The sequence below is a fragment of the Hoplias malabaricus genome, chromosome 15 (assembly GCF_029633855.1).
Source record: "Hoplias malabaricus isolate fHopMal1 chromosome 15, fHopMal1.hap1, whole genome shotgun sequence".
NCBI lineage: Eukaryota > Metazoa > Chordata > Actinopteri > Characiformes > Erythrinidae > Hoplias > Hoplias malabaricus.
Window position 1 is genome coordinate 4783553 of NC_089814.1, and position 144179 is coordinate 4927731.

At 40.0% G+C, this 144179-nt stretch overlaps 7 protein-coding genes across 32 annotated transcripts in view; 3 read left to right on the forward strand and 4 right to left on the reverse strand.

Moving 5' to 3' along the window:
- The window catches only part of pcsk1 (proprotein convertase subtilisin/kexin type 1), a 23288-nt gene extending 18417 nt beyond the window's left edge, over positions 1 to 4871 (reverse strand). Inside the window, exons 1-3 of the mRNA XM_066645624.1 lie at positions 4516 to 4871; positions 663 to 767; positions 228 to 353 (exon numbers count right to left, since the gene is read on the reverse strand). Coding sequence (XP_066501721.1) covers positions 228 to 353; positions 663 to 767; positions 4516 to 4704 — 420 coding nt within the window. The 5' untranslated portion in view covers positions 4705 to 4871. The remainder of the gene's footprint in view (positions 1 to 227; positions 354 to 662; positions 768 to 4515) is intronic.
- Positions 4872 to 23609: 18738 nt separating this feature from the next.
- LOC136668699 (uncharacterized) lies at positions 23610 to 24596 on the forward strand. The gene has a single exon (XM_066646373.1). It carries the CDS (start codon positions 23610 to 23612, stop codon positions 24594 to 24596), a length of 987 nt encoding a protein of 328 aa, XP_066502470.1.
- A 3378-nt stretch (positions 24597 to 27974) lies between these two features.
- Positions 27975 to 77479, forward strand: cast (calpastatin). 21 transcript variants are annotated; one of them, XM_066645233.1, is made up of 35 exons: positions 31754 to 31903; positions 32611 to 32679; positions 55787 to 55855; positions 58346 to 58570; positions 59147 to 59293; positions 59748 to 59849; positions 60155 to 60193; positions 60301 to 60402; positions 60517 to 60597; positions 60792 to 60842; positions 63512 to 63595; positions 64931 to 64966; positions 65069 to 65164; positions 65255 to 65335; positions 65530 to 65580; positions 66665 to 66724; positions 67022 to 67093; positions 67226 to 67291; positions 67801 to 67905; positions 68012 to 68128; positions 68508 to 68618; positions 68752 to 68826; positions 68958 to 69014; positions 69141 to 69242; positions 69348 to 69467; positions 69698 to 69808; positions 70947 to 71054; positions 71141 to 71245; positions 71470 to 71562; positions 71666 to 71713; positions 71873 to 72013; positions 72100 to 72186; positions 72487 to 72519; positions 73653 to 73761; positions 75269 to 77479. In XM_066645233.1, exons 1-34 carry the CDS (start codon positions 31874 to 31876, stop codon positions 73752 to 73754), a joined length of 2976 nt encoding a protein of 991 aa, XP_066501330.1. In that variant the 5' UTR covers positions 31754 to 31873; the 3' UTR covers positions 73755 to 73761; positions 75269 to 77479. The 21 variants fall into 21 exon arrangements, with proteins under 21 accessions (XP_066501334.1, XP_066501347.1, XP_066501330.1 ...); XM_066645237.1 differs by lacking the exons at positions 31754 to 31903; positions 32611 to 32679 and adding an exon at positions 27975 to 28053 and having other exon boundaries at positions 75269 to 77478; XM_066645238.1 differs by lacking the exon at positions 32611 to 32679 and having other exon boundaries at positions 31859 to 31903; positions 75269 to 77477.
- A 734-nt stretch (positions 77480 to 78213) lies between these two features.
- On the reverse strand, positions 78214 to 83246 carry cd8a (CD8a molecule). Its single transcript, XM_066646541.1, has 6 exons — positions 83155 to 83246; positions 81433 to 81738; positions 80953 to 81054; positions 80655 to 80780; positions 79237 to 79276; positions 78214 to 79131 (listed from the first exon to the last, which is right to left on the reverse strand). The coding sequence occupies exons 1-6, from the start codon at positions 83213 to 83215 to the stop codon at positions 79077 to 79079; spliced, it is 690 nt and encodes a 229-aa protein (XP_066502638.1). The 5' UTR covers positions 83216 to 83246; the 3' UTR covers positions 78214 to 79076.
- Positions 83247 to 97689: 14443 nt separating this feature from the next.
- On the reverse strand, positions 97690 to 104783 carry cd8b (cd8 beta). Its single transcript, XM_066646624.1, has 6 exons — positions 104686 to 104783; positions 102631 to 102975; positions 100436 to 100525; positions 99487 to 99573; positions 98287 to 98320; positions 97690 to 98079 (listed from the first exon to the last, which is right to left on the reverse strand). Exons 1-6 carry the CDS (start codon positions 104729 to 104731, stop codon positions 98064 to 98066), a joined length of 618 nt encoding a protein of 205 aa, XP_066502721.1. The 5' UTR covers positions 104732 to 104783; the 3' UTR covers positions 97690 to 98063.
- A 1443-nt stretch (positions 104784 to 106226) lies between these two features.
- zmat1 (zinc finger matrin-type 1) lies at positions 106227 to 117208 on the reverse strand. Of its 3 annotated transcripts, none has more exons than XM_066646540.1 (7): positions 116988 to 117208; positions 114263 to 114318; positions 113900 to 113989; positions 113679 to 113814; positions 113077 to 113352; positions 111186 to 111276; positions 106227 to 111063 (listed from the first exon to the last, which is right to left on the reverse strand). In XM_066646540.1, exons 1-7 carry the CDS (start codon positions 117136 to 117138, stop codon positions 109983 to 109985), a joined length of 1881 nt encoding a protein of 626 aa, XP_066502637.1. In that variant the 5' UTR covers positions 117139 to 117208; the 3' UTR covers positions 106227 to 109982. The 3 variants fall into 3 exon arrangements, with proteins under 3 accessions (XP_066502637.1, XP_066502636.1, XP_066502635.1); XM_066646539.1 differs by having other exon boundaries at positions 113077 to 113349; positions 114212 to 114318; XM_066646538.1 differs by having other exon boundaries at positions 114212 to 114318.
- Positions 117209 to 117745: 537 nt separating this feature from the next.
- dnai1.2 (dynein, axonemal, intermediate chain 1, paralog 2) overlaps positions 117746 to 144179 on the forward strand; it is a 35630-nt gene continuing 9196 nt past the window's right edge. For 3 of the 4 annotated variants that reach the window (XM_066645072.1, XM_066645070.1, XM_066645071.1), the window contains exons 1-19: positions 118631 to 118868; positions 119783 to 119851; positions 121260 to 121358; positions 123399 to 123479; positions 123578 to 123704; positions 123962 to 124011; positions 124473 to 124628; positions 125059 to 125118; positions 125722 to 125850; positions 126239 to 126323; positions 126498 to 126615; positions 126948 to 126991; positions 127086 to 127333; positions 128663 to 128752; positions 128861 to 128948; positions 129318 to 129397; positions 132693 to 132841; positions 134846 to 134945; positions 138995 to 139180. In XM_066645072.1, coding sequence (XP_066501169.1) covers positions 118827 to 118868; positions 119783 to 119851; positions 121260 to 121358; positions 123399 to 123479; positions 123578 to 123704; positions 123962 to 124011; positions 124473 to 124628; positions 125059 to 125118; positions 125722 to 125850; positions 126239 to 126323; positions 126498 to 126615; positions 126948 to 126991; positions 127086 to 127333; positions 128663 to 128752; positions 128861 to 128948; positions 129318 to 129397; positions 132693 to 132841; positions 134846 to 134945; positions 138995 to 139180 — 2001 coding nt within the window. In that variant the 5' untranslated portion in view covers positions 118631 to 118826. Of the gene's footprint in view, positions 117860 to 118630; positions 118869 to 119782; positions 119852 to 121259; positions 121359 to 123398; positions 123480 to 123577; positions 123705 to 123961; positions 124012 to 124472; positions 124629 to 125058; positions 125119 to 125721; positions 125851 to 126238; positions 126324 to 126497; positions 126616 to 126947; positions 126992 to 127085; positions 127334 to 128662; positions 128753 to 128860; positions 128949 to 129317; positions 129398 to 132692; positions 132842 to 134845; positions 134946 to 138994; positions 139181 to 144179 lie in introns of those variants that run through there. The other variant, XM_066645073.1, reaches the window with a different exon arrangement.

The window sequence follows — 144179 nt, forward strand, 5'->3', positions numbered from 1 at the left end:
TTCTTGCCTTTGCTTTGTAAAGCTCGTAAACGCTGGAGACGTTGTTACGGAGGAACACATTTATGTGTGGATCATTGTTTGGTCAATTTATTTAGACAGAGCAGAACGAGCAGAAAGAAGGATGCTGGGTGCTTCCATTGCCACAAACATTCCATCTGCCAGATAAGCGGCATATGGCTTACTTAGGTCAATAGAGTAAATGCTGTATTTATATACACTAAACTTACCAAGTACCACTGCTGGTTCCACATGGGGTCATCAAAGAGTTTGTCCACTGAACAATCTTTACATTCGCTGCCTAGTGGAGCACGTTTACTCCTCTGCTTTACATACTGCTGCTCCGCCCAGGACACCTTTAGAGAGACAATGAAATAAAATCCCTCACTCAAACACAAATTACTTTAATAAAGAATAACTAAGCTTTATTCAATTACATGTTTATTTATAGCATTCAGCAATCAGTTCTGGGAGCTAAACAGTAGTAAAATTACAGTAAAAATGAGGTACATATCATTATACAGTAATTTATGCTCACGGTACATTAATTTTTTAGGGTTGATGTATACAAGAAGTAATAAAATTTCAGAAACAGCAAACTGGACATTTTAAAATACAATTCCCTACAGTGATAGATACAGCTGTAAAAAGCTGAAAGCTCTTACCCTGTCATCTTCTGACAGTCGTTTGGTGAAGTGATCTGCACTCCTTTTGGTCCTGCTAGGATGACTCGGGTGTCTGAATAAATAATGGTTTTCTAGTGCCCCAATCTGTGAAAGGAAGACAGAAAGATTCAGAGAGAGAGAGAGAGAGAGAGAGAGAGAGAGAGAGAGAGAGAGAATCTGTTAAAGGAGGCTATTAATCTTTTGAAACAAGATTAAGTTTTATATTAATGATGTAATTCCATCTGTCTGGTCTTGTCTGACGTTTCTCATCCAAATCCACAACAGGAAGCCGAGTAGTGTTTTCTTATCTGTGATAAGTTTGTTTTTTATTCTAGGTTGTAGATGTTGTTTTGAGTGAATAGCTATGGCTTACTAATTCATTAATTCATTCATGGTCTGTAGACACTTTTCCAATTCAGGGTCCGGAGCCTACCCAGAATCACTGGATGCAAGACAGGACACACCCTGGACAGGTCGCCAGTCCTTCACAGGGCGACACACACTCACACCTATGGACACTTTTGAGTCCACCTACCAATGTAGGCATCCGGAGGAAACCCACGCAGACACAGGGAGAGCACATCAAACTCCTCACTGACAGTCATCCGGAGCGGGACTCAAACCCACAACCTCAAGGCCCCTGGAGCTGTGTGACTGCAACACTACCTGCTGCACCACCGAGCCACAGTGTTTTCCACATTTGAGCCACTCAAGCTAGTGAACACACACTCCTCACACACACTATTGCTCTAGAGGCAGCGAGACAGCTCTGTTCCTTCACTCACCTCACCCTCCGTAACTTTCTTGCCAGTCGTGTGGTGACCGAACCAGACACTATCCAATCCCAAGCCCTCTTCTCTAACAATTACACTACTGCTGTGACTAGACTATATCTGTTTCCCAGTTTTAGTTCATTTAGAGTACTATGCAAAAGTCAGAGACCACACTCCTTTTATTTGGTTCACAATCAAAATGGCCATTATGTACATGTTACACATTTTCTGAGGGGACATAACCCTTACTAATGTATAGGAAAAGAAAGTCAAAAAACATATAGGCTCTTCCAAACCTGGTGTTTAAAATGATACAGAGAAAATGCGCCTCCCAGCAACCACACAAGACCTGCTAGACCACCAAACCTGTCCCCATAAGATAAGACAGTGGTAAAAATTATTTATCTTTAAGAGACAGGAGAGAACATTTGCTCAACAAAAGAAAGTGCCTGTGTTCTCAGAACAATGAACTGACTGCCTCTGAGCCCAGGCTTCAAAGACCTTTGATTTGCCAGGAGGATGAGAGAGCACAATGTTTGAATTTGAAAGATCTTAAAAGTAACAACCGAGTCTGCACAGAGGACTAATACTGTACCTATTATATATGGCTGGGCAGTTATAATCTGTTGTTGTGGTCAGAAAAAAATACTTTCCAGGAGAAGTAAATGTAAAGTCATAATAACATTATCCTCAATCTAAACATTCATTCATTCATTGTCTGTAACCACTTATCCAGTTCAGGGTTGCGGTGGGTCCAGAGCCTAACCGGAATAACTGGGCGCAGGGTGGGAATGCATCCTGGGAGGGGCGCCAGTCCTTCGCAGGACAACCAACACTCACACATTCACTCACACTGACACTTTTGAGTCGCCAATCCACATGCCAATGTGTGTTTTTGGACCGTGGGAACACACCACACTCCTCACAGACAGTCACCCGGAGGAAACCCACGCAGACACTGGGAGAACACACCAAATTCCTCACAGACAGTCACCCGGAGGAAACCCACGCAGACACAGGGAGAACACACCACACTCCTCACAGACAGTCACCCGAAGCGGGAATTGAACCCACAACCTCCAGGTCCCTGGAGCTGTGTGACTGTGACACTCCCTGCTGCACCACCGTGCCGCCTCTCAATGTAAACATTTAAAATGAAAATAAATGGATTAATCTGATTTCACATCGACCTATTTTTGAAATTTCCTCACAATAGCCTCAGAATATGTCGACAAGTGTATAACAGGAAATGCAGATATATGTTGTCCCAATATGCAAATGCCACATAATACAAAGAAATCTCAGCAGTATGGTAATGAAGATATATTTGTTTTCGCTCTTTCATGTTTTTAACAATAATTCACCAACACCTGTCTGTGCTGACGTATGTATCTCACACGTCAGCAGCTGTGCCTCCTCTCGCCTTGGCTGAAATGAAAGCACATTGTAGAATCTCTGAGACAAGACTCATTCAGTCCATTTCAAATTCACTGTGATGTTACAAGGGTTGTGCTATAAAAACTCCAGTCTGTGGACTCTATTCTGGACTCGCTGATACTGCTTTTAATGGTTTCATCCTTTTAAGTAAGCCTTAAGACATGAAGACAGCAGATCAGATTTCAGTGAAGCAATCCAACTGAAAGTCAGTGCGTACACAGGTCAAATTCATCCGAGCTTCAGGTTTTAATCCTGCTGCATCATTTCAACCCCATAGGAAACAAAAATTCCCATCAGCCCAGCTCAACTGGCAAAGCACAGCGACAGATTGAGCTCCTCAGTCACAAAGCTGTGCGTTATACAATCCCATGCATATGCAACAGAGTTGCGTTCCAGCAGATTTTAGGATCCAGCTGTAGCTTTCCAGTTCAGTTTGGATAGCTCTTTTTACAGCAGCCATTGTCTCAGAACAGATTTATATTTATCCAGAAACAGACCATCATCAAGATATATGTGGAATAATCACTGAGGTAAGCAATTTAAAAGAAATCCATTATTATGATACAAGTTGGGCAGGTTTTCAGGGAAGATTAAACCGACATATCCTGTTGGATCACCCAGAAGAAAGAGATCAGAGTGATAAGGCACTGACAAATGACTGATGTCTATCAGGAAACTGCCAGAAAGCAAACAGAGCAGCTGAAGACATCAGGACAGCACAGAACAGCTTCCCTAGGGGCTTTAACACAACCTGTTCAACTTTCTACAGAGATAAGGCTCAATCAGAATCCCAAGCATTACACCATGCATACGCAACAGCATGGGCTCCAACAGACGTCAGAGTCTAGCTGTAGTCTTCAGCACTGGACAGAGCTCCATTTCCCAAAGGCTTTAAAGGGGGTTTATTATTAAAAAAATAATGTCTTCATTGTATATGCGTGTTCTGATGTTGTGCTGCTTCTTTGGTTAAAGGCAAACAAAGTAGAACGGTCCTGCCTCCTCATCTAAGTCTCTCCAAACACAGATTTGGACTTGCAATTATGGAAAAAGGTTAGAATATGTTCCTATTAACTTTACTCAATTCCAGAGCTTTAATTGAACCTTAGAGCTCCATTTGAACTAAAAAATAATTTAACTGTAGAATAATGTAAGAAAGTAAGATAATATAAGGATACTGTAAACTAGGCTTTAAATAAATGTTGAGGGTTACATTTACTACGAATGGTTTAACTCAACACTAAAGCTTCAACACAACCCAAAGAGGCTTCGAGTGAAGCTAGAGATCTAACTCAACCCCAAGGCTTCAGGGTTTTAACTTAACCCAAGAGCTCCAGTTCTACGCTCTCAGAAAAACAGTCACTGTACCTTTAATTAGGGAACATAATTGTACCATATATAACAGTATGTGTGTAATGTACCTTGGAAACCCAGATATACTTTAAAACCGCTGTTGTACCTTTAAAGATGCATTTACTGTTCATATCTTTAGTGACAATAGCGTACCCCTTCCGTACATTTTTTTTTCTGAGAGTGTACCCCAAACCCCAAAGCCCTAAAGCGAAGCTCTACCAGAGTCAACCCAGAAAGCTTCAGCTCAACACACAGGGCTCGGACAATTCCCCGAGATCACTGATGTCTCCTACCTGTCTTACGAGTTCGTATCCGAGCTCGCTGGCGAGCGCGCGCGCAGCGTCGACTCCTCCGGGGGTCTCCACGGCCCACTCGTTCAGATACTGCCGCTCGAGGGCGCGCGCTCCGCTGCACGGCAGCGCGAGGAAAGCCGCCAGAGCACCGACGATCACCGCAGCAGCAGCAGCACATCGCACTGCCATCTCACAACGCAGGGCACGGACCGGGGGCGCGTACACGGCACGCGAGGCACAACAGCGGCTCGAGACACAAACAAATAAATAAATATATAAAAAATAGAACTATATAAATAAAAAAAAAACAAATAAATAGGAAAGACCAGGACACGGAGATCTCCTTCCTTCAGTGCTCCGTTAGTCTCGATCAAGAAGCCTCGTAGCTTCGCGCGGAAATCTACCAGAGAGAGAGAGCAGAGAGAGAGAGAGAGAGAGAGAGAGAGAGAGAGAGAGAGTCGTGAAAGAGGAGGGAGTGATGTTTACACGTCAAACTACGGAGAGCTCTGACGTCAATTAGTACCTGGGGTAGGATGCTCTGGTCCCCGGAGGATGGAGGGATAAAGGAGGAGGGGGTGGTGGGTGATCTATAAATATCCAGAGCGCTGTGGAGAGGTGAAGACGGACACTGGACTTTTGGGTTGTATGATATGAATATATGAATATGATTATTATTTTTTAATGAATTGTATCCACCTCGTTCATTGCTCAGAAAATATCACGTGAGGGAAAATAACAAGCCGTTCCTTTAACTATTCATTCATTCATTCAACCATTTATTGATTGATCGATTGATTTACATGCCGTGACGAAAAATCGAACGTCAGCAAGTCGTTCGTTTCAGTACCACACCACACCGGATAGCTCCAGGCAAACACTGGACCTTATAGATGACCACTATTCACTTTATACACACGGTGTGCACATGGCCTACGTACAAACCGATCAACCATAACATTATGACCACCTCCTTCTGCATTCACTCACTCCATGGACCATACAAGAGCACTATGTAATTTAACAGTTACAGACTGCGGTCCATCTGTTGCTCACACACACACATACACCCCCCCCCCCCCTCACCCTATTCTTCAATGGACAGGACCCCCAAAGGACCACCTCAGTGCTGGTATTATTTGATCATTCATCATCATTCAGTGCTGACAGGTTTTGCACAGTGATTTTTACCTGTTCCCAAATCTGAAGAAAAATCTTTGTGGGGAGCAATTTACTGACAATAGCAATGTGGACCATGTGTGTATTTTCAGGGAACTGGAATACTAATTGCTAGATCCTAAGCAGAATATTTTCATTAGCACAGTCATCATTGAAGTGTAAAGTGCAACTAAAATTTCATAATAATGTTAAAATAATAATAATAAAAATAATAGTAATAATAATTAAAGGCCGGCACGGTGGAGCAGCAGGTAGTGTCGCAGTCACACAGCTCCGGGGACCTGGAGGTTGTGGGTTCGATTCCCGCTCCGGGTGACTGTCTGTGAGGAGTTTGGTGTGTTCTCCCTGTGTCTGTGTGGGTTTCCTCCGGGTGACTGTCTGTGAGGAGTGTGGTGTGTTCTCTCTGTGTCTGTGTGGGTTTCCTCCGGGTGACTGTCTGTGAGGAGTGTGGTGTGTTCTCCCTGTGTCTGCGTGGGTTTCCTCCGGGTGACTGTCTGTGAGGAGTGTGGTGTGTTCTCCTTGTGTCTGCATGGGTTTCCTTCGGGTGCTCCGATTTCCTCCCACAGTCCAAAAACACACGTTGGTAGGTGGATTGGCGACTCAAAAGTGTCCGTAGGTGTGAGTGAATGTGTGTGTGTCTGTGTTGCCCTGTGAAGGACTGGCGCCCCCTCCAGGGTGTATTCCCGCCTTGCGCCCAATGATTCCAGGTAGGCTCTGGACCCACCGCGACCCTGAACTGGATAAGGGTTACAGATAATGAATGAATGAATGAGTAATAATCAATAAATAAATGTCAAAATAAGCAAGCATTTACATGGATCACAATTTTGGGACAAAACAGCATTTTTACACAGTGTCAGGACAAGAGCTGATACAAATGCCCTGCTGCTATTAAGAATCACTGCTGTCAGAATAATAACTTTTTGCGTAACCTGAAAAGGCCAGTTCACTTTGTGTACAGAACAATTTAATGAAGAGAAATGTTCCAAGGCGGCTGAGAAAATAGAACACAGATGTCATTGATAATGAAAATACCTTGATGACTGGACCACTGACCACTGAACAATGCTTCAGTCTGACCACCGGCATCCACTTCAACCAAAATGTTGAGTTGAAGTTCCTGTCCTTCTCTCTAAAGTTATCATTTTGTCTAACAATATTATGTTCAATCAGCAGTTATATAACAACAGATTATCAAATGAGGCTTCATTGATATTTTAACCAGTTTACGGTCATCAAAGGTACAAGGAAGGACTGAGAGAGAGAGAGAGAGAGAGAGAGAGAGAGAGAGAGAGAGAGAGAGATCACAGACTCTAATAAATAAAGATGTGATGTAGGTTCTCACTGCTGCAAAGATGTGGGTGGAATGAGCAGAATCATTTTAAAACAACATTTAATCAGTCTTTTCCTTTCAGAAATGCCCTCATATTATGAGATGTTTTGTATGTTACAGAAATGTACAGCAAGGATTTTATTAGAGCTCAGTAACATTTATTGACATGTTTAAGCAAAATAGCCACAAAGGAAAATAAATAATGTTACATTTTATTCAAACCGAGAACCAGAGGAACCTTTGTTTTTTACATGTAGAATATCTACATGTGGCTACTATGATATCCGTGGTCGTAGCCAGTGTGTTGCTAAGGATGTTGCTAGGCTGTAAATATGGTATCCCAGGAGGATGCTATGGTGTTGTTTGTTTTTTTGGGTGATTTCATAATGCTATTGATTTTATTTGTATACTGACAGAAAACAATGCCTTTTTTAATGTGAAAATTAACATGATGGAAATTTTTTATTATTTTGTTTTAAGTTGTAGGTGAACTATCACACTTCAGTTGAGCCAAGGTGGCACATTGCTGGTTTAAAAGTATGAGACAGGTTCCTAAACAAACAGTACAGAAGCCCATTCATCAGCTGCTCTCTGCTTCTACCTGGCAACCTGTGTTTGCGTTAGAGTGGCTGGCAACCCTTCCCAGAATGCTGTAGACTTTACCCTGACGTGACTAAGAACAGACCTTCTTGCAGTGGGCAGTGGACAGAAAACAGAGTCATTAGTTCTAACATAAGCGCTATAGATGCTTTCTTAAAAACTGTGCCCCCTCACACAGTCTGTTGTTTTCATTGTTTTCTCCAGCAGGGCGAATCACTGGACACTGGCGATGGAGCAAATCAAGGGCCTGGCCCTGAGCACAGGCTGAAAAACTGGTGCTCCTCAGACAGCTCAGAACTCAATTACACAGTAAAACAGGCTCGCAGCTTCTGTGGTTAGTGTGGAGGGATGAGAGTGGGGAGTGGGTTGAGTATTTTGCTGCAAATAGAAGGGTGTTTTCCAGAAAATTATGATTATTTCATTGACGTGGTGTAGGCCCTGGAATGGTCAGTTTTTTAAGCTGGGGAAAGTATCAGTAGCTTTTTGATTGGATTAAAATGTTTCCCTTCTTTTTTGTTTGTTTACTTTTCCGATGTGAAGACACTCACTAACTCATATAATCATTCACTCACTCAAACACACACATTGATGTATATACTGTATATACACACTCACTCACTCTCATACTCACTCATATTTGACTCTGACACAAGAGGGTGTTATTGTGTTTTGCAACAATAGCTTTGTGATAGCTCCACCTGATCCATGTGTCACACACCACACACACACACCACCAGCCAAACTGACACACAGTCGTAAAGGAAATAGGACATCTTTAAAAGCTGGAAAATCCTGATGAGCTTGATGAGCTGAGCTGTTTTTTCCACTGCTCTGTGGCTTTCAGGAATTACTTTACACAACACTTCCTAATGTGAAACGGTGTGTAAAATAAGGTCTGCAGCATATGAACCTAGACGTTAATGACAGCTTAGAGTCATAGCAGCAGGAGGGTGCAGTGAAAGGGTCAGAGCTCGTCTGAGTCACAGTGGACGTCATCAGCAGCGGTCAGTCCTCTGTGTGTACACTGTGTGTACATTACCCTGCAGTGACTGAGTGCTGTGGGAAATTAGGAAACCACTTCACCCAGCACCTAGTGGAGGATAGGGACAGATTTACACAAGCTTTCATCACCTACCGGTAATCATTCATCCTGTAAAAGACAGACTTACATTAAAACACTGACATTAATTTAAAGTCAGAATGGGAAAGGAGGCACTGCCCTGGGGTTCCAAACTGCTCTTGACCTTTCACCTCATTCAGTCAGCCATTGTGGGGTTTGTCTGGTGTATTAGGGCTTTATACATTAGGATTTTACATTTCATATTTCAAAATAATATCCTATTGCAATGTGACACAACTGTGTAGCTGTCTGTCTATCTGCTTATGTATTAGACATTGAAGACATTAGTTTCTTTTTCTGTGTGAAAATGTCATGAAGAATGGCCTACAGAAATTGCCAAAGCTTTCTTGGAGTTTGGTGTGTTCTCCCTGTGTCGAAGAGGGTTTCCTCCAAAAACACATGTTGGTAGGTAGATTGGTGAATCAAAAATATCCATAGGTGTGAATGTGTGTGTGTGTGTGTTGCCCTGTGAAGGACTGGCGCCCTCTCCAGGGTGTATTTCCACCTTGGGCCCAATGATTCTGTGTCAGCTCCGGACCCACCGCGACCCGGAACTGGATAAGGGTTACAGACAATGAATGAATGAATGAATGTTTCTTTTTCTGCGTGTGAAAATTTCATGAAGAATTGCCGAATTCCTTGGAGTTTGGTGTGTTCTCCCTGTGTCTGCATGGGTTTACTCCGGGTGCTCTGGTTTCCTCCCACAGTCCAAAAACACACATTGGTAGGTGGATTGGTGACTCAAAAGTGTCCGTAGGTGTGAGTGTGTGAATGTGTGTGTCACCCAGTGAAGGACTGGGGTGTGTTGCATCCCTGCACTCAGTGATTCTGTGTGGGTATTGTGGAGCCACCACAACCCTGAATTGAATAAGTGGTTACATACAATGAACGAATGAATGAATGAATGTAAATATGTCATTTTTTGACATATGAGGGTTATGATCAACAGCAATGACATTTAGCAGGAAACTAAATAACAACTCACCTGATGTTTCATTCATTCATTCATTATCTGTAACCCTTATCCAGTTCAGGGTCGCGGTGGGTCCAGAGCCTACCTGGAATCATTGGGCGCAAGGCGGGAATACACCCTGGAGGGGGCACATTGATGTTTCATGCATGAGTAAATATAAAATAAGGTAAAATAATTATTATAATTTTATGCATACCCATGTCTCTATATTGTAACTATATTTAATTTTATTAAAAATATCTTCTTGTTTAACTAAAACGCTATTATTTATCATTTTGACCAGAGGGGGATGAGTCTTGGTTGCTTCCTTGATTCCTTCCCCCTGAGTCTTGGTTCCTTCAGAGGTTGCTTCAACAAACATCGACTAGGTTCTTGCCGCGGTCGCTTTCAGTTTCCTCACCTGGGGTTATTAATTAAAATGTTGATTTAATGTTCAGTTTCTGTAAAGCTGCTGTGCGACACCATCAGGTTGTAAAAAGCGCTATATAAATAAATATGGCTTGACTATGTACACTGTGAGAACAGAGTTAATTGGAACAAAAGCCTTCCTGTTTGTTTCTACTTAATAAAGCACCTAAAACTACCCGCTTAATATTGTGCAGTTGCCCCTTGTGCCACACAAACAACTTTGAACTTTGACCCTTCAAGGCCTGGATTCCACAGTCCCTCCTGTCTGTCTCGGCACCAGTATATTACTTTACAAACGCAGTGCTTTCAGTTCCTGCTCATGTCCCTTTTCCCCTTCTTTTTTTCTTGCTCCCTCGTCCTTCCTCTCACACATACGCAAAATCTTTTCTTGTAGTCTCTGGTGTCATTTGTCAAGGATGTGTGGTTGTCATGGAAACCTCCCTTTTCCTCTCTTGCTCTCTCTCTCTCTCTCTCTCTCTCTCTCTCTTACACACACACACACACACACACACACACACACACTGACTCATGTCTCCTCACTCTTTCTCCTTCTCCCTAACTTATCTGTCTCTCTATGTCTGTCTGTCTGTCTGTCTCTCTCTCTCTCTCTCTCTCTCACACACTCTCTCTTTCTCACTCTCACTCTCACTCTCTATCTCTCTGTGGAATGTGTAATTAGAGCAGGTTTTAAAGGTTTTATTACAGTTATTGGTTATTTATTGGTTAAGTAATTGCAATTTATGAGAAATGTAGTCTTGATTTAACATTCATTCATTATTTGTTAGTAACTGCTTATCCAGTTGAATGACAATGTGAAATGAAATCAATTTCTTACTTATCTTGCTTTATTCAAAGTAAAATTATTATTAAAGTATGAATTAATGTAATATATATTCATTCATTCATTCATTCATTATCCGTAACCGCTTATCCAATGCAGGGTCACGGTGGGTCCAGAGCCTACCTGGAATCATTGGGCGCAAGGCGGGAATCCACCCTGGAGGGGGCGATACACACACACACGTTCACTCACACACTCACATCTACGGACACTCTTGAGCCGTCAATCCACCTACCAACGTGTGTCACCCAGAGGAACCCCACACAGAAATGGAGAGAACACACTCAAACCCACAACCTCCAGGTCCCTGGAGCTGTGTGACTGTGACACTACCTGCTGCACCACCGAGCCTCCCCCCATGCATAATCTCACGACCCAAACCCCAACTCACCATTTCTGCTGGTGATGCTGTTTCCACATACCTTTTCAGAGACTGTGAGAAGCAATGTTTAAAACAGCTGATAACACATTTGAAAACTTATAATACTGTTTTAAAATATACATATATATATATATATATATATATATATATATATATATATATATATATATATATATATATATATATATATATATATATATATATATGCATATATTCATGTTACAGGATATAGCTGAACGTAGACTTGCATGAAGACTCTTCATGGTATCCATGAATTGGGAATCTAACTGAACAGTGCAATCTTTCCCATAGTACAATGATAGTATAATGATACTGATATCAATCTACGGTGCATTAATGCTTCTGTTACAATGTCCCCTCCCCATTAAACACATTAAACCCATTTCCACAAACTGCAGCAGCAGCAGGGCTCTGTAATCAGGTTTAACTGAGAGTGGAGGAGAAGATGCTACAGACTGAAAGAGTAATAAACACATCTCTAAGGTCCAGTGCTCTCTGAGACACTAATGGTGAGTGGCGTTTCTATAGCAAATAATGACTGAGGACAGCAATTAAAAAACCAGGCAAACAGTGCAGCGAATAGAAGACAGAGTGTGGGGGAGGGGGGGTGGTTATGAGAAAGAGAGAGAGAGAGAGAGAGAGAGAGAGAGAGAGAGAGAGAGAGAGAGAGTGCGGGGGGTTGCAAAAAGCTGTCTGTTTCTTACTCTCAATCAATAGTGTGTAGCCTATTGTATAGTTTATTTGTAGAGAGGGGACATGAGAAAATTCAGATTAACTAAAATCTCAGTCAATGTCATTTATAGCAGTATCAATATTGATAATGTAATTGCTAATTATTATCAGCATTGGAAAATCAAAAAGGAGTTCCAAAACGGAATTTCTATAATATAATATTTCTTTCTAATATATGATTTAATTGATATACATTATTCTATCATAATGTACTGACAGAAAGGTAAAATCATTCATTTACTAATTTTCTGTAACTTCAGCTTCATCCTGACCACTTTGTTTTTCTTTAACCTCATCAGGGTCATGGTGGGTCCACAGCCAATCACAAATGCAAAACAGGAACACCCAGTGGACAGGGTGCCAGTCCATCACAAGACATTATTGCTATTGGTTAGTATTATGTCACACAGCCAAATAAACAGCTAAAGCCCAATGTGTCAAAAGAGAAGCAGAATTTAAAATTTAAAGCAAAAAACTATGATCTTAAATAAAGAAAACACCTAACAGTTGCCTCCACAGCAGTCAGGTGTGGCCTAAATTTGAAGAAAAATGTGCTTGGGACCGAAAAGACGCTCGTTATTCTCTTGGACAGGCAGGACAAATGCAGTTTGGGAGTGAATGAACAATGCTGTCTCCTCCTAGGGGCGGAGCATGTAGTGTTGCAGTCACACAGCTCCAGGGACCTGGAGGCTGTGGGTTCGAGTCCCGCTCCGGGTGACTATCTGTGAGGAGTTTGAGTGTGTTCTCCGCGTGTCCACGTGGGTTCTTCTGGGTCTTCAGGCTTCCTCCCACAGTCCAAAAACACATGTTGGTAGGTGGATTGGTGATTTTAAAAAGTGTCCATAGGTGTGAGTGAATGTGTGAGTGTGTGTCACCCTGTGAGGGACTGGCACCCTTGGCCTTGTGCCCAGTAATACCGGCTAGGCTTCGGACCCACCACATCCCTGAACTGGATAAGGGTTACAGATAATGAATAAATGAATGAATGAATGAATGAATGAATGTCTTCTCCTACAACATTCACAGATGACGTGAACTTGATCAAGGCACCTAGTCCCAACTGTTTCCCAGGCACTGGGATGGCTGCCTGCTGTTCAGGTTGTGTCCTAGTCATTAATGTATGATCACAGCCAAAGATGGGTTAAATATAGAGAGTTTATGTGCGTATGCAATGACAATAAAAGCACACTTTGGGTTAACTACTACACTACACTACAGATGTACTGTACTTTCAAACCAAACTAAACACTGAAACCATTAGAAACATGACAGGCATTGTAGTACCAACAACTGGCACCAGTGTCAGCGATGTGTATAACTTTGTATACTTTTGTGTAATTGTGGTTGTAAATAGTTTGTGTAGATGTAGACCCTCTGAAACAATGCTGAAAGCATCCCTGAGCTGATAGACTGTAATGTGCTGACAGAAGGTCACCCATATCTGTGCTAGCCATCAGTGGTACTGCAAGCATCACACAGAGCTGCTATCAGCTGCTAATTACTTCAACAGCTCAGATCACTCTCACCTCTGATCTCCTCACACCTTTCAGCATCATTCATGACCTTTCAGACAATAAAAGGGATTGGGATGAAGGGAATAGACACCTTTCAGGTGAATAAATGAAGAGGGGAAAGAGAAAAGTCAGAGTGAGTGAGTTGTTTTGCCAGACTTCTGTGACTGAATATGTGAAATGAAATCAATTTCTTACTTATTTTGCTTTATTCATAGTAAAATGATCATTAAAGTATGAATTAATGTAATATTCATTCATTCATTGTCTGTAAGCGCTTATCCAGTTCAGGGTCGAGGTGAGTCCGGAGCCTACCCGGAATCACTAGGCGCAAGGTGGGAACACACACTGGACGGGGCGCCAGTGCTTCACAGGGCGACACACACACACACACACACACACACACACACACACACACACACACACACACACACACTCACACACACACACATTAACTCACACACTGTGATATATATTATATAGAATAATATGAATTATGAATATTAAACCGTCTATGGTGCATTATATGGCAAATAATGCACTACTGTAATATTAATAATAACAAAATGTAATTACAGTAGTCAGTATAACAAGGGAGGGCAGCACGGTGGTGCAGCAGGTAGTGTCGCAGTCACACAGCTCCAGGGACCTGGAGTCTGTGAGGAGTGTGGTGTGTTCTCCCTGTGTCCGCGTGGGTTTCCTCCGGGTGACTGTCTGTGAGGAGTGTGGTGTGTTCTCTCTCTGTCTGTGTGGGTTTCCTCCGGGCGACTGTCTGTAAGGAGTGTGGTGTGTTCTCCCTGTGCCTCCGTGGGTTTCCTCTGGGTGACTGTCTGTGAGGAGTGTGGTGTGTTCTCCCTGTGCCTGCGTGGGTTTCCTCTGGGTGACTGTCTGTGAGGAGTGTGGTGTGTTCTCCCTGTGTCTGCGTGGGTTTCCTCTGGGTGACTGTCTGTGAGGAGTGTGGTGTGTTCTCTCTGTGTCTGCGTGGGTTTCCTCTGGGTGACTGTCTGTGAGGAGTGTGGTGTGTTCTCCCTGTGCCTGCGTGGGTTTCCTCTGGGTGACTGTCTGTGAGGAGTGTGGTGTGTTCTCCCTGTGTCCGCGTGGGTTTCCTCCGGGCGACTGTCTGTAAGGAGTGTGGTGTGTTCTCCCTGTGCCTGCGTGGGTTTCCTCTGGGTGACTGTCTGTGAGGAGTGTGGTGTGTTCTCCCTGTGTCTGCGTGGGTTTCCTCTGGGTGACTGTCTGTGAGGAGTGTGGTGTGTTCTCCCTGTGTCCGTGTGGGTTTTTCTCCGGGTGACTGTCTGTGAGGAGTGTGGTATGTTCTCCCTGTGTCCACGTGGGTTTCCTCCGGGTGACTGTCTGTGAGAAGTGTGGTGTGTTCTCCCTGTGTCCGCGTGGGTTTCCTCCGGGTGACTGTCTGTGAGAAGTGTGGTGTGTTCTCCCTGTGTCCGCGTGGGTTTCCTCCGGGTGACTGTCTGTGAGGAGTGTGGTGTGTTCTCCCTGTGCCTGCGTGGGTTTCCTCTGGGTGACTGTCTGTGAGGAGTGTGGTGTGTTCTCCCTGTGTCTGCGTGGGTTTCCTCTGGGTGACTGTCTGTGAGGAGTGTGGTGTGTTCTCCCTGTGTCCGTGTGGGTTTTTCTCCGGGTGACTGTCTGTGAGGAGTGTGGTATGTTCTCCCTGTGTCCACGTGGGTTTCCTCCGGGTGACTGTCTGTGAGAAGTGTGGTGTGTTCTCCCTGTGTCCGCGTGGGTTTCCTCCGGGTGACTGTCTGTGAGGAGTGTGGTGTGTTCTCCCTGTGTCTGTGTGGGTTTCCTCCGGGTGACTGTCTGTTAGGAGTGTGGTGTGTTCTCCCTGTGTCCGCGTGGGTTTCCTCCGGGTGACTGTCTGTGAGGAGTGTGGTGTGTTCTCTCTCTGTCTGTGTGGGTTTCCTCCGGGTGACTGTCTGTGAGGAGTGTGGTGTGTTCTCTCTCTGTCTGTGTGGGTTTCCTCCGGGTGACTGTCTGTGAGGAGTGTGGTGTGTTCTCCCTGTGTCCGTGTGGGTTTCCTCCGGGTGACTGTCTGTGAGGAGTGTGGTGTGTTCTCCCTGTGTCCGCGTGGGTTTCCTCCGGGTGACTGTCTGTGAGAAGTGTGGTGTGTTCTCCCTGTGTCTGTGTGGGTTTCCTCCGGGTGACTGTCTGTGAGGAGTGTGGTGTGTTCTCCCTGTGTCTGTGTGGGTTTCCTCCGGGTGACTGTCTGTGAGGAGTGTGGTGTGTTCTCCCTGTGCCTGCGTGGGTTTCCTCTGGATGACTGTCTGTGAGGAGTGTGGTGTGTTCTCCCTGTGTCTGCGTGGGTTTCCTCTGGATGACTGTCTGTGAGGAGTGTGGTGTGTTCTCCCTGTGTCTGCGTGGGTTTCCTCTGGGTGACTGTCTGTGAGGAGTGTGGTGTGTTCTCCCTGTGTCTGTGTGGGTTTCCTCCGGGTGACTGTCTGTGAGGAGTGTGGTGTGTTCTCCCTGTGTCTGTGTGGGTTTCCTCCGGGTGACTGTCTGTGAGGAGTGTGGTGTGTTCTCCCTGTGCCTGCGTGGGTTTCCTCTGGATGACTGTCTGTGAGGAGTGTGGTGTGTTCTCCCTGTGTCTGCGTGGGTTTCCTCTGGGTGACTGTCTGTGAGGAGTGTGGTATGTTCTCCCTGTGTCCACGTGGGTTTCCTCCGGGTGACTGTCTGTGAGAAGTGTGGTGTGTTCTCCCTGTGTCCGCGTGGGTTTCCTCCGGGTGACTATCTGTGAGGAGTGTGGTGTGTTCTCCCTATGTCTGTGTGGGTTTCCTCCGGGTGACTGTCTGTGAGGAGTGTGGTGTGTTCTCCCTGTGTCCGCGTGGGTTTCCTCCGGGTGACTGTCTGTGAGGAGTGTAGTGTGCTCTCTCTCTGTCTGTGTGGGTTTCCTCCGGGTGACTGTCTGTGAGGAGTGTGGTGTGTTCTCTCTCTGTCTGTGTGGGTTTCCTCCGGGTGACTGTCTGTGAGGAGTGTGGTGTGTTCTCCCTGTGTCCGTGTGGGTTTCCTCCGGGTGACTGTCTGTGAGGAGTGTGGTGTGTTCTCCCTGTGTCTGTGTGGGTTTCCTCCGGGTGACTGTCTGTGAGGAGTGTGGTGTGTTCTCCCTGTGTCTGTGTGGGTTTCCTCCGGGTGACTGTCTGTGAGGAGTGTGGTGTGTTCTCTCTGTGTCCGCGTGGGTTTCCTCCGGGTGACTGTCTGTGAGGAGTGTGGTGTGTTCTCCCTGTGTCTGTGTGGGTTTCCTCCGGGTGACTGTCTCTGAGGAGTGTGGTGTGTTCTCCCTGTGTCTGCGTGGGTTTCCTCCGGGTGCTCCAGTTTCCTCCCACAGTCCAAAGTCTAGGTGGATTGGTGACTCAAAAGTGTCCGTAGGTGTGACTGTGTGAGTGTGTGTGTGTTGCCCTGTGAAGGACTGGTGCCCCCTCCAGGGTGTATTCCTGCCTTGTGCCCAATGATTCCAGATAGGCTCTGGACCCACCGCGACCCTGAACTGGATAAGCGCTTACAGATAATGGATATATATATATATATATATATATATATGGGTGGAGTATAACAAGGGATGAAAATGGATGGTTACATTGAGTTTCCATTATATCACTCCATTTCCATGTATGGATGATTACATCAGAATATTGGGTGCTAATGGCACACTCTAAACTCATAAATTCTAAAAAAGTCAAAAGTAATAGCTGCGCCCCCTGACTCCACGACTGAGTTTATCTCAACATTAAAGGAATCCCTTAGGAAAAATGATATGAGTCCTCAAGGCCAGATGGCTTGTTATGTGACTCTGTTCTGTTGTGCGTGTAGGGAGGACGATCCTGTCCCTTGGATTGTTCAGATGTCAGTGAAATAATGGTAATAGCTCTTAGCTTTAATCCTACCAGAATCAGCAGAACCGAAGCCTTACTAAATCTTACTGAGAGAGAACTGCCAAGGCAAATTATCATGGAAAAGATGGCAAGCGGTAAGGTCCTATCAAATATCCTACAGCCTCTGTTGCACATATAAATGATCATTATCATCATATAAAACTAGGTTTTTAAATCTGGTAGAGCATCCAGGCAGATTTATGCTACTTTTACAGACACAGAGCAGTAAATAAACAAACAAACCCAGAGCTGAATAAAGAGAGCTTATCATACACTGTCAGAAATATTCACCATATTCATTTTAAAGTTGTGTTGATTTCATACGCCCCATTTGATCTCCAGGATTTATCTTACGTTCATTTATTTTACACCGATATATAATGAATTCTTACAAATATACACCTCTCCTTCTGGAGAAGGATGTGTAATGTACCATTAGGGAACACAACAGGACTTTACAACCACTGTTGTACCTTTAAAAAGTACAGTCACACAGTTTGTACCTTTAGTGAACAGGAGACCTGTACTGTACCTTTTCTTTCATGAGAGTCTACAATAACAGAGGATTAATGTAAGCCGAACATAGCCTTGCATTCAAAATAGCTTGGCATTCTCCCTGTTAGTTAAATTAGGGATATGGGCTATTTCTGTGTGTGTTTTAGCCTGTTTGTCCTCTTCTACTAAAAGATAATCATGCACAAAATTGAAGTTGATTGAATTTCCGACTGGAGAGAAGACAGAGCCAGAGATACCCTCCTCAGTAACCAAGAGACTATTACAGGATTCCACTATCAACAACCTTGTCTTCATTAATTTATGTCCTTCCTTTATTTAATGTAAATATTGACTCATGTTACATGTCCAGTTGCAATTTGGCCCATCCACACTGTGATAATTGCAATGGAAAACAAATCAATCAATCAATAGGTCAATCAATCATGACACTGCAAAATCAGTTGAATGAAACAAACATGTTCAGCTGATTTCAACAAATGAGTAAGCGTATTTAACGTTATCATTGTACTCTTCCACCACTGAGATTGGTGAGACTCAGAGGAGAACTGGGGACAATTCTGAAGTGCCTGCTATTTATGTACCATACGGCACAAAATCAGATTTTATTCATTCATTCATTGTCTGTAACCATTTATCCAGTTCAGGTTTGCGGTGGGTTTGCCCAGAATCATTGGGCACAAAGCAGGAACACAGGCTGGAGGAGGCGTCAGTCCTTCACAGGGCAACACACACTCACACACCTATGGACACTTGTGAGTTGCCAATCCACCTACCAGTGTGTGTTTTTGGACTGTGGGAGGAAACTGGAGCACCCGGAGGAAACCCACACAGACACAGGGAGAACACACCAAACTCCTCACAGACAGTCACCCGGAGCGGGACTCAAACCCACACAGACACGGGGAGAACACACCAAATCCCTCACAGACAGTCACTCGGAGGAAACCCACACAGACACAGGGAGAACACACCACACTCCTCACAGACAGTCACCCGGAGGAAACCCACGCAGACACAGGGAGAACACACCACACTCCTCACAGACAGTCACCTGGAGGAAACCCACACAGACACAGGGAGAACACACCACACTCCTCACAGACAGTCACCTGGAGGAAACCCACACAGACACGGGGAGAACACACCAAACTCCTCACAGACAGTCACCTGGAGGAAACCCACACAGACACGGGGAGAACACACCAAACTCCTCACAGACAGTCACCCGGAAGAAACCCACACAGACACAGGGAGAACACACCACACTCTTCACAGACAGTCACCCAGAGTAAACCCACGCAGACACAGAGAGAACACACCACACTCCTCACAGACAGTCACCTGGAGGAAACCCACACAGACACAGGGAAAACACACCAAAATCTTCACAGACAGTCACCCGGAGGAAACCCACACAGACACAGGGAGAACACACCACACTCCTCACAGACAATCACCCGGAGGAAACCCACACAGACACAGGGAGAACACACCACACTCCTCACAGACAGTCACCCAGAGCGGGATTTGAACCCACAACCTTCAGGTCCCTGGAGCTGTGTGACTGTAACACTACCTGCTGCACCACCGTGCCACCCAATTTTATCTCTACCATCCCTAAAACAAACGTATTACAATGCATGCCCCCATGCTCCATACACTTTTTCCAATGAGTGCGAATGATTTTCTGATTGCATCCGATGAATCAGTACCCAAAGCTGGTGACATGACAAGCAACAAACGAGCCGACATCTGAATAACAGGATAACACAGCAATGCCTTGGAAAGAGTGAATGAAACTAAATGAACTGGACCCTTTGGCCTCTTATCTGGGATGAGGAGGACCATTCCACAAAAGAGACCCCCCCACACAACACACACACACACACACACCAATAAACACACTGTCAGCACACACTAGCCTGGCCTCTAGTGCCTTTGTGAAGCTAAATGTTATCTGACTCACAGTCTGTGATGCACTGTGCCTTGCACTTAATCAAAGCATCTGCAATTATACAGGAACACAAGGTCTCCACACAAGCCAGGAGAGCACTCTGGACTGTCAGACATTGCCCATTTTCCTCAGCTCTGCCTGGAATTCATCTCAGCTCTTCAAGCAGCCGAGAGAAGGGTGAGTCATGAGGCTCTCCTAGCTTTCACCATTGTTGCCTGATTACAGGAAAATTAATATAGTCAAGGCCAGATTCAAATAACGCTGTTTACTTGATGGAGTAGGTGGACAGATGTGACAATTGGCAGTGTATATGATATCAGGCCATTTACGTGTTCAAAACTTAATTAAGGCTTTGAAAATCATCATTACACAAGCCTTTTATTGCCATTTACTCAGATATCAGGTGTGTCACAGTGGCATTAACACAGTTTGGAGGATATTGTGAAATAGGTTTAGCAGGAATTCAATTTGTATTTTTATAAATAAAATCCCCTGTTCCAAACCATTATTATCAGTTCAAGTGATAATAATGTTACACAGTAAGAGCTAAACTAAAACACAGGATGGAGAATGACCTCGTCTATTCATTGCCTTTGGGCGTTGTTTGATTGTTTCTTTGAATGTTTTCTTTACATTTCAAACTCTGGCACATTTTGTTCCCAGAAATATAACATAATACCATTAAATGTTGTTATGTTTCATATCTCCTGACCGCCAGGGCGGTGCCAAAAGTGGATGTATCCCTGCCGTGCCACGGCCAACCGAGAGCGTATGCCAACGAAGTCACTCACGTGACACAGTGTGAGAATCCCACGCAGTATATAACTGCTCAGATCACGCTGTACTGCCTCCTTCTCTTCTCGCCTTGGAAGCCGATTGAGCGCAGCTCGCCTTGAGCTTCGGAATTTTTCCCGACCTCTAGAGCTGTTTATTTTTTCTTCTCTTCACGTCTCTTCGAGGGATACGTCAGCCGACCGCCGTACATAGCCTGGTACACCAGTGCTTAGGTACGAGCCTATACGCAGTACGAATCACCGCGAACCTAACGGGTGAGTACTTTTCTCCAGCCTTTAGACGCACAAGCCGCGGTACACCGAGGGCTACAGCGCTAGGCATCGACGCGTTTTTCCTTTCTGCTCCTCAGTGTTCGGTACACCGAATCCACTGAGGCCACACAGTATACGCCGGTAAGGAACGGCTTTTGTGACGCAGAGGTTTTTTTTCCTTGGCAATGCTATCTCAGATTAGCTGTATTCACTGCCCCTCCATTTTGGAGCCCAACGATGGACACCGACTGTGCCCGTCGTGTCTGGGCCTGGACCACCTGCGCGAGGCACTTACGGACCCGTGCATTGATTGCGCGGTGATGCCCTTGGCCATTCGCCAGGAACGCCTGGATGGCCTTGAGGCACGGAACACGGCCGCTCTACCTGCGGCTGCACCTAAAACACGAGCCAAAAGAAGCGACCCGCGCCTCGCGGAAGAGCCGCGTCGGAAAAAGTCTTATGGGGCTCTATCTGACAGGATGGACACTGTTTTTTCCGAGCTGAACCAGCTGAAGAGCTTGGTTTTAGCTATGGGCAGCCAGAATCAGAGGCAGTCGGAAGAAGCCTCTGTGGATTCTCAGGACTCTGGGTTGCTGCCTCCGGAGCCGGACTTAGATATTCTTTCCACGGTTGCATCGGACATGGGGTTCCCGACCATGCCACCTAGTGGTCGTGAGACTGAGGCCCTTACTCTAAACCCGAGCTCCCCACTGCCGCCTCGCTCTTTCTCTTCGAGTGGAGCTAGAGAGGATGGAGAAAACCCCGCGGCGTCTTCACGCAGGTCTTCGGTGGAAAAGACATTGAAACTAGCCCTGGCCAGGCTGGGCCTAGATACCCCAGCGGCAGAATGCTTGCGCTCTAACGCTCTGTTTAAGCGCTTGGAGGCAGACGGACTTGCAGTACCCCCATGTCAGGATTTTGGGGCGGAATTCTCTGCCGCCTTTCGTAGTGAGAGAGCATGTCGTCCGACAGATACGGCTCGCATGCTATCTTCCATGTCTGGAGCGGCTGAATACGGTTTAGCGAACATGTCCATGTCCATGACGCTCTTCGTCAGGAGCCCCGCTGCCCCAGTGTGGAATGCAGACGCACGGACGAAATGGTTGTTAAACTGCATAATTCAGCGACACGGCTGGGTAGGCTGCTCAACACGCTATGCATCCTGCTCATAGCCCTTCAGAACCCTCCTGCTACCGCAGAGGACCCCACCGCTCCAGAAGAATTGCTGAATCTGGCTCTTTTAACAGCTGGCTATATGACCCATGATACTGGACGGCTTGTGGCCACTAGTCTACATGCTCGTCGTCAAGTGTGGCTGGCCCAGTCCTCGCTGCCCGAGCCGTGCCGTGCCACACTACGATCAGTACCCCTGGCTCCTGGTTATCTCTTTGGCCCTGCAGCCAAGGAAGCCCTGGAGCGCCGCTCCTCCCTCACAGAAGCACGGAAACTTCATGGCGTGGGACAATCACAGAGCTTTCGTCGCCCACCGCACAGAGTGCGGAGTCATGACCGAGGACGGCGGATTAGCACTCCAGCTCCCCAGGTCCGCCCAGGCGATTCCACGGTTCCTGTGCTGGCCCCTAGGCGGCATGCACGGCCCCCTAGACGGCATGTACCCCACGGTACTACAGCAGATCGTCGCTGACACATCCCGGCCGGTGACTGGACCCCTCCCTGCTTTCCATCAAGCTTATTGGGACAGGACGGTCTCAGATCCATGGGTCCTCAGGACCATGTCGAAGGGTTACAGGCTGCAGTTTCGCCGCCGGCCACCCCTAAGTTCTCGCCCACTGTTTACCAGAGTTCAAGACCCACACCGGGCAGCAAGGCTCTCCCAGGAAGTTCGAGTTCTCCTGGACAAGGGAGCCATAGAGTTAGTGGCCCCTCATGTTCAGACAGAGGGTTTTTACTCTGTTTACTTTGTAGTTCCCAAAAAGGATGGTGGGCTCAGACCCATTTTAGACCTCCGGCGGCTAAATGCCTATTTAAAGGTTCTACCGTTCCGGATGTTGCACACAGCGGTCACCCTTCGTATGATCGACAAGGCAGAATGGTTCACACTTGTCGACCTTGCAGACGCCTACTTTCATGTTCCCATTGCTCCGGAGCACAGGTGCTTCCTCCGGTTTGCCTTCAATCAGAAGGTGTACCAATTTCGTGTCTTACCATTCGGCCTCTCCCTGGCTCCCAGGGTTTTCACAAGGTGCATACGTGCCGCACTGTCCCCACTTATGGCAGAGGGACTGAAAATTCTGCCTTACCTCGACGATTGGCTCGTGTGTGCCCCGACAGAACAGCGTGCGCACAAGGACACACTCCAGTTGCTGCAGCACATACAGGCACTGGGGTTCACTGTAAATTGGGGCAAGTGCGTGCTCACTCCGACCCAAACCATCACCTTTCTGGGAATGGTGCTGGACTCACACCTTATGAGAGCGTCCCTCCCTTGGGCTCGTGCTCGAGCCATACTCTGCGCCATCCGCCGCTTGAAACTAGGACGCAAGGTCCGGTTTTTGGATCTCTTGCGGCTACAGGGACTGCTTACCGCAGCCTCACAGGTGGTGGCACTGGGGAGGCTCCACATCTGACCCTTCCAGATGTGGGTCACCAGCTTAAGGCTGGACGCAGTGCGTCACAGGCATTTTCTTGTCCACATTTCAGGAGAATGTGTTTCTGCCCTGAACATATGGACCTCGGTCACCTTCCTCCAGTCAGGTGTCAGGCTGGGGTGCATCCCCTCCCGCAGGGAAGTGATTACCACAGACGCGTCCCCCACTGGCTGGGGGGCAGTATGTCATCACAGGGCAGTTCAGGGACTCTGGTCCGACCGGCAGGCCCAGAGCCACATCAACACGCTGGAACTGCGGGCAATATGGCTTGCTCTGAGACATTTTCTTCCCATTCTCCAGGGGAGGCATGTCTTGGTACGCTCAGACAACATGTCAGCGGTGTATTATGTGAATCACTTTGGCGGAACGAGATCCCGCGAGCTCCTGAGCATTGCCCAGGGTCTGTGGACATGGGCTTACCCAAGATTCCTGTCTCTCAGAGCAGCACATGTGGCTGGCTCCTCCAACAACGTAGCGGACACCCTCTCCCGCCACACCATACACTCAGGACGGTGGAGACTGCATCCCGAGGTGATTCAGTCAGTGTGGAAGTTGTTTGGGAAAGCTCAGGTGGATCTCTTCGCCTCACGGGACACCACACATTGCCCCCTGTGGTTTTCGGAAGAGCCGCAAGACAGCCCACTGGGCGAGGATGCCCTAGCCCACGACTGGCCGAGGGCACTACTCTATGCCTTTCCTCCCTTTCCACTACTTCCAGCTCTCTTGGACAGAGTACGCTGGGAAAACCATCGGGTTCTCTTGGTGGCACCTCAATGGCCATACCAGCCATGGTTTCCTCTTCTGCTTTCCCTGGTTCAAGGTACACCATGGGAGCTACCGAGTCGTACAGATCTGCTCTCACAACTGAGAGGACAGGTGTGGCACCCCCAGCCAGAACGGCTTCGACTGTGGCTGTGGCCCTTAGGCCCCCACTGGGCTAGAGTTGTGTTTTCCCCAGGTGCAACACACTATTGATAATTCTAGGGCCCCCTCTACTCGTGCCCTTTACAAGGGCAGATGGAAGTTTTTTGAGGTCTGGTGTGCTGGCCAAGGTTTGGACCCACATTCATGCATGCTACAGACAGTTCTGTCCTTCTTGCAGTCACAACTGAATGAATGGAAGTCTCCCTCTACACTTAAGGTGTACGTGGCCGCCCTGTCGCACCACTTGGTGCTGTCTGATGGTGTTTCATTGGGTTCTCAGGAGTTGATTACGTCCTTCTTGAAGGGGGCGAGACGACTGGTCCCGCCTCGTACACTTCGGTCTCCACCTTGGGACCTTTCACTGGTGCTAGACAGCCTTTGTCAGGCACCTTTTGAGCCATTGGAACAGGCGAGCCTCAAGTGGATATCCCTGAAGACCACTTTTTTACTAGCCGTTTGCACAGTTAAGCGGAGGTGTGAGCTCCATGCTATGTCCATCAGCCCCTTATGCCTGCAGTGGGGCATAAATGATTCTAGCGTCAGGTTGAGGCTGAACACTGCCTTCCTGCCTAAGATTTTGGAACCTGCCTTTGTGAATCAGGCCATCGACCTTCCCGCCTACACAGACCATTCTGATGCAAGGCGGTCCTTACTTTGCCCTGTGCGTGCCCTTAGGGCCTATGTAACCGCTACGGCTAATGTAAGGAAGACCGATCAGCTGTTTGTTTGCTTCTCTGCCGCCAAGCTGGGGATGGCACTGTCTAAACAACGACTGTCCCATTGGCTTGTGGACGTTATTCGAGGGGCTTATGAGGCTGCAAGCCTCCAGATGCCTTACCATATCACGGGCCATTCTGTCCAGGGTGTTGCAACTTCCTGGGCTGCACTCCGAGGTGTTTCCTTGCAGGAGATATGCACGGCGGCTACGTGGTCCACACCGTGCACCTTCTCCCGATTTTATAGTGTGAACATCGCAGCTGCGGAGGGGCTGTCTACAGCAGTTCTATCCCGGGCCGCAGACTGTCAATAATCCTCCTCGTGACATCGTTGATACACGTCATCCACTTTTGGCACTGCCCTGGCGGTCAGGAGATATGAAACATAACGCTGGTTACATATGTAACCGTGGTTATGTGAATAGTGGATGACCGCCAGGGTTCCTGGTCACTCGGAGAGGCGAGAAGATCCAGGTCCCTGAGGCAGTACAGCGTGATCCGAGCAGTTATATACTGCGTGGGATTCTCACGCTGTGTCACGTGAGTGACTTCGTTGGCATACGCTCTCGGTTGGCCGTGGCACGGCAGGGATACATCCACTTTTGGCACCGCCCTGGCGGTCATCCACTATTCACATAACCACGGTTACATACGTAACCAGCGTTATATGGTCACATGGGACTACCATTTGTTCAAAACCAACATGGAAAAATGCAATGCATGAAATTACAAAGCCCTCAATTCTTAATGTGTCATGGAAAAATAATCCCCACATGTCCTTTCTTTTCTTTCTTTTTTTTTATACATGTCCCTTCGTGGGCTCCGTATGAAATTGATGACATTTGAATGTTTTCTATTTTGTTCATTGTGAAGGGAGTTTTTTCTTAAAATAGAAAAAATAACTACTTTAGAACAAACAGTACAGGTTCTGTGGCTTTTTGTCCTCTTGCTACGCCGTACACGAACAGGTCAAAGGCAACAATGAACGGCATAAAGTCTGGGAGGAGTGAAAAAGTGAAACACTGCCACCTGCTGGCTAAAACCGATGTTTGTTTATACTTTTAAGTATTTATTCCAGGGAGAGTGTCTTAAGGAGGATCTAGGCAGGTGGCAACACCCAGAATATCCTGTTCTGGCTCCATAGAAAGATAAAGCAAGTGTGTATTGTAAAACTTGGGTAAGGATATCTGTGTAAAACACATATTGTTGATTACCGTGTAACTGTGACCTAATGCTCCAAATTACTTATACATGCAAATACACTAGGCCAATAAATCCTGTACCTGACTTTAATAATGTCAGAGCTACATAGTGTATTTATACGGTGTTCATGAGCAAATTGTCAGTGAATGTAGTGAATGTAGGTACAAAAATGGTGCACCAAAATGTCAGCTGTTTTATCTGTATCCATTTCTGATCATACAAATCTTACAAACCTTGGTTTGCCAAAACTGAGTTTGTAGAATGGATTTGGTGAGTATTATAAATATATGTAAACAACAAATTCATATAACTCAGCAGCTATCTATCTAAATTAGTATTATTGGTGTAATACTTTTTTTTTTTTTTTTTTTAACTCTATTAGTCCATTGCTGTTTAGTGATTCGTGTACGTGATGTCTAAGTCTGTAAGCTACTGAGACCTTTAATTTCCCCTGGGGATCAATAAAGTATCTATCTATCTATCTATCTATCTATCTACTGTGTAAAACTGAGCACCACCAGGGGGAGCCCTTGTATTTCACAAAGAACAGATTCAGGACAACGGTTGTAAACTTGAGTTTGTTCCGGTTTATTTTGTTTCTGATCCATATGTAAACAGGGTCAAGTGTAATGATTAATCACCTGAAGATATACTGGCTAAACACTGCACTGTTCATAACAACTGTTCTGAAATCGGTTTAGGTCACTTATAGGTCATCATGAATGTCGTTAGGTGAAAGATTTCTCATCCTCCCCCTTCACTGAGAAAGTGCAAAAGTGCAGAGTGAATCATTTCTTCCTCTCTCTCTCTCTCTCTTGTAAGATTAAAGGAGTGTGAGGTGGATTTGTAATGAATGGGTGAGGGAGAATAATAAGGTACAGCTAGTGAGTCACTCCCAGCTTTCCGCAAAGGTGGGAGTTAACAGTTAAGGAAATCCTATATGGTCTTTACTGGTTTTAATGGTATTTATAATTTAACAGTAGGTCTAAGTCTGTTGAAGGTGGTTGTGCATACACAGAAGAGTACATTGTTTTTTCCCCAGAAGGTTCAGGATTATTATTTGCCCTGCTATACAAATGTTGCATTTATGCTTGACTGTATATCTGTGACTAGGATTTACAGAAGTGTAATAGAACATTAAAAGTCTTAGACATCAAGGCCCTATAAAGTTAACTATTTATTGCCTAAATTCTGTGTTAATCTTATCTCTACCATCCCTAATACAAACTTATAACAATGCAACTGCTCCTTTCCACACTATGCACAATGATTCATGCTATTGACTTAAAAAACCACTAAGTATTCACTATTGTGTACAAGCCATTCACTGTGCAATTGCATAAATATGTGCAGAAACTTGCATCACATATAGAGTGAGCTGCTGCTTTGCACACTCACTTTTATCAGGATTGCTCATAGCCTCTGGGTCTGGCTTATTTCAATACCTCGAATGCTTTGAGCAGGAGGAGCAAGCTCACTGCCAGAGAACCCTTCAGAGTGTACAGGTTTGTGGGGAGATAGCCCTTTTGCAGATTACAGCAGATATGCCGAGTAAAAAGAGAAGCCACGGACGTCGAAAATCCAAACCAGTAGGTCACACACACACACACACACACACCTTCACAATCTTTGTATACTCACTCAGTATTTTCTTTAAACCATTACACTTCAGATTTTCAAATAAGCACAAACTACAACTAAAACACAGATTATAAGCAGCCTTCTGACATTCAGTGACATATACAACAGCCATAAAAGGTACAAGTTTTCATTTCTAATGTAGTCTGGTCTTTGCTGATTCGTTTAGACATGAGTCTGGTTTGCAGCGAGGTTTCGCTCTGCTGACCTGATTGTAAGTTATGAGAAACTCTAAATTTAGCTTTAGTAACATTCAGTAGGTACAGAATAATATGTTTACATTGTAGTCCCCACTGTTCCGACAAGTATCATGCAATAGTATGAATAAACAAGTATCACAAATACATTAAACAATATACTACAACAATTCGGCTCTATTAATACAATTACTGATTGGCAGATTTATTCTTAAACTACTTTGCTTAGCACAAGACCACTTTTTTCCAGTTTATAAATCCATATAAGAGGTCTAAACTTTGTTTTTGATCAATTGTAATGATTTATGAGCCAGTTTCTTTTTAAAGGTGCTTTTCATGCCAAGATCATGAAAGAAGTACTTGCTAAAAAGGGGGGAAAAAAGGAAAAACATCTTGTTTAGTAAATTTGCCAGGAGACTGCTGTTGTGTAACAGTCTGGGGCAGATCCAGCTGGGACTGAGACTGATCCAAATTAAGTGGCTAGGAAAAGAAGGTTATGTTAATGAACCCCCATTCTCATTGCATTTTAGTCCAAGACTAGGCTAAAACTGTTGGGATGTGGGGTATTCCACAAAACAGGATTCGTCCATTACTCAAGTAACTTGAAAATTCAAACTACACTATAGAAGGAGAGGAGCAGGACACTGCTAATGTGTGAGTCACATTTTGGGCTTTAGTTACCTGGCTAAATCATATACCCCTATGTAAGTAATCATACACCCCTCGTAGTTAGTATTCTGCACCTTGGACACAAATAAGACACAATAGAAGACCATGACCTGAATAAGAATGTCTTCATAGGAGTGTTTAGTTAAGATTTTCAAAGAATGGACTGTATCATTTGTACTCATTTACTCATTATGGATAGAGATGATGTGTAACACTTACTGAGGTTAAATAAAAACGTTCCCTAGGAAGAATATACTTAAATATAGAAGTTACAGCTTCAGCGCGCTGTGACATTTACACACCTGCCTAACTTTGATATATGTACAACCTAACTGAGGTCTTAATGATTACATATTTATATCTGCAATTGTCTCATAGTCATTTGACAGCACTTTTTGTCTACTAATGAACACTAGTACTGATATAACTTCTCATGCAGTTTGCATACTGGCAGTGATGTTTTGCTTATTATCAGGAAAAAAATATTTTCAGACACAGGTAACATTACATATTTTGCATTCTAAAAAAAAATAAAAGAACACTGAGTAGAATTGTTTGTTTATCTTTAGGTTTTGTATATCTGCTGTAAATAAACATGAATAAAACTGATCAATCAATTATATTCCCTACAACCACCACGGGGCAGCCATGACCTAAAGGTCAGAGAGTTGAGCTTGAGACTATAGGGTTGCCAGTTCCAACCCCAGGACCAGCAGGAAAAATGTTTCCACGGCTGAAGGAACCTAACCTCTGAAGTGTTCTTTGGGTGCTGTGGCTGGCAGCCTGCTGATTCAGTTGTGTGTGTGTGCATTTATGTGCTAACTGGTTTGTGTGTCTACAAAATTGCTCACTAGCATGTGTTTACTACCACAGATTGGTAGTACAAATAAAAAACGACTCATGTAACTTAGTGCACTACATGGGGAGTATGGAGGGATCGGGGATTTAACTTGGGTTGGTTTTATCGGAAAAACGAGTTTCCCAACAAGAGGCACCACGTGAACACCCTCTGAAGTCGGGAGGTGAAGTCGGGTACATCACAATTTTCAAAGCAGCATGAACTGGGTGAGTTGTGATGTAAACACTACTTGGCGGCAGTCCTCCAACAGTAAAATATCAAATAATGTACAATTTGTACTTAGAAGTAATGTCGTTTTTAAATATCTACAATGAATGTGTGTTGTTTTGCTATACTTATGTAAGAAAAAAACACTTGTAGAAAGGCTAAAGGCCCTGATTCAGACCAGAACAGATGAACTACAGGCTTACTTATGATCACTATTGTGACTGAAAATATAGTGTTCCGATGTCGTTGTTTTAGTACATTAAGCCACGTTTAGCTGTTTCCTTATAATGCATTTAAATGTTTTGCTTTCCGTTTAAGTTACAGATTCAACGGTTCAGCAGTAGAGAGCACTTATGTACTAATTGCGAAGAGTTTGGTGATCCTAAGCCGTTGTTTTAGTACAGATGGCCCTTTGCGTATAAGAATGCCCACCTGTTTTAGAACATTAAGTCACGTAAAGCTTTTTCACATTAAGCGTTTTAGAGTCTCCCCGTGAAAACCCATACGTATTCTGGCCCAAGTGACTTGCCATAGCACTTTTGTTCGCCCTGTGTCCGAAATTGGGCCCTATTCTCTATATACACTATTATGGTGTTCGGACATTTTCAGTGCACACAAACAATCCCACAATGCACCTGACAATTGCGGATAGAGAATACCCATAATGCACTGCTATGTTTGTAAAAAAAACTGCATCAGTTATTAGTGTCTGAAATCGTTCACTACCCTCCTGAATTCAGTTCCCTACAATAGTGCACTGTATAATGAGTAATGTGAAGAAAATCGTGAATAGGGAGTCATTTCGGACACAGCGTAGGTCTGACGAGCACTTAGGCTCGCTCGCTCTCGCGCGGATTCCACCCGTTCTCGCTCTCACTCTCACTCTCGTCTTTCATTCATTCACTCATTATCTGTAACCCTTATCCAGTTCAGGGTCGCGAGGGGTCCAGAGCCTACCTGGAATCACTGGGCGCAAGGCGGGAATTCGCACAGCTTTTGTCATAAATGGCTATGAACAGAATCTCTCAGCATGTTTTTTTTTTTGTCCAAAGCTATGCAACAATAGAAGCCCAGTAAACAAGCAACGTCCCTGGACGTTCAAAATAGGTCTGAAAGTAGTCTGGACATATTTTAAACGTCAATGGACGTCCAAAATCCATCTTAATAAGTTAGTCAAGTGGTGACCAATCGATAACGTCAGTGGACGTCCAAAACGCGTTTTATACAAGTAATTTATTTCGGAACCAATTAATAATGTCAATGGACGTCCAAAATACGTCTAATAGTCGTCTTTTCAATGTCTGTGTTTGGACGTCTTTTCAACTTTCATTTTCAACCTTAAGAGAACGTTGTTTAGACGGCAGTATTTACTTTGGCTTTAGAACTCTGCTCCATGAAGAGACTTTGATAACTGTTTATTTCCTTAACACTGCCATGCTGTTTGTGTATTTTCTTTGCGCAGATCAGTTCTTAAACAATTTAACATCGTAATATCACGCCATTCGTAAAGAACAAAATGCTATTACTCACTTCTGGAAATCATTATTCCAGCAGGAAGCAACAAATACATTTGCTTTTAGTCATTTTCTCAGCATTGTTGTTTATACATAAATGTCACTTCGCAGCACTGATTGCAATAGATGGGAGTTTTTTGAAGAAAAATGTGGAGCACTTTTTTTTTTTACAGTGTGTGAAGCAGAGTTGGCTCAGCCTGTCCACGCTGTCGGGAGTGGCGCTTAAGGAATGCGAGACAACCTGACGAGATGATCTCCGTTCTGGAGTTGTACTTTGTAGGCTTGTAGTTTTTGTGGAGAGTTTTACATCGCATCTGTTTGCCCCATGGCGTATGCAGAGTACTGGATGAGACTCGTAAGTAGAATACACTGGAGGCTGGAGGCTTTAAAAACATTCAGCTAAATCAAACAGTCGTCAGTCCTCTGGGTGTGTTTGTGCCATGTTTTTCCTTGTGGATTGAAACTAGCGGAGCTTAATGTAATCAAATGAATCTCGACTTGAATGACTTTGACAGATGCAAATCCGTCACCATAACCTGGGTCGATCTTCACATCTGACCGCCATAGTGAGGTAGTTTTAGTAGATGTGTATTAGTGGTAGAAGTTGTGAATGTGTATCTTGCTTTCTTCTTTTTTTAAACCTCTCAACACTCAGAATGTTAAAGTTGGTGAAGTTTGGTGGATATCTGAGCTGGGTTTGTGCTGGTGAAGTCATTCAGTTATTGCAGCTGAAAGCAATTAGAATGTGGATAAAAATCACACTGAGATCTTTTAAAACTTGAGTTGCAGAAAGTTTATTATGATATGTTTAAGAAACGGAGACGTGGGTGTGTAATATGTAGAATACACGTCATGAACAGAATCTAGGACCCAATATTAATTGTTAAAGGATCTTAATTGTTAAAGTTTATATTTTAAAGTGTATATAATGTTTTATTTAGACCATAATATCCTTTTTAAGTGGTTTCACTGTTGCATTTCTTGAAGCAATTATTATTTTATTATTATTATTATTATTGTTTTTGAAACTGCATAAATATAGTTTCCTTTGTCCTGGTTTAGAAAGCAGAAGAATTGGCTGCAAGAGGACAAAAAAATCCTGGCTGCTTCAGCTATGTATCAGGGTCTCAGGTAGGACATAATCAAAATGGTGGTCCAGGGTTCCACACTTTTTGTTAGCGTTCCTGATGGACTTCATTCACTGCAACAGCAGTTTTAGAGAAAAGAAAAGGTGCTAGTGTAAGGAGGCACCTGGCTCAGGATAAATATCCATTGATAAGTCAATAAGTTTAAACACATTTTCATGTAACACTTCTTAGAGCTTTGTCTCCACCTAGTGTACATTATTCATGTCTGTTAAAGTTCTTTGCAGAAATTTGTTATGAATTTTCTGATTTCCCATGTCTGTTCTTAATCTTAATTTAACCTAAAGGATCTGACACTGAACGGCTCAAGTTTGGTTTCTCACACAGGATCATTTATCCTTAGCTCAGTCCCCAGGATAATAAAAAAAAAAGTCTGTCTGATTGGTTGTGACAGGTTAATACTCCGAGGTAAATCATAGTGGATGTTCAGTCATGGACTCGAAGGCCCAGCCCTGAAAACTGGTCTCACGTAAAAGCCCTCAGAATGATCAATTGGTAAAATCAGTCTTGTAAAAACATGCGTCCTGACAAACCAAGAGTGGGAGTGTTTGAAAACTCCTCACACCTCAGAGCTTAGAAACAAGGAGGCTGCTTTAATGTTATGGCATGGTGGACTCACTAAAATATTTGCTCATTATCTTCCTTAGTATTTTAGTAGTTTAGAGTTTGTGTTTCTTCTCAAATGTACTACTTAATTAAGCAATTTATTCATAATTTATGTGTAAATTACATAATGTTTCAGTTTTTAGAATTATGCCCCAATAAAATGAATTTATGTTTTCAAAAAATACAACGTGCTAAGCATATACTGTAGTTGATAACGTCTGTAATGGAACGGCGGGTGGGGGGCAGTGTTCCTCCGCTTCTTTTCCAGGGAGGGAACGTGATCCCCCAGTTTTTTGAGAAATCCGTGTAAAGAAAGCCCAGTTTCAGTTGCTTACTGGATTTAATTGCTAAGTAAAAATGAGAAAAACAAGCCAAGACCAAGCCTGAGAAATTCTCCAGAGCACAGAAGGACAAAATTCAAAACTAAATGAGAATACTGTACACGTGAAGACAAAATGGAAGAAAAAATTTGGCTGAAGGAAAATGTGGCCTTTTTTTTGCACCATTACAGCACTACAACAATCACCTGCTACAAGCGCAGAGAGCCACTGCGACCTGCCCCAAGCCCCCGATGTGCTGTTTTCACCTGTAGTCTGTTAAAGCACATAACTGATTTAAAATTAACCTCTTCTCGTTTCTTTATTTCTTTAAAAACACTTATTGCCCATAAATTTTATATATTCTCATAAATGTATAATTGTGTTTAAAATGTTCAGTTTAGCCTAGTTATTTCTTTCTGTCATTTTTAGTAAGTATTTTAGATCATTTTGTGTAAAGAATGCAAATTTCAGGTATGCAAAAAGCAACAAATCCATGCAAAAATTCAAGCAAGATTTTGTCTTATGCCCTGGGAACAGAGGTAGAGCCAGGGGCGCACATGTTTCTGTGGTAAAAATCATAGATGGTACTGGGTCTAAAGTTTGAGAACCAATGCTCTAAGGCATTGGCTATAAGTCTGTAAGTACATGACCATGAAACGTGTTTGTGGTCAAAGTGGCTCTTAGAAAGGTGCAATGTTGTGCAATCTAAAACACAACCTCATTTCCCAAAAAGTTGGCACATTGTGCACAATGAAAATAATAATAAAATGCAATGATTTGCAAATAATTTAAACCACATATTTTACTTAAAATAGTACAAAAACATAATTTCATAATGTAAAGCATTAAAACTGAGAAAGTTTATTGTTTTCTGAAAACATTTTGAGTTTGATGCCAGCAATACATTCCAAAAAATTGAGACAGTGTCATGTTTATCACTGTTTTGCATTACTTTTGTTTAAACAACACTGTGTAAGTGTTTGGGAACTGAGGAGACAAATCGCTATAGTTTTGTTTGGCTTGTTATAGGATTCCACATGCTCAACAGCTTAGGACCTCTGTTATAATGTTGTTCATTTAATAATGCACCATTTGTTTTTAGTGGGTGGGCTGGACTAGTTTAGCTCCCAGAATCTTTTACTTAGGAGCCATGTTGTTGTAATTCATGTAGAATGTGAAATGGCCTTTTGCAACTGAAATAAACAAGGCGTTCCCTGAAAAGATGAGAAAGTCCCCCTTGCCACATGCAGCAAATGCCTCCTAATGCCATCACTGATGCTGGCTTTTGAACAGTGTAATTATAACAAACTGAATAGTACCTTTCCTCTTTAGACCGGACGATGCAGCATTAATTCATTCATTAATTGTCTGAAACTGCTTATCCAATTCAGGGTTGCGGTGGGTCCGGAGCCCACCCGGAACCACTGGGCGCAAGGCAGGAACACAGCCAGTCCTTCACAGGGTGACACTCACAGACAGTCACCCGGAGCGGGACTCGAACCCACAACCTCCAGGTCCCTGGAGCTGTGTGACTGCGACACTAACCTGCTGCACCACCGTGCCGCCCGTACAGCATTTATTATTTACAAAATGCATTTAAATTTTTTATTTGTCGGCTCACAGGACACTTTTTCCCTTTGCCTCAGTCCATCTTAAATGAGTTAGGGCCCAGAGAAGGTGGAGGCATTTCTGGATCCTGTCTATATATGGTCTTGTCTTTGCATTTGTAAGATTTAACTTGAGTTTTTGATGCAGTGGCTGGCTTTAAATTCAAAATGGGCAAATATTTTTCACACAACTCTACAATTTTGGAAACCTTTTGGAAACAGGGTTGTATTCAGAGTAATTTGTTTGCTTGTGACCACTTAGAAAGTAGCATTATTGCAGTGACCCGTGACTGAGCTGGGAGATGTGCTTATGAGCTGTGTGTGACCTAAATATACCCTCGACGTCCACCGCCCCAGTGGCTCCTGTTTCAAAGACACACACAGAGGGCACTGGACAGACCAAGGCCCACTTATTACACTCATTAAAACTAAAACTAAGGGTGAACTCAGGAGCACTTGTATATATACACCTATGTTGTTATTAAGGTGGTCAAACATTTTTGAAAGAAAACTACCAAAAAAATTCTAAAAAAAAAAAAAATTGGTGAAAAAGTGTAAAAAAAAAAAAAGTGAGACTTCCTTAAGATACAGTAGCTGGTTAAACAGGACGATTGAGTACTCAGCTGAAACCTAAGGTGTGGCTACAGGAATCCATCAATCACCTGCTCTTTATCAGATCTGTTCTCTAGGTTTGTGGGTGAGACTGTCTTTGCTTTATGCACTCTATGCATAGTTCTGTTTTTCAAGTCACGCTGAAAAATAATAGATGCTTTCTTACTCAAAGAAGCCTAATCATTCCTCCATATTTCACAGGATCAGAGGCCATCATTATTATGTTTAACATGTCATGTCTATTGTACTTAGTTCTTCTGTGGAAATATATTCCATGTTGTCTTTATTTAGTCGTGTGTGTAGGCTTGTTGTGATCCTACAGTTTTAACTGACAGTTTATTTTAAATGTCTTGTTTTGTTTATTGTATGCAGCTACAAACTGAATGTAGGTGAATTAGCTCCTTAACTGCCTTCAGTTCAAACTCACATAATGTCCTCAGTGCAACTGTGTTAAGAGGGCTTCTGTTGTTTCTATAAGCCTCAAGACACAAACAGGTCGATGCCTTGCACAGGTTGTAAAGGCATACATCTTGTTTGTTGCTTTTGAAACAAATGAGTGTAAAACTAACAAATAAATAATTTAATATAATACCGTTTATAGTGAAAAAGAAAATCTTAATTTCACAATGGATATTGCCAAATAATCCTCCTTAAAAGCTCCACATATTGCTGAATTTTATCTGTACAGTTCTGCCTTCAGATCAGGCTAGTAGGGCGTTACTCTGGTAGGTCTCAAGTATTAGCCAGAACTGGGGTGGACTCCCATTGCTAAACACTGTGCATTGTGCTCATATTATTCACTGCAAATGGCCTCATGTCGCTCCACCCTTATGATATCTATAGGGAGGCATTAGGTAATAGATCAGTCACTTTTCTCTCAGAAATCTGAACTTTGCTCCCACAAAATGGTCTGGTGTCAGCAGGAATTTATGGAAGTTTAAGAGTCCACACCTACAAATATTTATCTGTACAGGAATGCTTTGTTCCTGCTCTTTGACTCCTGTTGTGCTTTATATGAAGGAAATGAAAAGATTTTGAGAGACTCCAGCTTTAAACAGTTTATTATCTTGCTTCCATAAGCATGTGGTATATATTTATTTTATAGTGAGGACGTTCTCATTGTATTGTACTGCCGTTTGTGCTGTACCTGGAACTAATAACTCGGCCCCAAACTAACATTAAATGCCTTGGCTCAGAGTTGATCCCTTGATTAACAGGGTTATTGCTCAGTTTTAAATGTTTAAGACACTAAACCCACATTTCTTTATATTGGATTGTTTTCTCTGATAGATAGATCTTTATTGTCACATACAAAGTTATACAAGTACAACATTGCAGCGAAATTAGCTTCCGTGATGCCTGTTTATACAGTGTTTGTTGGTTTATGTAAATATCATAGTAAATGACTGCTTTGTTACTATGACTACATTCACTTTACCAGGCTTAATGTTTTTGCTTGAGTGACTATTTATTTTATGGATGTATGGACATTTCAAATTAGATTAGTCACACAGCTCCAGGGACCTGGGCGTTGTGTGTTCGATTCCCGCTCCGGGTGACTGTCTGTGAGGAGTGTGGTGTGTTCTCTCTGGGTCTGTGTGGGTTTCCTCCGGGTGACTGTCTGTGAGGAGTGTGGTGTGTTCTCTCTGTGTCGGTGTGGGTTTCCTCCGGGTGACTGTCTGTGAGGAGTGTGGTGTGTTCTCCCTGTGTTCGCGTGGGTTTCCTCCGGGTGACTGTCTGTGAGGAGTGTGGTGTGTTCTCTCTGTGTCTGCGTGGGTTTCCTCTGGGTGACTGTCTGTGAGGAATGTGGTGTGTTCTCCCTGTGTCCGCATGGGTTTCCTTCGGGTGACTGTCTGTGAGGAGTGTGGGTTTCCTTCGGGTGACTGTCTGTGAGGAGTGTGGTGTATTCTCCTTGTGTCCGGGTGGGTTTCCTCCGGGTGACTGTCTGTGAGGAGTGTGGTGTGTTCTCCCTGTGTTCGCGTGGGTTTCCTCCGGGTGACTGTCTGTGAGGAGTGTGGTGTGTTCTCTCTGTGTCTGCGTGGGTTTCCTCCGGGTGACTGTCTGTGAGGAGTGTGGTGTGTTCTCCCTCTGTCTGCGTGGGATTCCTCTGGGTGACTGTCTGTGAGGAGTGTGGTGTGTTCTCCCTGTGTCCGCGTGGGTTTCCTCCGGGTGACTGTCTGTGAGGAGTGTGGTGTGTTCTCCCTCTGTCTGCGTGGGATTCCTCCGGGTGACTGTCTGTGAGGAGTGTGGTGTGTTCTCTCTGTGTCTGCGTGGGTTTCCTCCGGGTGACTGTCTGTGAGGAGTGTGGTGTGTTCTCCCTCTGTCTGCTTGGGATTCCTCTGGTTGACTGTCTGTGAGGAGTGTGGTGTGTTCTCTCTGTGTCTGCGTGGGTTTCCTCCGGGTGACTGTCTGTGAGGAATGTGGTGTGTTCTCCCTGTGTTCGCGTGGGTTTCCTCTGGATGACTGTCTGTGAGGAGTGTGGTGTGTTCTCCCTGTGTCTGCGTGGGTTTCCTCCAGGTGACTGTCTGTGAGAAGTGTGGGTTTCCTTCGGGTGACTGTCTGTGAGGAGTGTGGTGTATTCTCCTTGTGTCCGGGTGGGTTTCCTCCGGGTGACTGTCTGTGAGGAGTGTGGTGTGTTCTCCCTGTGTTCGCGTGGGTTTCCTCTGGATGACTGTCTGTGAGGAGTGTGGTGTGTTCTCCCTGTGTCTGCGTGGGTTTCCTCCAGGTGACTGTCTGTGAGAAGTGTGGTGTGTTCTCCCTGTGTCTGCGTGGGTTTCCTCCAGGTGACTGTCTGTGAGAAGTGTGGTGTGTTCTCCCTGTGTCTGCGTGGGTTTCCTCCGGGTGACTGTCTGTGAGGAGTGTGGTGTGTTCTCTCTGTGTCTGCGTGGGTTTCCTCCGGGTGACTGTCTGTGAGGAGTGTGGTGTGTTCTCCCTCTGTCTGCGTGGGATTCCTCTGGGTGACTGTCTGTGAGGAGTGTGGTGTGTTCTCCCTGTGTCCGTGTGGGTTTCCTCCGGGTGACTGTCTGTGAGGAGTGTGGTGTGTTCTCCCTCTGTCTGCGTGGGATTCCTCCGGGTGACTGTCTGTGAGGAGTGTGGTGTGTTCTCCCTCTGTCTGCTTGGGATTCCTCTGGTTGACTGTCTGTGAGGAGTGTGGTGTGTTCTCTCTGTGTCTGCGTGGGTTTCCTCCGGGTGACTGTCTGTGAGGAATGTGGTGTGTTCTCCCTGTGTCCGCATGGGTTTCCTTCGGGTGACTGTCTGTGAGGAGTGTGGGTTTCCTTCGGGTGACTGTCTGTGAGGAGTGTGGTGTATTCTCCTTGTGTCCGGGTGGGTTTCCTCCGGGTGACTGTCTGTGAGGAGTGTGGTGTGTTCTCCCTGTGTTCGCGTGGGTTTCCTCTGGATGACTGTCTGTGAGGAGTGTGGTGTGTTCTCCCTGTGTCTGCGTGGGTTTCCTCCAGGTGACTGTCTGTGAGAAGTGTGGTGTGTTCTCCCTGTGTCTGCGTGGGTTTCCTCCGGGTGACTGTCTGTGAGGAGTGTGGTGTGTTCTCTCTGTGTCCGCGTGGGTTTCCTCCGGGTGACTGTCTGTGAGGAGTGTGGTGTGTTCTCTCTGTGTCTGCGTGGGTTTCCTCCAGGTGACTGTCTGTGAGGAGTGTGGTGTGTTCTCTCTGTGTCTGCGTGGGTTTCCTCTGGGTGACTGTCTGTGAGGAATGTGGTGTGTTCTCCCTGTGTCTGCGTGGGTTTCCTCCGCTTGCTCCGGTTTCCTCCCATGATCCAAAATCACACATTGGTAGGTGGATTGGTGACTCAAAAGTGTCCGTAGGTGTGAGTGTGTGAGTGAATGTGTGTGTGTGAGTGTGTTGCCCTGTGAAGGACTGGCGCCCCCTCCAGGGTGTATTCCCGCCTTGCGCCCAATGATTTCAGGTAGACTCTGGACCCACCGTGACCCTGAACTTGATATGCGCTTACAGATAATGAATGAATGAATGAATGTGGTTGCTGTCAAGAATAAATGTGCTACAGAGTGATACCTTTGTATACTTTTAAAATTTTCTTACTGATTGTGTAGCACTTTGGTCGACACCTGTGTCTTTTTAAGTATGTTATCTAAATAAAGCTGTCTTGTCTTTTTGTCTTTTTTCTGTCTTGTCAATTTAAAATTTCTTAGCAAAAATGGCTTAATGGAAACAAAAGTGATTCCTTTATGGCATTGTTTACAGAACATTTTTAGCTCTTTTAAGAGTGGGTACGTATCTGATTCATGGCTATGTGACATGAACAGCAGGTCAGATTTCATGCATCTTTTTCCCTGTACACATACGCTTAGTGCTGTTGTCATCAGTCATGAGACTGTGCCTCAAATGGCACTGTGCTTCCTTCATAGTGCACTGGACAGATGATGAAACTATGGCTTATGCACCAAAATAATGAAGAGAATGTTAGGAAAAAGAGCTGTTCAAGTGATTCCTAAATACACATGGATTTGTGTTAGACATACAAAAACTAACTGCATGAAAGTAAACACAGCAAACCAGAGAATAGTTTTCCCATAATTGTAAACATTCCCTTTAACCCTCAATATTGGTCCAAAAATGTCCAAACATTTCCCCAAATCAGTGATGTCCGTGAAATTATGTATGTAAATGTATGTAATGTAATATGTAAATTACGTACTTATGTGAGTGAGGATTTGAGTTTGGGTGACATTTTTATTTAAGGAGATGAGCAAAACTTTTACATTTGGTCTCAAGCAGCAAATGACAGATGTCTGGCCATGTCGACCTCACATTCTGCTAACTTTAAGCAGGTTTGCTCCATGTCCCCCTCAACCCCTGCCTCCCTTCTTCTCTCACTTTCTGTTCCTCTTGCTGGACAGTCCTAACTGATGGTAAAATCATGCTTTAAGAAAGACCTCCCAAATACCAGTGCATCAGCTCAATGATTCCCAAATTAGCCCCCTTCAGCCATTAACTTTCTCTAGTCCTATTCCTCCTCTATGTGCTATTTCTGAGACAAGGTCCGCCCTCGCTGCCCCAGCCCCTCCCCTTCAGTTTCCCCTCCTCCCTTTCTCTCTGTGTCTGGAGCATGCTGTAGCGGAGAGAGGAGGAACTGAGTGTGAGAGTGTGAGGGGAAAGTTACTGACACTCACTCTCATACACACTCGCACAGAGCAAGCCGGCAGCCAACATGGGCCAATTCTTCAGCTGGTTTCTGGGCCCACGGGACACTCCAGCCCTGCGGGACGTGACAGTGGAGCAACAGGTCACTCTTACTAGATATAAACACTGGCAGATTTCAGTAAGAGGCTCTTTGTGTGGGCATGAATATTTGTGTGTGTATACGAGAGTTTGTCTGGGTCAGTGGCAGTGTACGTGGTGTGTGTGTAAGGCTTGTGCTTGCCGTGTGGATACAGCTAAGGTGCCGTGTTTACAGACAATGTTTGGGTGCAGGTTTTGATTTGCTGAGCTTTTGCACAATCACAAAGAGGGCAGGGCAAAAGGCAGAGATGCTGGCTGTGGCCCAAGTCAGCCGGAGTTTTAGGAGGAGGGGTGAAGAATGGAATGTGAGGACACTGCTAGGAAAACAGTCCAGATCTGGACACAGAATTTGATTGCACTTCACAGAAGAGCAGTTTTAGCAAAGCTACTGGACCCCTGCATAAGCCGACAATATCAGAATTATATAAAGGTACAAGTGATCAGCACAAGACAGATGCTAAGAAAAGACCAGTGTTTTAATCCAGTACTTGATGAAGTAGTAGGTCTTGGAGATGCTAGACAACTTTTTTAAAATGAAGAAATAAATGACAAATGTCTATAATTTTAATATAGATGCATGCAGTCTCAGCTTTAGCTTTGTATAAAGGTTTTGTATCAGCATCAGCAGATCTGTGCACAAAAATGTTGCCTATCAACATCGTCCCATGAAGCTGATGCATCCCTGATCACTGACATAAGCCTACACTGGTATTTACTGAGGCTTACAAAAAGGGTTTTGTTGGTTTTATTCGCTTTGAAGCCATATAAAATCACACATTGTTATAACTTGCAGCTAAACCTTGTCAGAAAGCCTTTATACATATGTGTGTAGCTTCATGTCACTGGTCCTGAGAGGCTTGTGCAAGTGTTGTGTAGCCTTGTGAATGCCGACCTGCAAGCCAACACTGAGAAGCATTTTAATTGAAAAAAAGAGTCATCCTTAACAACAACTGGTCTTAAAAGTGTTAAAAGCCCATTCCCTTCTTGGGATTTTGCAACACATTTTTATCATGGACAGGCATGTTTAAAGTGGACTTAAAAATAGAATATGTCAGTGTCAGGGGGTGTGTTTGTCTAAGAAGTAATGGTGCTTAAAAGGAGATTTGTTTATTTGTGTTTGCTATGGAAGTAGATCTTTATCAGTGTAAAAGTCCATATAAGGTTCCAAGTTGCTCTGTAGTAGTTTATTTCACTGCCATCCTTAAGAGGGCTGTAACGTGTTTATGTGGGTGTAATTTCCCAAGCCCCTTATCACAGAGGTATTCCTGGACCTAGGGCTGCATTATGTGAGGGAGATATTTCTCATCAATATTGTGAAGGCATGTTAAATTCTGATTATTTTCTATAGTTGCAGATATCCAGGTTTTTATCCATGTTTTTTAACCACCACATCCACTTTTTTGACTGTGTCACGCCTCAGCGGCCACTAAGTTGTGGTTGTCTTGTCACAGCTTGTGGTTGGTTGCTTCAGACTCATCTACAGCCAGTTCACAAGTGCTGTGTTCCCCACTTAAAGCTTGTAAAATAAGAATCAAACCTGAGGCTTATATGATTTGAAAATTACTCATTTAATTTGCGATTTCAATATAAAATCAGTTCATACTCCTACCTTACTTGGAGATGTAATTAATTGCCATTTAAGCATCAAGCCTTTTGTTTGTTAGTCTCTGTTCAAGTTTAGCCCTGGTCTCTGTTCTGTTTTGGGCTGCTATCCGAGCGCCTCCTACTGCACATACCTAAAGTGCGCTGTGCCATCCCTGTTCAGCATCACACAGCGCTGACAACTTTCTCTACAGTGATTTCATGTGGAACCTCAGGCACCTGTGCTTTGCTGCTGCTCTGATTCTGTGGGTTCAGCAGACCATGAACACACAGGCACTGAAAGGAAAAAAACAGGTGCAGTGTTCATTTCTTGTTCTCGCCCATTTTTATAGATCTGAAAATACTGGGCTTGACAGAATCTGTGATTATGTGTGGCATTGTGCAGATGTCTGAGGCAGCCAAGAACACTTTTACAGCTGTTTATCTCAACAACTCCAGCAAAAATCTATGTAACATTGGAATAAATACAGATAAACAGGTTTTTTTCTCTCTTAAGCTCTTCTCAGTGCACTCCAGCCTTTGCATGGATTAGGTAAATTATACCAGGCATTAGATATCTGGTGCAGTTGAGGAAATTTGGGTAGGGAACAAGCTAAAACTCTCGTGCACACGAGATCATTTCGCAATGTTTATACAATGTTTATATGTTTTTCATCTTTATACTAATGTGACTGTTTTATGAGGAAAACAAACAGTTTATAAACAATTTTTACATATAAACTATAAGCTCATAAGCTTATATCATGTACACTGTGTGGCATGGCTAAAGACAGCTCATGCTGTCCCAGTAACACAATCAGTGATGTGATGACATTTACTTCACTCAATCAGGGGTTGTTACTGGTGGTGATGTGTCAGTGAGGTTTAGTAAATCAGCCCTTGTGATTGTGTGGTGGTGTTCACTGACAGCCAAGTAATGACCTGCTGACTTATCACCTGCTTATTTCTTATAGCTAAGCACAGATATTAACAATAATAACATAATAAAATAGCGTGTTATTATTATTATTATTTAACAAATTTGTAATTTTTGTGTCAGTACAAAAACAAACATTTGGTACCTTATTGCAACTCATACAAATATACTTTAAAGTTTGTGGATGCCCGTTTAGGCAACATTTATTCTGAAACTAGGGGTGAAACTAGTATTACTAAGTAGTTTGTCCAGTTCTTTGTTGGAGTAATTGTACTTTGGATGGTTTTTTAAACTAGATTTGCGTACGTTTCTTTGAGGATTTGCTGGCCACAGGATATTCAGCCACGAGAACAATTATGAGGTCAGGTACTGATGATGGATAATGAGTTCTGGATCACAGATATCATTCCAGTTTATCCCAAAGGAAATGGGTGAATAAAGCCCATGTGTGACTCATTGACTGTTTGTTTAAAAGAAATTCCCAACAATGACTAAAAACGAAATATTTACTTAATGTTCAGTATTGGACACGTTTATAACAGTAAACAGTGTCCATTTGTAGACGAATAATAAATTGGCCACTGATGGTTCATCTCACATCACAGTTTTTGCTCGATAGCACACAGGTTTGTTGAACTGTCTCTGCGCTATGTCAGTGGTCACTATTGATCTCAACCACGGTAATGAAACACACAGCCCTACGGCCTGAGGCTGTGTTCAATTTATCTGAATGAAGCAGATCTATTGCACCACTGAGATTCACCATAGTTTCTGTTATTTCCGTCTATGTAGGTTTGTGAACTTGAGCCTGGGCTTGCTTCTGAAGAATGCCGTCAGATTTCTCAGCTCTGTGTCTCTTGGCTCTGAGCTCATGGCTGCACCAAGGCAAACACACTCCTTGGCTATATTCTAGCACAAGATGCCTGTGTAAATGCAGTCACTGAATTAGTTCCTGTGCCTCAGGTTCTAATGGGAACCTATCACAAACCTTACATTCATTCATTTTTTGGTGTGTTTGTGGCTCATGTTTTCCATTCACGTGAGATATTGTCACACATTGGGTAACCGAGAGGGCTATTTGTGTTTGTGTTCTCAGTCACAGAGTTTGTGTTTAGACTCATGGAAACTGTGTTGCACCACAGACTAAAAGAACATTAACAAAAGACCTCAGTAGGTCTTAATTATGCCTGGATTCATGGATTTACTCTGAGGGAGTGACCACTGATCACCAAAATGAATAAGACCTTGGAAAGCCATACCTAAGCAGAATCTACAGTTAAATATATCTAAATGTAAAGCAGTTGTATTGATTTAGAGAGAGAGAGAGAGAGAGAGAGAGAGAGAAATTGAAAACACACAACTGCTGAAAGTGTGCGCAGTAGCTCTAATTATAACATTTATTTCAAGCTCTAGAGAGAACATCCCTTGTATTTACAGCCTTAAATTTGTATTAGATCACTGAAATAGTTAGTAGAATTTCTAACATTAAAATAATTAGCAATAGCAGCCGTTTCAGTTGTGATTACCCTTACTGTACATTATATAGTATTATATAGTGTTTTATTCCTCTAGACTTTGCCTTGGAGTGATGGGGCTCAGAGTTTAGGATGAACTGGAGTGGTGTTTGGGATTCAGAACTGATTATGCAACACAGGTACTTGACCTGGCATGAGATTAATGAGTAATGCTCTCATGGCTGAACACCCTCAAATACTCACAGAAAGGTTGACATCTAGTCTAAAGCCTTTTTTGAATTCTAAGATCTGTTATTGAAGCAAAGGGGTACGAACTCTTGTTTTCAGAGAGAAATGTGTATGTCCACTGCATAGTGTATCTGTAGATGCTGATATCTATACCATGTAAACATTATAAAATATAAAAACTGGAAGTACATCTATGTGGATTACTGTTATATAGAAATGCATTAATTTAATTTGATATGGTTGGAAACGCAGTATAATATTGAAATTGCGTTCTTAAGATAAGACTTTGTGAATCTGTGTAAAATATATCCAGTTGCATACAGTGAAAGTCAAGCAAAGGCAATATCAAGTGTAGTGTAAATTATGCCCAGATGCTGAATGCCAGCTTACATGACCAGGCAAGTTATTTTCACTGCTTCTGCCCTGACTTGGTATTTCAGAGCAGTCATTAATGTTGAACACTGTATAGCACCGTTCCTCAATTCAATTTTTCACAAAAAGTTTAATAAAGTCTGAAGGGATACAGCGGATGGATGAATATTTATTCATAAGAATGAATGTTATTAATGTAGTTCCAGGCCTTTTGAATATTCCTGTATAACTGCAAACCTGTTCACCGCTCACATTCACACCTTTGTTCAAAGGTAAAGTCATAATGATAGTTGCATGCTGCTTTTGTGTGTTTATGAGGTGGTGTCCGCCGAACTGGTACTTTATAATTCTTTACTTTTCTCACCACACTGATACAATGAACTTGTCTGTGCTCCACCCACAAATGACTTTACAACATCTGCTATTAAGGTGGGTGTGCTTTAGAGGATGGTACAATTAACCTTTTCAACCTAATGAATTTACGCTGACATCTGACATGTCTGAAAAATGTTGAGTTCAATAATTTAAAATGCTGTGCTTCGGAATTGTACAAGATGCTGTTGTATCACATTTTAAATAGCTTAGTGGTGAGCACGTTCGCTAGGATCTTGGGTTCAAGTCCCATCTGGGTGGAGTTTCCATGTTCTCCCTGTGTCTGCGTGGGTTTCCTCCCACAGTGCAAAAACATGGAGGCTCCTCTCATAACTGTCCTGGTGTGTGAGTGTATGTGTGTATGCCCAGATATGAATTGGCGCTCTGTCCTGGGTGAACCCCTAGTGCCCGATGCAGTCCTCCAGGTGGACGGTCGTTCCTGGTGGAGAGTACGCTGTGTGCGTTTGGCTGCCGCTTCTCGCCAGTGTGTGTGTGGATTGAGCGTTCTGAGCAGTGTGGATTGTAAAGCGTCCTTGGGTGTCTAGAAAGGCGCTATATAAGTGTAATGATAGTTAGATAGATAGATGTTTACATTAGCTTAAATGTTTGAAAAAAAAATATATTATTTGAATTCACTGGTGCACAATACCTCAGTTTTTAATATTTATTTTTTAATATATAGGAGTTGTGTAGTCATGGATAAAACTAAATCTTTGCTGACCATAATCATGTAAAATGTGTTTTGCCTTTTGCAAAAAGTAAATAATATTAATTGGTCTTGTATCCTTCCTGTTTCACACAACAGATCACTGGTGGAGCAGACTGACTGCTTCAGAAGCAAAACATTCTCTCACCTGGCCAGATTCATGCTGAGATCATCATCCCTCCTCTGATTGGGTTAAAAGCTGTGTACGGGTGGGGTACTAGTTTAGCCTCATACTTAGTTGGCAACTTGCCCACATCCTTCAGACACCGCCCCACTTTTGAATGCAAAAACAAGCCAAGGAATGAGAGTGAATGCATTAAAAAAAACTTGGCTTTTCAACCAAGATGAACTTGGTTGATTAGGATTCGTTTTCCTTCCAGGGCAATTACACCTATTTATTAGCACAAAAGCTATATATATAGTTTGTTTTTGATTAAATTTGCCATTCTGTGCCAATAAATATCCTATATTCTACGCTCCAAACGCATTCAGTGATGTAAACAATGAATACAGAGATCTGAGATCTGAAGATACAGAGATATGGACCTAAAAGCACACATAGGTTCAGCTAAGCATTACAACAGCAGAGAGGGGCGAGACACCCCCCCCCCCCAGATCTGGTCATCCTAGTACAGGTCGGCCCATCAACAGTTTCTTCCTGATTAGCCAGCAGTCACTCCTGCTCAGATATGTGAAGTGATCTGTGATTGCTGCTGCCTCATCACTGATTCACTTGTGCGTTATTTCAGATCTACAGAAATGTTGTCTCATTTCCTTTCACCTCTGAATGGCCTTTGAGAAGTTCTCTTAGTTCTGATGGGGAAAGTAGGTTCTTGCAGGTCTTTCGGTCATGCAGCAGGTGGTGCTGTTCTCATAAGTAATGGAAGCATACAGGCATCCGCTCTGAGACATCAAGCCCGAGGAGCCTTTTGTTACTGAGGCTAGGAAGTGCTCTTAAACAGTGCTGTGGTGTCCCTAGCTGGACCACGTGTTCCACTTGCATAAGAGCTGGCTTTTCTCCAGTAGCCTCATTTGTGCAGGCTCACCAGTACTTGTGTTTAGAACAGCGGATTCTTTTGATACTCTTTTATTTTTTAATTTCTTCACTGCTCTACTGACTCCCCTGCTTCTCCTACACTTAGAGCCTGTTTCCTATTTTGTGAGTTTCTGTATGCTTTACTTTCCAGCCTGTTGTGAAGCTCTCTCTCTCTCTTCTTTTTCTTTGCTCTCTCTCCCTTTCTCCCTTTATTTCTGGGTGTGGTCCTGTGTTTTTGGTAATCTGCGAAGCTCAGTGGTGTAGATTCCTAAGCAGTGAGTGTAACAGTCACGCCCTGCCAAGCAGGCTTCAGGCTTGCAGTGAGACGCATTTTGGTCCTGCAGCTAAGCCAACACTAACTCAACTCTCTACAAAATCATGTATTACGTCTCACCAACACAAGGCCAAACTCACTCACTTTAACTTGCGTGATTCTTAAACAAAAAGCAGTGTCCTCTTTGTGGTATGGAAACAATTTGTTTATTTTTCCTGTCTACAAAAGGGAGAGGGAGGAGCTGGAGCTTCTTCTAGCCAATGAGCCTCGCCGATGGAGCCATGTTGTTGTGAAGGAGGGAGGGGCTTGGTGTTCTCTGTCCTGTCCGTCATGTCTGCAGGGAGGAGCTTTGAACTTCTTTTTTTGTGGGGAGTGTTCCTCTGAGTGTGTGCGAGTGTTGAGTGTGTGGAATACAATTACCTTCTGTATTGTAGTTGTCACAACAATTTCTTCATACTTTGCTTGTGGAGCCTATCACATAAGGATCTATAGAAAAGGACTCACTGTCTGACCCAGATGGTATGTACCCACACGTCTTCTGTTTTCTGTGGTTTCCTGCTTCTACCTGATCATACTGTGGCACAAGCTGCCAACACCACAGTTCATGGGAAAAAAAATGATGGGGAAGGCATACAGCTTGCTATAAATTGCCAGCGCTTGTTTTATTGTTGCCTGATGTCGTCTGTAAAATCACTGTATCATGACAATTACTGGTTGAACACTCAGAAGTTTTTGTCTGTCTTTATAAGGGTGGTTTCCTTAACTAACTTTGATTTGGAGACAGGGTTTTTACATTGAAAACAACATAGGTTTTCTCACTAACAGCAGCCCATATTGCAAGGCATTATTGATTGTTGTCATCAATAACTTTTGCTGTGGAACAACTTTAATCTAGTGCTTTTAAACTACACAAATGCTGCATTGTATTTAAGGCCTGAAGTGTTTAGCTAGTAGCAACGCATTAAGAGAAACATGAGCTATTCAAGTATAATATTGTGTCCAGGCACAAGGCTCTTTTAGAGCTGGATTGTTTAGATATAAATCTAATGTCACATCTGATTATGGTCTGCAGAATTAGCTTAGGTTTGTAACTATGTGCTGGAGGAAGATATGTAAAATAAAATGGTCCCTGCCATCTGCTTACCATAAGCTAAGATGCCATGCAAATGACACAGTGTCGACGATTGACTAGTTAATGGTCAGGTAACATATATATACACACACACACACACACAACTGTGTACCACAACAAACAAGTTGTGCATATACATTGGGTTTAGACATCATTCGAATAGCAGAAGTAGGAATAAGATTTTTTTAAATGCACAGTAAAACATCTGCTTTCATTCTGCATCCACAAGTCAATAATAAATGAATAAGCATGGCCTGCTTTCCTCTTCTTCACACTTAAGATTATAGGCTTGGCTGCATGCAAGTAACAACCTGTGCAGTCCTGAGTCCGTGGTGTGTACTACAAAGCTGGAAACATGTCATTCAGTTATGAACAAAGCTACTTTAACTGAAGACTATCAAAGTATCGAAGTTGTCCGTGTTTTATGTGCCGTACTAAACAACGCTTCCTTCTGGTTTACTCAGCACATAGTCATTGATCAAGAAATCATGTATTCTAAATTTAAAGTCATTATTAAAATTCATTTTACAATGGTAGAGCAGACTAAATATTTATTTCATTTAACTGAAGTATGTGTAACTGGAATTGATTCCACATTATTGTAGCTTTTATAAAGGTCCATTCATCATTCCATTTTAAGTTATGTAAAAAAATATATATAAAATGGCTGCTGCCTTCAAACTTTGTAGATATCTAAACATAAGTTTAGTTTTGGGATAACGACAATAGATTTCTAGTACATAATATGAACTCAGCTAAAGCCTTGAAGGCAAAACTGTTTCAAGAAGTACATACAGCTATAGCTTCTAACCAGGGCTGTGCCACCCTCTGTATTTACTTTCCATAGCAATAGAGAGAAAGTGTGTGCTTGTGTTTGTATGACGTCAGGGGTGGGGCCAAGCATTAGTCATCACATCTTTTAATGGAAAAGAGCAGAAAAGAGAGAGAAATGGAGGAAAAAGATGAAAAAGAAGTGAGTTAACACTCGGTGAGGTTACTGTTGTGCATGTCGCTCATTAAATGACAATTATGAGATATGTGCTGATTAAAAGTGCAGTGAAGTACAGGCTGCCCGGTTAAATCAAAACACATGTTCCTTTGTAGTTTAGTCTAAACTATGCCTCACAATGCCGGTAATGCAATGTTCACCTAATTTCGCATTGTCTTTAGTGTTTGCGGAGAATATTTCACAGACTGTGTAACCTGTATAACCTCCTTGGGTGTGTCTAGGGCTTGGTAACTCCAGCATGTTTGACCCATTAGCACTGAGCTGAAAGCTGGGCTGTGGTTCAGATGCTCAAACCAGTTTGAAAAGATTTAAACTTTGTATGTTCAGTGACATTTGAAATCGTTATAATTGTATTGTAAGATGAGATGAATTTATATCCGGAACATGGTGCTCATTTCCCCAAATTCAGTGATGAGGCTTGACCATTAGAACTGGTGCTCGAAATAAAATAATAAAAATGCTTTTATGTTAATCCTAATTGGTTGTAGTGCTCCTATGGGACTGTAATAGTGTGTTAACATCTGTAGGAGGGTGTTACTAAGCTGCTAGCTATTAATGCAAACAGTTTTTGGCATGTCTACATTAAATGTAGTAAAAGACATTGTATATTTAATTTGAAGCTTGTAGCAAACATATAAATACATTTTTGCTTTTCATGTTATGGTTGTGCATTGACTTCTTCAGTAAGGTGCTGGCCATTGTTTTCTAATGGCTGACTGACTCTGTTAGTGATTAATCTGACATGTTAGAGCTTCAGTTCAGCTACCTTTGGGAGTATCTGCCTTAAAACCACAGATATTCTTTTCCATTCAGTTTATCTTTGGTTTTCATTTGAGCATTTCACCATGCTCAATTTAACCATGTTTTTTTCTGACCATCTCAGTGAGACAAAACTAGTACTAAAGTTAAAAAGCATGGCAATTCTCATAAATAAGAAATCTCTTTAGACACTCTGAGGGCTTGGGGGACCCCGTGAGTCCCCCTCTTCCAAACCCCACTGCAGTGTGTTTTGTCTAAACGATAGCCATGTGGAAATCAAAGCTAAAGTCGTGCTGCTTTATACAGACACTTTTGAATCTGTTTCTATTTCTACCCCACAAGCCCCCTCCTCACTTCATCCCAGGGTCACACTGGGGGTTTTAGAAAAGAGTGGCCTCAGTGATCTGTGTGTCCAAAGTGCAGCTGTGCTAGCCAGTTACTGAGGCTGCTGCCAGTGTTTGGGGAAACCATAGGAAATAAGTAGCTCCCCTTCTGCGGAGAGGTGGGACATTTTGTTTATGGTGATATCATGTTGTGTTTTCAGAAGATGAATAGGAGTGTGTTCTGTTCACAGATATGCTGAGGCATTTAGAGTCTGTGTGCGAGCACAGATTTGGTTGGTTGAGTCATATGACTGTGCTTGTGGGGTTGTGGGGAAGGTCCGGCCTGGCAGGCAGATCATTTAAAGGTGTATATACATAATTATTAATGAACCCTATTTAGAAAATAAGAGGAATGCTCTGACAACATAATTTTCAGCTAAGACTAGCAAGAGAGTAAATTGAATTAAAAGGCCTTTAGACTGCAAATAAATTTTAGCTGAAGCCACAGCTCAAACAGTATTGTAGTATCTGAGCTTTTATCTGCTTTTCTCGTTTACTATCTTGGTTGATTCTTGTGATGCACTTCCCTGCTGACACAGTGAAAAAAAAATGTCTGCTAATATTAAAGACTTGTAGGATACAATAACAAAAACAACATGTAAACATGTCGAAAATAATTGGATATTTTTGGGTATGAGAAGCCATACACATATCACATCAAATATAAGGCAATATTGAGACCTTGGATCTAGCTTCCAAGCCAGGATTTATAATGGCTGACCAGAATTACACTATAACTGCAACTGCGTAGTTGGCCCTGACTGGCCAGGTGTAGTGTCATATTACATTTAAAATCCCTGACTGAAACCTGGATCAGAATCCCAGAAGACCTCTGATCAAGGTCAAATAAGCAGATGTTTATTGGATAGTGATTTGCAACTAAAAATGTATTTAAAACGTTGGATTCACAAATAACAAATCTTATTTCTTTCAGTGCTTACAAATTATGTTAGCACTTTAATTAAGAAAAAAAAAAAACTAAATACAAAGATTAGACCTGCCCTGTATTCTCTATCAAGGTTGCTTTGTGTTTTTAAAGAATATGGGTTTTGTAAAACTGAACCAGTGTTTACTTGCTTCTAGATACCTCTGAGTGGCTCTATAAATAAGTGCTAGAGAACCTGTCTTTGGTTTGCATTGCAACTTAAAATTATGTACTCTGTTCAATCTTAACTACCACACATAGGTTTCCAATGAGTGTGCACCTTTGTTTGTAGTGTAGCGTTAAGGGGAGGGTTGGTGTCTTGCCCAAATACTTGCTAATCCACCCAGTAATACTGGTATGCTCCTGAAGTCCTTAAAGCTTGCTAGTAATTTTAACTTTTTGTATAGGGTTAAAAATGTTCTGAAAGGAGTTTTACGAACTGTGCAGAAAATGATATGAATGTGTGTCAGCAAGATGAGTAATAAAGCTACTGGAGCCAAATAATGCTTGAGGACATGTGGGATGAACAGCAAACTCTCTCTTTCCAGCAGAGAAAGATTCCTCCTCCTGATTTGCAGGCAGGATCAACTGTTACCAAATAAGTTAATTATGTTCCTGTAGCTCTTACTGGAATACACAACACCATTCAACATCTAGTAGTTAACAAGGGTCAGTTTTCTTACAGCAGTAAGCAGTTTTAGAAGAGTTTATAAGCCAAAAGTAATAGATGATGAGCAGTGAAATAGATGAGCAAAGTCTCAGTAAAGGAAGTTGAGAGATCAGTTTCCTCCCTTGTTTCATAGAATTGTTTATGTACATGACACAAGGCCTGCATGCTCTGTACAGTATATACAACACCACGATTTTGGCATGGAGTGGAAAGACTGCTAGCATAAAGTTTAACCTGTTGTGTCCTACTTACGGTGTAAAAAGTGTCCATCAGTGAAAGGGTTCATTGATAAGCAGTATTTCTGGTTTAGAGGCTTCTCAACTAACTTTCCTTTCCTGCGCTGGACTCCTAGCAACCTACTCATACAGTCGTATGCAAGCTTTGATGTGATTCCTAGAAGGGATTCTTAATCAGTTTATAATGATTAATATATTCACACAAAGGAAAGAAATGCCAAATGTGCTTTGATAAAATTTGTTTTTCATCAACTTCCTCTGTTCGTGTCAACATAAGTGTTCGCAGAGCGTATGATTGTTTCCTGTTGAGAATAGAGCAGCTGTGCTTAGTATTAATGGTGGTCCACAGAGAGAGTTTTAGGCAATATTCTGATGTAGGATAAATTAATTGAAAACGTACCACAGTACTTTTAGGTATTTGGGGTATTGTGGATAGCACAGCATGTGTGAAAGTGAATACATTTCATGGTACTCGCAGTTTTAACAGTATTAACTGTATTAACAGTATTTAACAGCAGTGCATGTATATTCTGACTTTTCAAACTTAAGGAAAATATTTTGTGGATGGCATGAAGGTGGTGCATGTGGTGTCTCTTCCAAACAGCTCCAAGATATTGGTCCTGGGTTCAATCCCTGCCTTGGATCACTGTCTGTAAGGAGTCGAGTTTGTCCTCCGCAAGCCTTTGTGGATTTACACTGGATTACTCCTCCCACAATCCATCAACACATTTATAGGTGGCTTGGCCGTGCAAAAGTGTAGATAGGTGTAAGTGACTCTGTGTGGCTGTGTGTGATGCCCCCCTGATATGGACTGAAACCCTGTCCAGGGTGTATTCCTGCCTTGCACCCAGTGATTCCCAGTTTCAACCTTAGAATTGGAATTAGAAGTGGTTAAGGAAAAATGGATGAATAAAAATGTGGTTATTTGATGTAGTTAGAAGTATTGCGACACCCGTTTTTCTAATGTTGTCTCCCCCTACGTAGAGGAGATAAAAACGTCCAGGACTAAACCTGATCTTTTCATACCAGGCATTCAATTTGTCCAAAGAGATATTTTCACAAAGGAATGGCATTTGTCCCCACAACACATCCCTTCACAATTCCCTGAATGACCTGCGGGAAGGACATTAAAGGATTCCACAAATGTTTAAGAAATTCTTCATTAAGATGTAAACAGAGGCATTCAGAGTGGCTTTATTAGTAATGCTCCATTTTACAGAAAACCATCAAGTCAGACCTGTTTGTTCCAGCCTTTTGTTTTTTATCTCTTTTACAGCTAGGAAATGCATTGTAATCACTGTGTTCTCTACAATGCAATGTTTCCCATCAAAACAATGTTTTACATTGTTTTTTACATATAGTACAATGGATTTTACCTAGTTTTAAAAGAGAAACAATGATTTTCGGTTGACTTTAAAATGGGAAATTTTTAAATTTCCCATTTTAAAGTCAACTGAAAGTCATTGTTTCTCTTTTGGAACTAAGTAAAATCCACTGTACTCTACCCTTGAAGAAGGGCACTGATTCTTGCTTACCCAAAGGGAAATAAATAAAATAATGTAAAAGAGAACATTACTTCTAATTTCGTGTACATTTTAATCCCATCCAAACCATGCGTGTTACATTTGAAATCAGCATGAACAGTGATCTAATACAAAATGTGGCGTTAACGTTATGCTATTTTCACAAAAAGCATGAGAGTGTATAAACCAGATTCTCAGCTGTTCTGTCTCTCTTCCTTGCTCTGTGTCTCCTACATTCCTGTGGCTTTTGAAACATGTTAATGACTCTCAAAACTAGTTAAATCTCTACAAAAATAATACTTATACAAAAATGGCAGGCTTTGCCTGTTCTGGGACACCAAAAATGAACTGGAACCCAATAATATTTGCAGCATTTATGCATTGTTTTTGACCCTGTGCATAATGAACTGTGACTTCACACAATGTGAACTCCAGAAAGCTCTTGGCGCCATCATTTGTTAAGAGGCCTTGTCTTTTAATAATTTAGTTGGTGTGCACTGGACTAGCCTGACTTTTGGGAGATATGAAAAACAAAAACAAAGCAACGCATTCAGATAAAAGCTTTAAGAGCTTTAACTTTGGTGCATTTGTCTAAATGATCAATATTGCTATTTTAGATTCAGTGATGGCCAACTGTAGTCCAGATGAAGCAGAACACCAAGCCAAGCACAGCCCCAACATGTTTACACTGTGCTACGTGGCAGTTGCTCTGGCTTGCTAAACCAGTGTCAAACAAAGGCACTATAAAATTATCTTTAATGAGCTATTTTGCAGACAGTTACTGGTTTTAATATCCACTCACTGGACCTCAGGCTTGTGCAGCTTCTGTTGGTCAGAAGTCGACCTCATTAGCTTATTAAACTTTATATTTTGGGAGCTAGATCATGGCATTGATAGCATATGAGACACAGCAATGTAATGTTATTTGGAATGTAGATAACGGAATGAAAATAACTACTGTGTTGTATTTAGAGTGGTGTTATGGCCTGAAATAAGATATATAGGTCATATAACAATACTATTCAGCTTTTAAATGTGTACTTTGTGTAACAGTCAACTTGTCTCTCCCTCTCCACAGTCTCAGGCCAAACAGCCCACATCCACCCCAGCAGTGCTGGTCTCCACTGTGAAACCTGCAGAATGTGAGGTACTGTGAGAACCTCAGTCCCGTTCCTTTTATTTCCTCACTGTCCTTTTTGCACTCTGTCTCTCTTCTATATTACTTTACCTTCAGCCTCATAAAGCAGGTCATATTGTGTTCCCCACTGATTATACAATCTTTTTTGAGACCCTGCTCTCTATATGGTCTTTTCCCATATGACTAGTTTGCTTACACACATACCTATATTGTTAACTTTTAGACCTTGATTCATAAATTAATTCAGCCCAAAAACACACGTTGGTAGGTGGATTGGTGACTCAAAAGTGTCTGTAGGTGTGAATGTGTAAGTGTGTGTGTGTCGCCCTGTGAGGGACTGGCGCCCCCTCCAGGGTGTGTTCCTGCTTTGCACCCAGTGATTCCGGGTGGGCTCTGGACCTACCGCGACCCTGAATTGGATAAGCGGTCCAATGAATGAAAATAAATATACTTTTCATAATTCATTATATTTCATTATTGATGGTTAATAACCATAAGGTGTCTATAGTAATAATGACCTAAAAAATGCCTGCACTAGAATCTACCTTTCACACTGAGAGGAAGATGGTTGACTCTGACTATGTCTGTTGTTAAGCCTTTTGAATTTGAACCAGACTGCAGCATCACCTCTAAAAGAACACACAAGCCAAAAACAGGTAACACAGAAAATGATGGAAACTACAGGCCTAGGGAAATGATGATGAGGCAAAATGGATCTGTGCAACAAATTCTTGTGAATGCGAAGAATGTTGGAATTATATTTCGTAAAGACCTGATGTAGCATTCCAGTCTGAACGTTAATGTGAACAAATAAGTGTTTTGTGTTGATTGAGAAGTCATAAGCATAACCCCTGAATTCAGCACCATTCAGCCAACAGTGCATACGCTTATCCTTCATACATACACAAAGTACAGTTCCACTGTAATCAGTCATCTCATGGGCTGTCCTCCTCCATCAAAGCCTTATGAGGGAGGTTCATGGAGACTAGAGCAGGGATGGCCACAGCTAGTTAACTTTCATTTCCAAGTTGCTTTCTTTCAAGCTGAGAGTAGTTTTGCACAGATATTGTTTTAATAGATTTGTTTGACTATAATGAATAATTCAATCAATGTAATGGTCAATTAACTCATTAATACTTAGTTATTTACCTGGTTATTGCAAGGAAATGCAGGACTATGAACAGATATTTGCTGAATCTGTCTGAATGAACAAGCATTTAAAACAAATATGGCTTGTTGTTTTCATCATCTGACACTTAACTGACCTCTGCTCAGCCTCAAAGCTCTGTTTACCTTTTTATCATAAACTCATTGTTAATAAGTATGATTAGATTACATTTTGATGGATTTTGGGTTTTAAATTACACCAAAAAGCTGTACAAGATCTACCTACTGTTCTACAGCTGAGATTATCTTCCATGTTAATAGTGCAACCGTTTCCAGTAGCTACTGAGCCTGAATTGTGCAAATAAAACAATGGTGACATCCGTATTTCAAACACGATAAACAAACCGGTGCATTTTCTAATCGCATTTTCTTTGCCTTGTTTTTAGAGCATATGTTTAGGGTTTGGTGTATTTACATTGCATTAAGGAATGCAAGTCTATGCAAGTCCCCCCCCCCCACTCCTGGGGCTGATTTTAATTGTCTTGCTGGGTCCAACCCCCTTCTGCTATCTGGAATCCCTTTGCCATAAAAATAAATCGTCTCTGTGACAGTTTGTGAAATGACTGATTGAGAAAGACGAGCAATTCTTAGATGCTTGCAATCTCTGAAATATGTGGGGAAATGAGGGTCAGAAATTTTGTCTCTGTCTCTGAAGATGATGTGTAAGACATGCTGTCAGGAATGAGTGATTCATGAGAAGAAGAAGATAGCTAACTTTATTTTAAGCATAATTTAAGCAGGATAATGAGGCAGCAGAAGGATGATAAGTATACATTGTACGTTATTCTGCCATATAAAATGTAAATGGAGCAGAGGTCCCTCTGGTTTGTGTGGTAACTGTCTAGGGTAGCAGACTTGCAGGGGTGTGTAGATATTCGTGTAGGGCTGTATAGTGGTGTTTCCCCAGAGAGGAATTTGCCTTCTGACTCATTTCCTTTCTTTCAGTATAAAAACAGAGTTGTGGGTTGCCTTTGTACTGCCATAGTAACACAACAGTTTAGAGTCATCTTGTCTAGACTGTTTGTTGAATGCCTGTTATCTGGCTCTTATAACCATGCTACAAGGTAGTAAATGGTAGAAAGGCTATTATTGTACCCTGCTCGGTTACTGGTAACTGCTGTTGTTGCGCGGCTAATGTGAATTTTTAAGAGCCTTGGGGTTGTAAATATTAGTTTTCCATTTAGTCCTCTTTCCCCTTTGAATCAAACTGCTGACATTCTGATTCGGACACATCTGTAAGATGAAGTGAAATTAGTGCTTGAATACTTTTGAATACAAGCAACTGTCCCTCTGAAGAATCAGACTTGACAGACAACTATATCTCCATTGCAGAAAGGGACTGCATCGTCATCCAATGCAGGTTCTGCTGGAAAAGCTGGCAGCACCACTGCAACTACAGCTCTCACATCCACTACAGCCACAAGCACTGCAGGGGTTTCTGCAGGAGCTAAAGCTGGTGGAGGAGTCTCCACTGGGTCTTCTGTCAGTGGGGCACCCCCTGCCGGAGCAGTCGGCAGTGTAGGCACCCAGAGTGGAGCTTCTAAAGCAACATCACAGGTAGATTCCCGAGTGTCTTGTGGGACTGGTGGATTCTTCCTTACATTTCATTAAATAACTCCACAACTCCTCAGCTCTTCATCAAAGCTTCACTCCCTTCATAATCCTTTTTAACACTTACATTCCTCATGAGCTGTCTCTGTCTTTTTTTGATGCAATCTCTAGTCTCTGGGAATTTCTCCTCAACTCTATGGATTACTTGCCTGTGGGTTTGCTTCGTTTTTCTCTCAGTGGGCATTAAACTTGTTTTATCGCAAGGGTTATCCACAGGGCAAGGGGTACATTAGGTCATGATCGGAGTAAGAGGTGGTGGTGGAATAATGGTGGGTTTTTCAGACCTATTACAGAATGAATCTATTGAACTTGAGGTTGTTTTCTTAGTTTTCCTCTATAAGGATATCTGAAGCATTTCTTCAGTTTTTTTTTTTTATATTATTTTCTTTTGGCTGCAGACCTTTGTCTTTTCGCACGTGACCTTGGCGCTTGTTCATGACGGAACCCTGAATAAGTTTGTGCATGGCCTTGTATGGTTCTAATGTTTAGACTCTCAGCCCTCACACTTGTTATTCATCACAGACTCCACCCATCCCTTCTGCCAAAGCTCCATCCGTGAGCACAGGGAGTGGAATAGGAGGAACGGGAACAACAGGTGGAGCAGCTGGGGCAGGGAAGTCACCTTCAGTTCCCGTTTTGCCCAAAGATGCTTCAAAAGACAAAGCCCAGGTATCCAAATGACTGGGTCGGGCTGTGTTTGATGCCGTGGCCTGTTCTGTGCTTTGCTGGATATGGTTGGGATTCATCAGTAGGCTTTATCTCTTCATGCTTTTACATTTCCTCACCCCTGGTTTTACATAAGCTGTTGTGCTTTAATGAGAATGTTTTGGGATGACGCTTCTTTTGCTGAACTATATACTACATTGTTGTCCTTCAATCATGTATCTTCATCACATATGCCTTGCACTTTCATGGCAGTCTTTACGCACTAAACGATGTGCAGGGTTAATGAGCATGGCTTCGTGGGATCTCTGCAAAGATGAAAGCATGTTCTTTCATCCACACTGCTGCATTTTTTTGGGCCTCATCTTTATAAGCAGTAACCTGCCCCATCTCAGCTTATGAGCTTAATTTTGGGTGTGAACTCTCAGTCATGTAATGGTTGCAAATATGCTTCAAATAGAGCACCACCACTTCATCCTCCAAACCGGACCCTTCTAAAGAGACCTCCTTTGGAGCAGGAAGCACTGTCAAAAAGGATGATGCTAAGTCAAAAGGAACCAAGGTATTTTCTTAAGGACTGAGGGATCTGACACAGAAACCTGTCTCCTCCATGGAAATGTTAATCACGGCGTCATTACTCTCAGTCTCTTAAAATATTTGAATTCACTCATTTTTCTCCCCAGTGGTAATAGCTGCTTGTTCTCACCAATTATCTAAAGTTAAAGATAAAGCTTGGTTCATCCAAGACACCTAACAATAACCACATACTTTGAGCTCCTGCTTGTATAATACTGAAAGACAAGTGGAAGTCTGTTGTGCTGCTATGCAAAACACAGCTTTAAACAGTAAATTTGTTGTGGCCTACAGGTGGAAGTGCTTTCTCAGGCAGCCAAGGCAAGTGCTCAGGTGAGTCTGTTTTTATATTATTCACTGCTGTAGGTCTAAGTTTGTTAGGGTGTATGTTTGAGAGCATGTGAATTTGCATGTGCAATGCTGAACTGCTGTTTGCGCAGGCGTCTGCTGTAGATCCATTTGATGCCTTGGCTGGCAGTTTGCCTTCTTCAGAGCCTACGGCTCCCAAAGCTCCTAAGTACACTGGACCAGAGGTCAAAGAGGTAATATACTTACATGTGTAGTCATGTGTGTGTGTGTGCATGCTTCTTTAAACAGGCCTGTGTTTTGCTGTGTTATGGAATGTGTGTTTTAACAGTGTATGTTGCATGTCTCAGCCTGGCCTAAGCTCGGAAGCGGCACATCTCTGTGGAGAGAGAGATTCTACACTGCCACCCGGATACAGATGGGAAGACATGGTCAGTTTGACATGGGTCACAAGCCCATAGGTGTGCCGCTACAGCTACAATTTCCATGCTAACAGTTTCCAGCATTTTTCCAAATGTGCTCTCATTGCCATCTTGTGTTTGTTTTACCCTTTCCCCTAGAAAATGAATTTGAGACACTGCTTGATCATGTCAGACTTCATGTAACACTCTCATGTTCATTCCAGGAAAAGAAAAGTCCTGCTGGAAAACCGGATAAGCCCAAGGAAGTGCCCAAGGTATAGATATTATAGTTTATTACTTGCTTCTGCAACCAGAAAGCATTTGTTCTTGTTGTACACTATTTAATAAACATTTTTTGGTAGAGTATCATTATTGCACATTGTCATTTACTATAAACTATATATCAGTTGGTGTTGTCAGTTATAATGCACCAACCAAGTAGTTGTTTTATGTTTAAAGATGCACTGCACCAACGGCATATACTCACAACATTCTTCTTTCACATGCCCTTCATAGTCATCCCCCCATTCACAAGCTGTTTGTTCCATCAGTAGTTTAAAATAAAATAAAATAAAAAACACTATATATATGCTCTACCAGTTCTTTGCATTATTTTGGGAATTTGGCATCTAATCCTAGTCAAACTTCCAACAGACACTTGAGAGCACATACAGTGCTGTGCATCCACGCACTTCCACACAGATACATTAATTCATTCATTATCTGTTACACTTATCCAGTTCAGTGTTGCAGTGGGTCCAGAGCCTACCTGGAATCATTGGGCAGAAAGCGGGAATACACCCTGGAGGGGGCGCCAGTCCTTCACAGGGCAACAAACACTCACACATTCACTCACACACTCACACCTACGGACACTTGAGTCGCCAATCCATTTACCAACGTGTGTTTTTGGACTGTGGGAGGAAACCGGAGCACCCGGAGGAAACCCACACAGACACAGAGAGAACACATCACACTCCTCACAGACAGTCACCCGGAGGAATCCCACGCAGACACAGGGAGAACACACCACACTCCTCACAGACAGTCACCCGGAGGAAACCCACGCAGACACAGGGAGAACACACCACACTCCTCACAGACAGTCACCCGGAGGAAACCCACGCAGACACAGGGAGAACACACCACACTCCTCACAGACAGTCACCCGGAGGAAACCCACGCAGACACAGGGAGAACACACCACACTCCTCACAGACAGTCACCCGGAGGAAACCCACGCAGACACAGGGAGAACACACCACACTCCTCACAGTCACCCGGAGGAAACCCACGCAGACACAGGTAGAACACACCACACTCCTCACAGACAGTCACCCGGAGGAAACCCACGCAGACACAGGGAGAACACACCACACTCCTCACAGTCACCCAGAGGAAACCCACGCAGACACAGGGAGAACACACCATACTCCTCACAGACAGTCACACCGGAGGAAACCCACGCAGACTCAGGGAGAACACACCACACTCCTCACAGACAGTCACCCAGAGGAAACCCACACAGACACAGGGAGAACACCACACAGATGCGTCTTTTTTAAAATGGTTTTTTTATGCGTTTTGGACTCCCATCCACACGAAAATGGCAATTTAAGGTTTTTGAAAACACTCTACAAGATGGAGATTTTTGAAAATGCTGTTGTCACCATTCTGGTGTGGACAAGAGTATAGGTTTTCAGAAACACTGACATAATGCAGCATGCCTGTCTCTGGCTGGAAGGCAAAATAGCTCCTCACTCCCTATATAGTGAAGTACAAAAGCCATAAAACTACAGTATACCTCAAGCTAACAGTAGTTTTCAGATTCCCACATATGAATAAATATAAATGATGCTTTATTAGAAAAATGTAATGCACTGTTCAGATCTAGATCCTCATAAGATCTAGAAGTCATTTCATGATTTGCGTAGCCATTTTTGTATCCGTCTGGACACGAATACTTTTAAAAACAGAGAGGAAAAAGTTCAGTTTTTAAAAATAAACAGATTCGTGTGGATGGGGCCTTGATCACTTTGAAAAAATTATATTTAAAAAAACTGTTTATCCAAGTAGTAAGAGTAAAAAACAAAACAAAACACGTATTACACTTAAAAAGAAGTAACATTATTGAAGTATTTAGTAATATCCTGTATGTTAATGTGTTGGTTTAACCCTTTCTGTATTATTTGAGGCTCTCATCCAACACTTAGTTTTATCAGTTAATAAACACTTCATTATGTTAAATCAAGTGTGCTGTTAATTTAACAAATCTATACGATCAAGGAGAACACCTGGAAACAAGCTTTGTTCTTCACACTCACTCAAAACACTTTTTTTCCCTTTATTTATGTTTTTGTAGATGGTATAATTATGTGTAAATGTATACAAGCATCACACTTACAGAGAAGATAAATGATTTAAAATAAGAATAATTAGTACTCTAAAGAAGTACTCTACGCTTACACACATGGATTACCATGTTCCTTGTGACAAGAATATATGCACAGTTTATATGTATTAAATTCCATTTCTTAATCCAAATGAGTTGCTGGAGGTTGATTTTCATTCCATATTTAGAAGATTGCATGCTTATGTCTGTTTTGATGTGTATCAGTGGGGTGTATCAGTTCTTTCCTGCTATGATGTATGCCTTTAAGGTTAAGCCTAAAGTGCCTCATGTGGGAAAACTGTTCTGTAATTGAGGACAGTACCCAGTCCTCGACCTCCAGCAACCTTACAGTAACAGAATAAACTTACAATACAATAAACTTTTATTATTCGAGTGATGTTGAAGGTCTTCCTCACCTGAATCAGATGTGAGATTGGAGCAGTAGCTACAACGGTAGATCTCCAAGATCATGAACAGTTTTTTTTTAAGGAGGAATGTAAATTTTATTTTTATCATTTTATTCTCGGTTTGTGTGTGTCTCCCCTTTGAAAGCCCTTAACTGATGAGGACGCCCTGGACTCTCTCTCTGCTGGATTTGTATCCTGTGCAGCTGCAAGTGCACCAAAGACACAAGCAGTGAGTCAGGTTTATTAATTAATTTGAATGTACACTTTTATTTTATTTGCATTTTCACCACACCCTTGTTGCCTTTGCTGATGACTGTTCTCTGAACAAATTTATGCATGGCTGTGTAGTTTAAAGTGTGGATTATCAGTCTTCGTGCTTGTACCACTCCAGACTCCACCAGTGGAGTAGGAGCAACAAGTGGAGGAGCTGGGGCAGGGAAGCCCACTAGTTTCAAAAGCCCAGGTATTCAAAAGACTTGGATTAGGTTTGGATCAACCTGTTTCTGAAGTTCTGACCTCTTGGTAGCCATGCTGGACATAGGCAAAATTCATCACTATGCGTTATCATGATGCTATTTTCAGTCTTTCATGGCACAAGGTGGATGTTCATCATTGTGCATGATCTCTTCGTGCTATTTGAATTTCCCTGCTTGGTTTCCTATCTGGTGCTGCACTTCTGAGAGAATGGACCGTAGTTATGTCTGTTTAAAATATGCCATAACGATGGGCCATGTTCATATTTTACTGCCAAGGATCACTGTTTTTCAAAATTGAGTAGGACTTTAAGAAATGCTACTTAGTATATTTGTAAACACTTGGTTTGTGTCAACTTCATCCTACTTTGGACCACACAGCTACCCTTGCTTTGGCTTCATTACTTCAGATGGAAGATAATTGTTTTCTGCCTCACCTCATACTGGGCATCTTTACTTTGTGTATAAACAGGTGTTCTGTGGTCAGTCATATATAGTTGTATGTATTCTTCAAATAAAGCACAGCAGTTTCATCCTCCAAGCCTGTGGAGTAAGATTACTGTCAGAAAAACCTTGTGCATGCTCATCTATATTCGTACAGAGATATTTAACTGTACACCAATGTCTGTTAGGCCACATGCATGTACGAATTAAATCACACATAAAAATATTATGTTGAAATGCTGTGTGTGTGTTGTATGTGTACAGCTTCATAAATATACAGTTTTAAAGATTTACACTTACAAATCAAATTATTATGATCGAAAAGTAAGAAAACATAGTCAAAAATACATCAATGGACTCAGAGGCAAAATGCATCAAGCAGACGACCAATGGATTCAATATACTGTAGTGCCACTGCTAATGCCCCTGGAAGCACTGTTCAAAAGGATGTTAAATCCAAGAAAACCAAGTTATTGTCTTAAGGATCTGGGAGACCGCATGATCTAGGAAATTCCTGTTGTTTTTACAGGTGTTTACTTTGCTTTTGATAATTTTTTTGGACAGCAATAACATTACACAAGCAGCAGTACATTCTTTAAAGCAGAAGTGTACTGTCCAGTGCAATAACAGTCACTTTCTCTGATAAGCAGGTCGCTCCTCCAGCATCCAAGGCAAGTGCGCTGGTGAGTACGATCCTCTTGTTAATGATGAGTGTGTCAGGTTCCTAGTGCATGTGTTAGAGCATGTGAGCTTGCATGTGCAGCCCTGAACTGCTGTTTGTGCAGGAGACTGCTGCAGATCCTTTTGATGCTTTGGCTGGCAGTTTGCCCTCCGCAGAGTTTCCTATAGCTCCTCAATATACAGGAACAGAAGTTATAGAGGTATGGATCTTTGGGGGCTTGCTTATGTATGCACACTTGTTTGCAGTGTAGTTGAATGTGTATTAAAATGTTATATGTTGCATGTCTCAGCCTGCAATAACTGTAGAAGTGGCTTATCGCTGTGGGGACAATGACTGCACGCTGCCCCCTCGGGACAGATGGGAAAACATGGTCAGTCTGACATGGGCCACCCACCCAGCTGTGTGCTGCTGCTACTAGGATTTCATCACTTACATTTTCAGGCATTTTACCAAATGCTACCTTTGCTCTACTTGTTTCTCAGCTATCTCATAGAAAACAAATCTGAGATACTATTTTACTATCTTAGATTTAGAGGTAAATCTCATTCTCCCTAATCTATCCAGGAAAAGACAGCTCCTGTTGGAGGACCAGATAAGCCCAAAGACGTGTCCAAGGTAACAAGATCTCACACACACACACACACACACACACACACACACAAACTAAGGTGTGTACACTGATGTGGAAAGAGCTAAGAAACTGTTCAGATCCCATCGCACCTTTTATTGAATATTGGTAATGCATTATTCCGCCCAGCTTAGAGACACCCTTATGTTGGGACACACACACACACACACACACACAATCCCTCTTCCACATGTCCAGGCTTGTAATGTGCTCCCTTGTCCTATTGTCTCAATTCAGAGTAAAACAGTTGTTTTCATTTTAGGGAACTTACTGACGCAGTGTTTATTGTGGCCTTCTTTAAAATCGCTTTCTTTTCAAAATTGAAGCAATTATTTTGAAACTTTAAAAAAAAAAAAAATTCACAGGTCATTGTGTTCCAGTGAATCAGTAGGAAGCCAGCTGTTTTTGATGTTGCAGCATTGCTTTGCGTTGGGGTGTGTCTGCTCTTTTCCTGCTGTGACATACCTTTCAGAGCTAATGCCATGCCTCACGCGCCCCCCTGTGGAATGTAGTAATATTCACGGAGGTTATTCTGTGTTGAGACTTTTTTTTGTGGGGGGACTAAACACATTCTTTGTGTGTGTGTGTGTGTGTGTGTGTGTGTGTGTTTAATGTACATCTTCTCCAAAAGCTACTAACAGCAGACAATGCAGTGAACTCTCTTTCTGCTGGATTTGTATCATCAGCAGTTCCAAGTGCCTCAAAAGCAGAAGCGATAAATATTTTACATTGTGTTCATCTTACTAATGCTGAATCTAAAGCTGTGCTGCATCTAAATCATCATTTGGTACATTTTACGGTTTGATTTTAGCTGGTTTCTATTTACTGATGTTAAAATACCAATTTTCATAGCCTTTAGCAGATGCTCTTAAACTTAAATTTAACTTAACTTAAAAATGTTAATCCTATTACAGATGTAGTGAACTGAAGAGTTTCTGGGGTCCCGCCTAAAGACTCTTGCTGGTGTAGCGTGGTGTGTTAACAGAGACGGGTCATTTGAACCCTGGTGTGCCTTGATGGAGTCAGCAGTGTTACCCACTACATTTTTGATATTTTTTTTTTTTCCCCCAGAAAGTTGAAAGTGCAGCTACAGCCCAGTCAATCCATGCCCCTCCTCCATCTTCTCAGAAAGTAAGAGTGAAGATATGTTCATTTTAATCTTACGTCTATAAGATTGCAGTAATCCAATCATGTCCAGAAAGCCTTCAAATAAAACATTACAAGCTACATTTTCTGTAAGGCGTACGATCCAAGTACACACCTTTAAAAGGTCCTATACAGAACAAATAACACTGAGAAAAACATTGTACTGCATTAATTATTTGTTGCCTGTAATGGAAAAAATGCATTACATAGAAATCTTTTGCTAAGAGTTTACATTCTCTGGGCTTCTTAAATATTTAATTCCATCTGACTTTTTTTGTACAGAGGCAAGAGGTGTTTGTACCTGCAAGTGTATCCCCTGCGGCTCCTGCTGACAAGAAAGCCAAGGTAGAGAAGGTATAAGCTAATTAAAAGTAGCCTATTGAGTTAGAGTAAATTTAGAATTAACTGTTTAATACCGTTCAACTACCAGTGTTTAATACATTAACTGAAACCAATGTGTCTAATGATAATGTGGTCTTTCTGCAGCCTGCTAAAGAGACTGTAAAGGCAGCACCTCCCTCTTCACACGCTGAGAAACCAAAAGATAATGAGGTGAGGAAAATATTTGCCTGCACATATACATTACGTTTCTAAGAGTAAATAAACATGATTAGATTCTAAAGTGTTTTAATACACGCTTTTGCCAAGCTGCTGTTACCCTGCGTTCCTGCCTGCAACAACGTTTCAACTCTTGTTGCTCAAATTGCTCAAAGCCTGGGAGTGTTTTTGAACTCAAGCTGAATTTTGGTTTCCACGGTTTCACTGAAACACAGCGATGTAGATGAGATGGGGACCACCCTGCTGAGTGCTTAATTTGTATTAGTTATTGACACATCACTTTGCTTCTAATTTCCATAAGATTAAACTTTAAGCTCAAATTCTCACACTTTGCTTCACCAGCCTTTGTGTTGTTGGAAATTGCCAGCACTCTTTGGAAATGTATAAAGTCCATGTGCTTTGTTGCATTGCGTTGCTGCCGGTTTAAACGAAGCATTAGATCTGCTATATACCCACTGCTGCTAAACATTTCTCTTCATTCCCCTTCTTGTGTTTTTCCCCAGGGAGACCCCATGTCTCTGGATGCTCTGAATGCTCTGGAAGACACACTGCCAGCTGCCAAACCACCACCAGAATCCCCAAAACTCAGACCTGAAGATATTGTGGATGTAATTGCTTATTCCCTGCTATTCATTCATTTTATACTACATTTCACACTGCGAGCTATTCCAGTTATAATGTGCTAATTGCATGTGTGTTAATGTCTGTACACAGGAGAAAAAGTTGAAGTCAGAGAAGGGTGTGCGTGTAGGTGAGAGAGATGATACTCTTCCTCCTGAGTACAGATTCACAGAGGAGAAGAACAAGGAGAGACCTGCTCCACAAAAGGAGGTGAGGGGTCTGCTGTGTGCGGTTATAAAAAGCCTAACGTGAAGAACGTTCTTATCAGTATGATGTTTCCATGCAGGGATTATTCACAAGGGTTCCTAGTCCCAGTGCTGGTGACCCCATGCTCTGCACATTTAGTTTTCCCTATCTAGTGCACAAGGAGCTTACTAGTTATATAATAAACAGCAGTGTTTTATATCAGATGTGCTGATGACAAAAATGTGCATTAGCCCCGCTACTGGGATGATTTTACATTGCGATTGCCATGATTTGTTTTTGACCTTGCCATTGTTATTTACTTCCAGTGTAAGGTGTGATGGTTATTATCTGTATATAATAATTCATCATTATCGTGGCTTGTGGATTTATCCCATTTCTGCAGCCTTCCATGGACACAACAGAAGCTCTGGATATTCTTTCTGAAGGTTTCACACTCTCTTCTGCAGCTCCTGCAGTCCAGGCCCCTGTGCCTCCCTCTGGCCCTGCTAAACAGGTCAGCCACTGCCATATCTGCTTTCTATTGCATATTTAAAGAATAATACTTTTATTCAATTACTGAATGTCAAACACTTCATGATGGAAACGGTGCTCTAAATATATTTTTTAAAAACTTTAACATGCTTCAGAAGCCTAAAGTGGAAGATTTGTCAGCCCTGGAGTCTCTAGCTGATGATTTTGTCACTCCTGCACAATCCAAACAGGTATATTTTATTATTGTGTAATCATGACCAGTAGGTGGCAGTAGATGTGCTGAAATATTACTTTGTTTAAATTGCAGTTCTGTTGTTTGTAGATATGTGCTGGCAGATTGTGACACTTTTGTGTTCTGTAGGTGTCCTCTGGTGCTCCTCAAGTCATTAAATGCACTATGGGCTCCACATCTGCTGAGGTATTACAAGTGCTGAACTGTGTCCATCTGATACCTCAACTCAAACATCGATATTCCTATAATATATTCCAATGCACAATGACTTATATTAGCACTAATTAAAATACGAATCCCTGTTTTCTCCAGGAAGACCCAATGTCTTTGGATGCTCTCAGTGCTCTTGGAGACACACTACCTACTGCAAAAGTTCCAGAGTCCCCTAAACTCAGACCTGAGGACATCATTGATGTACTAATATGATTTGATTTTGTCACACTGTTTTATCACACTCTAATACATATAATATTTTTTAAGTGGTATATTAATGTGTGTGGTGGGGTTTTATCTGATTAGGAAAAGAATCTGACATCAGAGAAGGGTGTGCGTGTGGGCGAGAGAGACGATACACTACCACCAGACTACAGATTCTCTAAGGAAGATCTGAAAAAGTACCCTGAATCCCCAAAGAGAGAGGTAATAAACCACTCAAACCACAAAATGGCTGGAGGCACTTTGGCAATCAGTAGTTGACAAAATTGCCTCTATCATATTGACAGCCCTCCATCAACAAACCTGCAGTTTTGGATAATCTGTCAGGAGGCTTGTCACTGCCATTTTTTTATAGGACTAGTACAGTGAGCATCATTAGGTAAATAAGCAAATATGCATAATTTGTTTATGGTGTATGTGTCCCCTTCCTGCAGCCTTCCATGGACACAACTGAAGCTCTGGATATTCTGTCTGGAGGTTTCGCTAGCTCCTCTGCAGCTCCTTCGGTCCAGGCCCCTGTTCCTCCCTCAGCTCCCCCTGCAGAAGTAAGTCAGTCAAAAGAGGTTCCATTCCAAAGGTCTGCATGATTAAATATCAATATTAATTTATTTAAAACCCATATTACCGTGTCATTCTAGAGGAACCCCTTCAGATTCCTATCACAACTGTAGTAGAGAATATTCTCTAAATCACAGGAATTTCCCTTTAATTACTGGGTTTTGACTAGTGAAGGTCTAATCCACATTTTTTTTCCATTCTCATTAGATATTGAAAATATATATACAGAGCACATTTACTTTAAAATTACAATATTTTCTTGCTGGTTTTATGTTTACATCACAAGGGTGAAACGGACCACACAGCAGTTCTTATTAGAAGAGCAAAAATTGTAGACAGATGCATTGAATATAAATGCACTCCAAAGGAATTTATTTATGTCACATTCTACACCTGTTGTATTGTAACATTGGCAACAAAGCAACCATGAGATTAGCACCCCTCACATTCATCACCTTGTTGTCATGCCATATTTTGGGGATGGCCAATGTATAAACAGGCTCTAAGTGCTCCAACTGCGAACTGCGAAATCACACATTTTCCACTAAAGATAGTGGTTGGCTATTGAGGATAATCGAGTGGTGCAGATTCTCCATAGCCCCTTTACACTTTGGATTTGTTTGAAGAGTCTGGTTATTGGTGGTGTCTCTCTGTCTGTTAGCTGTCATGCTCCCACCCCTCGGCGCGCTGGCTGTACACACGTTAGCTTTTTGGCATTTTCAGGCTAAAACTTCTCCACACAGACAAGATTTTAGTTAAACCAAACCAGCTAAAGTTAATGTTATTTGCTCACTCAGTTACAGACTGAAGTTGCAGCGGGTTTATTGTAGGATGCGGAATGGAATCTTGCGGAATGGAAGTGTCCCATGCTAAGTTAGGTTACAGCGGGTTCATGGTCCAGCACAAGCTGTGGACTGGAATCTGAATCGGTAAGTGGATCGACCCTGTTCTTCCGATATCCGATGAGCAAATGACGTCAATATCGGACCAGATGCCATTACAGGATAGGATGGGACACGTCTCTAGTTATGGCAGGCACAGCAGTCGAGTGTCTTACCATACAATTGGTACCTGACAATTTATGTTCTCTGCTGATAAATTGAACACATACTTTTCTGTTTCTAGAGCTCAGCAGACTTTTCTCTCGAGGACCTTGAAAGTGACTTTGTTGCCCCCACAGCTGCATCGAAGGTCCATTCTGCTGTTACAGGACCCCCAAAAACAAACAGACAAGTAAATATATGTCTCTCTCATGCACACAGTGTACACAACATATACATGAATACACTGACTGCTCTCCTTCTGTTGTTTTATCAAAGATGTCCGAAGGTACTTCATCAGCTATGGATGCTCTCTCAGACACTTTAATGGACATTGGACCAGTGCCTGAGCCAGCACCAGTTGCTCCCAAAGACATTGTAACGGTAACTATGCTCTCTGATCCTAAAATATTTCCTTCTGCTTTCACATAGAAGGAACGTTCATTATCACTGCTGATGTAGTGCTTCACATTTAAAAAAGAACTAATAATAAATGATGCAGGTGCAGTGAATAAAACAATAACAGCAGAAGCGCTATTATTGTAAATTTCCGTAACTATGGAGAGTGAAGAATTGTTCTCAGATATTGATTCTGTGATGTGCTTTAGGAGAAGGAGGCTGTAGAAGAGAAGATCACTAAGCCTGGAGAGAGAGATGACAGCCTTCCACCTGACTATCGGCCCACAGAGGCAGACAAAAAGGTACAGTGTGTCTTGGAACTGCACTCACACATCAATCATAGGGAGCAAGTTTCAGACTGAACATAGCGTGCCTCTTATTCATTTAAACTGTTTCTCTTCAAAGGCAGCTGCAGAAGCGAAAGCCAAAGCTAAGGCAGATGTCCCCAAGAAGGTAATGCATTTAATATGTGTTGTTTATATACAGCCCCATGCAGGGTGTGTTCCACGCAGTAGAATGCCAGTTAGTTGAGTGCAGTGGTCAATTGACACTATAAACTTTATATCGTCCTTTTTGCTTGGTCAGTAAAGTGACTTTCTGTGTTACTCAAAGCCATCACTGGATGATTCAGCAGCGATTGATTTGCTGTCCAGTGACTTTTCTACGTCTGCAGTAGCATCGCCTGCTGCTCCTTTGGCCAAACCTCAATCTCAGACACAATCAGCACCAGGAAACACCCAGCAAACCCCAAAGGTACTCAATTCAAACACGACACTGACTGAAATCTTTGTCCATAAATGTTTGAAGAAAGACAGCCAATTTCCTGTTTGCTTTTGCAGGCACCAGGACCAGTACTGGATAAACTAGCAAGCACACTGCTCCCAGATCTCCCTGAGACAAAGCCAACAAAAGACAGCAAAGCAAAGGTACTCGCGCATTAACGTTAGACATCTGACGTACTCTGATAATGGACTCATCGATAAGGTTTAAAATCTCTGAAACATTTCAAAGTGAACCATAGGGCGTGGCAGTTGGTCAGGAGGATGTTGATTTCTGCTCGTCCCATTCTATAACTTGGTTGCTATTCCTGCTGTTCACATTTTTACTGAAAGTTAGCTTCAATGATGTGGAGTGTATCGTATCGAGTGAATGAACACACCACCCTTTCCTTCATGGACCCTTTCAGTTCATATTAGTTTGTTTCAGGCGTCTTTGTCTGGTTTCAGGGTAAGGGTGGCAAGTCAAAGTCTAAAGCAAAGGTAGGTTACATCAGCAGCAAAGCAGAATGGCAGTGTCATTTCTATTAATATCATGAGAAGAAGAAAAATGGGACAAAAAAAGAAATAATCTTCTATTCAAGATCTAGTCTCTTTTTACTTATTTTGTAAATTGGATGCTGACTTTGTGGAAACCACAATGCACCATTTCCAAAATAATGACCAACGTATTCATGTTCTGCCGTTATTTAAGGAAATTGTATATGCAATTACAATAGTATACACCTAAAGATATCCAGTCTTCTTCTCATTACATGTTCAGGACACCTGCATGAGTTGTTATTGTGCATGCACTTCATTCATCACCTGCTTTGGCAACATGTTACAACAGCTGCTGCTTTTTAACAACACATTAATTATTTCTATATTTTGAGTTATATTTAAAGTTCAGGATGACCTCTGTCATTTGCTATTAGACATAATTGACGGCATTATCAGCCACAGGGAAGTAGAGACCTACTCTCTCAGTGCCTTGTAGCCATCTACATGAGTACGTCCAAATGTATATAATTTCATTTCATTTGTATAGCAGTTTGTCTTTGTTTATTTTTTGTTGTTGTTGGGTTTTGTTTTTTGTTTTATACAAAGCTGTTTGTTACAATGCACCTTTAAGTTCTAAGGAGGAATACATGAGGAAGAAATCTTGAGATTTAAAATGGAGAAACCTGACCTGATACACTTTTGATGGAATCTTGTTTTTAAACTGTCTGCACTCTGTGGGTTACTGTGTAAAGTCTGGTTTCTGAGACAAAGAAAAATGAAAGTATGTTTGAACAAATATCTCAGAACCTCACGGTTGGAAATATTCCTACATATACACCAAACATTTCTTACGCCACCAAATCTCATGTGCAATTAATGACCCTTATTGAATGCCACACCTTTGCAGCTTAAACCTACATCTTTCAGTAACTTATTAAATCTTGTGCAGTTTTACCTGCGTGGCTGACGAGGCATGCTACAGCTCTGTGAATCTGTTGCTGTTGATATGATAGAGCTACAGAATCATATGACCTCTTTGCTCACTGACGTTTTGTTAACGTTCTGCTTTTGAAGCTTATACATTTGTAGAACCACATCTTGTCTGTATACTGATCACTCTGTCTCTCCCTCAGAAACCTGCAGTAGACGATGTGCCAGCAAAGAGTGACCTCCCTGGCCAGCAGAGCAAAGACGTGGTGTCCACTTCCTCCACAAAGAAAGGAGGAAAGAGCTAGATCTCCTGTTAGTAAGATTTAAAATCCAAGAAAAACCTGTCTATACTACATAACACCTGCATAGGACCTTCACGACAACTGGCATAGATTTATACACTTCCAGTAGACATTTGTTATAAATGTTACATTTAGATGACACCAGGTTAAATGACACCACTGACTTTGGAGATGTAGCATTTTAAAAATAAAAAAAATCTTGAAAAATCCAAAAATGGAAAAATAAATCCATGCAGACTTTAGCTTTACTGTTGATAGATGCTGGACCACTGAACAGTTCTACCAGTTACTAAGAACTTAAAGGGGAAATATTATTTACAAATTTCTACATGTGAACACAGATCTGGATGGTAATGAAACCTCTTAGACATGCTTTGGTCAAAGTACCACAATGATCAAACAACACAGCAGTGTCTCAACAGCCCTGTTAAAGGCTAAGCACCACTTAATGGACCTCCATGAATATTTCACATTATTGTAGTTACTGACAGATATAAGTATGAATTAAAATGAAAATAGCAGCTTAATTCGCTTTAAAACTGACAATTTTATTAAATTGACTGAAAAACCCGAGCTCTCTACGGAAATTCTTGAACGCAACCGTGACGTCACTGGTGGACAACAGCTGAATAACGCCGCGGTAAAACACCGTTATGACTGGCTGTTATGACAGTATCTAGCTAAATAACCAACATTATTCATGACAATAGCCTAGCAATAAGCTAAACTCAAATTTAGAGGTACTGTTATTCTAACGGTCTTTTAAACCTTATTCCTTGAATTAGTAAGAAATAACAAGTTTTCTGACTATCAATAAACACAAGTTAGGAACTCAAACTCCACTGGATTTATTTGTTTGACTCTTTCATAGAGCTGCTGCTTAGCCTTTAAGAACAGCCAGTTTCAGCAACTGTTCCTTTAAATGAGAATTAGCCACAGATCTGTTCAGCGCAAGAGCCCAGGAGTGAGGAGTGATGAGCAGAAGGCTCTGGTTATTAGCCAGTTTCTCTTGGTTCTCTTGCTCCTTGTTTCCCCAGTGTGTGATGCATTGGTTTTGCTATATTTAACTATGTCTTTTCACTCTCACATAAACCCAGGTCCAGCTCCGACTGAGTGGTCTTATTTCTCAATTAGTCATTTGGTGGCCTAAAGATCTATGCATTGAACCAAGGATTTTTCAGTATATTTTCCTATTAAATAATAAATTCCTATTAATTCCTGTTTGAGTCATTATTCAACCCACGTAATTTTTTTTTGTATGAATTTAGGCTACTTTTCTCACCACAGACACTATGTTATAAAGCATTTGGTTTTAAGGAGTTATGTGATTTAACCCCAAATATTCACAGTGGATATAAGCAGCTTTTATGACCACATTTTATACATGTTTCTGTTAGTTTATGTCAGAAACAATAATGAGCTTCTGTACAGTAAACAGTTCCCTTCAATAAAGTGTTACCAAAAGAAAAGAAATGTGTAACTTCATTAATGATTTACATCTTCTGGCTGTATTTCAGGTGGCTGCCACTCTTCATCTTCCGACAACACGTGAAACAGACGCCAAACTAAGGAGCTGCTTGTACTAATGCATATTCTCTGTTATGTTTGAAATGTGTACAGACATTTAACTGCACAACATATACAGACATTTTAAACACCAACATGCATCTGCCCATTTTTTTATTTTTTTAATCAGTCTTCTTAAAGTAAAAATGCTGATCTAGGATCAGGCTCACCACAAAATCCTGATCCTAAATCAGCGAGATGCACACTGGGAAGTTTAAGAAATGTGTGTTTTGAGTAATTCCTTGCTTGGTTTAACCCATGTTACAATGTCATTTTTGGTTTTTGTGTTTGTGGTTGTGATTGGAGGTATAAAGGTAAATAACCAAGGGGTCAGATATCTCTTTATTGACAGAGTATCTGTCCAATCTCATGTTTAGAGTGCTGGATGGACAGTAATGTCACTTCAGCACTGTGTTAACTCAGTATCACTTTTAAGAAGTGCCAACTGGTTTAAGTCAAGTATGCATGATTTTGTTTTGTATTGGGGTATCTCTGCAGTTTTGTTGTACACACAAAGTTTTCTATATCTATTTGAAAAGCCATGCACCTACAGACACTAGTGTACAGCGCTTCAGTTTTAGTTTACATCCTCTAGTTTACAGTAAATACTATGAGTAAGTGGTCTTGTTTGATTATGTGGATGAATGTTGTTGAGAGTAGTACTCTGTGACTACAAGATGTCTGGGTATATTATGTGTAGAAGGGCTTTTTTTGTGTGTCTTGTTTCCAAAGGTCTGTCTTGGTTTTCTGAAGTGAATTTGCAAGATACAAACCTCACTTTTATTTGCAGAAAAGCTCTGGTTAGCAGCCCTTATATCTTAGCACTGAGAAAAGGCAGAAGGAGTGAGAGAGATTACTGACAAGCCTAAAAGAACTTCCTTTTAAGCACCAATGAAGCTGTCATGTGGTTTGAAAGTATGAATCTCATAATACCACCTGACCCTGGCCTGTAGCTTCACCAAGTTCTCATCTTCAATAGGAAGTGGCGTGCCCAATATAAGGCTTTTTTTCATTTTCATTTGAACTAACACCACTCAGTTGAACAGCTGCACTGCAGCAGTGTATGATTTAAACTTGCACAAGACAAACACTTTTCTTGCAGGTCATATTTTTAAACCTGAATTGCACCTTCAGTCCCAAAAGTCTTCCAAAAACATGTTGCAATTTTCCCCTGCTGTAAGTCTCATTTTGCCAAAGTGATCAAGATAGACACAGTCTTCCGTCTCATTGTGATATCATCTTTGCAATATCTCGTGCCTTTCTTTTAAAGTGCAATGCTCTTATGCTAACCTAGGGTCAGCATTATGGAGGAGGGGTTTTCTTCTGGTTAAATAAAATAGGAGAATGGAAATTTCTGATATTGTTTCTGTGTCTCTTCCTTTGTTTAAAAGGGTTCCAGATTTATTGCAGACATGGGTAGTAGGTGTTATTTTTACTGGAGACTGAAAAAGATTGTGTGTTGATTATTGTCAGTTTTCGGGTTTAGATTTTGTATTATTTGCAGTTTATTTCTAGTCAAAATGCTCACTAATTAGTAATTCATTTTTCAGCATCAGAACAATATGCAGGAATCATATTAAGTTCCAACACAAGCACACTTTAGCTGCCTTGCACACGTGTGCAATAATACATTTGCACGAAAAGGCAAAGCAAAATGACAAAGTTAAAATGCAGGTTTTGATTTGAGGACTAAGAGACAATGATAAAGGACCTCCTAACAATAAAGTAACATAAATTCTTAAAGATTGCATCTTCGCAATAAAATAAATAAATAAATCAAGCTTCGCTTCTTGTTTCAACTTTCAAAAAATCGACTAGGTTATTTGTTTCTTCCACTGTGAGAAGACAACTGCCATTAACATGGGTCTGAAAGGATGTGGAGCAGATAAATGGTTGTTACTGGAAAAATTAAATAACAAAGAAATCTTTCATTATAACATTGAAACAAGGCACGGTATCCTTTTATGGGCTGAATACGCTACATTTGTCTCTGAGGTGACTGAAAAGAATGTTTCTTCAGATCATGTTGAAAAACAAATAAAGCTGTAATAAAACAAAAAGAGTGGAAGCAAATATATATGGATTCTTGTCTCCACCTGACGTAAGTGTATATAAGCTGAGAAAATGAAAGGGTGGTCTCGGGCCTTTGCACAGTGCTGTACGTGTGGTTGTCTTTTGCAAAGGCCTGCAAAGTGTTTCCTCCACGCTTTAGTTTTTAAGTACTACTCTGCAATGAAGTAGATGTGCAGAACTTCCAAAAACACCTCTCGCTCTGGCAAATGTGTCTCAAGATATTTGCTGCAGTAAATTCCTCGACTCTGGGAAGACATCAGATATGGGAACATTTCTATTAAAATATTGCTTTTTAGACATAATTTCGTAATGGGTTGTGTTGTGATGTTGGGTGATTATTTCACAAAAAAAAAATAAAAAATCCAGAAGCACAGAATGGAGCTACATTATCACAGAAAGCAGAGTTCCACTGATCTTTGGCTCAATAATGGTAGGTTTTACTGTATACCTCCCTAATTCACAAGGGGCATGGTTAGTTTAGGCTCATGTGCAGCTGGCCCAGCATGTGCCATGTTATTACTTGCTTTTTCTATTAAAGTTAAACACATTGTGTTTACACAAATGACTTTGGTGCAACTGAACCGAATTCACTGATAAGTGATGTTTACACATTTAAGAACATTTATTTTTCCATTAGGAAGTGTGTAGTTTTAAAAGATTTTATCAAAAAAAATAAATAAATAAAAATACATTCTATATTTGGATTTGACTTTTTACTTAATGAATTTTGAAACCAAATAGAATGAAGTAATTTATTGCTCTGAAGCAAACAGATTTTCTACAAGCGACACAAAAGACAAGACACACCATAAACCAAGACCATAAACATTAAAGATTATAAATGTGTTTATAAAAAAAAGAACTTTATACATGTTTAAGACAGTGAGGTTAAGTGACTCGTAGGGGGCACAATCTTAAAAATAAAAAATAAAATAGCTGCAGTATCTCTTATATGTAGCACATAATTTGTCATTGGAAAAATGAAATACAGTTATGACAAAGGAACAGAGAGAATGATAATTTAGAATGAATCAAAGAGTAGGGCAGCACAGTAGCACAACAGGTTGTTACATCCACATTTCCAGGGTCTTGGGGTTGTGGGTTCAAGCCCCACTCCAGGTCGGTCTGTCGGTGAGGGGTTTGGTGTGTTCTCCCTGTGCCTGCATGGGTTTCCTCTGGGTGCTCTGGTTTCCTCCCATGGTTTAAAAACACATGTTTATCGGTGGATTGGAAACTTAAAAATGTCCATGAGTGAATGTGTGAGTGTGTGTGTCACCCTGTGAAGGACTGGTGCCCCCTCCAGGGTGTATTCCCACCTTGCACCCAATGATTCCAGGTTGGTTCTAGACCCACCGTGACCCTGAACTGGATAAGCTCTTACAGATAATGAATGAATAAGTGAGTAATCAAACAGTATGATCTGTAACCTATTGTATATATTAATATAGTCAAATAAATTGTTGGACAATTAAACAATCCTGGGCCATTTCTGGATGTTTCCTGGATAAACAAATATTTTGGAACAATTTATGGACACAATAACATTATTGGACTGTATGGAATCTAGCAGGTTTAATTAGGAGAATGATGAGTATTAATATTTCTGACAGTGATAAATCAGCAGTTTGCCTGGGGCTCTCTAGAGAAGCTGATATTTGTTCATTTAGTCGCTTGTTGTCTCAGAGACTAGAACTCAGGCTGGTGAGGCAGAGGTCTATGGCCTGCTGGTTTATTTCTGGGTCTGGTAAACATAAAAATAATATTATAGACATTAATTACATTATAATTAATTTATCCACATTACAGAAAAGAAATGGGAGGGGAAAATGTAAAAATACAAACTTACTGTCGCTTGTAATGGTGAGGGCACCGTCTTGTTCTTATACCTTTTGGAGATCGGATATTACAGTTATTGTTTAGGAATAACAATTTTGTGGCACTGTATTAACACTGTTCCTCTGGTTATACTTTTGTTCGTAATGCAATATACACTGTGTTCAATGATTTAACACACACAAAAATGACTCATACAGCTTTTAATCCAACATCAAAAGGACTAACCTTAGGGTACAAACTACCACAGGGTAAACTTTCTTTTTTTTGTGATTAAATAAGTTATGACAGAATGTGACTGTTGAAAAAGTACATATAACATTGCTGTCCTACACATTACACTATAGGGTTTAATTCTCAGCTCAGGCAGAAACATCATGCCGCTAAGAACAAGACTCTTGCTGTTGCATCCACCTCTAAAAGTATGATTAGCCTTCCTCTTGTGTTAGGGTCTTGACTGACCTTTTTTTAGGTTTTAAATGCACACAAGTACTCCATGAATTTGTTTATTGCATCAAGACTTTTTGACTTTGTCAGGAATTTCTATTTAAACAAAATTTTAAAAAAATGTTTTTTTACTTAATTAAAAAAATGCTCTTCTTAAAATTATGACTTCTCTGTTGTTAGGGTCAATTTCGACCCAGGTATAATTTTAAATCATGAAACAAAAACAAGTGCCAAATCTGGAATCATAAACACACGCTAAACTACACCAGCAGCCTACAGCTGGCTCCTCCTACAACCACTCGAGCTTCAGGTAGGGGCCTCTATTTTTGTCTGTTTCACAACACAAGGAAAGACAGACATGTCCAGACACGTCAGGCCCAGGCAGTTTAGAGTTGGTGTTTTGTATCGTGTACATCTCCAGTTTACAGTCTGCAACAATGAACAATTAAAAACCAATCCTTTCATGGATAAGGAAGAATAACAAGGTAAACAAGAGGTAAGGAACACATTGGTTGATAATTAATTGTTATTAGGGGGTCTTATGGCTGATTTAAGACACGGGTCAAAACCGACCCATTAACATAAGAGATGGTAACAGTCTAGTCACTCTAGAGAAGAGCATCTGCCAGATGCCATAAATGTTGAACTGTTCCATCCACACTCCTGCCACTTTCACATGAGTTGTCCATTGAATGTACACGTTCATAAGGAAGCTAATCATTTCAGGTAAAATAAACAGCATGCCATCTCTTCAGCCCACTCCCACTGACTCTATAAAAAGTGTTTAGCCCGGAATGAATAGGAAAATATAAGCTGTAAGAAAATGGGATATGGGCCCGTTAGTAGGCTCCTCTGTGTTCCCATTAAAACCAAGGCTGGGTGAATCAGGGTAAAGGGCTGATATGGTGGGACACATTTAATCAGAAACATCACTGAATATGTGGATGATTATGTAAACACTGGGATGTTGTGGAAGTTACTTACGGTTGCAGTAAATAATGGTGATGATGAGGAGGATGAAAAGAAGACTACTTCCTACAGCCAAAGGGATTAGAATCACCAGTTCACAGCCCATATTGACCTTGCTGAAAACACTGTCCACCTTATTTGCTGCCAAGAACACACACCAGCTTCAGCATCACTGATTTAAACCTGTTTGTATCAGCTGTTCATGATGTAGACATGTAACAACTGCAAGCCAGCAAATAATAACAGTAATAATAATAATAATAATAATAATAAGATGAAGAATAAGAACAATAACAACAATAATAATAATAACCTTGATTTTTATGTACACAGACTTCTGTAGATTTAGTGGTGATGATCTCTGCTTTGGTTGTCCTGGGTGGGTTCACTGTTGTTGGTATTTTGGGTTTGGGATCTAAAAACAAGATTTTTCAAAAATATAAATTACAAAGACATGGAAATACAATTCGGCATCGTGGGTTAATATTATGTAAATGTTAAATTCCACAGCACAGTTGTTCTGTAGTAGCAGAAAATTGCTTCAAATACATTTTAAATGCATTCAAACCTTTTCAGAAATTACGGCAGATTTAAAAATGTATGCCCCCTGGGTCCCCCCCAAAGGTTAGACAAATAGAACTTGGGCACCAAAATAAACAAATTACTTTTACACAATAGTTTTGAGGGCAGAGAAATGAACCAATTATCAATAATAAAAAGACAACCATGTAGTTGAGCTGTGATGAGTGCAGCACATTGTGTGAATATTAGAGAGATGGATGTGTTGTCTCACCTGGTGTTCCTGTCAGAGAAACCACATGTCCAAACTCCATCATGTTTCCTTTGATGAACAAACAGCTATAGGAGCCACTGTCCATCTCTTTCTGAAAGTTTTTTAGCTTATAAACTTTACCCTTAACAGTTTCGAACTTCCGATCCATGACTCCACCCTTTTTCTGACCAAAGTCGCTGACAGACATGATGAACTCTATCTCCATGTTGTGCTTTACTCGAAAATACCAAATGTTCTGTCCAGAGGTTTTGATGTCACATGTAATTTCCACATCTTCCCCCTCCTTCACTTCCTTTGAGCCACCGCCTGATAAAACAAACACTTTATTAATCGAAATCACCACCAACTCAAAACCTTGTATCTCCAAAAACCTCAAACCTCAACCTCAACTGGAAATTTCAGATTAATTACAAAATCGATGCACAAGGATTTGCTCCGAGTTATAACTCGCTGAAGAGTGAATAAACTCTGTCTGAGGATGCCTCACTGAAACTGAGCTTCTTTAATGCAATCTGTAACACACTACATTAAAAAAAGTAACTTACAAACTCATAGAGGAGTTTATGAAATGTATGAAATACTTCACTCAGTGCCATTATCAGTGTATGTGCAACACACTACATAGACCTAGGGGAACTGTTAATACAATAGAGGTTGCAGTATACTACACTATTAGTTATTTAATATACAGTCTATATTTAATACACACAGATCAAATGTATTTTTTGTAAGTTTTATTAATCAATCTGGTAAACATTCAGCTCTGTTGTATATACTATTTCCTTCTCCACAGTTAACCACATGCAGCATCTGTTTTTATCCATTGAACTCTGTGGGATACTTCAATATTAAAATTAATCTCAGTTCAGTTGATGCTTGAACAAAGTTTAATGCTTCAACCCTAAACCACATCATTTTAAAAGACTGTAAAAAGGTTTTGGGGGGTGAGCTGAGACTGGATATGACTTGCTTCTTTGAAAGGACGCTTTTTTCAATATCCTTAAGCATCTAAATGAAATTTAAACCCATTTATCTGGACTATAAGGAATAACAAATGAAAATACTAGTTTAAAAAAAGAAAAAACAAACAAACAATTAAAAAATCCCCATCAGTAATTAAAGGCTTTGTGATTTCATGTTTGTGAGTGTATTCTGAAGGCCAAGGTTTACTGTTAACATCCAGTAACTTTTTTAATATTTCTAAAATAAATTATTATTTAAATGTATTCAATGGAATTGAACTCATATGAAACAGAAATGAATTCATACATTTTGGTTCATTTGTGTTTATCCTAATGTTATTATTCTGATGATTTGATGAGCTTCCGGCTGAGATAAATGAATGTGTATTATTGTGTTTCTTAAGCTAGTTTTAAGACTTTTACACATTATTGTTTATAACATGCAATAGATGAATGTATATTATTTCTGTCGAACTTTAATAGTTAATATTTAATCATCTTTTTAGCCGCATGAGATGAAGGACAAATTCATTAACATGACCGTTAGAATATTTCAGGAAATTGTAAGTGCACATTTTCATGTTGACCATTTCATGCCAAAAATGTAATGAATTACGTGAAAAAAAACAAAAAAACACAATTTTAAAAACACAATCTGTTGGAAAGTGTTGACACAACCCTCTGAAACTGTCTGACCTCTTTAGAGATCTTTATAAGACCCTTATAGCTGTGAGAAAACTATTAAAATAAGAAAACTCACCATGGATCAGGAATAAAAATACCAGGAGGCCAGTGGAGAAAACAGACATTTTCCTGCTCATTTCTCGTTTTTCAGATCTCGCCAGCTGCTGGAAGAAGAGAAAGAAACAATAAAATAAGCGTAAGAAAGAGTGCACATCGACCCCCTCTTCCTCTCTCCACCCCATTTCTTTCATTCTCTTGCTCTCATTTCTTTTTTCTTTGTTTGTCTTTGTTTCAGGGAATTGAGATTTGGTGGAAATGACAAAAAAATAAAAAACAAACTTTAATCAGCAGGAGAAATGCTGTTTTTTTTATATATATATCGATTTTTATATTTAGAGCCCACACTCTGTTAAGTTCCTTAAAGATGATAAACAGAAATTCAATACGTAAAACTATGTAGTATTTAAAACCGTTACACACTAGTATTCCAATCCTAAACACTAAACTGAACACATCTTCAGGTTATAATCGATTACACATGACGCTGTAGTCAGGGTTAAGTGTGAGAGCAGGGGCAGGTTTGCTGTTTAGATTAATTTAATGTTTAGGGCTGGATTTAATAATGTAATAATGTTACACTCAGCTGAATCTTATTTAAAGACATATTAAGTATCTACTGAGCAGCTAGGGACGAGGGATGTGAATAAACCTTAATAGGATTTCACAGAGAAACAGGTAAGCGTTTATGGCCCAAAACCATAAATATATACAAAATATAATTACAATTAAAGGGAATTAAAAGACAGCAAAACATTGGCATCTACATGCTTGTGTTATAGCATGTTTATAACAATAAAAATGTCCTTAATTTAAAATGTAACGGATTAAACAGAACTGTGAGTGATAGTTGTGTAACAATTTCTTTTGTAGTTAACATCGACCATATTTGGTTACTTTTTAAGGCTCTGCTCTTTGTTTTTTGTTTTTGGGGAGGTGTGGGTGGGGGTGGAGGTGGGGCTAGGTTTCATGTGCACCTGACCCACCCTGCGGTCAGACCCAGCTAGAGACACATTTACAGTAAATTGTAAGACATTTAAGACATTAAATACCACTGTGTTGAAGGGAACAGATGTGGACCATTGCTGGAGAAGCATGGCTTCAGCACTAACTCAGCTCTTTAAACTAATATTGATAAAGAATAAGTGCATGAGAATTGTACACCTAAATTCAAAAGATGGGAGGGGGGGAGGAAGCGTTATAAAAAGACAGACAAAGAGAGAGAGAGAGAGAGAGAGAGAGAGAGAGAGAGAGAGGAAGAAAAGAAGAGCAAAAAAGAGAGTGCGGGGGAAGAAGTGGGGATAGAAGGAGCAGAAAAAAATAGAAGTTCAGGTGGGCTTCTACTGCCTCCTGTTGACTGATGTAAATTATATTTTCAGATTCTTGGGCTGTGTGCAGCAAGGGTGAAATGTGAGGACTGTAATGACTGTAGAGTGGGAGGTGTTTCAGGTCTGTGTGGTACAGGGCAGTTTTGCTTTTAAAAGCCACTAGAGACCCTCATAGTTCTATAACTTTGGCTGAAATGTCTGAAATCATTAAATAAAAGTGTTAAACAGTAATTCTGTGAATAATATTAAACTCTATATAATCTATCCCTGATCCAAGACTGCTTTAAACAATAGTCGTTAAATATAACTTGTCCTTAGTCAAAGTGTTCATTTAAAAACAAATGTTTTTTTTTAATACTTGGGATTTAATTTTAAATTAATAAATAATAATAATAATAATAATAAAAACAAAAATATTTTTTAATATTAAATATTGAAAATATTTATATAAATCCCATTTCCATATAATTTGGGACACACCTGAAATTAAATAATAAGTAATAATTGTAATTTGTTAGTGTCTGAACTTTTATTTTACTGATACAAAATTACAAAGAAATACTTTTTAATGTTTCCACTGAAAAACCTAATTGTATTTTGTAAATATTAATTTATTTTTTAAATAATGCTGGAAACACACTCAAAAAATTATGGTACAGGAGCAAAAGTAATACAAGTAACACTGTTCCGAAAGGTTCCAAAATTAGCACTTTAACTGGCAACAGATGAGGTCATCAAGATTGAGTCTAAAAGAGCATCCACCAAAAGTTTACCCTGTGTTCAAAATGGCTCTCTATTCACTATTCTCTATATTATTCACTACTGAATTCAGGAGGGTAGTAAATGATTATGGACATTACCGCATGTGGGTTTTTACCAAACAACACAGTGGATTATGGGTAATCTGATATCTGTTAGTATACATGGGTTGTACACTACTTTTTGTAGTGCATTGTGGGGTTTTTGAGTGCACTGAAAATTGCCCACTATGCTTTCGGACACTACTACAAAATGACGGAACCCCAAAATAGTGCACTATATAGTGAACAGGGCACATTTTCAGATACAGCACCTGTGTCCGAAATGGCTCCCTATTCATTATTTTCTATATTTTTCAGTATAGAGTACACTTTTATAGGGAACTGAATTCACGATGGTAGTGAACACTACCTCATATGAGTTTGTACCAAACAATGCAGTGGATTATGGGTAATCTGATATCTGTTAATGTACATGGGTTGTACACTACTTTTTGTAGTGCATTTTAGGATTGTTTGAGTGCACTGAAAATTGTCCACTATGTTTTCGTACACTATTACAAAATGGCGGAACCCCAAAATAGTGCACTATGTAGAAAACAGGGCACAGTTTCAGACACAGTGTTAGTCTTTGAAAACAAGGATGGGTCACAGTTCAACAAAGTTTGTCAGACTTGTAGCATGCAGCTGCCCAAACATGAACCAATAGAAATGCTCCAAAATTAACAGTTAAGAAGGGTTTTCCCTTCTTCTGGAAAGATATTATTTTGAGAGATACATGTTTTTAATTAGAAAGAGACTAAAAATTGTTAAGACCCAAAATCATCTTAGATGCACTGAAAGGAATGTATGGAAATGTGTTCCTTGATCAGATAAGTCTACATTACACTTGTTTTAGAATATCATATTTTAATGATGTGAATACAACCACCAAGACTCTACTGAAAGCAGCCTAGACCAAATGGTTAGAGAAGTGGGTTTGGAACTGGGAGGTCACTGGTTTGATCCCCCCCATGAGGGGGTGAATGGATAGTCCTGCCTTCTCCCTGAATGCCCAGCTGAGCTGGCCTTGAGCAAAGCACTTAACCTGGGCAGTTCTATGTGTGTGTTCACTGCTCCCAGTGCACTACTGTGTATGTGAGTGTGTGTACCATTGTATTAAGAATCATTATTATGAATATATGCATGTTTGTTAGGTATATCGAGAGACATATGCTGCTGTAAAAATGACATCTTTTCCTAGGAACTCCATGTTTATTTCAGCAGGAAAATGCTAGGCCTCATTCTGCCCAAGTGTGGCTTTGTAGGCATGGAGTGCTTGGGTAGTTTTGGGAGCTAGACCCCCCAATTACTTCTCCCCAGCTTCATTTATACCCCTTCACTCTCACTCCATCCCTGTGTCAAACAACATCGCATCTACCACCACCCCGTCTCCCCCCTTTTTCATTTGGACCATTTAAGCCCTGGGGGGGCTCCAAGCCACCTCGAACTCCAGCCCAAACCTTCTGAGTTCGCCCCCCTCTCCGACGCTTCTCTGGGCGTGGTCTATGCTTGAAAATTTCAGTTTTGAAAGTGAAACTGTGTTTATAAAATTGACAATTGAAGCACGTTAAAAAAAAAGCTGGGTAAGAGGCAGTAACTCAGAGCCACTGGGTTACATCAACATTCCTTTTAACAGTGATGCGACCCAGTGGTAAACAGGCTTCTCCCAGCTATTAAATGCCTCTTTGAGCTTTTTGAGTATGTTACAGGCTTTAATTTTATAACTTTGTTTATTTTTAACATATATTTGTCCTAATTTTTAACATTTTCAAGTAATTGGATATATATATATATATAATAAAGATTTTACTTTGTATTCTTCCTTTTAACTTCTATTTTACACAACTGCCCTATGTTACCTCCCCTGCACCTACACCCTGAACCCAACCTTCCACCCAGTGCAGGTGTTCGTCTGCCACATGCCGCCATCCTGCCCAAAGTGTGCTATTATTTGATAAACAAGAAATGGTAAACCTGGTTTATGACATTACACCTCAGCATTAAGACATTACAAAACATTAATACATGGGTAAACTTATCTCAAATTCATGAAAATGATGGCACAGGTTCCTCTTTCTTCTTATAAGAGCTTAGTGATATCACAGATGTCCTGGTGAGGGGAGGGGGGCGAGCTGGAGTAAACTATGACAAAATGTGAATGTGAATGTATTTACTGGTATAGAAATGAGAATTAGCCTTGTGAGTATTATACTTACCTGGGACCTTGTAGATGTTAACTTTTGCTGTTAAATTTACATATATTTGATTTGGATAAAATGTGTAATATGAAATGAATCATTTGAACACAATAAACCTGAATAAGTTTGCACAAACACACATTGGTAGGTGGATTGGCGACTCAAAAGTGTTCGTAGGTGTGAATGTGTGAGTGTTGCCCTGTGAAGGACTGGCCCCAAAAAATTAAGGCAATACACATGCCACTTTTGCACAGCCTGTCCTTCTAGACTGTGTTTCTGGACTGATGGAGAACACACCACAGAGGCTCAATCTTACAACCACAGAACTCTGGAGCTTTGTGACCGAGATTCTACCTGTTGCGCCACTTCCCCTCCCACTAAGCACATGAAGTTGTCCACATGAAGCTCATTCATTCATTCATTATCTGTAAGCACTTATTCAGGGTCGCGGTGGGACCAGAGCCTACCTGGAATCATTGGGCGCATGGCGGGAATACACCCTGGAGGGGGCGCCAGTCCTTCACAGGGCAACACAGACACACACACACATTCACTCACACACTCACACCTACGGACACTTTTGAGTCGCCAATCCATGTGTTTTTGGACTGTGGGAGGACACCTGAGCACCTGGAGGAAACCCACGTGGACACAGGGAGAACACACCAACTCCTCACAGACAGTCACCCGGAGCGGGAATCGAACCCACAACCTCCAGGCCCCTGGAGCTGTGACACTGCGACACTACCTGCTGCACCACCGTGTCGCCCACATGAAGCTGTCCATATGAAATTCAAAAACTTTGGAAATTGAACACAATAAGGAAAGAATAACATGAGTTTTAAACATAGACATAATCAAAGAAGACTTAGGTGGAGACAAATTACACCACGTAGGATCATTTTCTGTCCCTTCTCTACACACTGACTAAAGAAGGCAACAACACACACACACACACACACACTCAGAGAGAGCATTCTGTTTACACGCAACAGTATTATTTCTTTCTAAATGTATTTCTGTTTGTTGCATTCTCTTTTCAATGAGTTTCTCCCAACAATCAAAAATTTGCAGTGAGTACAAACAGGAAGTGCTCGCACTACAGTTAGCTTTAGCTCATGTATGAAGGTCAGCTGAAATGTATATGTAGGTATGTGTGTGTAAATATATATATCTTAAGTCAAAATGTCTTAAAATATCTGTCAATCTATCAGTCAGTCTGTCAAACAAGCATTTGATTTTTATTTGTCACAAGGATTAACCTTGATTATGATTCATCTAGGAGTGTCATGAAGATACACAGCAGAAACTGGCGGCTGGTTGCCAGTTGTAAATAAATTCAGTTCTGGATGGAAAAAAGGAAAAAAACTTCTTGAATAACATGTTGATTAAAGGCCACTTCCTCAGAAGTGTGGAAAGAGCCGTGTTTACAGTTTCACATTAGCAGCTGTATTGTGGAAGAGGTGGTCTACCTGAGGCTGTGGGCGTAAACTCAGATCATCTGAAAGGTCTTAACATGCGAAAAAGATGGAAGCCCACACAGCTTTATCCCCTACATCACTCTCCTCTCTTCCTCTGTGCTGCTGTGGGGGTAGTGCTTGTAAGTCGATGTAGCACCAAATCAAAAGAAAACCATGTTAAATATTCAAATGTTCTTGTTTCATTCACACAACACCCCACAAGTCTATAGGTGTACAAAAATGAAAAGTTGTAGCTTGCTGAAATCAGAAATGCCAAAAATTGAACTCCAGCAATTCAAATAAGTGGGGCCATAACCACGAAGCTACACAAACCACCTCCACTTGGTGTAATTCAGACCCAACCTCTTGTTTAGCCTCAACCACAGACACTCTGCCCACAAGTTGACAGGGAGCGCAGTGCACTAATCTGGACTCACTGTCAGGATTCTGCCAGTTGCATTCTGATTTGCTGTCTGTACATCTGCTTATACGCACTTCTGTGTATCGCTCAGTGGCTCTGGTATTGGTCTGATGTGAATCACCTCCTACACATCATGCCAAAATAGCAGACTTGTGATTGTTCCGTTTACATATTAGTCAAATATCTTTTCCGGCAGTAATAGCCAGATCTGGGACGTGTTAACTAGAGAAAGGCACCAGACTTTCCCTAGAGACCTAGAGAAATCTTGTCTGACTCCCTGCTCTTCCCTGTTTCCACTGGTTTCCCCTGTCTGCCTCTCAGGAGGACCAATCCTGAGACAGGGCAAATCCAAGAAAATAACTAATTACAGGTGTATATGCAACACAAACATATTATGGGCATATAGATATTACAGTGTATACAATGTTCAGATACCCCATTAATATTATTGTCTTTTTAAAGGTGTCACCTCAACAGGATATCTTCATCCATATCTGTGTCCCCACCATAATTATACACAACATTAACAGGACTACATTCATCAGCAAAATAAGTTGTAGCAGAACACGATCATGGTCTTGGTGATGTGTAAGGAGGCACTTACATCATCACAGCTGCAATGCACTGTTGCATCAGGAATTGAGCTCAAGTCATCAGTGGGAAAATATCACAATTTCCATGATGTCACCTCTGATGTAAGAAAAGGAGAAACGAACTTGCATCAGCTTAGTGCTCAGGTTAATGCAATACATAGTCAGAAAAGAACATGCTCTACAAGTATATTTTTAAACACCAAGGGACAGCAGGAATATACATTCAAACATATAACGATGGTGTTAAAAACCAATTGTGTGCCCTACAGCAGGCTACATTCTCTTTTCTAAAAGGAAAGGTGAAGATGTGTAACTTTCCAGGATGTGAATAGAAAAGTAAAAATAAAAAATATACAAACAACTTGGGGTGGCACGGTGGCGCAGCAGGTAGTTGTTGCAGTCACACAGCTCCAGGGACCTGGAGGTTGTGGGTTCAATTCTCGCTCCGGGTGACTGTCTGTGAGGAGTTGGTGTGTTCTCCCTGTGTCTGCGTGGGTTTCCTCCAGGTGACTGTCTGAGAGGAATTGGTGTGTTCTCCCCGTGTCCGCATGGGTTTCCTCCAGGTGCTCCGGTTTCCTCCCACAGGAGGACTGGCGCCCCCTCCAGGGTGTATTCCCCGCCTTGTGCCCAATGATTCCAGGTAGGCTCTGGACCCACTACGACCCTGAATAGGATAAGGGTTACAGATAATGAATGAATGAAACAAACAACTTATTGGCCATTAAAATGAGTTCTACTTTTAGTTAGAACCTTGTTTTCGAGGTTAGTTAAATTATTAATCAGTCCCCACAAAAGGTCAGGGACATAATAAGGTGTAGGATTGTGATAGTATTTTTATCTTTCTTGTCAATCTGAAGCATGAAACCCATCATCTTCATTCTCTTGATGTGCTGTGATTTGTTCTTCCCAAAGTTCAGAGTTAAATTGGGAAAAACAGCTTTCAGGTTTTCTGCACCATTTGCCTGGAAAAATTTACAAAATCTTAGGATTGAAAACGTTGTATCGCTGAACAGTTTTAAGGCTATGGTGAAGTTCAACTCCGGGTGCACCGGTTTCCTCCCACAGTCCAAAAACACACATTGGTAGGTGGATTGGCGACTCAAAAGTGTCCGTAGGTGTAAGTGTGTGTCGCCCTGTGAAGGACTGGTGCCCCCTCCAGGGTGTATTCCCACTTTGCGCCCCATGACCCTGAACTTGATAAGCACTTACAGACAATAAATGAATCAATAAATGATGTGTTATGTCTCTCCCACACCTTAAATGTCAGTAACAGCGAAAACAGCAGAGCTCATTTTTTCCGCTTCATCAGATGAAAATAAATTTTCCCTCAAAATATAATTCAGCATAATTCATAATTATATTTAGTTTCTAGAATTTATTAAATAGATTTCATGCCTTAATGTCCCCTACAAAATCAAACCACCAGTTGTTTAAAGGCAATGACTTGCCTGGAAATGTTATTTCGTATTATATATTGTATTACTTCGGGTTGCTTATCTGTTTTTGTGACTGCTTTAGCCTAATGGCTACATTACCACCCCCCCCCCCCCCCCTTGTTTTCTCTTACATGTATCAGGTGGGTGCTAGATTGAGAAATAGCTCATGGCTGGTGGTCCACCCTCGGTTTCCATTGCCTCTTTTAGATTTGAGTCACTGTCTTGCTTTGGGTACTTTCTGACTCTGTGCTGGTGTCTAAACATGGGGTTCCCTGTCTGACTCACAGAAGAGGACAAAAGTGAGAAATAAAGGGTTCCTACTTGTAACAGTCATAAATGAACATGTGTGTGTGGATGTGAGAAAGAGAGAAAAGAAAGAGGGTGATGGGGATTACCTGGGCATTCCTTCAAACATGAGACTCCAACTCATTCCCTGGTGCACCACAATAGAAGATGACAACACGGTGAGTAACAGGGACCTTCAGACAGAGAATCAACTCTCATTCAGAGTGTTGTGATTTTAAAGCAGCTGAAATAAGGCTTTATCTTCTCCTCAAAAGAACTGTTGAGTCATTATCTTCTGCAGGTTGAGCTCCAGGAAGAGAACACGTGTTTTCCTTATTGCTGTAAGTACTAATAAGATTTTTACAGTAAAACTCTATTTTATACCATATTTCAAAAAACTTAAGGGCACCTACATAAGCCTTCCATAACAACTGAAATAAGCCTATGTTATCTTTTATATAGGTTCATTCCAACAAGTAGAGGTAGCCTGTCTTCTGTTTCAAGTACACAAATGGAGATCAGAGGCATGTGTTACTTGAATCAGATGCTTAGTGCAGTAAAAGTAAAAAGTATCTTTACAAAAAAGAATAAGCAAAAGTAAAGTCCTCTTGGTACATCTATTAGTATAAAAACTGCAGTTTGAGGTTGTGATGTTAAACACAGCAACAAAAATACAATGAAATTAAACCCAAAAGAGTTAGAGTCTAAAATATAATTGATGAAAAAAATGAAAACACTCAAAGTATTACAATTTGAAAATACTTGGAAAGGTTTATCACAAAAATTATTATAATATACTAATAATAATAATAATAAATGGAATTTTTAAAGCGCTTTTCAGTAATCCAAAGTCGCTGTTACAATCAGATGAACACATAAAGACAATCACATCCATAACACTACATAACATACAATGATACAAAACAGGAACAAGGTTAAAAAAAACAAAACACTATAACTATATACGGTAACACTTTACAATACGGGTGCACAAATAAGTATATATTAATACGTCATGAATGATCTCCTCATAGTATATTAATACATACATTAATGCTTAATATATCAGGAACTAACAAAGGATATACATTAATGACCACATTACTCATACATAAATCGCCATTAGCAAGGGTAAATATTAAGTATCAACATCTTGTTAATTCAATCTCTTAATTAACACTATGACTTGCCTTATTAATTAACACCCTTTACATATTGGATCTATTTGGATACTGTGTGTTACATATCTTTGTGCATTGATGTAGGCAAATTTATAGGCAGGGACATAAGCAGTGATTAAGTGATTATTATGAGTTTATTACGAGTTTTGTAATTACTTATATAAAGTCACTTGACTTTAGGGTTGTTATTGGCCACATTAATTAATTAAATAATTAGCTTAACCCACTTACACAGAGTAACATGGCAGAAGAAATAATCATAAGGAAAATTAGTCACAGGTTTTTGTTTCTGTTTAACAAAAATATCTCAAACTTTTGCCCTCGTGGTTCATATAGTATGTGTAATAAGTTGTGCCTTATTTATAATCTGGTAACCATTTTACACACCTACCTTGTTGGTACCATTCTGATGTATAGTTCATTCTGGTGTTGTGTTCCATGTCAATGACAAGAGTTCAGTTTCAGGTCTTTTTCATGTGGTTCTTGACTTTAGAAGTGCTACTGTTCATATAAAATAAAAAAATCAACTTTCCTGCCTATAAATTTGCCTACATCAATGCACAAAGATATGTAGCACACAGTATCCAAATAGATCCAATATGTAAAGGGTGTTAATTAATAAGGCAAGTCATAGTGTTAATTAAGAGATTGAATTAACAAGATGTTGATACTTAATATTTACCCTTGCTAATGGTGATTTATGTATGAGTAATATGGTCATTAATGTATATCCTTTGTTAGTTCCTGATATATTAAGCATTAATGTATGTATTAATATACTATGAGGAGATCATTCATGACGTATTAATATATGCTTATTTGTGCACCCGTATTGTAAAGTGTTACCCTATATACTATTACTATAATTTACTAATAAGTATAAAGAGCAACTAGGTGAAATGTAGATACATATGTAGAAGAAGTGTCACAGTTTGACAACATTCTGGAACTAGTACAAATTCATCAGTATTTTACTGCTTATATTTTAACTTGTAACTGAATAAAACTAGTTTTCAAAGTTAATTATTCAACTAGTAACCAGTTACTCCCCTTGAAGCGCACATGATATTTTTAGATTCTCACATTCACAAGTCTTTAAATCTTCTGCTTTCCTCCTTTTATTTTACATGCTGTTTTCTCGCATATCGTGTCTTTTGGTTTGTGATAAAGAACACAGTGGAAGAAGCTGTAGAACGTTTATGTTTTTATCCATGCTAATGTTAATGTATATAATGGCTTTCATGCAACAGCCAACATTTTTGAATCATCACTTCATATAAATTCACTGTATGTGTTCGTTCATGAGACTACGTGAAACACCTACAAAAACATTTCCTGAAAACTGATAAACACCTACATCAACTAACAAAAAGCTTTCGTTGTTTTGAAAGACAAATACAATTTAAAAATGTTATGAAAACGGATACAATGCTAATTTAAATGTGTATATTTGAACTTAAAGATGTATGAATGTGTAATGAAGCCTCGTGTAATGAACACTGAAAGTGAATATTTTTTAGTTTGTTAGTTCAGTTCAGAGTCGTCCGTTAATTGTGGAGATTTTTAAAACTGTGACATATTTTTTGCAGAAATCAGCTTTTGCAAATTGAGAATTTACACAAAATTTTAATTAATAATCCCAGGTGAGCAAGCTAAAGGCGACAGTCGCAAGGAAAACTTCCTTGAAACTGGAGGAACAAACCTTGGACGGAACCTAGACTTGAACGGAGACACATCCTCTTCTAATTGTCCCAGTTCTATGGATTAAAAATAATGTGAGATTTGTTTAGCTGCTTATTTTTTAAACTCTCAGCACACAAAGGTTAACTGTTAGAAAGTGCACAGGCATAGTGGGTAGAGCAGCATTTTTGATATTGATATTGATTAGTGATATTGATTTTTTCTTCTGCCCTTGGATTATTCATTCATTCATTCATTATCTGTAGCCCTTATCCAGTTCAGGGTCACGGTGGGTCCAGAGCCTACCTGGAATCATTGGGCGCAAGGCGGGAACACACCCTGGAGGGGGGCCCTTGGATTACTTTTAAGCAAAAGATTTAAAGTTGACCTGACTAAGTTGTCACTTGCTTTCTTTTTCCTACACCTCGGAGAGAGTTGAAAACACAGTTTAACTCCCTTACAATAATAACTTAAAACTTCCCCTTGTGAAAGTGCATTATTTATATCTGCTTTCCTCAGAAAGTACATTCTTGCTGACCTATTTACACTCTCAGAAAAAACTGCCACTGTGGTGGTACCCTCAACGCTACATATTCCTTACCTTCAGTTTGGTAACATAAATGTACCATATTCTATAATAATTGTAGATTTTAAAGTTGTCTTAATTTCAATTTAATCTCAAAGACTTTGTTCTTTTTTTTTTTTTTTTACAGTTCATGAACATTTTACAAATATTCCGCTCTCCGCTGTTTGCACCTGTAGTGACAATAATGTACCTCTACCTTCCCTTTTTTGTGACATTGTATGGGGATGAAATGTGAATAGCCGCTGAGGTGTTTTTTGAAATAAAGTACCTGTGCTTCCTGTGAAGAATGAGAAAAGTACATCTCCCACTTTCCATCTTTACCATTGTCTACAGATGAACCAAAGAGAGCTGATGAGCTGCATCTCTACCTGGTTTCAGAACTGCACAACTTTAGATCGCAAGACCCTGCAGCGGACAGAATTAAGTTTATAATGTTTACAGTGTCTCTGATTTCTGTTCCCTCAAACAACATCATTATAGTATACTGCACACAATTTCACTTCCATTACTCCCACTGTGAACCGGGACTGGTCAAAACTGCACTCCCTAATATTCATTGTTTATTGTTTTTGCCTTATATTTGTGGAACGTAGGCACTCATGTAGCACTTTATGTAGTCCTGCGTGAGTCTTTTTATGTAGCACCTTGGTTCGGGAGAAATATAGCTTTGTTTCACTGTGTAACACACACTGTTTATGGTTTAAATAGTAAACATGTCAATTATCCTTAATATTCTGCTTAAACACCTTAAAACACTCATAGATATCTCATGCCAGGTTTATTTTATTTAATTTTGGAAGCTTGTCAATGTTTCTCTAAAATAAAAATATAAAACTGTACTTTTCTCTGTATTTTCTTCTAAAACATAAAAATTAATATGTTGAAATTAAATATATGAAACTGTGATCTCAGACTTTTACACAGTACTGTGTATTATGAAAGATATTCATTCATTCATACATTCACTGTCTGTAACCGCTTATCCAATTCAGGGTCGCGGTGGGTCCGGAGCCTACCCAGAATGCACTGTACATCACATTTGGACTGCAGCTCCTTGCCCTGTATAAAGTGCGTTTTAGAGCAGAGAGAGTAATGGAAGTGTGAGAGAGCTGCGTCTGTGACGCTGGAGCTGCGGCTCTCTCTGTGGTTTCTCTGTGGTCTTTTTGTTTCATTTCAGAGATGGAGAGCTCAAAGCTCAGCGAGAGATGAGACAGATAACGTTCTTTCTTTCTGTCTCTCTACCTCTCTCTGCACAGGAAAAGGTTTGTTCATGTCAAGAACCATTGCACTCAACAGCTCTGTATTACCTCCAGTAGGTGCTCAGTAGTGTTTATGAATAAAGTTGTTACTCAATTTCTCTGCAATTTTAAATTATTCTGTATTTTGCTTCCATTGAATGTTCATTATGGGCTGAATTCAGTGAAATGATGCTATGTATTAAGGTATTCTTACAGAGGTACTATAAATAGTACTTTTACAAGTCATACCTATAATGGTAATTTAGGGTCAACGTTTGTGAAATGATGCTATTGTTACAGATTTGTGGTACTGTACAAGTCATAGATATGAACAACTAATCCACCTTCTCAAGGTAAAAATGTTTGTACCTTTCGAGAATAAAGTTACTGCACCTCTCTCCAGTCAGTTTTCTACCTTCTTATGAGAGTGTTTTTATTTATTTATTTTAGTAAAAATATTATTTACTATATCTGGAACCAATTTAAAATCAAATTATCTAAAAGTTTTCAAGAGCGTTTATTTTGAGCCAAAGACGTTTTACAATACAAATATTGCTCAGAGGGGTAATTCAAATCCAACTTCTCAATAAGGGTACTAGAATTATACACTGAGAAAATGTGCCTTTGACTATGTCAGGACAGATTTTGTATATTACTATTTTCACATACAGGTTAAATATGCTATTTCCTTCTAAAGAAGTACATTTAATGTAAATAAATTGCATACATATGTGAGTTACAGAGGTGGACCTTAAGAGCCATGTTGTACCTTTGAGTGTACATTTATAAAGATTGTACCATGGCGGACAATAATCTACCAGTTATAACCTTAACCCTAACCATAACCATATAACTTTTTTACAAAGCACATACCTAGACTGGTAACTGCAAGCTGCACTCTTAGAAAGGAAGCTCTTAAAGTGATATTGTATCATATGACAATTAGTACAGCTTTACCTACACTGGTAATTCAAGGATAAACTAAGGTTAATCTAAAATGATGTTATTATACAAGGCTAATGCATTATATAATCACGTTCATATGCTTTATATTTTCTATAGAAAACAATATGGCTCTGTAACAACCCCCACTCTCTCTCACACACACCCCCAACCCCAGAGCCTCAGAGAGGGAAACTACTGCTAGAAGTCAAATGTTTAAACCAATACACCTTCAGATATGTAACAAAGGAAGACACCACAAAACTAATTCCATCATCAGATCACACACACCCACCATCAAAATATAAACAGTGAATAGAAACAGAAATTATACGTATTTCTTATCAAACTAAGAACGTTTATTCAGTAATAAACAATACAAACATAAAGTGTATTTAATTGAGATATACATTTTGTAACCCAGTGTCTGTACATTCATTTACAAACATGACCTGCTGCTTTTTAAATGAAAGTTTTCAGATGCAGAAATATTGCACACTAAAAACTGCCATTCCTACTAATGTATTAAGCACAGGAACATAGTTAAAATTAAAAACAAAAACAAAACAAGGGTGCAAAGAGTCTGTTACACCACTCTAACAAGCCTTAACTCAGTATTGCTTTTTGAGAACGGAATATCACCACCTGTAAATGTGCCAAAAGAGGGTGCATACTTTACAGACATCTATGCTCAGAAGTAAGTTTTCAGATATTTCCAAGTGAGAGATGGAGTTGTTCACTACAGTTGCCCACTGCCGGTGGATCAGAAGACCTGTTTTGTTACAGCTGCAGCTTTCTGTTAAAAAAAAATAGTTCAGTTCAATATAGAAATTAAAATGATTTATGATGTGGTATCTACCAAAGACTAATGCTCAAAGGCACTCAAAAATATTCTCCATAAAAAGCATATTTGGAAAAATTAAGCCACGTAAACAAAAGCACTCATCTGATGAGTGTACAGAAAATGAAGAACATTTTAGTTCAGTAAACTTCAGTAACTCACTTGACGAATCGATGTCGGCACTTCTTTGGTAGTCCTGTTTCCCCAAGCAACACAAATATAGCAAGGAGTGTTAATAACACAGAACAGTTGGTATAGAAAAACTGTGAGAAATAAACAGTATATAAATGCAGAATAAATGGTACTGTAAAATCTTAAATAGGACCATTCCGTAGGCATGATATGAGTAACTTTGTTGCAGTTGGAACAAAACTCTGTATCTCTGTTTTTCTTTTTAACAATTTTCATCTTTGGACAGAACTAAGAGAAATGTCTTAAAATGGCTTGAAATGATGATGTTACAGTAAATAACAGTCAAAGTTAAGATGTGTTTTACTTCCATTGTAACCCTGGAGATTCAATGTTCTGTTCCAACAAGGACTTGTTACATGCATTAAATTAATCATCATTTAAAGTCTCAAGATATAACAATATGATACTCAGCTGGAATAAAAAGCACATTAGCGTATTCTGTAACCATTTATTTTAGAGCCCCTATTGTTCAAGTATAGAGAACCAAAAAAATGTTTTTGTTTGGATATTAAAATTTGCATAGATATATTTCTTTATCACGTTTGTATAAACAGTTTTCATCTTGGTGACATCTTTTTATTGTTTTTTTTTTTATTATTTTGCGAGTGTGTTTACTGACCTCACAACAGGCTTGTCATTTACAAGAAACGCAAAATCAGGTTCTGAAACATTTTCCTTTGGACACCTCAACAAGTTATTTCATAAAATTATGTAAAACAATATTTGTTTCTGACAAAAAACGCCTCGCACTGTATGAAACTGAAGTCAGTGTCTTTGTGTGGAGAATCCCAGAAGAGATCTGCCAGACTACACTAAGGCTACTGTAAAGTACAGAAGTGTAATTGTACAAGAGGATGTTTGTATTGGGTGTGTTGGGCTCACAAAGGAATCACAAAGGTACGAGAGTAAAAATGTGCTTTTCCAAACAAAAATGTCTGGAAATGGTTGGTTGGGAGTAAAGGCTACCCATTAATTTGAAAGGCTTCGTAACACAATTGACATAATATTTGTTACACATAAATTGTGACTCAAATGTCCAAATAATTCTGATACCAGTTTATACTGGAAATCAGGAAATGTGCGGTGGATGGGTTCACCAGCACAGGGATTAAGCACCACTACCTAAAACTGTCTGTGACTGTGTGTTTGTTTGTGTGTATGTTTACTCACTGCTAAAGTAATATAAAATGTAGATCAGGACCACTGCCAAAGTCAGAAGAACACCAACACTTGGCCAGAGAATCAGTGGTTTACAGCCTGCAACAGAAACAATCACAGCAGCCATTATATGGCAAGAAAATATAACGTCACAATATTTGAACAAAGTTTCACAGTACCCAGCTAAAAAAATACTTTACAAATGTATCCACAACATTTAATAAACACATCTGTAATTAAAATAAACATCTACAGAACACATTTAAGCCTAACGTCAAGCATGATTTTATTCTTAATATATTTCCCCAGCTCCTATACATCACTTGAATTGCACCAATATATTTAATTTTTGTAAGTTTTGGGAATAAGCCAGAATGAAGGAAATGCAGGAGCCAAACAGCACAGTCATATTTACAAAATGACTAAAAACATTGCATATAATAACTCATTTGAATTAACATTTGCCAAACACTTTAGAAATATGATTACAAGCGAGTACAAACAAAAGTCGTAAAACAAGTTTAATAGGATGAGATGATATTCTCACACAGCTGGTATATACTTGTCCTTCAGAATATATTCAACATGTTTGCTTATTGCCACTCCTACATCACACTGAATGTAAATCACACTTTTTAAATCAAATTTTCTTCCATATTTATTTGTCACAAAGTATGTCAACTAGGATCTAATTACACAATCCGCAAACCTGGGAGGGTGAGGGCAAGCACAGGTCTGTTATATCATTTACAATATGCCCACACCTGCTAGATGAAGGGATACGCCGAGTCATCCGACTCAACCAGAGAATGAGGCAAGCTGTTCTTTCTTGGATTCCCAGCTTCACATGGCTGAGCCTGAATTCTATAAAGTTCTGATCAACTACTTTAAAAGGTTTTAAAACTCCTATGTTAATGTATTAGAACACATCCACTTTAAATCTTTGCACAGCAACCCATACCTTTAACGGGCTGAACGTTAGAAGGGCAGACATAAGGTTTTTTCTTCTTAATGATCTTCACAGTTGGAGCTGGTGAAGTAGGTGGGTGTTCTAAGAAACAACACAAAACAATTGTAACATGGAATACATAACAACGGTAATAAGAATTCCAGGACTGCTGAGATGTGTTCCATCCATGCTGTAGTACCTTACACACACAAACATTTTACCAAAAAATAGGAAACAGACACAAGTAGGTTAAAAGGGAAAGCTTCACTGTAAGTTGTACATTTATGACATAATCGTACGTATCGTACCCAGCAAAATTGTATCTATATCTCTTTTTAGGTTAACATACCGCCTGCCCTTTATGTTGTGTTAAAATATCATAATTTCATATCCAAATGATATGGTCCAAAAGTTGGCTCTTTTGATCCGAAGTTTTTGTTCCAAAGGTTTCTTCAAGATGCTCGATGTGACCAATTAAATGCTTTTTAAACTTCTTTTGTAGTTTTCCTAATATTCCAGCATGCAGAAGTATGTTTTTACAGTGGATCAGAAAAAACAAATTAGCATTTCCATGATTAGTGTTTCCATTGCTTTCATGTAGAAAAGGACCAACTTTCTCAACTGGTGAATGAATAACTTCTATGTATTTGCGCCAAGGCAGAGGTTTCCATCATTAAAATTCCAGTGTGCATTACTGACCGAACTGTCAACATGATTCTCTCTTCAGGGCAGCTCAAATAATGGTAGAGGATGCTAAAAAAAATCCAAATAAATAAAGAAATTAAATTAAAATTAAAGGTAAATACACCTCCTCTACCATTTAAGCCCAATCTTTGTGTATTAATTCGAGATGATGATGATTATTATTACTATGACAACCTTTTGACACATGAAACAAAGAAGTGTCCATCCAAAACCAATCGATTTTGAGACCACATTAGGGTAGTCTATCACATGGGGAACGTAATTCTTTAAGCAGTGTCATTATAGCCCTCAGTATGAGATGATAGTGTTCAGTGACACAGTAAGGTCAGTACTATGGTCAGCTAGGTGTAAACAGTGGGCAAAGAGAAAAATACGAATCAAATCAAACATCATTGACCTGTGGTGTCCCCAAAGGATCCATCTTTGAGCCACTGCTGTTTAATCTCTATGTTACCACTAGGGAAAATCCTTAAAAGTAATAAAATAGCTTATCATAACTATCATGCAGATGACACTGAAATGTACTTAGTTCTGTCACCAGGTTACACACTATGCTATTCCCTAGTGTCAATAAATAATTGGTTGAGGGAATGTATTCTTCAGCTTAACAAAAAGCGAAGTGATTATATTTGGTAATAAAAAGAAATGGCTTGAGGTCTGTGTACATATCAACACCGCTCTAAACAATAAAGACCAAGTTAGAAATCTTGGCATTGGACTCAGACCTGAACTTTAATGCTTAAGAAAAGGCATCTTCCAAAATCAGATTTTTACAATCGCATGGAAATATCAAAGTTCCATTTTTTTATGTTTTTTATATGTAAATGATAATACAATTCAAACATTTATCTCCAGCATGCTGGACATGATGGTGCCATTAATTAGTGCCATCATTAAAATGCCTCTGACTGCTTGAAGTGTATGAATCCAGGAGGCCCTTCAGATCACTTGGGACTGGTCAGTTAGCTTGTAGTGTCCATGTACCCAGGGTGAGGCAGCTTTCGGTCATTATGCTGCCTGCTCCTGGAACGGTCTCAGGGTCAGATTTGCCCCGATCTTCAAATTGCGATCTTCAAATTCAGACTAAAGTTCTTCCTGTTGTCCTATGGTTTTGCTTAGCACTCACTGCGCTTAATATCGCACTACAATGAACATGTATATATTTAAATGTCTCCTACATTTTTTAACTTCCTTTATTAATTTTTCGCTATATTGAATATAAAGTTTTTATTTTAATTGTTTTAATTATCTTTTATGATTTAAATAGTTTTACTGATACATTTGTTTTACTGCATTAAAAACCTATACCTTTTTTCAGTAAAGCTATTTGAATTATTGTTGTTTATGAAAGGTGCTCTATAAATAAACTTGCCTTGCCTTACCTGATTAGACAAAAAAAAAAAAGTAATGAAGAGTAATGAATTATTTTGCTTCATGCAGACATATAGATTTTGTTTCAGGTGATTTGCTCCAAGTTATGGTCTGTGTGTGTGTTTAAGCACCTCCAGGTCTGATGTAGTATCCTGCTGGAGTGGGGCTTATGTATTTTTGGTGGTTGAAGATGCAGGTGTAGAGGCCCGACTCTTCACTCTGCAGGCTGCTGATGCGCAGGGAGTAGGTGATCTTGCTGGAAATCTCATTCACCGAAGGGTGGAAGCGAGTTCTGTTGATGCCTGGTCCGTACACTTGTGCAGAGTTTGCACTGGTGGAGTGCACCAGGAACTCCAGACCCTTAGTGTCCGGTAAGAAACGGTACCAGAACACCTTCTGACACTGGTGGTCTGGACACTCACAGGACAGGGTCTCCGAGCCGCCAATCTTGGGAAAGAGGACCTTTACTGCAAACGCTGTGAAATAAACCAGGGCAACACACTGAGTATCGCTTTTCACATCAATCAGAACATGGCACGTAAACTTAATTCAATTAGATAAATCATTTAATTAATCTCATCACTGTCTGAATGGCTGGTTGATTTTTTTTTTGTTATTTTTCCTTTTCAACACAGTATTAAAACCTCGGTTGATTTTTTACAATGTGTGAAAATGTCATGAGAGGTGGAACATCAGAAAGAAGTCAAAACTGATTATAAAAAATTGCCTGGAATAATGTTTTAACATGAACTTCAACTGATTTTTTAACCATTTTGAAAAAACAAGGTTACGGTTTTAGTCAAACAGCGACCCTCTAAGTTTGACAACTAAAGCCCAGTAGCACACAGAAGGTTTAAACTTTTTCTCTCTGCTGGAACAATTTTGCAACAGGATAAAGCATGAGACTGGAAATAAGGTGAAGAGGAAAAGACAATAAAAAAGATAATAGTTTTGTAAGAACAGAAAGAGCAAAAGCCAGTGTTTGAAGGGTGTAGTTGGAAAAGGTTTTGTGTCTCATCTGACAGCATCCTATTGCAAAAGTGCATTTTCCTTTTCTATTATATGTCTGTATGACGAGAAATATTAGAAAGCTGTTGAGAAATACACTGAGATATACTAAGGCATTTAGATTTTTCCAGGGGGCCTGAAACATTGGAGTAAAATACATATTTTGAATGAGCACAGGTTTCGAACAGAAGTGAGAATGTCAGTTAGAAGGAAGTTAAATTATTATTGCGACAGATGTTTGAAAACAACCGGATACTAACATTGTTTTAAAAACATTTAATTATATATTCATTGTATTAATATTCATATTTAAAAGAATTTCATAATCGTTAAATGTTAAATATACTGAAGCAAATCATACTTTATGTCAGTAACTTAAACGTAGTATGTTGTCGCTCTCTACAAAAGTAATATGTCTATTATTTTACACCATTTAAATGCAGGCATTGTTCCATATATAGTGTGAATTTTACATGATGAATGAGCCTACAGAATATGCTACATTACTACTTCTTTACTATGAACAGCTGCTACTCGTTAATGTATTATTCTACAGAGTATAAATGTATTTTGTGCACTTATATTAACAGTTAAGATTGTTTTGCCTTCTTCTGTCGTGTCACAATTTTGTCTCTCTCTTTCTCTCTCTCTCTCTCTCTCTCTCTCTCTCTCTCTCTATATATATATATATATATATATATATATATATTATTGACAGCAAAAATATATTTCACATCCACAGACATATCCAGTACATTCTGCTGATATAGAATTTTTCCCAATGATAATGTATGCATTTCTTATGCACTTAAGAAATTAGAAATTCAACATTTCTCTAATTGCATGCTTTACTTACCAGCAGTGTAGTGTAAGTAGTATACAAACCTTATTTAATTGCAAATCTAATGTACAGTGAAGATGCCGTTGGGCCTAATGTAAATAATTAAATAAAAAAACTTTTTGTCAAAAAAAAACAAAACAAAAAGAACCCTTCTTCAATACACTCATAATTTGCCATTATAATAAAATATGTAACAATAGGCAACCTTCATTCACTCAAAATAAATTCTCTTTCACTCGGTGACAGTGTGATGGTGGTCGGAAGATCAAGGCCTAGTCCTCAACTCTGTATTTATCTCACTCTAACACATCTTTAATTAAGAACAGATAAGACTTACTTGTGCCTAAAAGACACAGGAACGTCCAGGTGTGACAGAGGGTCATCTTTGCTGGTGTTGCTCCGCACGGTGTGTGTGTGTGTGTGTGTGTTTGTGTATCTTCGCTTTACTGTTTCTGTTCTTCTGTCCTTCTTCTTGTTATGTCATACAGCAGGGAGGAACTCACATCTCAGCCACATTCACAGAGCCTATCAGAAAGAGAGTACACACACACACACACACACACACACACACACACACACACACACACACATAAAACTGAGAAGATTCTGTTATACAATAGATGCAAAGGAGTCATTCCCTTCTTTTTAAACTGTGACACAGAAACTAAAACAAGTTTTGCGCTAAAGTTTTGGCACCCGTTTTAAAAACATACAAGGATCTTCTGTGATGATAAGTCCTTCTGCAAAATTTAACACCCAGTGATGGATTTGATGGATTTATTAAACTGAAGATATATTCAGCATAAAATGTGAAAGTGGCCTGTTTATTCATCACAGAGAGTAAGAGTTGTAGTCATGTAACAGGTGAATGCAGGACTTTTTGTGTAGCATGGTGTGCTACTGCTTACCTGTGGTGCATGTTACCCACTATACTACAAAAAACACTAGTAAATTTTATACTAGTAATAAACAAAAAACTACACAAATATAAACAGAAATATTTTTATGTTTGGTCTCTTTAGATGATGTGAGATGTTTTTAATTATTTCCACTTGTACAATTGACAATTTGACCAGATTCACAACTCTTGTATATCACATTAAAGCAAACAAACAAATAAACAAAAAAGCCCACAATTAATATTAGATTAAAAAAATTAGGGTCTTTAATTACCAACAAAAAAGAAGGGTCTTAGTAGTGACTCAACTCTCTCAGCAGAGAGTTTGAACGCATTCAGGGTTGCTCAGTTAGCATTCAAAATATCGTTTGCAATTTGTAAACAAAGTAAATATCAAACACAAATAAACTACTAAAAATTAAGAAAATCTTCACCACTTTAAATGAAGCCTGTAAGGACTTTCTTTTAAGTTGACAACAAGAGCTGAGATGTTCTTGCTTTTCGTTTCCAACATTTAAAAAATTTATTTCTCTCTTCTCTCACCTCAAACTGCGAGCACAGTTCCTAACGCTAACCCAGATCCAGGTGTGTGACCTACAGCAACATCTGCAGCAACCTGCACCTCAGCACTACTGGAGTTAGAAGAAACCACAGAAAAACATGGCCTTAATCACATATTTACTGCTGCTAGATTTTGGTAACCCACTTTTTTGATAACACCACACAATATAATGATCTGGTCCTGGGAGAAATATTAACTTATGGTAAAAACAAATAAAAAAAGGCCTAGGGTTTGGAGATAACATTGTCTGTAAGATAACAACAACTATTATTATCACAGTGCGCTATATTATATCTCAAGATTTTGGTAATGGAACATAATCTTGTAGCTCCAAAAACAGTGAAGCAACAAAGTTGGTTTAAATTACTTTATTTGATTAATTGTTGCAATTTTTTGACATTGTACATAGAAACTGCATTTTCAATTTAAGTAAAAAAAAAACACCCTCAAAAAATGACATTGCGCAATATTTTCTTTTAAAGCAGCAGTGTACTGGGCTTATCATTGATATGGTTAGTATCAAAGAACACTGAACTGCTGAATTCTTTAGTACAAACAGATTCTAATAATTACTATTTAACTAATTACAGCGCTGTGTGAAACATTAATATCACAACGTTCATAGCGTTTGATAGTATCTTGTAAGCGGCACCAGTGTCTTTTCGTTCTGTTCCAACTCATACCTCAGGTTTTATACCTCAGACAAAAACAGTTTCATCTCCATATGGTGTACTGGGAAAATGTCTTAAAACACCACAATGTCGCCTTTGTTTCTTATCTCTCATGCCTATAAAAGATTATCATTTGGCACATGGATTGTATATGAATAAGACTTTAAAAAGTGATGAAACAAAAAGAAACATAATGTATTAAAGATAAAACTGCCTAAACATATGTCCATCAGTGCTGTCTGGGGAAAGTCATCATCATCATCATCATCATCATCTTCTATTCCGCTTTTCCATTTCAGGGTCGCGGTTGGGGAAAGTCATTAATATTTAATATATAAATTCATGTTACAAATTATTTTACTCAAAATAGCACCACTGCAAAACCGCAAAAACAAATTGTAATGTGCTAGTGCAGCACTAGGTTCTCAAACTAGGGATCAGGACCCCACAAAGGGTCGCTTCATTTACAAACTGGGGCATTAAGGTCATTTCTGCTTTTGTGTATATTTTAGCGTGAAAGACTCCTAAATCTACGCAAAGAACAATCCTTTGTAGTTGTCAATGATCATACACATTACTGACGTAAATCCAAATAAATAAATAAAAAAGATCAGAGAGAACAAAGAACATTCCTAGAATACATTTGGGGTCATATTTCCTAAAGGTTTGGGAACACTGGCAGTACAAGCATCGCTTTAAAACTGCAGAGGTCAGTAGCACATGAGTCAACAAAACTGTACAGTAATTTGAGGGAGCCTGAGAACTTGATAGTAAACAATCCTGAATGTGGTAATCTATAGAATGATTAACCATCTACAAACCTACCATTCAAGAAAGACTGATTCTTAAACATATTTTTGAACATTGCATTAACTGACAATACCGTTAAGAAACACTGTCATTATCTTATTGTTCTGTTCTGTTATGACAAACATGTTTTATAAAATTAGTTTTTTATGAGTGCTGGTAACATCGCTATGTTTAAGCGCAAATGGAGCTTCAGATCCTTTCTGCTAAAGCTGGAGGCTTAATTGCACATAATGAGGCTTTGGAGGTTAAGGTGGGAGTTTGGGCCGCACGTCTGAAGGATCCTCACCCCCAGTGTGATATGAAGGTTTACAGAGGCCCCTGAGCTTCATGAGGGTCGTACAGGAGGAGGATGTGGGTGAAGCACACGCCTTGGGGGTCGAAGGTTTGACACACACTGGGAACAAAACCACATTATTCTTTGAAAACAGGAGATCTCAGGGGGCTTCAAAAGGAAAAGGTGCTGGCACATTCACATCTACAGGGCTTTCAAATATAGGCTTACAAAAGCATACACGCGACTCTGACAATTCAGAGAAGCAAATATGTTAACTGGTATGTGAAAGTATGGAAAGCATATTTAATAAGTGCGTTGCAACAAAACCTTTTTTCTAATGTGATTTCATTTCAAACAATTTTCAAACATTTCTTTTAGTTCATTCATCATACAATGTTTAAAGTAGCTGGCGTTTTTAAAAAAACTAAATGAAGTAATGTGGGACTTTGAAGTGACAGTTGTGGTTTCATGTCGACACTGAACACAAAAGTAAATAATAATGATTTTAAAAAAGATCCAATGCACAGTGACATTATTAGAGACATTAAGAACAATGCAGCTGAAGTTCTCATTCTCAACTCTTTAAGAATCACAATGTTCCTTGTCCTCTTAGAGATGCACTATTATCGCCAATGATCACACTGTTTTTATTGCCTGATTTGATTTTGATAGGTGCTATATTTTCCTCTCTTCTTGGGGGCAAATGAGGTCTACTCTGAGAAAAGGATTAAGCAGGTGGGAGCAGTGTCCTCATTTGCACCAAATGCACCTGCCATACATCACATAAATACACTTGAACAGTATCATAACAAAGAAAATGGTATGTTTATAAGTATATTTATCATAATAATAAGCTCAGACACATTATAATAGTGACAACCCTCAGAGTACTGTCAGGACATGAAATTCTGGGAAAAAGCGTTGTCTGCTTTTTTCAAGGAACCTTGAAATTGTCTGTGAATTTGATACATTACACATGCACCTGCCTTCAGATAATTTCCCCACAATAAAGGAGAAACATGCAGATAAATAGCACCACCCTGAGTCAAAGTTTGGAATGAACTGTCAAACATACGACAAAAAAAGGGTCACTGTTAAGTACTGTGCATTTCTGGCCTGCTTGATATGCAGTTACAATCATCACAACACACCACAATCATGGAAATACTGATAAAGCTGACATATGTGAATTAGCACTTCTAAACTATCTGTGACATTGTTGACCAAATTTAGAACTTCGAGAAGAGCATTAGGGACTAATCAAGGTATTGAGTGTAATCCTGAAAAGTAGGTTTAAATTAGGGCTGGGCAATTAACCGAAAATGAAATTGAAAATATATGAAAAATGTTTCCAAAACTGAGATTTAAAAGGAACAATTAAACAAGGCAAACCACACAATCTCTCACAAATAGGTAAAGCTTTCATCTGCTATGGACAGCAGAAAATCTAATTCCACTTCAGCTTCAAATTCCTGTTCATTCCTCCACTGTGAAAAAAAGAACACTAATGACCTTTTGGACGAGACATGCTCTAAAACATCAGCTGGACACATGAAAAAGGCTTTATGTACTGATTAGTTTCAATATACTTTTTTAAAACTTGGATTACCTGGATAATCTGGATTATGAAAAGTGTGGAAATACAAAACTAAAATTAAAAACTTCAAACATAATCTGAAAACTCAAATAATGTATTTATTACTAAATTTAATTTCTAATTTTCTTTTGATGTGTTTTCTATTTTTCTGGTGTAACACTATGTTCGTTTTGACTGGAAATTAAGTTAATAGGGGTATTCTCTGACTTTTGCACAGCACTGTACAATACATTAACGGTCAAATAAGAGAATTAAGTCACAGACTTCCTGAATCCATATAATATTAACTTACAAATTCATTCATTGTCTGTAACTTCTTATTCATTTCAGGGTCGCGGTGGGTCCGGAGCCTACCCGGAATCAGGGGGCGCAAGGCCAGAACACACCCTGAAGTGGGCACTTTACAAACTGTAAAACATCATTTATATTAAATGGTGTTTATTTAAAGTGAGAGAGTAGGATGTGTACAGCAACATTTTGTTGTTGTCCTAATATCAAAATATCTGGTTTACCATTGTCAACTGTGCAAATACATTTATGGTCAGTAGTAGCAGATCATGCATCTCTACCCTATAACAAAAGTCCAAAATTCATGTTCCAAAAAAACAAAAAGTTCAGAGAAATATCAGAAATGCTGTTTTCTGGTCCTATAGGTTAAAAAGGGGTCAGGCTGCAGTTTAGAGATTGGCCAGGTGTAATAAGCATGTGTTATATATGATTACAGCCCTCCCTGAATCTTTCCAGTCTCCCTAGAATGAGTGCAGAGAGCTGACCGAAAGACATCAAAGCCAGGTAAATGATCAGCACGCAGTCTACAAACTGTCACAACATGCCCAGAATGCTCTCATCCCAGAGCTTTTCTTCTTCTGTCCTGTTGTCCAACTCATCCTTTGCTTTCTTCTTCTCTTTTTTGTGCCTTGGTTTTTCCATTGTAAGTTCATTTCTTTCCTCTGTGTGCTCCACCACTAAATCCTGTACTTCCACACTCTGCATTCCTCCATCACCTCTATCCATCCCTTCTTCAACACACCCTTTAGACACCTCTCCCTCATCCTCTCTCTGTCGTTTCCTATGATTTCTTTCTTTTCGTCTCATTCTCTTTTTGCTGACTACTCTCTTACTCCTGCAATCATCTTCAAGGCTGGAGTCTCCTTCTCTGTGTTTTTTATCCTTCTGTTTCCTCCTCTCTTTGTCCTCATCTGTCCCTTGCTCTTCTGCAAAACTCTCTCCTTTCTGTCTCCTTGCTTTCTTTGCGTGGCCTTGTACCTCCTCGCTTTCTCTCCTTTGCCTCTTTTTGTTCCTCCCTCTCCTTTTGTCTTTTTCAGAGTCTTCATCTTGCTCTCTCCTCCTCTTTATCCTTTCTTTTATTTTCCTTCTCCGTCTCCTCCTGTCCCTACTGCTGTTGCTGCTACTGCTGCTATCACTGCTACTGCTACTACTGCTACTATAAGAGGAGGAGTCGGAGCATGAGAAGGAAGAGCTAGATGACTCTGCCTTGCGCCCCCTTCGCAATGATCGTCCTGTAAGACCAGGGATGAGTGGGGGAGGATACGATGGGTAGCCTTGGCCCCACTGGTGCTGCACTGGGAACCTGCCCCTAAAGCCAAAGTAACCGGTTCGAGGTTGAAACGGTGAGCGCCAATTATGTGGTGGACGGAAGGGAGGTGGAGGACGACAAGGCAGAGGTGATGGAGGATGAGGACGAATTGGATGCTCCTCCTCAAACTCTTCACTCTCTTCCAACCCCTCCTCTGTTTTTCTCTGTCCTGAGGCTTCAGAACCTGCACCTCTTTTGGGCTCCAGCCCTCGAGCTTTCTGAACCTGGATGTAGTCAGCCAACTCATCCTGAAACGAGTCATACACTTTCTTCTGCGATTTGCATAATCCAGTTATCTTCTTTTCTCTGTCAGGAAACACAAGAGTTACATGATAATACATGCAATTGATTTTAGCAACACAATTAGACGCAAATTTATGCTTAAAATGGGAGTTGATGTGAGAAGACATCAAATTAAATCCACTCACTGTGCATAGTGTTTGCTGCCCTGCATGTGAGCCTGATATGTCTCTACAGAGCTTAAAGTCACATTGCACACTTGGCATGTTAGAGAGCTTGCTGTCAAATAGAATAACAGGGGAGAGAAAGAGAATGATAAAATGAGAAGTGAAAAACAAAAAAATAATTCTCTTATATATAGTCTTAGCCACAGACACTCCGCCCACAAGTTGACAGAGACTCTGATACTTTCAGCATCCTGTGAACTGAGAGGACAAACTGCTGTTGTTTTGAATGTGAAGTATGTTCCTATTCTTGCTTGAAATTGTAGTATTTATTATTTCATAATGCACAATTTTATCTCAGTGCATGATAGGACTAGTTTAGACTCTTTTAATAAGGAGCCATACTTGTGTAATCCATGCTGAATGTGGACTGGCCTTGTCTTTCTGAGGTAAGCAAGGTTTTCCCAAAAAAAGACATTGTTTAGGAAATGGTTTTGGGAAATGTTACTGAGCTCATCCATTGATATCCACCACAAAATCGTGTTAGATTTTAAAGCAGTTCTACGAGGACTGGATTATCACAGCCAGCCAATATTGATCTTAGGATCTTGACCCTTGCATACAGAGACTTCTCTGTATTCTCTGAATCTTATAATGATATTCATTCATTCAGTCAGTCATTATTTGTGACCGCTTATCCAGTTCAGGGTCTCAGTAGATTTGGAGTCCACACAGAATCATTCAGTACAAGAACACACTGGATAGGGTGCCAGACCATCAAAGGACACCACACATTTACAAACACTTATGCATTGCCAATCCATGTACTAATCTCTGATTTGGGACTGTGGGTAGAAACGGGATCACCCAGAAGAGACCCATACAGACACAGTGGCAACACACCAAACACTTCACAGTCACATGAGGCAGGGCTCTGATCCACAACCCCTAGACCCTGGAGATGTGCGAAAGCGGCACCACCTGTTGGGCCACTGTGCTGCCCATTTAATGGTACTATGTACAGTAAATGAAGAAATCCCAATTATTTATTTATTTATTTTTTACTTTTTACTATTTGCTGGTTGTGTCTGTCACAGAATTGTGAACCCCTCCCCACCTTTACTTCTAAAAATAACGATATGCTCTTTGTAATAACCCCCTTTTGTTATAGCATTACACACGTTTACCAGTCTTTTGTTGCCCCGTCCTAAGTATTGTTTAAATGTTACTGGAATCTAATAAAAACTGGGCATAAGTTTTTCAAAATTCAATACAATTTCTCAGTTTCGACATCTGAAATATTGCTTTTTTTTTTTTTTACTGTTTTCAATTAAACGTAGGGTTTATGACTTACACATGATTGTATTCTGTTTTCATTTACATTTTAGCACATTGTTCCAAATTTTTTGGAAACTGGGTTTACGAGTACATCTTATTTATTTATCTGAGGCTATATCTATCTAATATATATATATAATTGCATCCAAAAGGGAAACATCAAAGGATAAACTAGAGTCGAAATCCTTATAAAATACAGGAAACAAGATACAGACCACTACATTTGTCACCATCTGTTTAAAATACTTAAATCCTTGTAAAGAAGTTGGGTGACTATCTCAGACCCCAGACATAAATTACCTAGACTGTAAAAATCTGAGATTTAAGCTCTATCCCATGTATTTATAATATCCTCTAAACCCACATATTTGCAATTGTTTGGTTTTGCCAATTAAATAATTAGCTGTACACTTTCTAAAATATGCTTAGTGTTGTGGCTACAGGAATATTCACAGAGACACTGATTTTGCTGAGGTTTTCAACAAGCTACTAATTCATGCAGGTTGTTTGTGTTTGCAAATTGTTATGGGCAATGTTTATGGTCAAATACAAAGCCAGAAACATATACCGTACGCACCTTGCTCAGAGTCTTTTAAGAATTTGTTGAGCATCTCCTGCCGAGCATGATTTCGCTGGTGCTTGCGCCCACTGTAGTGCTGCTGGGCCATAATTGGGTTGTTGAAAGAAGCCGTGCACAACTTACAATACTTGTCAGGGTCACTCAGATCAACCTCTTGAGTGGCAGAAGCAGCACTCTCCTCCTGGTCGTCATCTGCTTCTACCCCTGCAGCACCTTCCTTAGTGGGCACAGGAGGAACTGCAGCATCAGGAGAAGCTGTGGTCCTGCTGTCTGCTGAACACAAAATACTTGAGCTGTAGAGATGCATCAGAGCATTGTCATGCATGTATCTGAAGGCAGTAGGTCAAGTGCAATGATTATTATAAACAGCTATAATAATCAAATTATGTGCCCATTATTTTCTATAACGTATCATTTATATATTTTCTGTATTTCACCAAATCATGTTTTTGTATTTACATACCAGTTTTTTGATCTGGTGTAATTTGTAATTTGACATTTATGATGCACTGGATCACTTTGAGAACAAGATTTTTAAGAAGCTGGCTACAAAAGATGATGTGTGAAACTAAAAAAACTGATATGTCCCTATCACTTACCTGTAGAGGGGGCAGTGTCACTTTTCTTCATGTTCTTGGCATGGATTTTGCCCTCATAGTGTGATCTGGCAACCACAGGGGAGCTGAAAACCATATTGCACAGCTCACAGTGCTTCTCTGGATTTACTTTACCACTCTGTTAAAAAGACAACATAATGTAACCACACCTTTAAAATATCAATACACTTAAGCAAAAGCTACCAAATCTGTACTATCCTTACATGAAAGCTGCAAGATTCTTGACTTTGCTTGTTCTTTTCAGCTTTCTTGCTCTGAAGGTATATCCGGACTCTCTGAGCATGCTTCTTTCCCTAATAAGAGAAAAATTACCTGTATACATGTTTTTTAAATCTCATTCATCAGCATACTATCACATAAGTTACACATTTTAAAACATTTTATTTGCCTTACTTCATAAACCGTCTATTCAATCTAAGGTGTGGCTGTGATTTTCAATAAAGTCATATATATATATATAATACTTATAAAAGCATTCAGTGGGATGATGACATATTGTGAATGATTTTACAAACCTCATAATGAGAAACTCTTTGAGACTCAAATAGCAATACTGCCTCACACACCTGACAGAAGGTATCTGTCAAAAGGCCTTTAAGAAGCTCACTGTCATTCTGCTTGTCTGTTAAGGGAAATAAAATAGACAGAAATTGTAATTCAAAATGAACAATACAAAGTAACAAATACTGTTAAATACTGAATTCTAACATGCAATTAATTCAACAAATTCAATAATGTCGCTTCATTCTGTCGTCTCTCCATGAAAAGCATAAAAAATGTACAAATAAAAGCCCAAATACAGGTTAATCATGTATATTTAAACTTTTTAAAGTGAACACAGAATAGATGGCTATACAATTGTATTGTGTGTCTTGGTTTGACCCTGAGTAGATCTGTAATGTGTTATAAGGACATAAATGCATGTGTGTGTGTGTGTGCACCTTAGAATACACATGGTCCAAATTTTTATTATAGTTTATCCAGCTTTTCAACAGAGAATGTCTCAACTGACTTTCATACTAGAGTAAAGATTAGACTCTCTGCGCCAAGAAACTGAGTCTTTGGTTTGGTTCCCAAAGACAGTGACTAGACCTAAGCCCAGACAACATTTTTACTCGTGTCCATTCAAAAATGCAGCATAGTCCCAGATTAGGATTAATCTCAGTTTGAGAGAATCAATTCAATGTTTGAACACAACAGAAAATCCTGTAGTTTAAATACCTGCATTGTAATTAGAAATGTGTTCTTAATGTTCTCTATCTAATATCTGTAGCACACTCTGCTAGATGTTTTACACACCTATAAACTTTATATTAATTTTTAATAAACCATTAGTTATAGGCGGGTTTTGTCGATTTAGTTGTTTTGTTCATGGATACAGAAATAGGAAGAATGTTAATATTCAGACACATACGGGCATAGACGGAAAAAGATCAAGCGGTTAAAAAAAAAGGTTGCAGGCTTGTCTTACAGTTTGGAAACACTTTCTTAATACTGCAAAATTTGCTTCCTTGGCATACTATTATTATAGTTAAAAAACAATCAATAAGCAATATACAGTACTGTTAATGTAGACTTAGGCTTATCTACAGTCAAGTTAATTTACAATTTAGAGCATACACTTTACACCCCATCTTTCTTACTTGTTTTTTTTTTTTTTTTGGAATTTTAAGACTCTGTTGCTAAATGTAACATCACCAAATGTTAATATTCGTCACCCCTAAGAAAACCTTGACTTCTATATTAACCATCTCAACACTTTCCACTACTGAACCTGTGACGTGTGCGATTAGTCCCCCAGGCTTTCAAAACATAGAGCAGTCAAATATTATAACAGCTGTACTCTTGATCTCTGCATACTGATTTAAAAGAATGCAATTTAATAAGAGGTCAACTTTTAGATTACATTGAAATTTGAAGATGACAGTTTTAAAATTAATAAGTGTGCTAGTCAAAAAAAAAAGAAAAAAAAGAAAAAGCATTTTCCCCAAATAAAATGTACAAATTAAAATACTAAAAGCTGTAAATTGTAATCTTGCAACTGTCATAAACTTAGATGCTGAAACGCACACTTAAGGATCTAAAGGTCAATTTACGGATTAGGGAAGAGGGGTGAATCATTTTCATATTGCACTCAAGTGCAATTTTCATTTTGCAGGAGCAGGAGCAAAATTTAACCACAACACACACTTGATGAACCATCTGTAAGGTTTACAGCTCACCTAACACAATCAAACACTCCCAAACACCCACATGCTGTGACTACAACAGAGAAAATAAACAAACAAACAAACAAAAAAGCCTCTCTTCAGTTAAACCCCTAAAAACTAATCTATTTTCATGAAAATATTTAGAAAAATGTAAGCTATAACCAAGTGTCTTGAAAGAGGCTCAAATATAAATCTACACCTTCACCCACTTTCTGCATGCACAGAGTTCTGATTTTGTAACTAATCCCAGTCAGAATGTGATAAAAGAAGTGTAGGTTTTCTGAATTTGCTCATTGGAGACTGTATTTGGAACATTGCATTTCAGAAGCAGAAATGCTCATCCTAGAGTTGATTAGTTTGCTCATGACACGTCATCTAGAATTGAAGCAATAATTATGGACAGTTCTGGAGGTAGACGTTTTCTTAAAAAGGGAAAACGTCCACACTTTAACTTAAAACCAGGTTTCATCCAATGTCCAAGGCAACTAGTAACTGGAGACATATTGAAAAAATAACTTATTTTTAAACAATTTCCATCAGATTTTTCTGTCTACAACACAAAATATTGTAAAACGTTCAGCCTTTTAAAACAGCCAATAGTAGGCATTAAAACAGGTCAAACTCGAAGTGGTGTGGCTAATTATTAAACAAATATTCAGAAAAGTAGGCTGTTTGGAACCCTATTTATTTTTAAACTTCTAATGCATTTGGCTACATGTCCGTCATACACAAGCTGGTATTGTGTCTGCAGTCATGGGATTTGTGCCGTATATTTCACTTTTTAAAACTTAAACTAATCACACATAAACCAAACCCTGAGCCTTTCTCTGAGTTTATCTCTTGTTGGTGGTGAGTGGAAGCCCGAGGACCACCCAATGTTAGCCAGCTTAGCAAGCTAGCATTAGTTACTTTACACTGCTGACATTCAGCCACCAGTCCACAACCAACAGCGGGTTAACGGTGTAGTAAAGCAGCAAACTATCCTTAAATGTGCTTTAACAGAGTCAATAGCAGGGAAAAACAAGTGAACTCCGGTTTGTTTTGGTCGGCGCTGGGTGGCCGTGTTCTAACATTAACTCACCTTCAACATGAACACTAGGGGCGTTAACGTTAACCTTAGTGTTGTGTAACGTTATTTTATCGGTGTCTGACACAGATACCGAGTCTGGATTAACCGTATCTCTTTGTTCGATATCTGTTTCACACGGTTCGCCTTCCTCAACCACAGACATTGTGCTGTTAATCTCGAAAAACTGAAGCTAAACCAAAAATCGTTCTACCCAACAAGCCTCTAATGAATCACCGAGGCCGCAACGAATCGGTTCTGCTAAACCGATTCTTATGAATCCTTCCCTTTAAACAATCGAGTCACATGCAAAAACTAATTCAACTGTTTTGTTTTTTTTTTGTTTTTTTTTTGTTATTTAATAAATCAATTTGGAGTATCTAAATGTTTACGTAACTAGTTTAAAGATAAAAATATAAAATAAAAAAAAGAAAACACCGAGAACAAAAATCTTCTTGTTGAAAATGTTCATGTAAATATTTGCCAAACCTAAACTTACTGCATAACAATTATGAATTCGTTTAGGCAATATCTCCAAATACCTTCAAAGAATTAATTGAAAAAGAGATTAAAAAATGTCCAAATATGGTATCGCCTACACTAAGTTCACTTTGCTTGTGTATCAATAAATTGATTCCTTAAAACGAAACATTATAAAGAATCGGTTTAGTCAACTGAATCAAACACAGGTTCCGCGACAGTGGCAACTGCGCATGAGCCATTGTCCTCTTCGTGTGAGTTAAATGAATGCATTGGGTTAAGTTGCATGTTGCCACCGTCTGGTGTGTTTCAATACCTGTGTTTTGCATTAAGTACGGTACTGGAAAAGCGGACAAACAGGACATTTAAAGCCACAGTTAGGATGAGCATCAAACTGGCATTTCTATGTAAGTATTCCAAAAACATAGAAACATATCTGCAAACATCAAAGTCAATAAACCGCGACCCTGAACTGGATAAGAGGTTACAGATAATGAATGAATGAATGAAAAAAAAAAATCAATAACACAGGGATATTAGCTATATGCTGTAAAAAGACTCTGAGTGCAGGTAAATCAGTTTAAAGAAGAATGGCACTTATTTTTCTTACAAATATATTGTATTTTGATGTAACGACTTATTTAAAGAGGCACTTTTCAAGGTTACTCACAATGTTTCCTTGAGTCCCTCGAGTTAATTAATAACCCCAATATAATTATCGCTGATGTTCCCTCCGAGATTTTTTTTTTTTTTCAAAATTAAGTATTTCGAGTACAGCACTCCCTCCAAGAATTCGTAAAATTGGGTGGGCAAAGACTTTATAAGGATAAATTACTATATTTGTCCTACCCTGGAAAGTGCTGGAACAATTTATTTAAGTGAGATAACGATTAGTAAAATAAATTGAAGGAAGGTAATTTTACATAGCACTTTCTACGTTCATTTAAAGTGTTTTGCAACAATGAAACTACAAATATAAGCTTAAATAAAGCTACATTTTAATATTAAAAGGTTGTTAAGTAAAATAAAAAAAATGAAGATTTTAATTAAACAGAATTAAATTCTACTAATAAAAGATTAACAGATTTCTTTATTTAAAAAAATAGAGTAGCTAATGCTAATAGAGTGAAGTCTGAGCTGATACACTGCGCATGCGCTCTCACCGTTTCCATGGCGACAGAACACAGACAACTGCTGAGCAACTGCTGACTGGCGACTACTCTTCTAGATTTCACTTTAAATTTTACTTTACATTAAAAACACAATAAACCGCCTACAGCTAACACCAGTCAACGTTTTTTCAACCAGTCAACCGGTCTTTTCCTTATTAACAACAGTCCAGTAAAACTCTTAACATCCGCAGCATCTGAAACTATGCCAGTTCCCCAAAAACCTGCAGCAGTGCGACCCAAACAGGTAAATACAGCACCTACTTCACTCTATACACAGCACACACAGTACACACTGTATACAGCACATAATTAATACACTCCATACCCAGGACACACTGCAGACACCACACATACTGAATCCACTGTATATAACGCACACTGCATAAACAGCACAATTCATAAACTGTATACACAGAAATAAAGCACACATTGCATACACACTGTATATTCAGCATTAAACCACACTCTGTACACAGTATACCCAGCAATAGACCACACTGTATACACAACTATACATTACACACTGTATACACAGCACATACGGCACACAGTCCATTTAAAATATCCAGTCTGACACTGAATCGTAAACTACAGTTTCATGTTGATTAATTCTGCACACGAACAGAATTAATGCCTCAAATTTCCAAAGTCTGTTTTTGTTTAATGTCAAAAGTTTTTAACCTTGTTAACATGTCTGTATGGTATTGTTTATGCACTAGAAGACAAATGATAAGTGAAATAAACAGACAGTGCCATGGCTGAGCAATTTGTCTTTGAAACTGCAGAAGTGAAAAATCAAAATGGCAAGTCAGACAGCCAAGGTTTCTGATGTCATAAACCTAAGGAACCAGTCCTGTCAACTTGATGCAGGGACTAATTGCATATTATACATATGCTTGAACTGAACGAAGGTGAAGGATTTATGGCATGTTTTCTTGGACTGTTTTCCTGTCCTGTTTCGGTCAGCACCAACCTCAAAGACACTGGAGTCAGTATGTTTTTCTATAGTGCACTATTTTAGTAAGAAGTTCATAAGAGCCTTTTGCTGCAATGTTGCACCAAGCTGTTCACATTCAATTTAATGGCAGTCACTGACCAATTACTTTGGATATTTAATTATTTTTTTCCCTCAGTGGTTGTATGTCTTTTTTTACACAGGGGGTTAATCCTCATTCCCAGGCCAAGGCACCTGCTGTAAAGAATTCCAAAATCTTTATTAAAAAAAAGGTAGGTTTGCCAGCTCTATTATATTTTCTCTTTTACCATTACTCTATTATAACTATATACAAATCCCATTTCCAGAAAGGCTTAGACACTGTGAAAAATGTAAATACATTACACACTATATTATGCTGTGATTTGCAATTGAAAAGAAGGATAATATTTCAAATGTTGAAACTGAGAATTAAAAAAAAAATTGTGATCATTTTGAAATTCCAATTATATTGAGACAGGGGTAACGAAATATGTTAATTGGCAAAAGGTCAGTGACATGATTGGGTTAAAATAGAGCATCTCAGAGAGGCTGAGGCTTCAAAGGTAAAGATGGGGAACATTTCACTGCTTAACGATAGAGCAGGAAAATAATAAAACAATTTAAGATGAACTTAAGATAAAGAACATGGGGATTTCTTCTACAGTACATAATATCATTAAAAGTTACAGTGAATCCAGAGAAATGTGTGCAAGAAACAAGGCCCAAAGCCAATTTTGTCTGGCTTTGGTCTTAAGGACGTAGGGCACAGAATTTAAAACAGACAAGTTTCTGTAGTGAAAAATCACTGCAGGGGCTCAGAAACACTTCTCAAACACGTCCCTTCTGTGCGCACGGTTTGTTACGGCATCCACAGATGAATGGATCTCTCAAATGTAAAGAAGAAATCGCATATAAACAGGATAAATTGTCTTATTTAAGTGGAATAGGGTTCCGTGTTTCAACAAATCTAACACTTACATTCCTCCTGGTGCACTGTCAAAAAGCCCGCATCCGTGATGGTATGAGGCATATTAGTGCATATGGCATCAGTGACTTCTGTGAAGGCACCCTTAATGCTGACCCCTTTTTACAGGCTTTGGAGCAATGGACTTTCTTCAAGGACTTGCTTTTTAAAGTAAGACAAGGCCAGTTTGTGCATGTATTGCAACAGCTTGGAAACTTAGTAAAAAATTTAGGGTGCTAAATTAGTTCAGACCCATCACCCATTGAAAATGATTGGTGCTTTATGAAAAAACAAACACTGTAATGGAGACCTTGAGCTTTTGAGCAGCTGAAATCCTAAAACAAGCAAAAATGGGAACACATTTTAGTTTCAAAACTCCAGCAGTATCAAGCGTGTGTTGTTTAAAGGAGAGGTGTTGCAGCACTGTGGTAAATATGCACCTGTCCCAACTTTTTTAGTATATGTGTTGACATCAAATTAAAAATAGGCAATCAATCAATAAATAAATAAATGAATAAAAACCTTTTCAGTTTCAACATTTGAATTTTTTTTTAAATTTACGTATTGCACAGCGTTCCACATTCTTTGGAAATGAGGTTTGTAAATATAAACATACTAGAATATAAGTATCCAAGTATGGCCCAGATATTTTAAAGAAAAAATGGATATGTGAAAAATATTATTCTCTGCTGCAGGAAGATGAGGATGGGGCAGATCTTGGTGAAGGAGGTGATGAGTGGATGCAGGGGAAGAGTCTGGTGAAGCCCCCAGACCAGCTAGACCTGTCTGAAGCAGTGAGTGAAATCACATTAAAGTGACACCTACACAGAAGGTGCACTTTTTTGGTTGCTGTGGTGCAGTGGTGATAAAAGCTGTTTAAGTGCACGTGAGGGGCTTGCATACAGAGCCTTCAGACTAACATGATCATAACATCACTCAACAGAGGGAGTGGACAGAAGAAGACAAAGACATTCAATAGACAGTAAACCTAACATCATCCCCTGTTTATAGTACATTACTGACTGGTTTTGTGGACATTCAATTGTGTTTATGTTTTTGCATTTCAAAGTCTGAGGAAACCAACTCTGAACGTGCAATAGTAGCACAATGCAGTTTGAAGTGTTTATATTGTAGCTTTCTAGGACTGCAAGTTCTCATACAGTGTTAAAAACATGCATATTCCAAACTGTGACGAATTGATTCAGAGCAATGCATACATTATCATGGTTACTCTACAAGTCAGTGATAATCTTCTTTATTCTGCAGTAATGAAAGAAGACTAGTGAACAACAGACCTTCCTCAACACAGTGGACCGTACATACATATTTGCTTGGCATTACTTCAGCAAATTAAGCTTGATTTCAAATCATTCATTCATTCATTATCTGTAACCCTTATCCAGTTCAGGGTCACAGTGGGTCCAGAGCCTACCTGGAGTCATTGGGCGCAAGGCAGGAATACACTCTGGAGGGGGCACCAGTCCTTCACAGGGAAACACAGACACACAGATACACATTCACTCACACACTCACACCTACGGACACTTTTGAGTCACCAGTCCACCTACCAATGTGTGTTTTTGGACTGTGGGAAGAAACCGGAGCACCCGGAGGAAACCCACGCAGACACAGGGATAACACACCACACTCCTCACAGACAGTCACCCGGAGGAAACCCACGCAGACACGGGGAGAACACACCACACCCCTCACAGACAGTCACCTGGAGGAAACCCACGCAGACACTGGGAGAACACACCACACTCCTCACAGACAGTCACCCGGAGGAAACCCACGCAGACACGGGGAGAACACACCACACTCCTCACAAACAGTCACCCGGAGGAAACCCACGCAGACACAGGGAGAACACACCACACTCCTCACAGACAGTCACCCGGAGGAAACCCACGCAGATACAGGGAGAACACACCACACCCCTCACAGACAGTCACCCGGAGGAAACCCACGCAGACACGGGGAGAACACACCACACCCCTCACAGACAGTCACCCGGAGGAAACCCACGCAGACACGGGGAGAACACACCACACCCCTCACAGACAGTCACCCGGAGGAAACCCACGCAGACACGGGGAGAACACACCACACCCCTCACAGACAGTCACCCGGAGGAAACCCACGCAGACACAGGGAGAACACACCACACTCCTCACAGACAGTCACCCGGAGCAGGAATTGAACCCACAACCTCCAGGCATTTCAAATAATTTCCAAATTAACATCTTTAAAATCCCATCCCATTTTCCACTCTGCTCTTATTCTTTCATGATGTGGGAACTAAATAACAGCACTGTGTCAGACAAAAAGTCCTCTTTTGTCCAAATCGTTTTTTACTCTCTTAGTCTTTCATATTCTGATTAATGTCTGGTAAACTATTGTCAAAAAATGTATTGGCAAAAGAAGCTATTCCGAGCTGCACTTTGACACAGAGTATTAATAAACCAAATTTGTTCTTGACTGTGTCCATGTATGGGTGATATGGAACATCACTGCATGTCTAAGTTGTTTATTCATGGATTTGCTTAGTTTTGCCAAGTCCTAGCCATCATGCTTTGTGCAGTAATGTCTGGACTCAGTATTCACTGGGGAACTCTGAGTAGCGAGTGTAAAGGAAAAAAGGCACGATTTCATTCTGGTGTGTTTATTTGATTTGTATGGGGAACATGGCTGATTAGGAAAACGTATCCAAACGAGAGCGCTGATACCAAAGCCACCGCTGTTTGTGCCAGGAAATTGAGACTTGGTTATTTTAAGCCTCAATGAATTCCCCTCAATGCTATTTCCTTTTTCTCTTTTGTTTTCTTTCATAGGAGCTGAAAGAAGAGTTTACAAGAATACTAACAGCAAACAATCCACATGCGCCACAGAATATTGTCCGATACAGCTTCAAAGTAAAATGTCAATTGTATCACCATAGTTACTCCGCTGTCACATCCACTCAAATGCACATGTTCCATATAAACCCTCGTTAAATGCTTTCTGTGTTTAGGAACGCTCTTATAAACCAATCACCAGTGTGGACCAGTTGGCTGTTCACTTTGTGCTGGAAGGTAATCTTTTGCACAAGGATTCAGATGAGGCTCGAAGACAGAGGGCTAAGCAAGGGATTCCAGAAGGTGGGGGATTGTTGTTTGTCAAAAGATTGAGCAACCACCATCTAAAATTATCTTTTGTTTTGATATACGTTGTACACATACAAAATATCAGTGCTACATGCTTATATTATGCTTATAAACACCTGTATTAGAAAATAAATGTGTTTTCCATACAAATATGACCATACGAAATATACAGAAGAAGAAGTATTGAAAGATATTTGCTTTGTATTTCAAAGACACTTGTCAGTAACACTCTAAAATGCTTTCTGTTTCAGAGAATGCTATTGAAACTATAACAGAATCTGAGGAGAAACCAGACACTCCGGTAATAAAATAAGTAAACTACATTCAAAATTGATTTGTCCATGTTGCACACATTAAGACTTCTTTCATACTCTTGCCCAATTTGTAAAAGAAAAATCCTACAATCCCATGTAATACAGTGGGATATTGTAGCTTTATTTAATATAGTTTCCAGTAAAAACCTCTATGTCACTGTTGAAGCTTATCACTGCTAGATAACTGGAGAGAGTAATGAACTGACTGCTGTGCTTATTGCAGTGTAATTAAAAGACAAACAAGTCTGAGCTGTTCTGACTTAAGAACTTTCAGCATTCCCAATTTTGGTCAACATCCTACAAACTTATCCATGTTTGTATCATCGCTTACAAAAGGTATAAAAAGTTATTATTTTAAAGCATGGATAGGAATGAGTAATGTTTAGGTCAGAGGGTTTTTTAAACAGATGTTAGAGAGCTTTGAGCGATATGTTAACTTGTTGTGCAGGCAGATGTGGTCGAAGATGTAGGTGATTCAGAGGAGGCTACTGGAGAGGAAAGACCTGACAGTGTGGACCCTAAGCCAAGGAAAAAGGAACAGAAACTCACCAACCAGTTCAACTTCAGCGAGAGAGCCTCTCAGACACTCAACAACCCTCTGAGAGTAAGGACAATACCTCAGAGCTGCACAATTTAGCATCAACACAAAAGATATTCAGACCCATTGGCTGACTCATGTGTAAACGGTGCATATTCTAAATGTAAATGCTTATTTTTTAATTATTCTCTGTAATTTGCATTAAATAGTTCAGGCTTACTGAAGCAGAGACAAGAATATATTGCTGTTAATTGGTATGCCTGGGAAATGAAGAAGATTGTTTACTTGTACTTCCATTATATATGTGGTATTTCCAGTTATTTTATTTCTGCTGGATGTCTTATCCTCATGTTTTATGGTAGATGCTTAGGCAACAGGACTGAACTTATTTTTCTTTTTTTGCTTGTTTATAAATGCATTCATTTTCATATTTGTAAAACAATCTTAAAAAGAGTAATGTGTTATTTTATTTTGGTGTTTGGTCATCTTTCTGCAGGAACGAGAATGTCAAACGGAACCTCCTCCTCGCGCCAAGTTCTCTGCTACAGCTAATCAGGTAGAAGAAAATATCTATTTGCTTTTAGCAATTAAGTTTATCCTCGCATAGTCTGTGAGGAGCTGGTGTGTTCTCCCTGTGTCTGCGTGGGTTTCCTCCGGGTGACTGTCTGTGAGGAGTGTGGTGTGTTCTCTCTGTGTCTGCGTGGGTTTCCTCCGGGTGACTGTCTGTGAGGAGTGTGGTGAGTTCTCCCTGTGTCTGCGTGGGTTTCCTCCGGGTGCTCTGGTTTCCTCCCACAGTCCAAAAACACACGTTGGTAGGTTGATTGGCGACTCAAAAGTGTCCGTAGGTGTGAGTGTGTGAGTGAATGTGTGTGTGTCTGTGTTGCCCTGTGAAGGACTGGCGCCCCTTCCAGGGTGTATTCCCACCTTGCGCCCAATGATTCCAGGTAGGCTTTGGACCCGTCGTGACCCTGAACTGGATAAGGGTTACAGACAATGAATTAATGATAATAGACATGTTAAGATATATAATCCTTAAATGTTTATATTATTTTCTAAAATATACAATAACCTTAAGTTTTTGGCTACTTGGTCCTACTTCATGCATACCTCTGTGTGTGTGTGTGTGTGTGTGTGTGTGTGTGTGTGTTTGTGGGTGTAGTGGGAGATCTATGATGCCTATGTGGAGGAGCTGCAGAAGCAGGAGAAGATTAAGGAGAAACAGAAATCCCTTCCTTCTAAAAAGGAAGATGACAAAGGCAAGAAAAAGACGATGCTGGTGGAGAATCCGGTAGGAGCTTACAGTCCTTACAGTTTACCTGTACTACACAAATACCTTTAAAGGAAATAAATGAGATAAATGTACATACACAGAGAAAAAATGTGAGAAGATGCAACAAATTTCTAAGATTATTATTTAGAAATGTGGAAAAATATCCCTTGAAAACTTAAAAGCAAAAAAATATATTTAAAAAGCTTCCCAGCTGATTACAAAGTAAAATCATAAGGAAATTTGACATAACAAAGTCATAAACATGCCATAAACATTGCTTTTTCTTTTTTGTTAAGTGTGTTGCAGGAATAAATTTCAACATTTGTATCCCTCTTTCTGTCCATCTGTCTTTGCCTTTGTGCAGTAATATTTTAGTCTATGATCTTTTTATTTTTCTACAAATCAGAGTGATGACATAACCAAAGTGACAAAAGTGGCTAAGATCATTGAGCGCATGGTGACTCAGAACACCTTCGATGACATTGCTCAGGGTAACTATTCCACACTGGATGTTACTGAAGCGAACACTGATACTATCACAGTAATAATTTAACACTCTCAGGGTTAAGTTAACACTAATAGTGTTGATTTAACACTGGTGAATTTACTGTGAGACTAGCTCGAAAAGAGAGTTTTCATCTTTCTCCTGGTCTTGTTCATGCCAGATTTTAAGTATTTTGAAGATGCATCAGATGAATTCAGAGAACACGAGGGTACTCTTCTCCCACTGTGGAAGTTCCAGTATGACAAAGCTAAGCGCCTCTCTGTGACAGCCCTGTGCTGGTCTGTATGCACAACTAAACATTCACAGTACTGCATCCAATATACACTGCTCACCAAAAGTTAAAACCTCCTTCAATACATTTCTTCATAATGACATGGGTTGGTTTAAGCTTTATACTAAAGTAGACTTTCCTTAATTGCAGCTATGATTTGGTGGATTTTGGGAAGGATATTGCTTTGACCTAAATAGTCAGCTGTTTGATACATTACTGCAAACCAACAAAATAAACATGTATTAAAACAAAAAATGAGTATGTAAACATGTAGTATGTAAAGTTGTTAAATTGAACGGGTATGGTATGATTATTTGGTATGGTTTATCTCTATTTCAGGAATCAAAAATACAAAGACTTGTTTGCTGTAGGACTTGGGTCATGTAAGTTTCTCATGAAGTATCTTTTAAAAAGACTGAAACGGCACTTTGTTCTTCAAGGTGATTTTGAACCTCTCTGCTGTGCTCCTGTCATTAGATGAGTTCACTAAGCAGGGTCGGGGCATGCTCCTGTTTTATTCTTTGAAGAATTCCACCTTCCCAGCGTACATCTTCTCAACTCAGGCTGGGGTCATGTGTCTGGATATTCATGAGCAACTCTCCTACCTTGTGGCAGTGGGGTTCTATGATGGCTGTGTGGCTGTTTATAACTTGAAGGAAGATAGGCCACAGCCTGTCTACAAGAGCACTACTGAAACGGGCAAGCACACAGACCCTGTGTGGCAGGTAGGGAAGAGGAACTGTACAGGTTAATGTGTTAAAGCGGAGGAGATAAGTAAAGCATAGTTTACTGTACCTTAGGCTGAGAAGTAGGTAATAGAATAGTGATAGAATAATATAAGCTGTTTAAATGAGTACATATTTACATAAATTTAAATATGGCAAAATCTTATACAATTTCATTCTGCCTTATTTTTTCTGCTTCCTTCCTGATACATAACAATGGATAAATTGTGAGATTTGCACATTACTGTAAACTCATAAAAGCTTACTATGGCAAAGTGTGTTATGATAATGACATATTTTTATCACTGACACTAGACAAACATACGCATAATAAAGGTAATATTTGTATTATATTTTATTCCTTTGTCATTTGCCTTGACAGTCACAGAGAGACTGCAGTCTTTGATCATTCATTCATTCATTATCTGTAGCCCTTATCCAGTTCAGGGTCGCGGTGGGTCCAGAGCCTACCTGGAATCATTGGGCGCAAAGCTGGGAATACACCCTGGAGGGGGCGCCAGTCCTTCACAGGGCAACACACACACACACACACCCCTATGGCCAATCCACCTACCAATGTGTGTTTTTCACACATTGTGTGTGGGAGGAAACCAGAGCACCTGGAGGAAACCCACACAGACACAGGGAGAATACACCAACTCCTCACAGACAGTCACCCGGAGGAAACCTACGCAGACACCGAGAGAATACACCAACTCACAGACAGTCACCTGGAGGAAACCCACACAGACACAGAGAGAACACACCACACTCCTCACAGACAGTCACCCGGAGGAAACCCTCACGGACACAGGGAGAACACACCACACTCCTCACAGACAGTCACCTGGAGGAAACCCACGCAGACACAGGGAGAACTCACCACACTCCTCACAGTCAGTCACCCAGAGGAAACCCACACAGACACAGAGAGAACACACCACACTCCTCACAGACAGTCACCCGGAGGAAACCCACACAGACACAGAGAGAACACACCACACTCCTCACAGACATTCACCCGGAGGAAACCCACACAGACACAGGGAGAACACACCACACTCCTCACAGACAGTCACCCGGAGGAAACCCACACAGACACAGGGAGAACACACCAACTCACAGGCCCACAACCTCCAGGCCCCTGGAGCCGTGTGACTGCGACACTACCTGCTGCTCCACCGTGCCGCCCCAGTCTTTGATCAAGTTATAATAAGATTGTGTATTTTTGGGGTTGTTGCAGATGTCTGCTCTGGACAAATATTTACACTAATGCAAGATGCTTTATCATCTTCTGATATGATTACTCTTGTTTTATGTTGCCCTCAGGTGAAGTGGCAGAAAGATGACATGGACAACAATCACAATTTCTACTCAATCTCCTCTGATGGTCGTGTGGTATCCTGGACAATTGTGAAGGTACTGATGGACCTTTGTTTTACTCCTCATTTCACCCCCGGAACCCTTTTTTATTCCTAATATATGAATATATGAGTTTTTATATAATACTGTCTGCTGTAAATGTAGAATGAGCTGGTGTTCACAGACATCATTAGGCTTTCCATAGAAGGAGCTGTTTCTAATGGACAAGAGGGCATACAGATTCCTGCCGTGGGTATGTCACATTAAGTATTTGCATGATTTGGCTCTTACTCTTAGCTTATTTTTAAACCCTTTTTTTCCAAAGTAATTTGCACTGGCCAGTACAGATTCTCTACAAACTCTGAATGTAACACATCTGAATGTTGAAGTAGATGGATTTAATTAGAACTGCAATAAAACTCCACAGGAGAATCAGCAGGAGCTGAACTCATTAATAATCTGTTAGTTCTTGTTGGTATTCGGTCAAACCCTTTGTATATATGTAATAAACATACTGCTGGCAAATGCCACCCATATCAAAGCAATATTTTCATATGTCATATGAAAAAATACATATGCTAGTTTCAAGCTAACATACTCTGTGTTCTCTGTCTCATTTCAGCTTGTGGAACATCTTTTGATTTCCATAAACACATTGACTACCTTTTTCTTGTTGGCACAGAAGAGGGCAAGATTCACAAGGTCAGTTCCCGCTGTCATGAGAGTTTTTTCTATCTTTGAATAATGCAGTCTTAATTTTCGTTATTCGAGTTGTGTTCAGTGATGAGATAGAATTGAGAGGGCCTGGGTTTTATTTTATTTTTTGTAAAATAAATGTGTACCAGTTGGTTTCCTTTTACATTTACCTATATTTCATCTTTATTTTTTGAGACTCTATGTTCTGTGGCCAATCCATTGTTGGAAGAACACCAGCAGCTTTGTTTCTTCAGAATTCACATTGTCTTGTTTTGTCTGTTTCCTCCTCACAGTAATGGTCTCTTCAGTGGGACTTGCATGGTTATTTAATGTCCCATTTTGTCCCATTATCTTTAATTTGTTATGCTTTTTAAAGGCAATGTCTACAATTGTGGGGTAATCCTGTTCTCTCTGGTTTGTTTACTTTCAGTTCTCCACATCTTTTAATGTGGAACATTGTGTTTGATAACAACAACTGTTGTTTGTACATGGCTGAAGGTTAATTGTCAAAGATTTTATTCACACTTAGAATTACCACAGAAACTATGTGGTCTTCGAGTTGTTTAGTTTTGGAGCAGTTTCAGTTTGTGTTTATTTTGATGCAGGAGGTCTATAAAAACCTCTAGATGTCATTTACTGTTGTGAGCAGTAAGAAAGCCTAGCATACAGGACTGAGAAACTTTGTTTTTATAACTATTTGCAAACACTGGGGCTTTGTGAAGGCTTTATATCTGTTTCATGTACACAAACAGAACAGAGAGTCTGCAAATGGTGAGGAAACATCTTCAGAATTGAAAAAATATATTTTTTGATTAATATAGTGAATGTCAGATTTTTTTTAATGTGTTGATTTATTTCACAATTTTTTTTTACTATTTCCTTAGCAAGTGCGCCTTAAATCTAATCTCATCCCCATGTTAGTATTTCAGTTTCCATTGTTTCTTTTTAAGTCTTCGGATTATTAATATTATTTTGTGTTATTTCTGCGGTGGGTATGGATCTCATTATGCTCATGGTGTTAGTAGGGAGTGTTCCTGCTGAGTGTTCAATGTTTAAGTGTGTAACATTCTCTGAGGAGAGTGCAAGTATTCTCATTAGTCCACCAGCTCAATTCAGCTCAGATCAGCTCAGCTCAGCTACTGCTGCATCCCACCAGTCATTGTGACAGCAGGGGGCAGCATTACTTAGCTTCAGCTTCATATTCAATGCAGCAGTGTGGGCACAGATATAGATTTATTTACACTATGCTGCATTAGTATCTATTGCTTGCATATTTCATGGAATATGTTTTTACTTATACCAACACACCCATATAGGTCCATGTACTGTCATAAGCATGAGCATCCCCGATTAGACTACTTTGTTTTATGGATTTACTAAGTAAGATAAGTCTACATACTCTTAAGTGAAACTTTTACTAAAGAAACCGTATTGAGTTAAATGCCCATCTTATAGCAATGAGCTGCTCTGCTGAAGCTAGTAGGAGTGTGATGAGCTGCAGAGGGTGCAGCAGGGTTTATTAAAGTTTATCTGTCCCCAGCGTCTGGCAGATACTCAGCTTTATGCAAGACTTCATCAGTGACTGATGACACACCGGCATGTCGCAGTCTTCCACAATCTTTTCACTTTAACATTGCAGATACAACTCAGAATTCAGCAGGCTTCACTCTTTCATAGGATTCAGACAGCAGCTACAGCGGCTTGGGATTTTTTGTTAGAGCTAAACTAACCATGTTAGACAGTAATCTTATGCTTCATTACACACATCATTACACATGATATAATGAATAGAGGTGCTGGTTGATTTCCACCTTTAGCAGGCTAAAGGTCAAAGTGAGGCAATATTGTACTTTTTTAAGGAAATGAGTTAAGGTCCACTAAGGAAAATGTCCAAACAACTTTTGATAAAGAAAATCACAGAATGCAATAGGTGTGATAAATCTGCAGTTTGAAAAACCCAGCAGAACTGTCTCTGTTTGATTGGCAAAGACATTGTGGAGCAGAGCTATCGGGGACAGTCTAATCCTCTGTGTGCCAGAGACATGCTGCCAGCTCTCTCTCTCTCTTTCTCATTCTCGTTCTCTGACAGGCTATGCTTTTCTCCAATATCACTCTATATTTTTCACTCAACTTTAACCTATGTTTCCCACTATAACTTTTCTTCCAAATGAAAAATGCTGTGGAACTATGTTCTCTGAAAAGATATAGTTCCATCCAGTATCTTTGGAATGAGCTGGAGTGGCATTTGTGATCCAGAACGAATGATGCAACATCAAACCTAACAGTTATGCTATTGAGCCTCTGAAAGCAATCAAGCTACGTTTGAGCTACGTGAAATTTCCCACTAGTGTGAGTGTCCCAGGCACTGTTTGGGTGCATGTGCTGGTTTTTTTATAGGTCTGATCCCAAGCCCAGAAACATGGGAGGGTATGATCGTAGGCATAAAAACCATGCCAAATCTAATGTGTGGATTAACTAGAAAACAGTGATGGAGATAAGGGGGGACACAAAAAAATTTGTATTATTAAAAAAATGTATTAGATTTTCACATGTTGCTGCACTAAATCTCTTTGTACCTGACTAATGATGCCAGTAGGCCACACTTTAGTACAATATGTAGTGTCACTGTCAAACAGCTCCAAGGTCCTGGGGTTGTGGGTTCAATCCTTACCCTAGGACACTGTCTGTGAGGAGTTCAATGAGTTCTCTCTATGTTTGCATGGGTATCCTCCAGATGTTCCAGTTTCCTCCCACAATCTGAAAACACAAGTTGGTAGGTGTGAAGGCTGTGTGAAATTGTCCAGATTATGTTTCTGCTTGGTGCCCAATTATTAAGTGGAGGTTCAAGACATACCACAGCCCTGAACAGGATAGTGGTTACAGAAAATGAATAAAAGAATTAACGATTATGCTAATGAAACATTCATTAGGTCAGAACTGACAGTGTCAACAATATGCTTGGAAGAGCAAAGTGTGACATAATCTATCACAATTATAAAAAATATTGTCATACTGATTATCTCTGACATACAAGTGCACTTTGGTTGTGTATAAGCACTCTGTTGCTTTTTCAGATACCATTCAGAAAACACAGATAATAATGCCATGGCTTTCAGATAACAATAAACAAATAAAGAAAAAAAACTTGAAAGGAATTGAGTCTCAAAGACATGGAAATAGATGACTTTGTTGAAGCATATTTCTAACTGAAAATATTGGTGTTGGTGTGTGATCAGTATCTGTATATGTCTCTCAGTGAAATGATATGATGTAACAGATTTGTGTTTTTTTTAATTTGCAGTGTTCTAAATCCTACTCCAGCCAGTTCCTGGAGACATACACGGCTCACAATATGGCAGTGGATGCAGTTAAGTGGAACCACTTCCATCCCAAAGTCTTTATCTCCTGCAGCTCTGATTGGACTGTCAAGATATGGGATCATACTATCAAGTAAGTGCAGGGCTCATCAATCATGTCTTTGATGAATGCATTTATTTAGACAAAGCAACACAGCAGCATTACACCGAGCATAAACCACAGAGCACAATATCTGAAATTGAAATCTCTGAGTTTAGTCAGTGAAAAAACCACCAGAAGCTCTTCACACAAACATTACAGCCTCACAAAATCGATGGAAACAATCTGAACTCTATTATCATTCATTTCAAAAATAGCGAAGTTAAATTAAACATATTAGTATTGTTCTGAACTATTGTTGTTGTTAAAATAAACCAAATTAGCTTGTCAGTGCCACCATTTGACAAATCAATTAGACAGTCTCCAGTCTGTCAAAGAGAGGTCCCTGTGTGTAATGATTATAATTATTTTGACAGAGTGCACAATGCATGCTGTGGTCTGTCTTATTGTTTTAGATTTTATGGTATGTTTACTGCTTTTACCTTAATTCACCAGCAGGGGACTGTAGTGAAATGAAAAAGCGTACGAACATGGGTCAGCTTTGTGTATATATTTACATTCTTGCTTGATTCATTGACCTAGGAAGTATTTGTGGTGTATGTTATGATTACGTGCTTGTTTATGGCATAACTGAAATATTGGAAGCATGCTAAGGTTACTCCATGTAAAAATAAATGGAAAAATTAATGGAAGATTATAATCACACAACAGATTTGGGAGAACTGAATGCTTGGAACATCACGTATTTGCACCAGATCACATTAGATTTTTGGACAATTTGGAGAAAAATGGGTTACATGTATAAATCAAGGATTGGCAGCCACTGGGGAGTCGGGTTTTGTCTGTGCCTTTGTGCATGTTCATAGATAAAATATGTGTATTGTCAGAAACCATATAATTATGTCTACTTGAGAATACTCAGCCACTCAGTGTGGTTTGAGGGAAGTGTCTGATGATTAAGAGATGCGGTTTGTGCATCGCTAACTGTTGGGTGTAGATTTCTATTACTGGTCAGCTACATAAGCATTGTAGCTCCTGTGCAAGAATGGGGTGGGGGGGGGTTTGAAGCAAACTTTAGGCAACAAAAATGTTTTAGTTGTTTGGCCTCATTTTCTGCTTACCTTAAATGCAGCTGAGCACCTTTTGACATTTCTGATGTCTGTAATTTGCCTTTTTTTTTGTGTATTGCACTGGAGTTACAAGGCTAATGTTTGGCCGTACTGTCATATAAATGTTTTGTCTTTTGTTTTAAGATTTAATGGATGGAAGAAACTATGAGTGTCTGTAGGGTTGCCATGCTGCACTAAATAGCAGCGATTAAATCCATTACACAGTTGAAGAGACAGCAGCCCTATATTACTTCTCATATTGTGGAAGGTGAATGGCAGCCTTGAGGAAGACCATTCTGTTTTCACCTTCAGTCCATTCAAGATGACCTCACCCTGTCCAAAGGGCATTACTATAACAAAACCTGTAAATGCTTCATTTAAAAGCAATTTGTCCCTTAAACCATTGCAATCGGCTCTATTGTTCAGACAATTGTTTGAAAATGATTTGCACTCAGCTTGTAGCACACCTGCAGGTCATTGTGGACACACACCAACACAGACTGACAGATATAGAAGGAGAAAGAGTTAGAAATTAAATCTGTGTATGTGTAATGAAAGTGCAAGAGCTGAAAATGCTCTGCATGACAATAACTCTCCGCACTGACCACTGGGATGATGAGGTGCCATTGATTGGTTTCAAACGTATGTGTGTGTGTGTGTTTGGTGGACATTATTTCTGGTGGCTGCAGAATGGAACATGCAGAGTGCTTCTATTGTGTAGAAATACCATGCACCGAGGGCTGCAAACAAGATAAGGCTGCCTAAACCACAGCAATGTTCTGAAACAACTGCATAGAGTTAGCAAGCATTCTATGATTAAAGTCCAAATAATCATGAAGGAATTACATTGTTCAAGAGGACAAGTTTTATGGTGAATGTCATTTTTAATGAAGCTGAACACTTTTTCATTATGGTGTGCATTTACCAGGAGTCCAATGTTTACTTTTGACCTGAATGCAGCTGTAGGGGATGTGGCTTGGTCCCCGTACTCCTCCACAGTTTTTGCTGCTGTGACCACAGATGGAAAGGTAAGTTCTGCCAGTTCTGGATTAGTTCTACTAGTTGAGGTTCTGTACTTTTATTTGTGAGGTGTTTGTCTCCACACATACAATACGCATTTACAGGCCAACAAAGTAAATCTATGGGGTGACAACAGGTTGAGTTCCCCATTTTCCTGATTTTGAGCTCTGTCATCTGTGGATGAAAATCCTCCACCATCAGTAATATCTTAATATACACAAGCTCCTTTTGAAATTGTGTTTAGCTTTATTTAGAATTGTAAACATCCCACAATTGATCTACAGCTGCAAATCTCATATTTCGTATATTAATGAGTGTAGCAATATTCTGGCAGTGAACACAACATGATACTGAAGCTAATACCGTGATGCTGAGAGTTGTGGGTAATTGCAGGCCGTGCTGCACTTACACTGTCATTTTCCAACGCACTCAAAAGCACATCCCTTGAAGTACTCACAGCAAGAGACGCTCACACATACATGCATGACACCACACCCAAACACCCCTTTACGGTGCGCACTAAGTGTTAATGAAACACCATAGACGAAAAAAAAGATGGGATTCCACTCATGTCCTTTCGTAATACTGCATGACAGCACCTGCACAGCACGCACACGTATGCTCACTTGACCATCTGCGTCTGTGTTAATAAACTACAGAGACAAGCCGTCAACCTGCCTGACATTACAAATCAGTCTCAGAACAGATGCTAGACTCTAAACACCTGCCCTGACAATTCAGTTCCAATCTATCTGTTGAGTGAAACCTGATATAAACCTTACAGTGTCTATAAAACAAGGTCCTCTGTGGTACTCATACATTATGAATCATGAGCTATCAAACTGAAGTTACAGTGACAGAGCCACTGTAAGTGTTCATTTTTCACTTATATATTTATTTATATATTTATTTATTTGTTGGGCAGCGTCTGGCAGTACTACAGGGATGCCAGTTGTCCGAAGTTATTTTCAGATGCGTTCTGTTAGGTTTGACTTATGTGTCGTTTCATGGAGCTGTTTCTGGCTCTCTGATGTGCATGTGTGATGCATAGGAAATGCGTGGTGAATGGCAGTGTCTCAGTAGGCCTGGAGCCTGTCCAGAACGCTCTTCCAATCTTGACTGGATCAAAACATTTTCATCCACAGAACATGACAAGGACAGCAGAACAAAATCATGGTCAATACCTTAACAGCTCTTATTCTTAACTCTGCATCATGACAATGGCAGGCATATGCAAAGTGTTTAAGACACATTTTCATATGTGTATATATGTTTATAGATTTTACAATTGAGAATGAGGTAGCACATCCTTTATAAACGGCAAACAACATACGGTATATTTTAGTGCTCAATTCCTTTTAATTTACTTAGTGTAAAATATTTTTTTCTGATATGTTAAATTCATAATAAAACAAAAAGCATTCAATCATCCATTGGGTTCCCTGTTTCTTCCAAATATTAATCTTTAGACAAAGAAGAATCGTTTCTGAATTATTTTCATTGAGATATGTTTATGCAAATTATTCCATAACATCCCCGTTGGTTAATATGTTATATAAATCTGTCAGTTTTGGAAGGTATTTTCTTTCCCGACAGGAATGTCATAGTCTTGCTTACTTGCTTAGTGCTTCACCATTTGCACCACCCTGTGTGCAGCTGTTTCTGTTAGCAGGTTTTTTTTATCACTGTAATGAGAGGTACATTAGATTATGATTGCTATTACAATAAGAGGTTCATCTAATTACACAAGGTTATTCATTCCATATCAGGTACAATAAGTCCAGCTTGACTACTGCTCTGTGTGTTTGGGAAACATCAACACAGTCAGCATTGACCTAAAGAATATGTTATTTTATTTGGTTTATTTTGATGTAAATTTTAGTTTAGCTTTACTATTGTAAATGCAGCCCACTGTTGTTTCAGGATATCTAGATGATATAATTCTGAAACTAACAAGATCTAAATAAGACAGGTGATGCCCATACAGTAGAGAGATATATATGTACATATATTTGCATATGCAAAATATGTGATGGCTCAGCTCACAGCTCATCTCTGTAGGATTACTTTTACATATATTAGTTCATTCAAACAATTGGCATCCATCTGAGCAGTTTCAGACCCTATTTACTGAGGCATGCTGTTGGTCAGTGTGTGAGTATATGTGGTTTCTGTGGTCCTCCCACAGTTACAGATGGCTCCTCAAGCCCTGACGTGTATGTGTGTGTGTGTGTGTGTGTGTGTGTTCCAGCTTAGAATAGGGCCATGCATTTGGTACATGCGCTGTGAGTAATTATGAGCCATGCTGGTTGACAAGTATTTACCAGTGGCAAGGCTGCAACCTTTCAGCCCTCTTCTCGCCCTCTGTAATATTCATCTACATTGGCGCTCTTCCCTGCTCTCCTGCCTGCTCCACTGAGATGAGAAGCTTTACAGGCCAATGAAAATGAGGCATGATGATGATCTCTAATCAGCTCCATTGCCCCGTTATTCTCAGTTTTTATTATTTTCCCTTCATCTCTCTTACTGCTTATTTCTCCTCCTACCCCTTTGAATTTGGCTGAGATTTGGAAAGAATTTGCCAAAGTGGACGATGAATTGGATTCCCTTCATTTGCAAGCTTTACCATTTCTCTGAGAGACTGATTCCTCCTCTATGTGTACTAACCCTCAGTCTTACCTGAGCCACAGGCTGGAAATTTGAAGCGTGATGCATGATGGATACTGATACAGATTTTAGTGGTGAAGGTAGAGTTTTAAACTGTAGTGGGTGTGCATATATACAAGTCAGTAAGAAGGTGCTTTTATAACCAAGGACACTCATTTGAGTGGTGAACATTGTGTTAAAATCTTGTGGCATTTTTACAGCTACTTTAAATAAATCTACTTTTATCTTTTTTTTTAGTTCAACCTCTTCATATTGTCACTGTTCAGTTAAAAACATGTATCTCCCAAAATAGTAAATTTACAGGAGAAGGAAAACCTCTTAAGGAAGTTAACATAAGATTTTATTCCAAGTATCCAAGTAATTTTTGGAGCGTTTCTTTTGGTTCATTCATCATGTATACAGTGTAAAGGACAGCTGCTGTGTTCAAATAATGTAGTGAACTAAAAATGGACAAAAATTAAGATCTTTAATTGGACAGGGCCGATATACAAGTATCTTCCTTGTTATGAAGAATGTGTATTGCCTAAAAAATTATTTATTAGTTTTCTCACAATTGAAAGTATTTTGCCTCTAAGGGGGTTTAAACACATAGAAAGCTTGAACTCTGAATTTCCAACAAGGGGACAATATGTGGATTTGGTATTATTTCTAAAAGATATTATTCAGGAATGTTGTCACACATATATATTTCCTTTTATTTAAGTAGTGTTTTGGTCGGTTATAGCACACTGACAGGTACCACACTGATACTGCGTATAGTCCGAATAATTCAAAGGGAAAAATGTGTTATGATTGAATTCCTACATATTTGCTTTATAGGCTTTTGTAAAGTTGAGCGTCCCCAAACCCTTCACTGTAGATTGTGATTGTGATTCTGAGAGCTAGATGCTTTTCCTTTGCACTGGGAAATACAGCATGATCACAGATTAGTGGAAACAAGCTGGTTTGTGCTGATGAGCAAGCCCTCAAAGCCGGATCTGTTTGACTGGATGGGTGTTAGTCCTGTGTGTGGGAAGTGGGAAGTTACTCTGGACTCTTTTCCACCATATGTTTTATTGGAGAGCCATTCCACTTCATCCTGTCCACATCACCCCACAGAGTCAAACAGTCCTTCTGTGCAAGGTGGACCATGTTCCTTTCTTATATCCCAAATCCCTCACAGATAATCCATGTGTCTGATTCCAGATCTTATGCAGCATTTAGCATCTTCTGCACTGAAACCAGAGAATCAAAAATTAGTTTAGCTGTTTTAAGGTTCTTTATTTGAAATGGTCATTTAGAAACCTGGATCCTTTCAGCTGGCTTAAACCTTGCATTTGAGGAGTTAAATTGTTCTAATATCCATTTGACCATAACGTTCTTTATTTCCCCAACTCTCTTGCACATATAGGTCCACGTATTTGACCTCAGCTTTAACAAATATGAAGCTATCTGCCAGCAGGCAGTGGTGGCGAAAAAGAAGACAAAGCTCACTCACATTGAGTTCAACCCTGTTTACCCCATCATCATCGTGGGCGATGACAGGGGCTATGTCACAAGCCTCAAGCTTTCTCCTAACCTGCGCAAGAAGCCCAAGGTAAGCAGCTCTGTCAGTCTGCACCGGCCTTTCCTGCTGTTCTCATGTGTGCTGGCCTCCAGCACCAACTCACATGCAGACGTCATCCCTGTAAATGGCTCATTGCCCATTGCGTTTTAATCTGATTCAATTTCTGTCATGAAGCTAAGTTCTCCAATGGAAAACTAACCAGATTAACATCATTCGCAAGTTATCTGGAGGGACTGTCAATGTTGTGGAAATTATCAGCTGATTTATTTGCTCTTTTAGTGAGCCACTCCTGCCATATGCACTACCTAAGAAAAGTCATTTCAATTAGCGTTTGTTTCCCTGCCAAGGAACCAAGCCAAGTAATTCAAGCTATCAAATCACTCAGTTAATATTGATTAGGAAAATGCATCTTACAAAACAAGAAGCAGAATTGATTTCCATAACATCATCTTAATTTTGCTAAAAGAGCATGGAGTAAAATTTGTGATCAGTATTAAAGCTTTTATTAATTAGAAACTGCTGTTCTTGGCTGGACTGTTTGGCTACGGAGACAGAGACACTGCTTGCATTTATTTTCTTTTTTTTTTTTTCAGCTTGTCCTGAGTCGGATCTTTGAACAATCTTTAATCGGACAGGGATGATATTCAAGTATCTTCCTTGTTATGAAGAATGTATATTGCCTAAAAAAACATTAGTTTTTTTTCACAATTCAAAGTATTTTGTCTCTAAGGGGGTTTAAACACATAGAAAGATTGAATGTTGAAATTCCAACAAGGGGGCAATATGTGGATTTGGCATTATTTCCAAAACATATTATTCAGTAATGTTTTCACACATATTTCTTTCCTTTTATTTAAGTAGTGTTTTGGACCATGTTCCTTTCTTATATCCCAAATCCCTCACAGTTAATCCATGGGTCTGATTCCACAGATCTTACACAGCATTTAAACACTGAAACCAGAGAATCAAAAATTAGTTTAACTGTTTTAAGGTTCTTTATTTGAAATGGTCATTTAGAAACCTGGATCCTTTCAGCTGGCTTAAACCTTGCATTTGAGAAGTTAAGTTGGTCTAATATCCATTTGACCATAACGTTCTTTATTTCCCTCACTCTCTACGTAGGTCCATGTATTGGACCTCAGCTTTAACAAAACTTTGAACAGTTTCATCTGCTTTTTTATAACCAAACAATTAGTGTTATATTTAAAGCAATACATTTATTATTATATTTTTTCAACACTGTCTCTGCATTTTTGTAGTTTGGCACTGTGAATCATCCATAGTTCTAAATTAACTGAAGTCCAGATGCTGCCAGAGAAAAGACCTACCCACATCCCGTCAATAGCACATCTAAAGGAAAACCGGGGGAACTGTGTTATTACCTATTAGGAAACTCTTGTTCTGCTGTAACAAATATGAGAGTAGTTGAAAATAATGTTCCTAAATTACTGAAAATAATATTTAAAAAGGACAGTCACTACTTTAAGCACAAAAATATGTGCAATGGAATATTTTTTTATATCCTATATTTATTTAATAGAAAATGGTAGAAAGAAACTTTTTAAATGTGGAAATTGAAAAATATTAGAATTTTTTTTATTTGATGCGAGCAACATTCAGTTGGGACAGGGGCACTGTCTACCACTGTGTTGCATCACCTCTACTTTTAACAACACACTCTATACATTTAGGAACTGAGGAAACCAGCTGTTGTAGTTTTTAAAGCTCCATTTTCCCCATATAGTGAATTATATGGAGTGATTTGGTATTAAACCTCTGTGTTTCTCTCATACTTCCTGTTGTTTTGATGACTCTCTTTAAGAGATACTCTGGCTCCCTACTGGCATGATAATCCATAAATTTTGGCATTTGTTGGGCAGGGATATTTTCAAAAACAGAGGGAGGAAAATCTGTGTTTTTAAAAAGTATCCGGATCCATGTGAATGGGACCTTAGCTCAGAAATACAATGAACAAAAGAACAAATAATGTAAACTATATTTATGTGCTAATAATACTCCATAAGTTGTGTATAACAACACTGTTTATCCCATTCTGTCTTCCATGATATATTTAGGATGTTGTAGTTAATAGAAATACATTTCATTTGCTGTGGCATTTCTGACTAAAACTTTTAAAGACATCTTTGACCTCAGTTGCAGTCTCTCTCTACCAGTTCCACCATCTTTCCATTCATTAGGGCCGTAATCAAGTTGGCTCCCTTTACTCTAAACCTCATTAACGAGCCTCCTAAAGAAGCCTACCTAATGCTTCTCCATGTGAGCCAGTGTCTTTGCATTATTCATTGCAGTTATTTTGTTTTCCTTTGTCTGTGTAAATGAATGCAGTGCCTGATCATGTGTGATGGCCTTAGCCTGCACAGAGCAGAATAAATAACTGCTCTGCTCATAGACTGAGCTCTCTGCAGATAATGATCATCTCTGAGCTTCCTCTCTCTCTCTCTCTCTCTCTCATTCGCTATCTCATTCCCCAGACTGACTTTCTTTGCTGCCTTAGAGACAAGCTGCCATCTGGGTGTCTGCCAAACTGAAAAGGATGCTAAATGTTATTCTTTGTTGTTGCAAGAAAAGTCTCTGCGGACACCATTTTTCTGCCACTATTGAGATGTTGGCACGTTTCCTTTGCTCTCTGGGTGAGCGTGGATGACAGTTTAGTCTGCCTTACTGCAGTAGTTGTCATAAATGTTACAGTCCAAGGTCATGCAGTGTCTGTTTATGCCTGTGATTAGCTTGGAACTGCAGTTATGGACTGCCCACTGTGCCAGCAGTTACCTGGATGGAGAGTAATGTGTTTTCATTAAGAATGCATCAAAATCTCCTGCGCACGCATCTTACTTTTTCTCTCTCACTTTATTATACAAATCCAGTTCGTGCTTTAGTCTACTCCATTGGCACATGGTAAACAAAATGGCTAGGGTAAATGTTTTAGTCATAAAAAATAAGCTGTTATCTTGAGGAATAATTACAAATTCAAATCTTGAGCTTTCCGCTTCTCCAGTCGTTTTGAGGAGTATTATTCCGTGCTGGTCACACTTCACTGTGTGTGCATGATTTGGTTGGGAGTTCTGAAAATCCGTCAGTACATGGCCCACTGGGCTGAAGTAGTGACAGTGAAGAATCACTGTACGTACTACACTGAACAGTGCAGTGTGAGGAGTGTGGCTCAGGTTCAGCCAGACGTGATGCTGCATCAATGCAGTAACACAGCTCTGCCTCTCCTCTGTAGCAGAGAATCATCCATCTGTTCCTGCACGCCTCTGTGATCTACAAGCTGCCCTTCAGGCTGAAGCAAGCCTGCATTAATCCTGTTATTCCTCCTTACCCCTGTGGAGACATCAACATTAAGCTCATAAGCCTAAGTTGATATCAAGATGGGAGATGAAAGCAACCCACCCAAAATTCTATTTCGTTTTCCCCTTGATTTGACCTCTACACTCCTGAAAATCCTCTGGAGAGAATGTGGAACTCCTAATTAGGACTGTCACCATCACAATGCAAAAAACAAACTTTGTCCAGAGTCAGCTTATTTATCTCTTTTTAACTGCAGTGACAGCATTTCACTTTCTGATTGTTGGATCTGAAATAAAACCACTGTAGAAAAGATTTGGTCTTATATAATCATGACAGGCATAATCCTAACAACTGTGCGAAACCTTAGAAAAACAACTTTCCTCTTTGAGACAGTTTAATACTACACTAAACACAAAACAAAGTCACTAAGGGTTTCAGCTGGTTATCTTAGTGACTGTACATACTCACACATTCTAACTTTTGGATTGTGATTACTTGACTCTGTTTATAGTTTTCATCTCCAGTCCTGGGCAGCAATCTTTTTTTTTTTTTTGTTGCCTTTGAATATCAAAGTCATAAAATTTGTTTTAGTCGTACACAACAGCGTGTAAGGAGAGTTTAAACATCCAGGGTCTCCTTGACAAAGAATGTACCAAGATACACTTCATAAAGCCAGGCAGGTTCAAGGGAATTATGTAAGAACTCCCCACTGACTTCAAATCATTGCTTTCCGCTGCAGACATTTCAGTCTGATACTGAATAGCTTTGATGTGCCATGTGACATTCCCTCCCATCTGTAGAGCCATTGTTCTATATGAGATTGTGTGTTAGCCACTTCAAAGAAAGATTCAGTCTTTGAGTTCTGTCTCTTAGGTTATCCTTCACAAGGCTAAACAAAGGCTGCATTAAGCGCAGACATGGGGTTCTCTACAAAATGATAATGTCCAGCTACAGTGTAACTACAAGGCACACCATGTTTAATCTAAAACAGTCTGGTAGAAATTAATGAATTGTAGCATTCATTGGATCCTGTGTTGTGTACGTTTCTTACCTTGTAAAGCTTTGACAGAAGTTGCTCCATGCTGTAAATGTATGAATTACATGTGTCCAATCCTTTAGGTGGAGACACTTCTGCAAGCATAAGTACTTATAGACTCACAGCAGAGTTCTGGGGCTATATTCACAAAAGCTGTCTTAAGAAAAAACTTACAAAATATCTTAAGATAAACACTGACAATTTCATAAGAATGTTCTTTAATGTGATTCTTAAAAACATTTCAAGGTCTCAAATTTTTTCATGTTAGTCTTAATTATTTTCTTAAAGAACTCTATTGATTTTCTTTATAGATTATGAAAGCCATGAGCCATATTTAAAAAAAACATTCTTACCAGTATTCAATTAGATCCCTGCAGCAGCAGTGAAGTGAAGGTGGAGAAAATACCCATAGAAAAAAAACACAGATTCAGGTTTGCCATTGATTACCTTATGTAAAAACGACCAATACTTTAACTAACTCCACCATTAATCTTATTAAAAATTGACTTTCATGGTGGTTATTCAGCTATTTAAATTGGTCATTTTGAAAACTTAACTGGACTATGCTTTAATCAAAGACGTGTATGAGTTTTTTCTTAATTTAAGTATAAATATTTAATATCTTTAAAGAATACGTATTGTTCTGAGAATTTTATCTTAAAATAAAGGTTAAGAAAAAATGAT

Bases quoted from the DNA above. Each gene is read 5' to 3' on its own strand.
- LOC136668699 (XM_066646373.1), top strand. From the start codon at position 23,610: ATGTGGGTCACCAGCTTAAGGCTGGACGCAGTGCGTCACAGGCATTTT.
- cast (XM_066645230.1), top strand. From the start codon at position 41,020: ATGGGCCAATTCTTCAGCTGGTTTCTGGGCCCACGGGACACTCCAGCC. The intron at 60,598-60,791 runs GTCAGTTTGACA...TGTTCATTCCAG, and splicing joins GATACAGATGGGAAGACATG to GAAAAGAAAAGTCCTGCTGG. The intron at 72,187-72,486 runs GTACTCGCGCAT...GTCTGGTTTCAG, and splicing joins CAAAAGACAGCAAAGCAAAG to GGTAAGGGTGGCAAGTCAAA.
- cd8a (XM_066646541.1), bottom strand. From the start codon at position 83,215: ATGAGCAGGAAAATGTCTGTTTTCTCCACTGGCCTCCTGGTATTTTTA. The intron at 81,055-81,432 runs GTGAGACAACAC...TCTTGTTTTTAG, and splicing joins TTCTCTGACAGGAACACCAG to ATCCCAAACCCAAAATACCA. The intron at 80,781-80,952 runs GTTATTATTATT...TGTTCTTGGCAG, and splicing joins CTGTGTACATAAAAATCAAG to CAAATAAGGTGGACAGTGTT.
- cd8b (XM_066646624.1), bottom strand. From the start codon at position 104,731: ATGACCCTCTGTCACACCTGGACGTTCCTGTGTCTTTTAGGCACAA. The intron at 102,976-104,685 runs GTAAGTCTTATC...TTTATTTCACAG, and splicing joins CCTGTGTCTTTTAGGCACAA to CGTTTGCAGTAAAGGTCCTC. The intron at 98,321-99,486 runs GTGAGTAAACAT...TTGGGGAAACAG, and splicing joins CATTTTATATTACTTTAGCA to GACTACCAAAGAAGTGCCGA.
- zmat1 (XM_066646538.1), bottom strand. From the start codon at position 117,138: ATGTCTGTGGTTGAGGAAGGCGAACCGTGTGAAACAGATATCGAACAA. The intron at 113,990-114,211 runs GTTTGTAAAATC...TTCTCTTATTAG, and splicing joins AAAGAGTTTCTCATTATGAG to GGAAAGAAGCATGCTCAGAG. The intron at 111,064-111,185 runs GTGAGTGGATTT...GTTTCCTGACAG, and splicing joins GGCAGCAAACACTATGCACA to AGAAAAGAAGATAACTGGAT.